This window comes from Leucoraja erinacea, chromosome 1 (genome assembly GCF_028641065.1).
Source record: "Leucoraja erinacea ecotype New England chromosome 1, Leri_hhj_1, whole genome shotgun sequence".
In the NCBI taxonomy this organism is placed as follows: domain Eukaryota; kingdom Metazoa; phylum Chordata; class Chondrichthyes; order Rajiformes; family Rajidae; genus Leucoraja; species Leucoraja erinaceus.
In genome coordinates, this window is record NC_073377.1 from 21,384,568 (window position 1) to 21,488,273 (window position 103,706).

At 43.7% G+C, this 103,706-nt stretch overlaps 1 protein-coding gene across 2 annotated transcripts; it reads left to right on the forward strand.

The window, feature by feature from the left end:
* Nucleotides 1-26,934: 26,934 nt before the first annotated feature.
* Nucleotides 26,935-92,720, forward strand: rab27b (RAB27B, member RAS oncogene family). Of its 2 annotated transcripts, none has more exons than XM_055661961.1 (6): nt 26,935-27,069; nt 61,981-62,152; nt 72,108-72,193; nt 77,506-77,609; nt 86,275-86,398; nt 90,298-92,720. In XM_055661961.1, exons 2-6 carry the CDS (start codon nt 62,000-62,002, stop codon nt 90,485-90,487), a joined length of 657 nt encoding a protein of 218 aa, XP_055517936.1. In that variant the 5' UTR covers nt 26,935-27,069; nt 61,981-61,999; the 3' UTR covers nt 90,488-92,720. The 2 variants fall into 2 exon arrangements, with proteins under 2 accessions (XP_055517936.1, XP_055517986.1); XM_055662011.1 differs by having other exon boundaries at nt 26,968-27,073.
* Nucleotides 92,721-103,706: the final 10,986 nt, after the last annotated feature.

The window sequence follows — 103,706 nt, forward strand, 5'->3', positions numbered from 1 at the left end:
GTCACTGAGAGCTGGAGTAATTCATTGGGTCAGGCAGCATCCCTGGAGAACGTGGATAGCTGACGATTCGAGTCGAGACCCATCTTCAGACTCATTTCTGATTAAATCAATCCGATGAAGGGTCTCAACATGAAACGCCACCTGTCCATGTATACAGGGATGCTCCTTGACTGTTGAGTTACTCCAGCACTTGGTGTCCTTTAGTGTATTAATCAGCATCTGCAGTCCTTTGTTTCTGCTCTACATAAAAAAAAAGCACAAAAAATAAAGTTTACTCAAACAGTGGCAAAAGGATGTGTTATACGTATCTTACAGATGGTCATAGAGTAATGGATTATTTCTGATTGTCGTGAGTTGCCCCAAATATCAAACTAGTGTAACTGAAGCCGATATATGAAACAGTACTCAGGAACAGGCCCTTTGGCCCAAACAATCCATGATCTCTGCATATCAGCATTCTCCAGACTGACCCCCGGTACGTAATCCAGCGTGTACCTCTGGATTCCCTGCATGTCCCTTGCGCTCTCCCCCTCTCCCCTCTCCCTCACCCAGGCAGTTATCCCGTACTGCCCAAATCAGCCGCAATCGTCCCAGTGCCGAAGAAGTCTCCCATCACCCCCCTGAATGACTACCGTAAAAAAGCCCATGGAGGCTGCCGGAAGTACTCCTTGACTCCCGTATAATCAGCACGAGTCCTTTGCTTCGAGAGATATGGTCATTTACTCCAGCACTAGAAAAAAGGACTATCTCCCTCCATGGACTGATTCGAGTTGCCCCAAATATAAACTCGTAACTGAAGTATATATAACAGTATTCGCCTATCGCCCCAAATAGATCTGCCAATATCAGAAGACGCCCATCACCGTAGCTCTCCCTCTGTGCTGAGCCACCTGCTGGAGCAGGGGCAGAGCTACGTCCTGCCTAAAATGCAATCTTTGTGCCAAATTACTCCCTCAGCTTTCAATGGCCCTCACTCCGGTAATCACGAAGTCTTCGAGACATTCTCCTCGACAAACTGGTCTCTCTCCAGACTCCCCCACTCTCACATGTGCCTAGAAGGATAAAGGATTTCCTCTCACCAACCGGCCCCAGACTGTGAGCTACGTCCGGATGCCCCCACCTACAGCTCCTCCACATTCCGGACGCAGGTTGGTCACTACGGCCTCCCTCACCCCCACATGTGCCTGGATAAAGGACTTCCTCACCAACCGGCCCCAGACTGTGAGACTCGGCCCCCACCTCTCCTCCACTCGCATGTTGAGTACCGGCTCCCCACAGGGCTGTGTGCTAAGCCCCCTCCTATACTGTCTCTACACCCACGACTGTAGTCCGGCCCACAACAACAACCGCATCGTCAAGTTTGCTGACGACACTACTGTAGTCGGACTCATCTCAAGGGGAGACGAGGCAGCCTACAGAGAGGAAGTCCTGAAGTTGACAGCCTGGTGCTCAGAAAACAACCTGGCTCTGAACACCAAGAAAACAAAAGAGCTCATTGTCGACTTCAGGAGGCACAGCACCGACTTAGCCCCCCTATACATCAACGGCGAGTGTGTGGAGAGGGTCTACACCTTCCGGTTTCTCGGCGTCCTCATCTCCGCTGACATCTCCTGGACAGACAACATCACAGCGGTTATCAAGAAGGCTCAGCAGCGGCTGCACTTCCTGAGGGTCCTCAGGAAGCACAACCTGGACTCCAACCTGCTGCTGACCTTCTACCGCTCGTCCATTGAGAGCCTGCTGACATACTGCATTACAGCATGGTATGGCAGCTGCACCATGGCAGACAGGGAGAGGCTTCAGAGGGTAGTTAGGGCAGCACAGAAGATCATTGGCTGCCCTCTCCCCTCCCTGATGGACATTTACACCTCCCGCTGCCTCAGCAGGGCGAAGAACATCATCAAGGACAGCTCCCATCCTGCATTTGGCCTGTTCGACCTGCTGCCCTCAGGGAGGCGCTATAGGTGCATCAGAACAAGGACAAACAGACTCAAGAACAGTTGCTTTCCAAAAGCCATAACCTCCCTGAACTCACACATGTACTGATTTCACAGCCAAACCCCCGGACTTCCATCTATCCACCTACTGTAATTTGTACTGTAACTGTAATTTTTTAAAATATGTACAATAACCCATACTGTATATAGGAATCCTATTTATTCACTATTCATCCATTGTCTTTTTTTAGATATATATATATAGCGCCGCAGAACTGTGCACCTTATTCCTCCCCCCCCCACTTTGTTTTGTTTTTTGATTAATTACATGGCTGCACTGAGTAGGAGCTGCTTTTAATCTCATTGTACATGTGTATAGTGACAATAAAATGGCATTCATTCATTCATTCATTCATTCATTCCCTTAGCCCGAAGAGCTAAATCTAACTCTCTCTTGAAAACATCCAGTGAATTGGTCTCCACTGCCTTCTGTGGCAGAGAATTCCACAGATTCACAACTCTCTGGGTGAAAAGGTTTTTCTTCATCTCAGTCCTAAATGGCCTACCCCTTAATCTTAAACTGTGACCCCTGGTTCTGGACTCGCCCAGTCATTCCGGGTGAAGGCTAGGTGGAGTTGACAATGTTTGCGTCTTCCACTTTAAATAAAAGTCAACAGAATTACGTAAGGTTAGAGAAAGAAGTGTATTTATTTATCTTTCATTAGAAACACGGTCTCCTGCATCTAGCCTGTCCAATCCTCCAAGAATTTTTAATGTTTCCGTAAGATCTTATATAACATCCTTCTAAATTCCAGCGAATACAAGCCCAGTCGACCCATTCTTTCATCTTACTGTACGTCAGTCCCACTATGGCGGAATTAACCTGGTGAACCTACACTGCACTCCCTCAATAGCAATAATGTCCTTCCACAAATTAGGAAACAAAAATTGTAAACGACAGTCCAGGTACGGTCTCACCAGGGCCCTGCACAACTGCAGTAGGACGTCCTTGCTCCTAAACTCAAATCTTTTTGCAATGAAGGTCAACATGCATTGGCTTTCCTCACTGCCTGCTGTACCTACATGCTTAGTTTCAGTGATTGATGTACAAGAACACCCAGGTCTCATTGCACCTCTTCTTCTCTTAATCTGACACCATTCAGATAATAATCTGCCTTCCTGTTCTTGCCACCAACGTGATTAACCTCTTATACTGCATATGCAATGCTTCTGCCCATTTGCCCAACCTATCCAAGTCACCCTGCAGCCTCATAGCATCCTCCTCGCAGCTCACAGTGCCACCCAGGTTTGTGTCATCCATAAACGTAGAGATGTTACATTTTAGGTACACCAAAAAACCTGGAGAAACTCAGAAACATAGAAAGCAGCATCTATGGAGCGAAGGAAATAGGCAACGTTTCGGGCCGAAACCCTTCTTCAGACTGATCCTCCATTCAATATGGGCGGGGGCAAGAAAGGAAAAAGGAGGAGGAGCCCGAAGGCTGGCCTTCTGGGAGGAGACAGCAGGGGACTGAGGAAGGGGAGGAGACAGCAAGGACTAACAAAATTAGGAGAATTCGATGTTCATGCCCCCGGGGTGCAGACTCCCCAAACGGAATATGAGGTGCTGTTCCTCCAATTTCCGGTGCTGCTCGCTGTGGCCATGGAGGAGACCCAGGACAGAGAGGTCGGAGACGGAGTGGGAGGGGGAGTTGAAGTGCTGAGCCACCGGGAGGTCAGCTTGGTTATTGCGGCCCGAGCGGAGGTGTTCGGCGAAACGATCGCCCAAGTTTCCGCTTGGTCTCTCTTTTATTAAATTTTTGTTAGTTTTAATACCCTTGTCTAAATCATTAATATATGTTGTAAACAACTGGGGTCTCAGCACCGAGCCTTGTGGCACCCCACTAGTCACTGCAAACGTTTCTTAAATCCTACTATCGTATCTGCCCATAACACTACCCCTGACACCATGTTCCACGCACTTGCCAGCCTTTGTGTGCAAAAAAAACTCCTTTAAAACTTCTTCTGCTTATCTCCTTTAAATTTTGACTTTCTCACCTTAAAACTTTGCCCTCTAGAATTTCATATTTCCATCCTGGGGAAATAGATCTGACTGACCACTCTATCTATACCCCCATCATTTTATATACTTCTATCATGTCTCCCCTCAACCTCATCCAGTCAGTGGAAAGACAATACATCATAAGATCATGTGACAGGAGTAGAATTAGGCCATTCGGCCCATCAAGTCTACTCCACCATTCAATCCCCAGGGATATGGGGAGAAGGCAGGCACGGGTTATTGATTGGGGACGATCAGCCATGATCACAATGAATGGCGGTGCTGGCTCGAAGGGCCGAATGGCCTCCTCCTGCACCTATTTTCTATGTTTCTAATCATGGCTGATCTATCTCTCCATCCTAACCCCATTCTCCTGCCTTCTCCACATAACCTCTGACACTCGTATAAATCAAAAATCTACAGTGGAGTCATTTAAGTTCCTTGGAACCATCATCTCCAGAGATCTTAAATGGGAGGCCACCATTGACTCCACAGTCAAAAAGACCCAACAGAGGATGTACTTCCTGCAGCAGCTGAGAAAGCACAATCTGCCACAGGCAATGATGGTCCAATTCTATACGGTTATCTTAGAGTCTGTCCTCACCTTCTCCATCATGATCTGGTTCAAATCAGCCACCAAGCATTACATCCAGGGGTTGCAGCAAATCGTTCAATCAGTCGAGAAGTTTGTTGGCTGCAACCTTCCCTCCATTGATAACTATACACTGCAAGGGCCAGGAAGCGAGCGGGTAAGATCACATCTCACCCGGGCCACAAATTTTTTGAAGTACTTCTTCGCCTCTGGGAGGCGACACGGGCTTTCAAAACCGCCACAGCCAGACATAAAAACAGCTTTTTTTCCCCATGAGCAGTAGCTCTACTTAACAATCAAAAGTCTGTAGCCTCCTTTTGCTCTGGTATTTTATTTCATTCTTCACATGTTTAAATTATAATGTTTTATTTTTAATTGTCTACTGTATTTGGTGTTATTATCCAAAGCGCCAATGTAAATTCCTTGTCTGTATACATACTTGGCTAATAATATTCAATTCAATTATTCAGTCTGCCACTAAAGAATGAGTGAAGGTGGGAAGATCACAACAAGGAAGGTCAGAATACCTTACAGTCAAGATGAAAGTGACCAGGAATGGGTGGGTGAGGAGTGTCAAAGGCGCTGATCGTAATGGGGAAGTTTTACTTAATAGTGCATTGTTTACATTTGCTGAACTCTGTACCTTATAACCTTTATGCAAATTTGGGCCTGTTTGACAAGAACCAAACGAACATATTTTTTAAAGGCATTCCAGCAATTAACCTGACTGGAATGCCAGATATTTTGGAAAATATTAAAGGCACTTTCAAAGAATACCACAGTAAAGAAATTACAATGATTTAGAGAAAAGATTATTTAAGAAACCAGCAATTGCCCATCGAATGACTAAGAACATATAAAATGGAATAATACAGCCCAAGAACAGGCCCTTCGGCCCACAATGTCTGTACCGAACATGATGCCAAGGCCAACTCTTATCTGCCTGAACTCAGTCCATATCTCTCCAGTCCCTGCATATCCATGTGCTTATCCAAAAAATTATTAGATGCCATTATCGTATCTGCCTCAAACACCACTCCCGGGCATTCACTGCCCTCTGTGTGGAAAAAAAATGCCCCACACATCTCCTTTAAATTTTTGTCCCACTGACCTTAAAGCTATGCCCACTGGGATTTGACTTTTCCATCCTGTTAATTCTCATCAATTTATGTACTTCTATCGGGTCTCCCCCCAACCTCTGGTTTTGCAGCCAAAGCAATCCAAGTTTAGTTTAGAGATACAGCATGGAAACAGGTGGATCACATGTACACTAGTTCCATCTTACACACTACCCATCTAACCTTTAAGCCTGCATGTCTTTGGGATGAGGGAGGAAGCATTCGCAGGAAGAATATACAAACTCCATACAGGCAGCAGTCAGGATTGAACCGGGGTCTCTGGCGCTGCAAGGCAGGAACTCTACTATTGTGCCAATGTACCACCTTAAAGTTTTTTTAAAGTCTGTTTAACCAACCCTGTAGCTAATACGCCCCAAATCCAGTCATCATTCCAGTAAACCACCTCTACATCCTTAACAAGGCTCCACATCCTTCCCATAATGGGGCACGGTACTGTGGGTAAGTACTATGTAGGTACTAAGTTGGTTCAGATGGGCAATTACTGTCTTCTTAAATAACGTTTTCTCTAAATTCTGCTTCCTACTAAGAAGCAGAATTCGAAAGTTGTGGATTTTAGCCTTAAAGTCCATAACTGCTAAGGTATGAAAGAAAGATGCAAGAAACATTAGATGTTGTAATCTAGAGCAAAAAAAGTCTTGTAGACTCCCGACCCGACTGCCCATTCTCTTTACAGATGCTGACATCCACTGTGATACCCCAAGACTTTTATTTTTCGCTCAAGATTCCAGCATCTGCAGATCTTTGTGTCTCCTACCACAGATGCTGCCTAACCGACTGAATTGCTCTAGCAGTTTTGTTTGGTTTGGTTTTCTGTTCAAGACATGAAATACTCTTTAATCTAAGCACTGATCAGGCATTATAGTTATCAACATAGTTATTTTGTATCTCCTCCCAGGATTTAAATAAAACTCCCACTTGCCATATATGGGATCGAATATATAGTTTGTTACTTTAATGTAATGTGTTACAGGTCCACCACCGATATTCCGGCAACTGGTGGTCTGCCCCCCACCCCCCCCCCCAATCCAGACACAACCCCCCCCTTCCCCCCCCTACTACCCCCCCTCCCGAGGAAGTCCTTCGGAAAATGTGGCATTTGGAACGGGTGCTGTGGCCGATCTCAACCTCATCAGGACTTTCGTGCCGATCGGTGGGTTTAATCCCCCCCCCCACCAGTCAGTGGAAAGACAATACATCATAAGATCATGTGACAGGAGTAGAATTAGGCCATTCGGCCCATCAAGTCTACTCCGCCATTCAATCCCCAGGGATATGGGGAGAAGGCAGGCACGGGTTATTGATTGGGGTCAATCAGCCATGATCACAATGAATGGCGGTGCTGGCTCGAAGGGCCGAATAGCCTCCTCCTGCATCTATTTTCTATGTTTCTAATCATGGCTGATCTATCTCTCCATCCTAACCCCATTCTCCTGCCTCCTCCACATAACCTCTGACACTTGTATAAATCAAAAATCTACCTCCGCCTTAAATATATCCACTGAATTTGCCTCCACAGCCATGGCCAGAGCTGCCAGATCCGTTCCCATAGCCAACTTCCGCAGCTGAATTTACGGGCCAGTATCCCCCTCCTCCTCCCCCTCCTCCTCCTGCCCCAGGCTGTGACCTCTGAGGGTCCGGCAAAACGGATCATCCAGAAAAGCTGTGGAACCAAGGATGCATGAAAATCAGTGGTAGACCTGGATTTTAATTGCAGTAACAAACGCTAATTGATTTCTATGACAACAAATTGGTTGATGTGTCAGTTCTGCCTCCACTGATAGCACTTTCACTTCTGCATCATAAGCTTGATGTTGTGTCTCTACTGCAGAGGCTTGGGTCACCAACAATACTTTGCAAGTATCAGGTTAATTTTGGGCGCACAAGAACTCTCATTTGGAAACCAAGTTTGAATGGAACAGGTGTTAGTGTTTTAAAACTCTTTATATTTCTGCCAATACTAGTTTTAAGCATAGTTTATGTTAGATGCGTGGTCGTGTAATCTCCTTTATCCTCCCACCCCTTCCCCTTTACTCTAGTTGGAAACTGAGCAATGTTTTATGACCCACCCATCTCATTCCTTGTGCTGCCTCCTGGGTTGACCAGTTTACCTAGATATTACTAATGCTAAATCAACTTGGACATTTTATTGCTTCATGCCTTTCCGATTGCAGTATAAAGGCATTGATTGAAACTGTCAGTTGGTCTAATTGCTACTCACATTTTCTCTCTGAATTTGTTCTTATTTTCTGCTGTACAGTGGAAAATGGTCCAACCCTTTTGGAAAAAGGATAAACATAAACATTCTGGAGTTTCTTCCAAATTCCTAGTAATTGAATACTGAGAGATCATCAGAATCCCTGCAGGAATGCCATCTTGTGATGTTTTGTCAATTGCAGTAAGTCAAGGGTTGAACAGGACTTGCATTATTTACAGATAACTGTAAATTAGTTGAAATTGGGTGGCGCATGTGACGAGTTTGGTTTTTGATGTGTAAGTTAGTGGAAAATTGCAGCGATGAGTGGAAAAACGCTGGGGTCTGTTGCAGCTGTGATGACGAAGTTAGTCACTCATTTTGAGGAACCTGATCATTGGTGACAATGTGCAATTCAATTGTTTGAGTCATTTAACCTGATCATTGGTGATAATGATTAAGTAAAAAAACTGCAGATGCTGGAAAAATCGAAGGTAGACAAAAAAGCTGGAGAAACTCAACGGGTGAGGCAGCATCTATGGGGCATAGGAATAGGCGACGTTTTGGGTCAAGACCCTTCTTCAGACTGATGTATGTGGGGGAGGCGGGGAAAAGAAAGGAAGAGGCGGAGACAATAGGCTGTGGGAGATCTGGAAAGGGAAGGAGGGAGAAAGCAAGGACTACCTGAAATTGGAAAAGTCAATGTTCATACCACTGGGGTGTAAACTATCCAAGCGAAATATGAGGTGCTGTTCCTCCAATTTGCGGTGGGACTCATGATCCTGGAGGAGGCCCAGGCCAGAAAGGACGGATTCGGAATGGGAGGTGGAGTTGAAGTGCTGAGCCACCGGGAGATCAGGTTGGTTATTGCGAACTGAGCGGAGTGGTTGGGCGAAGCGATCAACAAGCCTGTGTTTGGTCTCACCGATGTAGAGCAGCTGACACCTGGAACAGCAGATGCAATAGATGAGGTTGAAGGAGGTGCAGGTGAACCTCTGCCTCACCTAGAAAGACTGCTTGGGTCCTTGGATAGAGTCAAGGGGGGAGGTAAAGAGACAAGTGTAGCATTTCCTGCGGTTGCAAGGGCAAGTACCAGGGGAGGGGGTGGTTTGGGTGGGAAGGGACGAATTGACCTGGGATCAATGAGATCATGCGCTTGCGAGCCAATTGTCTTGAAGAATCTGACCTTTGCCTTCACACACATAGCGTGTCATGATATGATTGGAGGACCATGGAAGCGCGTCAAATTGCTTCTGCTTGCGATTATTTATATACTTGTACTATGTCTATTGTAAATCACTTGCTCTGAGGAACACTTGGAACTCCAGAGTTCCAAGAGTAAGCCTCCGGGGTGACGAATAAACTTGTTGAAGCAAGAACGGTGTGTTGGTTCAGTATATTTACTGAGGAAAGATCGAGGGGAAAATAATCCAGTTTAACACATGCACTGACAGAATTGAAAAACTTTACATAACCGATCCAATTTAGTTTACTTGGAGTTATCCTTGAAAAAATAGATGGTATCTTAAACTTGATCTCTCAGTTGAATCACGTTGTTATAAGTAAGCTGCTTGTTTAAAACCAAATACTTTGAGAACTCCCAATTCCTTTGACAGTGAGTCACATGCACCACCCAGGCTGTAAAGTGTAATCATGTTTTGCATGCTGTTCTTGTAACTTGCTGAGGCATGGCTGCAAGAGGCTGCAAACTCACAGAGACATGGCTGCAAGAGGACCAGAGCTGGGAAATGAATATTCAGGGGTACACCTCCTATCGAAAAGTCAGACTGGTGGGCAGAGGGGGCGGGTAGCTCTGTTGGTAAGGAATAAAATTCAGTCCCTTGCTAATGACCATAATATGTTTTAATCTACAATTTCAGAAGAAGGGAAAATCGGAGGTGTCATTAATACAGTTGCGCAAAGGGGACTATGGAGCCATGAGGGAGGTGCTGGCCAAAGTTGACTGGAAAGATACCCTAGCAGGGATGACAGTGAAACAACAATGGCAGGTATTTCTGGAATAGAATAGAATAGAATAGAATAGTTTCTTTATTGTCATTGTAACATGAACCATGTACAATGAAATTTAAAAATGTCAGCCAGTCAGCGCACCATTCAAACATTTCTAAAAGCTAATGATACATACAAGATAAAATATTAAAAGATAAACAACTAAAATAAATATCACGAAAATAGCACGCATACACACCCAACCCTCCATCCTTTTGTCGATTTCACAGTGTACCACATTCCCTTAGTATGTATCGCCCCTGCGTTCCTTGGCGGCTACATTTAGTGCTTTTATAGCAGTGGGGTAAAAACTGTTTTTTAGTCTGTTCGTCCTTGTCCTTGTAGATCTGTACCGTCTGCCTGACGGCAACAGTTCAAACAAGGAGTGTCCGGGGTGGGAAATGTCCTTTATAATACTCTGGGATTTTTTGGTGCAGCGGGAACTGTGTAAGTCCTCCAAGGTAAGGAGAGGGCAGCCGACAATCCTCTGGGCGTTGTCAATGGCCCTCTGGAGCGCTTTCCTCTGAGCCGCTGTGCAGCTGGTGTACCACACGCATACACAGTATGTTAGTATGCTCTCAATGGAGCACCGATAAAAGGACAGCAGCAGTCTCTGAGTGATGTTATTCTTCCTGAGCACCCTCAGGAAGTGCAGTCTCTGCTGGACCTTTTTCAGCAGCGCAGTGGTGTTCACGCTCCACGTCAGGTCCTCCTCAATATGGATTCCCAGGAAGCGGAAATCCGCCACCCTCTCCACACAGTCCCCTCTGATAGTCAATGGTACCATGTCCGTTTTATTCTTCCTAAAGTCTATTATTAATTCCTTTGTCTTTAAGGTGTTGAGGAGCAGGTTATTTTCTTCACACCACACTGTCAGCTGCTCCGCCTCATCCCGGTAGGCGTACTCGTCCCCCCCGGAGATGAGTCCCACCACCGTAGTGTCATCCGCAAATTTGACAATGGTGTTGCTGTGGTGGGCGGGGGTGCAGTCATGTGTGTAGATGGTGTAGAGGAGGGGGCTCAGTACGCAGCCCTGTGGAGAGCCGGTACTGAGGCTGAGGGCCGTGGATGTATGATGGCCCACTCTGACTCTCTGGCTGCGACCCGATAGGAAGCTATTTATCCACATGCAGGTGGAGTGTGGAAGTCCCAAGTCCCCCAGTTTGTCCACCAGTTTGTGGGGAAGGATGGTATTAAAAGCAGAGCTGTAGTCCACAAAGAGCATCCGCACGTAGCTCCCCCGCTGCTCCAGGTGAGACAGTGCAGCATGGAGAGCTGTGGCTACAGCGTCCTCTGTAGATCTATTTGCTCTGTACACAAACTGGTGGGGGTCAAAGCTTCGGGGCAGGAGTGATGTGATATGACCCCAGACCAGTTTTTCAAAACACTTCATCACCACTGGTGTGAGTGCGACTGGCCGGTAGTCGTTGAGGCTGGAGATGTTGGTTTTTTTGGGCAAGGGGACTATGGTGGAGAACTTCAGACAGGGTGGAACAGTGGACTGGGCCAGAGACTGGTTAAAAATCCTCGTCCAGACTCCAGCCAGCTGGTCTGCGCAGTCCTTCAACACGCGTCCAGAGACGCCGTCAGGTCCAGTAGCCTTCCTTGGATTGATGGCCCGCAGAGTGCGCCTCACCTCATGCTCCTCTATCTTGAGGGTTAGGCTGCTGTGGACCATGTGCTGTGATGTGGCTGTCTCGGGTGGCTCCACTTCAAAGCGAGCAAAGAAGTGGTTCAGCTCCTCTGCCAGCGAGGCGTCACCTTCAACAGCTCCAAGGTTGGTCTTATAGTTGGTGAGATACTGGATCCCCTGCCACACCTGCCTGCTGTTATTACTGTCCAGGTGGTCCTCTATCTTCCTCCTGTAGTTTGATTTGGCCTCTCTGATGCCTCTCTTCAGGTTAGCTCGAGCCGTGCTGTATAAAGCCCTATCGCCAGACCTAAAAGCGGTGTTCCTCTCTTTCAACAGCCGCTGGACCTCCCGGGTCATCCAGGGCTTCTGGTTGGGGTAGACCCGGATGCGTTTGTCCACTGTGACCGTGTCCATGCAGTTTTTAATGTAACACAGTACACTGTCTGTGAACACCTCCAGGTCCCGGTGTTCAAACACATCCCAGTTGGTCCTGTCGAAACAGCCCTGCAGCTGCTGAGAAGCACCATCAGGCCAGGTTGTGATGGTCTTTGTAATAGTAGGAGCGGTTTTCCTGAGGGGGGCATATGCAGGAATTAAGAGCAGGGACATATGGTCAGACTGGCCCAGGTGTGGTAGTGGTCTAGCCCTGTAGCCCAGCTTGATGTTGGAGTAGACCTTGTCCAGTGTGTTAGCTCCTCTTGTAGCACATTTAACATGCTGGTAGAATTTGGGCAGCATTTTCTTCAAGTCCGCGTGATTAAAGTCCCCTGCTATGATGTGAACACCGTCAGGATATATGCTCTGTTGACTGCTAATGCTACCATACAAATGACCGATAGCCGAGTTAGCATTAGCATCCGGTGGTATGTACACAGCAGTTATCATGACAACAGTAAACTCTCTAGGGAGATAAATGGGCCTGCATTTAACAGTCACATACTCCAGGTTCGGGGAGCAGTGACTGTCCACAATCACTGTGTTTGTACACCAGGTGTTGTTCACGTACACACAGAGCCCTCCACCTCTGCTCTTACCAGAGTCTCTTGTCCTGTCATGACGCTGTGCTGTGTAGCCTGCTAGCTCGATAGCAGAGTCCGGAATGAAAGAATGAAGCCAGGTCTCCGTGATCAACAGGATACTGCTGTCCTTCACGACGTTGTTAGTTGCAGTCTGTAGCCTCAGTTCATCCATCTTGTTAGCGAGGGATCTGGCGTTCGTTAGGAAATAATACAGAAGGTGCAGGATCAGTTCATTCCAAAGAGGAAGAAAGATTCTAAGGGGAGTAAGAGGTGACTGTGGCGGACAAGGGAAGTCAAGACCAGTATAAAAATAAAAGAGAAGTATAACATAGCAAAGATGAGCCAGAAGCCAGAGGATTGGGAAACGTTTAAAGAGCAACAGAAGATAACTAAAAAGGCAATACGGGGAGAAAAGCTGAGGTATGAAGGTAAGCTAACTAAGAATATAAGGGAGGATAATAAAAGCCTCTTTAGGTATGTGAAGAGGAAAACATTATTTAAGACCAAAGTTGGACCCTTGAAGACAGAAACAGGTGAATTTAGTCAAGTCAAGTCAAGTTTATTCGTCACATACACATATGAGATGTGCAGTGAAATGAAAAGTGGCAATGCTCGCGGACTTTGTGCAAAAAGATAAACAAACAAACAACCAAACAAACTACAAACAGAATGGAACAGAATCACATATTCTTTCACATATTAAATATTGTGGGTGGAAGGAAAAAGGGAAAAAAACAGCAATTTAAAAAAAAAAAGCAGTCGAGTGGTTCAGTAAAGTTAGTCCCTGGTGAGATAGGAGTTTATAGTCCGAATGGCCTCTGGGAAGAAACTCCTTCTCATCCTCTCCATTCTCACTGCATGGCAACGAAGGCATTTGCCTGAACGTAGCAGCTGGAACAGTCCGTTGCAGGGGTGGAAGGGGTCTCCCATGATTTTATTGGCTCTGGAGTTGCACCTCCTGATGTATAGTTCCTGCAGGAGGGCGAGTGAAGTTCCCATAGTGCGTTCGGCTGAACGCACTACTCTCTGCAGAGCCTTCTTGTCCTGGGCAGACCAATTCCCAAACCAGTTTGTAATATTTCCGGACAAGATGCTTTCCACAGCCGCTGAGTAAAAGCACTGGAGGATCCTCGTAGACACTCTGAATTTCCTCAATTGCCTGAGGTGGTAAAGGCGCTGCCTTGCCTTACTCACGAGTGCTGCGGCGTGTGATGTCCATGTCATGTCCTCAGAGATGTGGACTCCCAGGTATTTAAAACAGCTCACCCTATCCACAGTACTTATGATGGAGAAGAAGGAAATGGCAGACAAGTTGAACAGGTACTTTGTTTCAGTCTGCCTTAGTGAAGACAGAACAAATCTCCCAGATGTACTTTTGGCCAGAGGACCTAGGGTGATGGAGGAACTAAAGGAAATTCACATTTGTCAGGAAATGGTGTTGGGTAAACCGATGGGACTGAAGGCTGATAAATCCCCAGAGCCTGATGGTCTGCATTCCAGCGTACTTAAGGAAGTGGCTCTAAAAATCGTGGACGCATTGATGATCATTTTCCAATGTTCTATAGATTCAGGATCAGTTCCTGTGGATTGGAGGTTAGCTAATGTTATCCCACTTTTTAAGAAAGGCTGGAGAGAGAAAACAGGGAATTATAGACCAGTGAGCCCGACATCAGTGGTGGGGAAGATGCTGGAACCAATTATAAATGATGAAACAGTGGCACATTTGGATAGCAGTAACAGCATGGATTTCCGCTGAGAAAATCATGCTTGACTAATCTTCTGGAATTTTTTAAGGATGTAATTAGGAAAATGGACAAGGGAGAGCCAGTGGATGTAATGTACCTGGACTTTCAGAAAGCCTATGATAAGGTTCCACATAGGAGATTAGTGGGCAAAATTAGGGCACATGGTAGAGTGCTGACATGGATAGAAAATTGGTTGGCAGATAGGAAACAAAGAGATTGAGGGCTAACTGGATAGGCCAAACATTTCACTCTTCATTCACTTCTAAATCTAGAGGCACTGCAATTATTATCCGTAAAGGAATCCCATTTAAATCAAAGAATACTATTTCAGATAAGGAAGGGAGATATCTTATAGTAGCAGGAGAGATCAATAATATGCCAATTACGCTGGTAAATATATATGCGCCGAATTTTGATAACCCTCAATTTTTTACTAAAATTCTGAATAAAATTGCCGAATTTAATTATCAAAATGTTATAATCGGAGGGGACTTCAACTGTGTTTTAGACCCTTATTTAGATAAATCGATGCAAAAACAAAAAGGTAATATGAAATCTAAAACCAGTGAACTCTTACATACATATATGGAAAACACAAATATATCAGATGTATGGAGGATTGCAAATCCGACGGGAAGGGACTACTCATTCTATTCAACGGTGCATAAAACATATTCACGGATAGATTATTTTCTTGTGGATACAAAATTAATTACACACACTATGAATCCTAAATACCACATTAATGCGATTTCAGATCACTCTCCTTTAACCTTTGTTTTAAAATTAGAAGGAATGTCCATGAATAAATCGTTCTGGAGGTTTAATTCGCAACTTTTAAAAGACCCACAAGGGAGTATATATCTAAAAAAACAGATGGACTTATTCTTTGAGATAAATGATACACCAGATATATCCCCCACGCTATTATGGGAATCCTTTAAAGCATTTATTAGAGGAGTCATTATTTCATTTCAAGCTTACCAAAATAAAAAGAATAAGAAAGAACAAAGACATTTAGAAAAACAAATAAAACAATTAGATATAGATAATGCTAAAGATCCAACTATGGATAAACATAATAAAATCCTATTATTGAAATTCAAGCTGAATAAATTATTGTCAGAGAAAGTTATAACATTATTCCAAGTTACAAAACAAGAACACTTTGAATTCGGGGACAAACCCCACAAACTCTTAGCACGCCAGTTGAAAAAACGGGAAAAAGAGAATGCAATACTAAAGATTAAATCAGATAGTGGGGAATTATTAACACTACCCAAGGATATCAATAAAAGATTTGCTCAATTCTACGAAAATTTATATACATCTAAAACGTCAATAGATAATAATAAAATCTCAGAATTTCTGGAAGATTGTAACCTTCCAAAATTAGAATTGAGGGAACAAGAGGAACTGGGAGCAATAATTACTTCTAAGGAGATAGAAGACACAATAAAAACACTAAAGAATGGTAAAACACCAGGACCAGATGGATTCAGTAGTGAATTCTATAAAGCCTTTTATGATATAGTTACCCCACGATTACAGAAAATGTATACACACGCTTTTAAAGAGCAAAGCTTACCCGAAACATTAGCAGAATCAACGATCACATTAATACTTAAAAAAGATAAAAACATAGAAGAACCAGGTTCATATAGAGCTATTGCTTTGTTAAATACGGATCAAAAAATAATAGCGAAAACACTAGCCAGTAGATTAAGCAGGTACGTTAGTAGATTAATAAATAGAGATCAAACAGGATTTATACCTAAGAGACATTCATTTAATAATTTGAGACGTTTGCTTAACATAATGCACTCACATAAACCTCACGACCAAGAGTTATCTATTATCTCACTGGATGCAGAAAAAGCGTTTGATCAAGTAGAATGGGATTATATGATTAAAGTATTGCAAAAATTCCAATTGGGAGAAAACTTTATCGCATGGATAAAACTATTATATAACAAACCTACGGCTAGAATATTAACTAATAATATCTTATCCTCGAAATTTGAACTATCAAGGGGCAATAGACAAGGATGCTCATTATCACCGCTGTTATTTGCTTTGATAATTGAACCCCTTGCTGAAAAAATAAGAACTCATCCGGATATTTATGGTTATAATACAAAATACTCAAAAAATAAAATATCCCTATATGCCGATGATGTACTACTGTACATCACAAAACCACAAATTAGTATACCAAACATATTAAACTTAATAGAGGACTTTGGATCCTTTTCAGGATATAGAATAAATTGGAACAAAAGTGAAATTATGTCGATAAAACCAAAAGACTCAACACAGCTTCGGAAATTTCCCTTTAAAATAGCCACAGAAAAATTCAAATATTTGGGAATTGAAATTACTAGAAATTACCAGGATATGTTTAAAGCCAATTATAATCCTTTACTTAAGAAATTGAATAATCTGATTAAATTCTGGAAAACACTTCCGATGTCCTTAATAGGCAGAATAAATGCTATTAAAATGGTTTTCTTACCACAAATTCTATACCTATTTCAATCAATACCTATATACCTCCCAAAAAAGTTTTTCAAATAATTGGACTCAGACATTACAAATTTTATATGGGATTATAAATCCCATAGAATACAAATAGCACACCTTAATAAACGAAAAGAGCTGGGGGGTCTAGCGCTCCCTAATTTTATGTATTATAACTGGGCAGTAAATATTAAAAATATGATTCACCTGCTGGACAATTCTGCACAGCAGGCGGACTGGATGGTAATGGAAAAAGGGGACTGCTCCCCGAGTAATATAGGAGCGATCATCCTCTCACCAACAAATTTGAATAATAAAAATTATAATAAAAATCCAATTATACATAACACAATAAGAACATGGAAACAAATAAAACAGACTCTAAAATTAAGAAACCTATCTCTTTTAATACCAATAGTCAATAATCCATCGTTTAAACCATCATCATAGACAAATCATTTATACAATGGGAAAGAATGGGAATTAAAACGCTCGAAGATCTGTATGAATTAGGGAATTTACTGTCATTTCAACAACTACAACTGAAATATAATTTGAAAAATAACCAATATTTTAAATATCTTCAAATCTGTGATTATTTGAAAAAATACACAAAAGACTATCATAATATGGCTTCCGACTTATTGGATGAAGCAATGAAGACCAAGGCGGAATCAGCTAATTTAATATCGTACTTATATAACATCATTTTAAACATAGAAATACCCACAACAGATGGAATTAGAAAAGATTGGGAACAAGAATTAGCTATAAAAATCTCAAAAGGGACCTGGGATAATCATTTACTACAGGTGCATAAATGTTCGATCAACGTACGGCATACGCTCATCCAATTTAAAACATTACATAGATTATATTATTCAAAAACTAAATTAAATAAAATCTTCCCTAATGTTTCACCAATCTGTGATAAATGCCTATGTCAAGAAGCTACCATAGCGCACTCTTTTGTTTTTTGTACAAAAATCCAAAAATTCTGGTATGAAATATTTGATATTTTTTCAAAATTGATCAAAATAAAACTGGTACCAAAACCAGAATGGATTATCTTCGGAATATCGGAAGATAACCCTGAATTAAACGTGTTTCAGAAGAATTTATTTAATTACGGGCTAATAATGGGGAAAAAAGCTTATACTTAAATTCTGGAAAAATGCGCCGACACCAACAATAAAAATGTGGATATCAAATATGTTTGAAACATTACACCTGGAAGAGATGAGATTCCTCCTAGCAGGTAAAGCAGACCAATTTCAAAAGACGTGGTCTATGTTTCTGGACCTATTACAAGTATGAGGTGCAATAGTAATCTAAAAAAAAACCAAATATATAAATAAGCGGAATCAGGACCTGGTAACGGGAGGTAAAATAACAAAAACAGACTTGGTTGGTAGTCCCCTCTCTGCGGAGTTTAATGTTATAATAGAGCGATTGTTTCTACTTTCTCCTTCTTTTCTTTCTAGGGTCTATTTTCTCACTTTACTTCCTTCTCTAACTTCTTTCCTAAGGGGCTTTCTTTTCCTTACACTCTCGCACTGCACGATTCTCTTGCACTTTCTTTACTTTCCTAACTTCTACTTTTTTTCTTAAAGCTCTAAAAAAAAAAAAAATGAAGCGGTATAAAAAATGTATCAAGATATATGTGTTAAAAAAAAAAAAAAAAAAAAAAAAAAAAAAAAAAAAAAAAGGAAACAAAGAGTAGGGATTAACGGGCTCCTTTCAGAATGGCAGGCAGTGACTAGTGGGGTACCGCAAGACTTGGTGTTGGGACGCAGCTATTTACAATATACATTGATTTGGATGAAGGGATTAAAAGTAACATTAGCAAATTTGCAGATGACACAAAGCTGCGTGGCAGTGCTCTGAAGAAGGGTCTCCGCCTGAAACGTCACCCATTCCTTCTCCCCAGAGATGCTGCCTGTCCCGCTGAGTTACTCCAGCATTTTGTGTCTATCTTCAGTTTAAACCAGCATCTGCAGTTCCTTCCCACAACAATCCAGTCTGTCTATACTCAAAGGGACGAAATGTGACACTGACAGCACTATCAAGTGGCTATATTGACCAAACACAGGTAAAAGACTAGCTCAGGAAGGTAGCTTGGTTGACACAGACCTGATTCTGAGCTGCAAAAATGAGTCCATGAATAAACATCATCCAAAACAAAGAAACCCATGGGATTGTTTTTAATTGGCCTTTCTTCCACCAAATAGAGTCAGCACACTTTCTCCTGCCAGGCTTTTGTAAACCAACATCTGCAGCTCTTTGTTTCCACAAGGAATTCCACTTGATTGGCATCCCATCCATTGGCACTAACATTCAATCCCTCCTCCACCATTGTATATTGGCCATGATGTTTCCCAAAATGCACTGCAGCTAGTTGCCTAGGCTACCCACACAGCATGTCTCAAACCCACAACCTCCATGAACAAGAAGTCCACTTGCAGCAGACACAAGGGGACTCCACTACCTGCAGGTTTCCCTCCAACTTGCAGTCCGACCTGACTTGGAAATATACCACCGTCCTTCATCATGGCTGCCTCTAAGTCATGGCTCCCCCTCCCAATGGCACTGTGAAAGCTCCTTCACAAGAACTACTGCAGCTGATCAAGGTGGCAGCTAACCACTGGCAGTTAAAGAAGGGCAGTCAATGCTGACCTTGACAATGCTTGGGTCATAACAAGTGAATAAAAAGAGTTAAGAGTTATTGCCACAGTAACCTCCTTTGTCTGACCTTCCCTCTGGCCAATCTACATCTTTTTATCAAACAGTTGTCACCATTACCTTCTATTTTCAATTTTACCACTCCCTGTTGACACACATCAATCCACTCTGTCATTCTTTCCACACCTAGATTGCTCTTGTCAATGTTACAAAGCATTCCTTATGATACACTCTTTCGTCACTCACAAGATCCCTCCATTCCTTTTATAGTTAGCTATCAGATTTCACCCTAACTCTGGAGTTTCTCCTCTGCGCTATCTCCATATTATTGTTTTTAATTGCCCTTCTTTCCACCAAATAGAGTTAGAATGAATGGGTCGGATAGGTTTGAGTTTGGAGGGTTCTGGGCCAAGTGCAGGCAGGTGGGACTAGTGTATTATTGGTGGGCGAGTTGGGCTGAAGGGCCTGTTTCCATGCTCTATGACTATGATACACTTTCCCCTAGTGTGCTTAGTTATCTTGAGCATTGACATTCATGAGCAGGAGATCAGTTTTATTTATAACGTCACATTTCATCTGCACTGTCATTATTGTGGATCCATACACATTTATTTTCTAGCTCTTTAACTACTTATTTGACATTCTGCCACGTTAGTTTAGTTTAGAGATACAGCACAGAAACAGGCCCTTCGGCCCACCAACTCCATGCTGACCAGTAATCCCCGTATACTAGTACTATCCTAAACACCAGAGACAATTTATGATTTTGTCAGCCAATTAACCTGTACATCTTTGGAATGTGGGAGGAAACTGGAGCACGCGGAGAAAACCCATGTAGTCACCTGGAGAACGTCCAAACTCCGTACAGACCGCACCTGTGGTCAGGATCGAACCCGGGTCACTACCGCTACACCACAGTGCCTCACTGATGAGAAGGTTCTTCCTTCAAATTAATATGGACAAGCGTTTCCACCCTGGATGCCTCTTGTCAAAACCTTGTGCCAATGACCAGAATCTCTCCCTCTCTGGCAGCCTGTGAGGAATAAACATGCAGATTCATCATTTCAGCTGCCCTTTGGTCTGACGAGCTTGAATCGCCAAATACCTCCAAGACTTTCCATTTTAAGTAATTCAAGTAATTCATCATTCACCTTCTTTTCAGTCATAACCATAACTAATCACCATCCACCTTTGCACCTGTCATACCACCCCTTCAACAAAAATTATCTTTTCCATGTTTGTCATCTTCGTACATAATTATCCTAACACTCTTCTTACTGGCACCCAGCCACTGCCGTGCATAAATGCCAACTTGCAAATGTCTATTGTCTTACAGGATGATCTGGGGTCAAAGTGATCTTCGTCAACTTCCATGCATTATTTTCCATGAATCGCTCCTTCCTTATGCCTTAAACCTTCTACTTGCCCTTTACTCCTACAGAAAAGTACAGATATTTTTTTAAAGTGCAAGGGTAACAATGAAATAGGTTGGGAGATTGGGACTGCACCGTGGGCTGGGGAAGAAGCTGGTCCTGAATCTGGTGGTGCGTGCTTTTGAGCTTTTGTACAATCTGCCCAGTGGGAGAAGGGAGAATAGGGAGTGATCAGGGTACAAATGGTCCTTGCTAATTTGGCTGCTTCCCGAGGCAGCATGAAGTCGATGGTGGTGGAGATTGGTTAGATTGATGTACTGGGCTACATCAACAACTCTCTGCAATTGCTGGCAATCATGGGCAGAGCTGTGGCCAAACCAAGTTGTGAAGCTCTGTGCAATCTCCACTTTGGCATCATTGGAGTTGAATAGGGCGTGCATACCACACGTTTCCTGACGTCAATAACTGGCTTTTCCATCTTGCGGACATAGAGGAAGAATTGGTGTCTCAACACCATGTTAGTAAGCTCTCAATCTCCTCCCTGTACTCTGTTTTGCCATTGCTTGAGATCTGGTTAGTTTAGATTCGTTTATTAGTTTAAGGACGAAAAATAAACAGTGACATTGCCAATTAAGTCCACATCCTCTGCAACACCAAAACAAATGAGATCTGCATCCAGTGTTCCCAATGTGGCCTCCAGTACATCAAGTGAGACCAAGCATAACCTCCCCAAACATTTGGTTGCACACCTGCGCTTGGTCCGCCAAGACCAGCTGGCCCCTCCGGTTGCTAAACATTTCATAATTCCCATTCCCATTTGCACGCTGATGTTTCTATCCTAGGCTGCCCTACTTGCCAGAGGGAGGGCATGCGCAAACTGGAGGAACAGCACTTCATATATTCCGCTTGGGTAGCTTACAATCTAGATGTATGAACATTGAATGCTCCAATTTTAAATAACCACTCAATCCCCACCCTTGCTCTTTTCCATCCTCTTTTCCATCCTACCTCTCCCCCCCCCCCCCCCCCCCCCCCCCCCCCATCCCTTCACTGTGCCCCAACTGGACTCTCACCTATTCCTCTCCTCACTTCCCACCCCCATTTGGCCCATTGTCTACTCCGCCATTCAATCATGGCTGATCTATCTTTCCCACTCAACCCCATTCTTCTGACTTCTCCCCATAACCCCTAACACCCGCACTAATCAAGAATCTATCTATCTCTGCCTTACAAATATCCATTGACTTGACCCTCCACAGCCTTCTGTGGCAAAGAATTCCACTGATTCACCAACCTCTGACTAATGAAATCCCTCTTCTCCATCCTGAAGGAATGTCCTTAAGTTCTGAGGCTATCACCTCTAGTCCTAGACTCTCCCACCAGTGGAAACATCCTGTCCACATCCACTCTATCCTGGCCTTTCACTGCAGTTCTTTTGTTTCTGCATAAATGAGATCCGATGCAGTTTGAGGGTCGACTATCTCTTTGCCTCCACAGATCCTGGTTGATCCACCGAGTTCCTCAAGCAGTATATTTTTTGTTGCAACAAAACAACAAAATATTAGTTTTTCTCCCCCCCCCACCCCCCCCCCCCCCCCCCCCCCCCCCACTCTCTCCCTTACCCGCCCCTGTGCTGCAGAGAGATTTGACCCATGTCTTTGAATCAGTATTCCAAGCCCCAGGATCACAAATTAATTCAAACAAGTGGAACGTGCAGCTGAAAACCACAGGCATGAAGGCCTGAATAAAGAAATCTAATAATTAAATTCACTCATGAGAGGGAAGAGAGTGTACAGAAGTCTCCACCACTCTGAAGAAGGATCTCGACCCAAAACTTCGCCCATTCCTTCTCGCCAGAGATGCTGCCTCACCCGCTGAGTAACTCCAGCATTTAGTGTCTCCCACGCTCATCATCTCCTTATATAATCTCTGGCAGTATGTGCATGTCAATGTCACAGAACATCCTGCTGTGATTCATTGAGAAAATTTAAACTTATTATTAAGCCAAGAGCGGCAAAGTGCTCTGAAGAAGTACTCCGAGGGCTTCGAAAAAAGATAAGGTGCTGTTTTTTTTTTATATCTTCATTAGGCCTCATTAAAACAAGGCTTATGGCGGAGTGGTCAGATTTGAATAGTGAACTGAAGAACTCAATAATGTTGGAGTAACTCAGCGGGTCAGACAGTGTATTTGGAGAGCATGGCTAGGTGACATTTCGAGTCGGGACTCATTTGGGAGTGGGGAGAGAGAAAGTTTCAGCACTTTACGTCTTTTTTTGTAAAACAGGATTGGCTGTTCCTTGTTTCTACATTTTACTGCTCCACTTCAAAATCTCCTCAAGGGAGATCTGTTTTGATGAAGTTCTCCTCTGACGAGATTTCCGTGAGACCCTCTCACGCTGTTCTGTGATTCCTGCGCTCTCCTGATCTACGGCCAAGTTCTGACCTGGACCCGCTGATGCAACCACATGTGTTTCCTCAGCTCTTGTCTGCGTTACCATGGGGTTCGAATAGCGAAGTAGACCTGATGGGCCGAATGGCCTAATTCTGTTCCTATATCTTATGAACAGTATTATAAACCACCTTGTGCCATGTGGCTTCCAGCTCCGTTTCCAGACCTCCCACTTCAGACCCAACCAGGATTTCAGGTACCTACACCCAGTTCACTGATTTCTGCAAATGTTCTCCCTCCATGTCCTACATTGTACACTTTTTATGCCATGAGCCAACAGGCCCTAGCTCTGATTCTCCTGCAGCTTCAGGTCTCACTCATCCAGACCTGTAATGGACCCCAACTTTAATTTATTTTCTGTCAAATCCATTTTCCAGTTTTCTTCTCCCTCCCCCCCCCAATGCCTTTTCAGACTTTCCTGAAATCTTGAATTCTTCCCATTGTGTGCAAGGTTTAAGTTGGAAGCATGATAGAACTGCAGTCCATTTGCCTGGATTAGTACAACCCCAACAACATTTAGGGCACTCAAAATCATTTGTTAAAACAACCTGCTTGATCTGCCGTACATCCACTTTAAACATTGTTTGGATTCATTCCTCCACTGCCACCGAGTCACGATCATGGAACTGCCTACCAAATAGCATAATGGAATAAACATCACTACTACATCTGTTAGGAGGGGGCATCAAATGGCGTAAAATGATTTAATTAAAATGTCTGAATGATCTCCTAGCTCAAAGAGGATGAAGACATTTTTCTGTTCCTCAACAATGATCCCTTGTGCTGCTCTGCAGAAACAGAGACCAATCTCTAACGCATTGTGTCACCTCCAGTGGCAGACTACATTCACCTCTAGTATGGCCCCAAATGTGAAATTCTCTGCACGGGAAGGCGGTGGAAGCCGGTTCTCTGGATGCTTTCAAGATAGGGCTCTTAAAAATAGCAGAGTCAGGGGATATGGGGAGCAGGCAGGAACGGGGTACTGATTGGGGATGATCAGCCATGATCACATTGAATGGCGGTGCTGGTTCGAAGGGCCGAATGGCCTACTCCTGCACGTATTGTCTATTGTCTAAATGTATGCCGATCTGAAATCCTCCATCTGTTAGCTGATATGCTAGGGTGAGGGTTTCCAACCTGGGGTAAATTTAACCCCAGGGGGTAAATTTGTTGGGTCTGGATTTTTGTACATATCTTTTCTCATTGACTGACTGTGTTTGGTTCTGGTATTCGGTATCTGTTCATCATTAGTTGTTCATAAGTAAGTGAAATAACATTGTTATGTGCTATTACAGTTGCCAGGGGTAAATGGGATGAAATAGGTTGGGAACCACTGCGCTAAGGCAATCAACAGAATAGCTGTATGTTAAAGTGAATAAAATGAGTTCAATCAACAGTTCAGGAGAGCATGCATGGAGCAGCATCAAACATTCTTCTTCATTCCAGACCCAACCTGGTCATTCCTTCTCCCTGCCCCCGTCATGCACAAGGTGTAAAAGCTTGAATGTGTGCACCACCAGACCCAGGAATAGCTCCTACCCCTCTCTTTTCTGAACAGTCCCTCCACAAACCCGGGTACTGTCTGATTCACCCCTACCCCATTTCGGACATTGGACTTTGACTTGAGGATTATATTCTACGCTCTGTCACTCCCCTTTTGCTCTAACTATTGTACTTGAGTATGACTTGATTATATTTATGTATAGCATTATCTGATCTGTTTATATAGCAACGCTTTTCTCTGTACCTTGGTACACGTGACAACAATAAGCCTCAACCTAAACCAATACAGATGGTCTCATCAGTTGCACAGAAAGGCGGGAATTTAATTTAATTGACAGTAGTGGCGGTAATCCACTTGTGGAGGTACAACAAGGCAAATGAATATGGCAAATGGAAGGAAATAGAGTAGTGGAGGGGAATAAAAAACCTAGAAATGACCAACTGGCACAGACACTGTAGCCTGAAGGTCTTCCTTCCATGTCGTAATGCTTTAATGAATTTCTCTCCCTTCTCAGTCATTCCTTGATTCTTTTGAAATATGTTCAATATTATTAATTTAAATAGACATCTTTGTAATTTGCTAGTAACTACAAATGCTGAATTTTGAGTATCTGTAAAGTATTTTTGCATACCGTGAGAGCTGCAAGTAAAGTTGAGCTGATTGCCATACGCATAAATCCAGTGAGTTACAGGTAGAATGAAAATCTTGCATGCAGTAACGTTGCAGGCACATACACAAGAGTTAAGAGTGCTTATTGTAATATGTACAGACAACAGATCAATAACACTCCTACTTACAGCAGCTTAACAAGCCCAAGAATGCAAAACACACAGGTAAAAATGTACTAAATAAAATCTATAAATAAATAACCATATTATGTTGCCATAATATTGCAAACCCCTCCCCTCCTCAAATGAAAAAGTGCAACGAAAGGCAGAGTCCACGGAAGCTCACATTTGTTTGAGTTAGTGTTGAGCAGGATTCAAGAACGTTGCTGGGAAGAAGCTATTCTTGAACCTGGTCGTCATGGTTTTCAAACTCTTGTAACTTCCTGATGAAAGGAGTGAAATAAGACGGGGAGAAGGGGTGAAGAAGGGTTCATAAGTGATATGAGTAGAATTAGGCCATTCGGCCCATCAAGTCTAATCTGCCATTCAATCATGGCTGATCTATCCCTCCCTCCAAACCCCATTCTCCTGCCAACTCCCCATAACCTCTGACACCCGAACGAAACACGAATCTATCTATCTCTGCCTTAAAAATATCAATTGACTTGGCCTCCACAGCCTTCTGTGGCAAAGAATTCCACAGGTTTACCGGTTCACTGGTGCACTTTGTGAGCTGGGGTGGCGTCGGCAGGTCCGTTCAATTTAACCAGAATCCTTTACAAAGGATAGACACAAAATGCTGGAGTAAATCAGCAGGACAGGCAGCATTTCTGGAGAGAAGGAATGGGTGACGTTTTGGGTCGAGACCCTTCTGAAAAAGGTTTTCGGCCAGAAAAGTCACCCATTCCCTCTCTCCAGAGATGCTGCCTGTCCCGCTGAGTTACCCCAGCATTTTATGTCTATGTTTAGTGTAAACCAGCATCTGCAGTTGCCTCCCAAGCATCCTTTATAAAGGCGTCTATTAAAATGAGGGCTTACTGTATGTGCAAAAAAAGACGTGCAAAATACAAAAAAAAAAAAAAAAAATCCATGGTAGTGCAAAAGGTGATCCACGGACTCCCACCTCCCATCCAGCTATAAATAGTCCCTTTGGTCAAACAAATATCTCAGTGAGAAGAAGAAAGAGAGAACAGCAAAATACTGAAAAGTGGTATCTCCCCTTTGTGATGGCAATACTTTGATTGCTCCTGATTTTTATCAAATGTGTGTAATTTTTTTGTTCTGTGCTCCAAATGATAAGAGTTGTAATCACTCATTCTAGGTATTTGGTTTCTCAATTTATTTTTAGAGCTTTGTTGAGATCAGGAAGAGTTACATTACCTAAATATTTGTAGAAGTATTCAGCTAAGACTTGGCTTTCTCCACCCAGGTAGGTTCAAGATTGTTTAAAAAAAAAAGTTGGCCGTGGGTGAATTTCTCAAATTGCTGTAGCAAGCCACGCCTCCTGCTGTGCAGTTGGATAATGTTCTCTGTCTGAGGTGGAGCCTTTTAAATTCTCTCATTTACAGAGTGACAGGAAAAAGAGCTAGAGTGTTCCTAGACGCAGTAAGTAAGTCTTTATCTAATATGTCCTCGAGGATGTGGATAATTTTGGTGGAATGGCCAGTTTGTTTTGTGCTAGCACTCACTGGGGTATTAAACTGAATTTGTTTTCTGTAAAACATGTTTCTACCAATATACAGTAGCAGTGTGATATATGAGTGACTGAGTTGTTTGCTATTCTGAGCTATTAATTCAGGAATGCTTGCACTCCTGTTTACACTATTTATTGATCACTGTATATAATGTTGGTGCCTGTGCGACTCTTCCATGCCTGAAGTGGTGATCTGCCAGGATTAGTTGAAAGCCGTGTAATTTAGTGTTGAAAGGCTGGAGAGTATCTGAACCTAAATCAAAGGACTGAAATTTGACAGGCCTTAACTTGTATATGGCTTACTTAACGATGCAAAAAGCACAGTATTCACTCAGGAAGTGTTGACTCAACCATGTTATTAAAAGCAAGCATTTTCTAAGTTGCCATTTTCCCTTTTTTCTTGTTATAACTTTCATTCCTGTAATCCCCTTTTTTCCTATTGAGAATATATAAATGCTTTGTATACTCTGTTTGTACTTAGGGAACTTTCTCCTCATGGGAAGGTAGATTTTACATCCAGTAAAAGACCTGGTGGAGGAATCCACCTTTAATTATTTATTTTAGAAGAGTGTTGATTGTTATTGAGGTAAAGGAAAGGAATATTGGGAGATGTACGAGGCAATCTGTACGGTTACCAGACTGATCATCGAATGTCAGGACTGGATGTACGTGAATGCAAAGATGGAGGGACCTGGCAATACTCTCTGAATCAAATATTGAGAGGGGATTCTTATAAGAAACTTACAAAATTATTACGGGGTTGGACAGGCCCACCACCTCGCGTCTTCCCAGAATGTTAGGGAATATTTAGGGTAGAAGCTGGCAGATAAATAGCAGCAACTGAAAATACTCCAATTTAGGGAATCCCTAAGGAGAGAGGAAAATGTTTGTAAAAATACTGTGGGCTGAAGGGCACGTTCTTGTGCTATGTTCTACAGTGTATATTCTAAATTCCATAATATTCAATTACTAAAGTATATATTCTAAAAAAAATATCCAAAGTATTATCTGTTTCAATCTAAATTATTCTACTTTTATATAAAATGAAAAAAAAAACCTCGAAGGGCCGAAATCTGAACTCCTGCAGCAAAGATGTTTCCAGTTACTATTTAGTGAGAGGAAAGCCTTTATGTTTGAATTTTCGACCAGCTTTATTTTATTCACGAACAATATGGATGAACGTGAATGCAAAACTACAGGCAAAGATTGATTGTGGTGAGGGTGGGATTGTTAGAAATGTTCCTTGGGGAAAGGCAATACCAAAAATGCTGGAGAAACCAGCCTGCATTGTTATAAGCGAAGGAAATAGGCGAATTTTCGGGCCGAAACCCTTCTTCAGGCTGATAAAACTAATTTGGTTTATTGACATCCTTTGGGAAAGCACATCTGATGTGTTTGCCTTGTCTGGCCTATCTATGTCTCCAGCCCACGGCGTTGTATTTGATGCATAACCAATTCTGGCCTTTTCACCTTAAAGTTCTGCCCTTTTGCCCAAAGATTATAGAGGAGCTCCTCTAGGATCTTTGCTTTTGCCTTTCCAGAACTTTAAGGTGAAAAGGGCAAAGTTTAAAGGCCTAGTTTTTGACATACAGTGGTGAGTGCCTGGGACAACCTGGTGATGGTGGAGGCAGATGCAACAGTGACATTTAAGATGCTTTTAGATGGACACATGAAGATGCAAGGAATGGAAGGGTTCGGATCACGTGCAGGTAGAGGAGATTAGTTTAGCCTGGCACCCGGGTTTCATCAAAGCTTGCTATGGGAATAGCTCTGCTTCAAACCTCAAGAAATAGCAAATAATAGTAGTTGTAGCCCAGTCCATCACACAGACCAGACTTCCCACCATTAACTCCATCTATACTTCATGCTGTCTCAGAGAAGCAGCCAACATAATCAAAAGATTATCCCACCCTGGCCATTCCTCCTTCTCCCTTCCCCTGTCCACCAGAAGGTAAAGAAGCTTGAAAGCATGCACCGCCAGACTCAAGAACAGCTTCTACTCCTCTGTTATCAGGCTACTGAACAGCCCATCCACAAGCTAGGGGTACTGTCAGATTCACCTCTGTGTCATTGCGGACATTGGACTTTGCGGTCTCTGGAACTGATGCGCTACAATGCTGAGAACTATATTCTGCACTCTGTATCTCCCCCCTTGGTCTTTCAATTGTACTTGAGTTTGCCTTGATTGTATTTAAGTATAGTATTATCTGATATGATTGGATGGCATGCAAAAAAAACTTTTTGCTATATCTTATTACATGTGACAATAATAAACCTATATCTAAAACTAATACCAAGTTCAACACAGTCACTATGGGCCAAAGGGCCTGTTCCTGTACTACACTGTTCTATGTTCTAACAAATCATTTCCTCAAGCAATTAAGGCTGGGCCATATATGTTGTATTTACCAGCAATGCGCATATCCTATTAATTATTTTTTTTAAATATAACGTTTAAGAAACATTTACACAGGTACCTACATAGGATAGTTTTTGATGGATACGAGCCAAATGCAGGCAGATAGGACTAGTGTAGATGGGACATGTTGGTCGATGTGGGCAAGTTGGGCCGATGGGCCTGTTTCCACAGCGTATGACTCAATGACACTATAACCTTATTTTATTTATTTTTTTGTTGATTGATGTATTTTAAAGTATTGGGCAGAACCCTTCCCCTGGGCAAAAGCTCTATTTTACATTTTGTTTAGTGTAGTTTAGAGATACAGCGCAGAAACAGGCCCTTCGGCCCACCAAGTCCGCGCTGACCAGCGATACCCGCACACTAACACTATCCTACTTACACTAGGGAAAATTTACAATTTTACTAAACCAATTAGCCGGCAAACCTGTACATCTTTGGAGTGTGGGAGAAAACCAATGCAGGTCATGAGGAGAACGTACAAATTCCATGCATACAGCACCCATAGTCAGGATCGAACCTGGGTCTCTGGCGCCGTGCCGCCCTAATGAAATTTAATTAAGTTCTATTCAAGGAAGCTTCTCTAAGAGTAAACTTCTTGAGAAGCTTTCTAGTTTCTCTCCTTGCCTTATATTTTACAGTGGGGGTATTACCATTTATCAAGTTACATCTGGGCTCTTCTGATGTTAATTGATAGTGTGATGCAGATCATCTGGAAATGACTGGATGTAAACTCTTGTCATGAGTGAATCGATTACAGAGAAACATGTATTTTTCTTTCAGTGTATATGTGATAATGAGCTGAGTATTTTTTTTAAATTTCTTGCTGTTCTCTGGTTAAGTAATGGAAGGAATGTTTATGTAGGGAGGGTGGAACATTTTTAAAGAGCAAGTATGCAAAGTTGCCAAACCAGATTTAGCATAGTTCAATGCTTCTTTATTCTATGCCAAAAATGCATTAATCTTCAAAAGAGCACTGGGTACAAGCAGCACATAGTTCTGCAGAAATCCCCATGTAACTGAAGCACCAGGAGGTTGCATACACGAACATGAAAAACAAAATCCAATACTGAAAATAAAAAATAGAAACAGAAAATGCCAGAAACTGTCAATAAACACAAAAGGCTGGGGTAACTCAGCAGGTCAGATAGCATCTCTGGAGAAAAGGTATAGGCGACATTTCGGGTCGAGACTCTTCCTCAGACGGAGAGTCAGGAGAAAGAGAAATGAGAGATATAGACAGTGATATAGAGAGATATAATACAAATGAATGCAAAAAAGTTAAAATGATAAAGGAAACGGGCCCTTATTAGCTAGGGGTAGGTAAAAACAAGTTACAGACAACGAGACTCAACAAGATAACTTTGAAGGTAATACGACTTGGGTAGGGGAGGGATGGAAAGAGGGGATGCAAGGGTTACTTAAAGTTAGAGAAATCAATTATTCGTACTAATGGATTGTAAGCAGCCCAAGCGAAATATGAGGTGCTGTTCCTACAAATTGCGTTTGGCCTCACTGTGACAATGCAGGAGGCCCAGGACAGAAAGGTCAATGTGGGAATGGGGAAGGAGAATTAAAGTGTTTGGCAACCGGGAGATTATGTAGGTCCAGGCAAGAGCGGAACTCGCTGTCAAAACATGGAGGGGACGGGGGACACAATTTTTTGGCGGCCGCGCGCGCATGCGCACACTGACATACACATGCGCGAGGCTTCGGAGGCTCAATCCAGCACTAAATGCAGCTCTACTCTGCCTGTCTCACCGGGTTAACTACAGCCCTGTCTGGACAGACGGGCTACCAGCGCTGCTTCTCCGCGATGGCCATATTTCCCGCAAGTCCATCCAGGGTCATATGTTCACTTGGCGGGTCAGGCAGAGTTTAGCTGGGTTTAGTGCTGTTTCTCTGCGTTGGCTGCTGGATCGCGTCTGACTCCCGACCTCTCTGGCCATCCGCGGGGGAGGGGGCACTCGGGACAGCGCCGGAGAGCAGGCCGGGATCGATCCTGCCTGCAGCTGAGGTGCAGGTCTGTGCCACGTCTCCCTCCTCCAATCGCCACGCTCTATCCTCAGTCCCCCCCCCCACATTCATCGCGCCCTCGATCATCAGTCCCACCCCCACTGTCTCGCGGAAAGCGGAGATTTTAAAATCGGGATCACAAAAACTTGGGGGGGATGTCCCCCACCTCTCAAAACATGGGGGGGACATGTTCCCTCTGGCCCACCGGGTTTTCCACCCCTGGGTCCAGGCAGACTGACCGAAGGTGTTGAACGAAATGATCGCTGAGTCTATGTTTGGTCTCACCGATGCATAAGAGGTCAGTTCATTGGCTATATTTAAGAGGGAGTTAGATGTGGCCCTTGTGGCTAAGGGGATCAGAGGGTATGGAGAGAAGGCAGGTACGGGATACTGAGTTGGATGATCAGCCATGATCATATTGAATGGCGGTGCAGGCTCGAAGGGCCGAATGGCCTACTCCTGCACCTAATTTCTATGTTTCTAAGAGTTCACAATTTGAACAACAAATACAGTAGATGAGGTTGGAGGAAGTCAAAAACTGTCAGCAAGTTAAAAAGGTATGCCATATTCAGGACCCTGCATCAGTATAGAGTACCAGTACATTTTATGTTCTGATTTATCCAACCCATTGCCTGCTTTATTAGCTAATTTCTATTTTTTGCAGTCCTTTATCTCTGAGACCTCGGGGTCCCTTGAACTTCCAGCATGTTTTTTTGTGGGTTGTCAAAGTAATTTTATACATCTTTAATTTAGATTATTGTAACGTATACTGAGATACAGTGAAAAGCTTTGGTTGCCTGTTAACCAGTCAGCAGAAAAATGATACATTATACAAATTATACTTTTGTGTGAAAAGGATTCCTATTAAATCTTTTCCTCTTCACCTTGAACCTATGTCGTCTGGCCCTCGATTACCCTACTCTGGGCAAAAGACTGTGCATTTACCCAATCTATTGCTCTCATGATTTTGTACACCTCATCCTCCTGCGCTCCATGGAATAGAGACCCAGCCTACTCAACCTCTCCCTATAGCTCACACCCTCTAGTTCTGGCAACATCCTCGTAAATCTTATCTGAACCCTTTCAAGATTGACAATACCTTTCCTATAACGTGATGTTCAGAACTGAACACAATATTCTAAATGCAGTCTCAACAACGTCTTACACAACTTCAACATGACCTTCCAGCTTCCTGCAGTCTCCTTTGTCTTGCTGACACTGAGAGAAAGGTTGTTGTCTTTACACCAGGTCACGAGGTTCTCAATCTCCTTCCGGCACTGCGTCTTGTCATTGTTTGCCATCTGGCTGCACAGTCGTGGGTGTACAAGGAGTAGAGAAGGAGCCCGAGAACACATCCTTGTAGAGCATCTCTGTTGAGGATTATCGTAGAGGATGATTTGTACCCTCTCCTCACTAATTGTGTATAGGGACCACGTGATCCACCCTGTTTCGACTAATGCAATCAACCCGACGTGCAAAAAACAAATAGATGTAGTGTTATTGTGTCTACAACTTTAGGCTCTGCATGTCAAACGCAAGAAGAAGAAGAAGAAGAAGAAGACTGATTGTGGTCTGTTTCAAAGTCATTTTCAAAGTCTGTACTTTTCTTGAAACAGAGCTAAAAAAATTAGTCTAACACTGTGCAACTATATTTGTTCTCTGGTACTAGAACTGCAATTTAAGCACTGACCCAAGAACTCAGAAAGGGAAAATGTTTTAACATCAGGATGAGATTCCAGGTGAAGTTGAAACCACATCAGCATTCTTAGATACTCACTATTGTGATGTGATCTAAGTCACTTGGAGACTGAAACTAGTTGATATGAAAGATCTCTATTCACCTGAAGAAGCAAACAATCAATTGGACATCCTCTCAGCAGAATCTCCCAAACTCAAAGCACGTCATTTATTTATAACCTTAAACTCAAAAATAACACCAGAGAATTCAATACAATTTCATACACTGCAATATTACTGCAGTTCTTTGTTTCTACTACTTGTTTTCTTTCATATTTTGAGTCTGATAAATAGTTCCATTGGATTGCACATTCACAACATGAGCACACTATAAATATGAGGAATGTCCAAAAACATTTGTTGGGGCAAAAAAATTCACATGGTTGGTCAAAAGGCCTGAAGTCAAAGAGCATTTATTTCAAGAGGGCTAGAATACAAAAAAAACAGGGATGTAATGCTGAGGCTATAAGGCGCTGGTCAGGCCACATTTGGAGTATTGTGAGAAATTTTAGGCACCATATCTGAGGAAGGATGTGCTGATTCTGGAGAGGGCCCAGAGGAGGTTTACAGGAATGAACCCGCGAATGAGTGGGTTAACATATGATGAGCGTTTGACAGCACTGGGCCTGTACTTGCTGGAGTTTAGAAGGAGGTGGAGGGTCCTCATTGAAACTTACTGAATAGAAAATAGTTTCCACTAGTGGGAGAGTCTAGGACCAGAGGTCATAGCTTCAGAATTAAAGGACGTTCCTTTATGAAGGAGATGAGGATGAATTTCTTTAGTCAGAGGGTAGTGAATCTGTGGAATTCTTTGCCCCAAAGACTGTGGAGGCTGTCACTTGATATATTTAAGGCAGAGATAGATAGATTCTTGATTAGTGCGGTTGTCAAGGGTTATATGGAGAAGGCAGGAGAATGGGATTAGGAGGGAGAGATAGATCAGCCATGATTGAATGACAGAGTAGACTTGATGGGCCGAATGGGCTTAATCCTATCATTTATGACCTTATGACCTAACCCACATACCCAAAGTTAGTCTTGTGAGGGCTGATTCTCATGTACACAAATACCCATTTTATTGGTCGACGGACAAATATGTGCATGATCATGTTTTGTGTACCTAATGACAAAATAAGTGGTGTGAAAGATTCCTTCATCTCCATCACAATGCTGTGAAATAATTTAAGATGCACGTATCTGGTTTGATGTAGGTCATTGCCACACATTCAGCTGATGCATAGAGCCATAGATTCATAGAAGCATAGAGCTTGTTGTAAACTTAGATATCCTTCCTTACCGTCCACTATACCACAAATGTTGGTGTCATCCAACAAACAGTGGACCCAGCACCATTCCCTGTAGCACACCACCAATCACAGTGCTCTAGTCATAAAAACAACCCTCCACAACTACCCTTCTATACATTCCTCCAGAACAATTTTGAATCCAACTGGCTAGCTCACCGATGATTTCATGCGATCTAACCTTCCAGATAGGCCTACCCTGCTGACCCTTGCCAAAGGCCGTGCTAAAGTCAATGTTGAATCTTCTTGATGACCTCTTCAAAAAAAACCAATCAGATTTGTGTCAGGACTTCCTACACATAAAGCCATGCTGACTATCACTAATTAATCCGTGCCCCCACCCAAATACTGTTAGATCCTGTCCCTAAAAATCCTGCCCACCACAGTTGACGGGCTCGCCCATCTGTACTACTGACAAGTCCTTGCTGCTTGTCCTAAATAGAAATACATTGGCTGCCCTACTGTCTTCCAGAACATAATCTGTCATTAATGATTATGGAAGTACATCTGCAAGGACCTCTGCAATTTTCTCCTAGCTTCCCGCAGTCCAAGGATATACTTGGTCAAGCCTTGGGGATTTATCCACCTCAATGTACTTATACACTGGCCACACCTCCTCTTTGTTGATTTGTATGTGATCTGAGAGGTCACAACTCCTATGTCTCAATTTCTTATCTTCCACAATCTTCTCCTCGGTAAAAATGGATGGGAAGTATTGATTTAATATCTCCCCATCTCTTGTCCTGCTACCTAAAATGACCATGCTGGTTTTTTTAGGGGTCCTATTATCTCCTGAGTCACCCTTTAGTAGAATATCTTGGGATTTTCCTTTACCTTGTATGCCAACATTTCATGTCCAATTTTACCCTCCTGATTGCTTTCTTAAGTGAACACCTTATGCTTCTTGTACTCATGATAACTTGATCCCTGACTGCCTAGTCTGACGTGTGCCTCCACCTTTTTCCAACCAGAACCTCAACATCTCTCATCAACCGGAGAGCCCTAGCCAGCCTTGCCCTTCACCCTAACAGGAACATGTTGCCTCTCTGGCACTTTACAAAGCCTCCCACTTGCCAGCCATCCACTTTCTTGCAAACAGACTTTTGGGCAACCTCTACGTTTCCCCCTTATCCCCCCAGTTTAGGAGTTTAACTTGAGGGCTAGACCTATCCTTCTCCTTTAAACCTAATAGACACAAAGTGCTGGGGTAACTCAACGGGTCAGGCAGCATCTCTGGAGAAAAAGTCTGAAGAAGGGTCCTGACCCAAAACGTCACCCAATCCTTTTTCTCCATATATGCTGCCTGACCCACCGACTAACTCCAGCACTCTGTGTCTATCTTCCAGCATCTGCAGTTCCCTTCTACATATTCTAAACCTAATGGTATTATAGTCCCTGGTCCCAAAGTGCTCCACCATTAACATTACAGTCACTTGCCCTACCTCGTTCCCCAAGAAGAGTCCAGTGTTGTACCCACTCTAGTTGGGCTTCTTATATATCGATTAAGGAAACTTTTATGGACACATTTAACAAATTCTCCCCCATCCAAGCCTTTTTCGCCACTGGTGGTTCAGTGAATATCAGGGAAGTGGAAATCTACCACTAATACTACCCTATTAATTTTACAGCCATCTATAATCTCCCAATACAACTGCTCCCATAATTCATGTTAATTATTGGGAGGTCTTTAATACAGTCCCATCAAAGTGATCATTCCCTTCCTATTTCTTCGTCACATCTTTATATCCTTTTTGGACAAGTTCCCCAAGAACATCCTCTTCAAGCACTGTAGTTTTGCCCTCCCTGATCAAAAATGCAATCTCCCTCTCCATCTGCATCTCTATCATACTAGTAGGATCTATTCCATGGAATATTGAGCTGCCATTCCTGCCCTTCTCTCAGCCATGCTTCTGATATGGCTATAATATCCCATTCCCCTAAGCCAATCCACACCCTGAGTTTGCTTGCGTTACATATTAAAGCTCCAGAATTGAAATCTCTAATACTAAAAGTCTGATCTTGACCTCTTCCTGTTGTTCTGTATATTGATTTTAGAAACAAACGCTGTCACTTACGGCTGATTTTTGGCCATCTTACTCAGAGTTCCCCTCCGTTGTGCAGGATAAGAGGACTTTTTCCCATCAATGAAAAATAAAAGAGTTATTAGTGTTTAAAACATGTTGAGATTCTCTCTCCTGAATGCCATGCCCCTTCCGGAGGGACTATAAAACCCGGAAGTGTTGAGTGCCTCAGTCAGTCTCAGCAAGATGGGGGAAATGAGAGGGTCACGTCTCTCAGTCTGAGCTGTGAATAACACTGAACACATGTCTACTAAACTGTGAGTGTGGTTTTACTGACCTTGAGTGCCTTTAATGTGGTTTGAAAATGAAAATGTGGTTGATTTGAAATGAAGCACAGCAAATGGTTGGTGGTGGTCGGTTTGAAATGAAGCACTGCAAATGGTTGGTGGTGGCTGGTTTGAAATGAAGAACAGCAAATGGTTGGTGGTGGTTGGTTTGAAATAGCAAATTATTAAAAGTCTAAATTTGACAACTTCCTGTTTGCACTGTATATTGATTTTAGATGAAACGCTACCACTTACGGCTGTGATTTTCGGCCATCTTACTCAGTCCCCCTCCGCTCATCAGGTGCAGAGGATTCTTCCCATCAATGAAAAATAAAAGTGTTATTAGTGTTTAGAAAATGTTGAGAATCTCTCTCTTGGCATGAGAGAGATTCGCCATGAAGGCTACGCCACTTCCGGTGGGAGGGGGGAGGGATTTTAAAATCCGGAAGTGTGGGTTTGGCTCAGTCTCTGCAAGATGGGGAGGGAGAGGTCACGACTGTCTGAGCTGTGAATCAACTGAACACACTGAATGTCTACTGAACTGTGAGTGTGGTGTTTCTGTGGTGTTTTGTGTGGTTTTATGGTGGTTTCCCCCTGCTTGAAGTGGTATGAAACTTCACTTGAATTCGGTGGCCTAGCATCCTGCTTGAAGTGGTCGGAAACTGCACTTGAATTTGGTGGCCGTGCACCTTGCTTGAAGTGGTAGGAAACTGCAGTTGAATTTGGTGGCCTTGCACCCTGCTTGAAGTGGTAAGTAACTGCACTTCAATTTGGTGGCTTGCATCCTGCTTGAAATGGTAGGAAACTGCATTTGAATTTGGTGGCCTTGCACCCTGCTTGAAATGGAATTTCAAGGAATAGCCGTGGGTCAACTGCCAGCCCACCAGCCATGAGAGAGCTGCCAGCACATCAGGCCTGAGTGACTGAGCTGCCACCCCAAGAATCCATTTGGCCCACAATGTCCATACTAGCCATCTGGAAACCAGTCCCATCAGCCCAAAACACCCATACTAGCGCTCCAGAAAACTGGCCACCGATATTGGTGGAATTGGTGGAGAGGTGGAATATTGTGTTGGGGGACCAGCCCTCCCGTGTGAACATGGGACCCAACGGTTAAAAATCACCAGTCTTTCATCTCCCTTTACCATGTGGCTGCCTGTCTTGTCTGCTAATCTTGCATTCTTTGCCTATACTGTTTGCCCTCAACATATATTCTTCCTCATTTGTGCTCTGCGATCTCCCACCCTATCACCCTGCCAACAAGTGCTCCTGATCATAGACATAGACATAGACATAGAAAATAGGTGCAGGAGTAGGCCATTCGGCCCTTCGAGCCTGCACCGCCATTCAATATGATCATGGCTGATCATCCAACTCAGTATCCTGTACTTGCCTTCTCTCCATACCCCCTGATCCCTTTAGCCACAAGGGCCACATCTAACTCCCTCTTAAATATAGCCAATGAACTGGCCTCAACTACCTTCTGCGGCAGAGAATTCCAGAGATTCACCACTCTCTGTGTGAAAAATGCTTTTCTGATCTCGGTCCTAAAAGATTTCCCCCTTATCCTTAAATGATGACCCCTTGTTCTGGACTTCCCCAACATCGGGAACAATCTTCCTGCATCTCGCCTGTCCAACCCCTTAAGAATTTTGTAAGTTTCTATAAGATCCCTCCTCAATCTTCTAAATTCCAGCGAGTACAAACCGAGTCTATCCAGTCTTTCTTCATATGAAAGGCCTGACATCCCAGGAAGCAGTCTGGTGAACCTTCTCTGTACTCCCTCTATGGCAAGAATGTCTTTCCTCAGATTAGGAGACCAAAACTGTACGCAATACTCCAGGTGTGGTCTCACCAAGACCCTGTACATCTGCAGTAGAACCTCCCTGCTCCTATACTCAAATCCTTTTGCTATGAATGCTAACATACCATTCGCCTTCTTCAGTGCCTGCTGCACCTGCATGCCTACTTTTAATGACTGGTGTACCATGACACCCAGGTCTCGTTGCATCTCCCCCTTTCCTAATCGGCCACCATTCAGATAATAATCTACTTTCCTGTTTTTGCCACCAAAGTGGATAACCTCACATTTATCCACATTGTACTGCATCTGCCATGCATTTTCCCACTCACCCAGCCTATCCAAGTCACCTTGCAGCCTCCTAGCATCCTCCTCACAGCTAACACTGCTCCCCAGCTTCCTGTCATCTGCAAACGTGGAGATGTTGCATTCAATTCCCTCGTCCAAATCATTAATATATATTGTAAATAGCTGGGGTCCCAGAACTGAGCCTTGCGGTACCCCTCTAGTCACTGCCTGCCATTGTGAAAAGGACCCGTTCACTCCTACTCTTTGCTTCCTGTCTGCCAACCAGTTCTCTATCCACATCAATACTGAACCCCCAATACCGTGTGCTTTAAGTTTGTATACTAATCTCTTATGTGGGACCTTGTCTAATGCCTTCTGAATGTCCAGATACAACACATCCACTGGTTCTCCCTTATCCACTCTACTAGTTACATCCTCGAAAAATTCTATAAGATTCGTCAGACATGATTTACCTTTCATAAATCCATGCTGACTTTGTCCAATGATTTCACCACTTTCCAAATGTGCTGCTATCCCATCTTTAATAACTGATTCTAGCAGTTTCCCCACTACCGACGTTAGACTAACTGGTCTGTAATTCCCCGTTTTCTCTATCCCTCCCTTTTTAAAAAGTGGATTACATTAGCAACCCTCCAATCCTCAGGAACTACTACAGAATCTAAAGAGTTAAAAATTATCACTAATGCATCCACTATTTCTGGGGCTACTTCCTTAAGTACTCTGGGATGCAGCCTGTCTGGCCCTGGGGATTTATCGGCCTTTAATCCATTCAATTTAACTAACACCACTTCCCGGCTAACCTGGATTTCACTCAGTTCCCCCATCTCATTTGACCCCCGGTCCCCTGCTATTTCCGGCAGATTATTTATGTCTTCCTTAGTGAAGACAGAACCAAAGTAGTTATTCAATTGGTCTGCCATGTCCTTGTTCCCCATGATCAATTCACCCGTTTCTGACTGCAAGGGACCTACATTTGTTTTAACTAATCTTTTTCTCTTCACATATCTATAAAAGCTTGCAGTCAGTTTTTATGTTCCCTGCCAGTTTTCTTTCATAATCTATTTTCCCTTTCCTAATTAAGCCCTTTGTCCACCTCTGTTGGTCTCTGAATTTCTCCCAGTCCTCTGGTATGCTGCTTTTTCTGGCTAATTTGTACGCTTCATCTTTTGTTTTGATACTGTCCCTGATTTCCCTTGTTATCCACGGATGCACTACCTTCCATGATTTATTTTTTTGCCAAACTGGGATGAACAATTGTTGTAGTTCATCCAAGCAGTCTTTAAATGCCTTCCACTGCATATCCACCGTCAACCCATTAAGAATCAAATCGCCAGTCTATCTTGGCCAATTCACGTCAGATGCCCTCAAAGTTACCTTTCTTTAAGTTCAGGACGCTTGTTTCTGAATTAACGATGTCACTCTCCATCCTAATGAAGAACTCAACCATATTATGGTCACTCTTGCCCAAGGGGCCTCGCACAATAAGACTGCTAACTAACCCTTCCTCATTACTCAATACCCAGTCTAGAATAGCCTGCTCTCTCGTTGGTTCCTCTACATGTTGGTTTAGAAAACTATCCCGCATACATTCCAAGAAATCCTCTTCCTCAGCACCCTTGCCAATTTGATTCACCCAATTTATATGTAGATTGAAGTCACCCATTATAACTGTTTTACCTTTGTTGCCTGCATTTCTAATTTCCTGTTTGATGCCATCCCCAACTCCGCTACTACTGTTAGGTGGCCTGTACACAACTCCCACTAGCGTTTTCTGCCCCTTAGTGTTTCGCAGCTCTACCCATATCGATTCCACATCCTCAAAGCTAATGTCCTTCCTTTCTATTGCGTTAATCTGCTCTCTAACCAGCAACGCTACCCCACCTCCTTTCCCTTTCTGTCTATCCCTCCTGAATATTGAATATCCCTGGATGTTCAGCTCCCAGCCTTGGTCACCCTGGAGCCATGTATCCGTGATCCCAACTATATCATAGTCATTAATAGCTATCTGCACATTCAACTCATCCACCTTATTACGAATGCTCCTTGCATTGAGACAGAAAGCCTTCAGGCTTGTTTTTACCACACTCTTACCCCTTATACTATTATGCTGAAAAGTGGCCCTTTTTGATTTTTGTCCTGGATTTGCCGGCCTGGCACTTTTACTTTTCACCTTGCTACCTATTGCTTCTACCCTCATTTCACACCCCTCTGTCTCTACGCTCACACATTTAAGAAACCATTTCCCTTTAACTCCATCCTCCACTATCCCATTCGACACCCCATCCCCCTTATTCAGTTTAAAACCGCCCGTGTAGCAGTGGCAAACGTGCCTGCCAGAATGCTGGTCCCACACCTGTTAAGATGCAATCCGTCCCTTTTGTACAGTTCCCCCTTACCCCCAAACAGATCCCAGTGATCTAAGAATCTAAATCCCTGCCCCGTGCACCAGTTCCTCAGCCACAGGTTCAGGTCCCGTATCTCCCCGTTCCTGCTCTCGCCAGCACGAGGAATCTTTAGGTAGATTTATTTTAAATAAAGAAATCTCAATGCAATCCATGTCAGTATTTTTTTTCTTTTGGTAGTGATGTGTTAAATACATTTAGTTGGAAAAAAGACAACAAACTGGGGTAAGTCAGTCTGTCAGACAGCATCTCTGGAGAAAAGGAGTAGGTGATGTTTCAGGTTGAGACCGTTCTTCAGACTGAGATGTCATGATCATGCCAGTAAACAACACTGTTTGTTTACAAAGCTGTCATTTCAATTTCTAACAAATTACATCTTGCAATGTACACCAAAGTAGGTATTCTGAACACGGGTTCTTGTATGAATTAATGCATGCTATATCCACATAACTTTAGAACTCCTGAATAATCCCTATCATTGGGGTGGGAGATTGCAACCTTCACGTGGTCCACCCTGTTTCGACTAATGCAATCAATCCGATGTGCACAAACAAATCAAATAAAACAAGTTGACCTACTCCATACGCAAGAGGAAGAAGGAGATCCCTGTCATCCATTCATGGCACAGTTTCCTTGTTAGTCAAACTGATGTGTTATGTATGCATGTGTATGTGGCGGGTGATTATTTGTGTGTGGGTGAGAGTAAGAGATTAAATTGTGTAGCATTATCAGTACTTTTAATTTTTCATATATGCTTTACTTCCAAATTTAATTAAGATTTTCAAATATTTAGGGCAGTACTGAATAATCTGATAATGGTATTGCTCATTAGTCATACTGTAGTGTTGCAATATTAAACGCCTTACTGCATTTTTGTTAATCTTGTGCCCTAGTGCTTTGTTAGGGCATATACTTTGTTAGTTGCATTACATCAAGGAAAAAAAAGTGCTCATGATCATCTTTTAGGTAGATTTTATTTTAAACTAGACTAAGTGGGACCCGTTGGGTCCCATGTTCACACGGGAGGGCTGGTCCCCCGACGCAATATTCCACCTCTCCATCGATTCCAATATTGGTGGCCAGAGGGGGGGCTTTCTGGAGCGCTGGTATGGGTTCTTGGGGTAGCAGCTCAGTCCCTCAAGCCTGATCTGCTGGCAGCTCACTCACGGCTGGTGGGCTGGCAGTTGACTCATGGCTATTCTTTGAAATTCCATTTCAAGCAGGGTGCAAGGCCACCAAATTCAAGTGCAGTTTCCTACCACTTCAAGCAGGGTGCAAGGCCACCAAATTCAAGTGCAGTTTCCAACCACTTCAAGCAGGGTGCAAGGCCACCAAATTCAAGTGCAGTTTCATTCCACTTCAAGCAGGGTGCAAGGCCACCAAATTCAAGTGCAGTTTCCTACCACTTCAAGCAGGGTGCAAGGCCACCAAATTCAAGTGCAGTTTCCAACGACTTCAAGCAGGGTGCAAGGCCACCAAATTCAAGTGCAGTTTCATTCCACTTCAAGCAGGGTGCAAGGCCACCAAATTCAAATGCAGCTTCATACCATTTCATGCAGGGTGAAACCACCATAAAACCACACAAAACACCAAACTCAGTTCAGTAGATATTCAGTGTGTTCAGTTGATTCACAGCTCAGACAGAGTCATGACCTCTCCCTCCCCCATCATGCAGAGACTGAGCCACACCCACACTTCCGAGTTTTATAACTCTTCCCCCTCCCACCGGAAAAGGTGTGCCCTTCATGGCGTGATTGACAGGAGAGAGATTCTCAACATTTTTTAAACACTAATAACACATTTATTTTTCATTGATGGGAAGAATTCTCTGCACCTGCTGAGCAGAGGGGGACTGAGTAAGATGGCCAAAAATCACAGCCGTAAGTAGTAGCGTTTTATCTAAAATCAAATGCAAACAGGAAGTAAGTACATTTGCAGTAGTGCCTCCTTCAAGCCAAAGCACCCAAGCCACCATTTGCAGTAAGTAGTGCCTTGCAACTTCAAGCCAAAGCACCCAAGCCACCATTTGCAGTACATAGTGCCTTTCAACTTCAACGCAAAGCACCCAAGCCACAATTTGCAGTAAGTAGTGCCTTTTAACTTCAAGCCAAAGCACCCAAGCCGCCATTTGCAGTCAGTAGTGCTTTTCAACGTCAAGCCAAAGCACCCAAGCCACCATTTGCAGTAAGTCGTGCTTTTTAATTTGAAGCCATAGCACCCAAGCGACCATTTGCAATAAGTAGTGCATTTCAACTTCAAGCCAAAGCACCCAAGCCACCATTTGCAGTAAGTAGTGCCTTTTAACCGCCAAAGCACCCAAACAACCATTTGCAGGCAGTGCCTTTTTACTTCAAACAAACCATATTTGCCTTTTCAAACTACATTAAGGGGACTCACAGTTGAGTAGACATTTGTTGAGTGTTATTCAGAGCTCAAAGAGACATGACCCTTTGGCTTCATCCACCTTGCAGAGACTGAGTGAGGCACACCACTTCCTGGTTTTATAGTCCCTCCCCCTCCCTCCAGCAGGGGCAGCAGAGAGAATGGTGATTTTAAAAAAAAACATTAATATCTCTCTGATTTGTCATTGATGGGAAAAATCCTCCGGTCCAGGAAGGCGGAGGGGGGTTCTGAGCGAGATGGCCATAAATGACGGCCGTAGGTGGTGGCGTTCTATTGGAAATCGCAGCACAGTGGGCCAAAAGCGGTCAAGATCTGAGTTTTAGTAATATAGATAAGGAAACCCTAATGCAATCTATGTTAGTATTTTTTTATTTTGGTAATGATGTGTTGAGAACGTTTGTGTTGGAAAAAGTCCACAATGTTTTAGAATATTTGTTGAATTACCTAGAAGTGAACCTTTGCATACTATAAAGTACGCAGTTACAAAATACTGTAATGTGAAATCACAAAGTGATAACAATCAATGTGACTACCAAATAATTGAAGATAACTACCTTGCACTGGGGAAACATTTTTAAGAGCAAAATAAGAGTAGACAAATTGACTAGAATTTATAGTTACTGCACAAACCTTTACTTTTAATAGCTACTATAGCCTTTGCTTTGTCTTTGATGCTGTCAAACCTGTTGTAAGCTATTGGTACTCAAGAAGGCAAAAGATATATTTCTTAATGCCAAAACGATGAAGGAATCTGGGGCGATGGTGGGTTCAGGGACCTGAAGTGAATGACCAGTCATGATGATGTCGAATGGCAGAGCAGACTCAAGCGACCTATTCCAACTATTTTCCAAGTCTCTATAATTGTATATAGGAGGGCATGAATCATTGCTGCCTGTTAGATCATGTGTTTTGTGCTAGGCTTGAAGTCTTGATGTTCGATTACACTACTACCAATTGTACTCTCTTTAGTGCTCGTAATTCTGGAATTGGAACACTCTCATTAGAGACGACACAGTGGAGTAACAGTGGAGTTGCTGTCTTATAGCGGCGGAGACCCGGGTTCAATCCTGACCACAGGTGCTGTCTGTATGAAGTTTACACATTCACTCTGTGACCGGGTGGGTTTCCTCCAGGTGCTCTGGTTTCCTCCCATATTCCTAAGCAGGTTTTTAGCTAAATTGGCTTCTGTAAAATGTCCCTAGTATCTAGGATAGAACAAGCGAGGACTCGGTGTGCCGAAGGGCATAGGTTTCCACATTGTATTTCTAAACAAAATTAAACTAAACTAAACTCTTGTGTACTTCAAAAAAGGACAGCATCTTAATCTTTGCACCATTGTTTCTCCACCCAGGTGTGAACTCCTGCATTTCCACAAAGCATTCACCGCACAACTCATTCAGGAGTGAACTGCAGAGGTGGAGTGGTTGCCTTTGTGAGCAGGAGTGAGCTCCCCACCTCGCCCCCTCCCCCCCCATCGGCATTGCTGGGGTCTGGCAGCACCAGAGTGCCCAGGTCCTATGGTCAGTTTATTCACCCCACTGTTGGTTGCAGCAGAACCTGTTGTACCTCCCCGTCACTTTGTTTGGCATCTAAGTACTTTCATAGAGTCATACATCGTGGAAACAGGCCCTTCAGCCCAACTTGCCCACACTGACCATCATGCCCCATCTACACTAACCCCACCTGCCTGTGTTTGGCCTATTTTCCTTGAAACCTATCCAATTCATGTACCTGTCTAAATGTTTCTTAAAAGTTGCGATCGTACAACAAAGGCTTTCACTATGGGTGTAGGTTTCAGTGGCTGGCAGCCACCATTGTTGTCCATGCTGACAGAGTAAAAATAGCACAGTGGCACGGATAAAAGAGCCCCAGTTCCAGGGACCTGGGTTCAATCTGAACCTCTGGTGCTGTCTGTGCAGAGTAGCATGTTCTCCCTGCGACTGTGTGGGTTTCTGTGTGTCCTCTAGTTTCCTCTCGTATCCCAAAGGTGTGTGGTTTGGTGGGCTGACTGGTCACAGTAAATTGCCCTTGTGGAGGGTGAGTGATAGAACCTGGAGTGAGAGGGAGGAATTGATAGAACATAGAACTTTGCAGCACAAGAACATGCTCTTCGGCCCACGATGTCTGTACCGAACACGGTGCCAAGATCATCTCTTATCTACCAGCTCATAATCCATATCCTTCCATTCCCTGCATATCCATGTGCCTATCCGAAAGTCTTTTAAATATTACTGTCATATCCACCTCCACTGCCACCCCTGTCAGCATGTTCCAGGCACCCACCATTCTCTGCGTGCAAAAAAAGGTTTCCCCGCACATCTCCTTTACATTTTGTCCCTCTCACCTCAATACTCTGTGCACAGTATTTGATTTTTCCCATCCTGGATAGAAGTGAGGGTAAAATGGTGTTAGTGTATATGGGTGGCCAATGTCAGTGGGGACTCAGTGGGTTGAAGGTCCTGCATCTGTGCAGTGTAATTCTATGATTCAGTACGTCCATGGGTCTGTGATCTGTGCAGCGAGGCTAAGGAATCAGGAGATGACGGCTCCCATCATATTCAAGAGGAAGTGATAAGAGCGACTATCAGATCTGTGGTGGCCGCCAACACCCAAAGCAGATGCTGCCACCCATGCAAGGGTGCTGCCCTGAGGCATGCATCCCAGCGCTGAATCTTTGCACCACTCGCCCACGCCTGGTCAACATTTGGCTTTATGTTTATCATTATCACATGTGTCAATGTACAGTGAACACTTGTGGGAGAGTGGAGGACCAGAGGTCATGGCCTCACAATTAAAGGCTGTTCCTTTAGTAAGGAGATGAGAAGGAATTTATTTAGCCAGATGGTGGTGAAGCTGTGGAATTATTTGCCACAGAAGGCTGCGGAGGCCAAGTCGATGGATATTTTTAAGGCAGAGATAGATAGATTCTTGATTAGTGCAGGTGTGAGGTTATGGGGAGAAGGCACGAGAATGGGTTAAGAGGGAAAGAAAGATCAGCCATGATTGAATGGCGTAGTAGTCTTAAGGTCATAAGGAATAGGAGTAGAATTAGATCATTCGGCCCATCAAGTCTACTCCACCATTCAATCATGGCTATTCTATCTCTCCCTCCTAGCCCAATACTCCTGCCTTCTCCCCATAACCTGTGACACCTGTACTAATCCAGAGGGGCCAACTGGCCTAATTCTGCTCCTATCCTTTATGTACATGAAAAGCTTTGTTTTGCATGCTCTCCAAACAGATATACCATGTCCAGTTTTGGTCACCCTGTTAATGGAAAGATGTTGTTAAGCTGGAAAGGGTGCAGAGAAGAATTACCAGGATGTTGCCACGACTTGAGGGCTTGAGCTATAGGGAGAAGTTGGGCAGGGTAGGACTTTATTCCTTGGAGTGAATGAGGCTGAGGTGCATAAGCATCTTATAGAGGTGCATAGGCTCATGAGGGGAATAGATATGATAGAAGCACAGTCTTTTATTTAAGGGAATCAAGACTTACAGTAGGTTTAAGGTGAAAGGGAAATGATTTAATAGGAATCTGAGGGGCAATATTTTCACACAGAGGTTAGTGGGCATATGGAATGTGCTGCCAGAGGAGATGGTTGAGGCAGGAAAGGCAGCTGGAGTGTCCCGGGGAGCCGCGCGCATCCGATCCACCTGCCGAACAACCACGCCGCTGCCGGTCGCCGCTGCCGACCAGAACGATGACCAAAGACCGGGACGCGCCCCAGTAGGTCTGACTCTCCCCACAGGCGTCCAAGGGACTGCAGAGAAGCCAGGCAGCGAGGTCTGTCTGGGACGAAGGAGCCTCAGCGGTGTTTCAATGATGGGAGCCTCAGCGGCGGCAGTGAGCATGAGGTGGGGAGGGGAAGGCAATGGGGACCTGGCGTGGGGGGACTGCCATGAGGGATGATTGGAGAACAAAGGGGGACCCGGTGTGTGGGGGGGGGGGGGGGGGGGGGGGGGGCACTCTAGTTTAGATTCCTCTACCCAGGGGATAAGTCTGTGTTTGTTTGTTTGTTTGTCCGTTCGTTCCAGTGAAGGTGCTGTGCACACGGCAGCCAGACAACAGTCGCTTGTCTTTTTCTTTTTGTTTTCTTTTCACTTTTAATTTTAGGTTTTTGTGTACCTTGTGTGTGTGAGTCTGTCTGCAGACCAACTTTCCTCCAGGGATGAGTAAAGTTTTATCGTATAGTAACATTTAAAAGGCATTTGACCAGGTACATGGATAGGAAAGTTTATAGGATACTGGACCAAGTGGAATCTGCTCCCCCAACGTAAGATTCCACCACTCCCTGTTCCCCCAACGCAGCCATTCCCCCAACGCAATATTGCACCACTCACGCATAGCCCCCAACTGCACAGGCGCGGCTCATTTCTCCTCATCCCCCAGCACTCCCTCCTCCTCTTCACCCACCCTCTTCAATCCCTAGAGAGGGAGGGGTGGTGGAGAGGGAGAGGTGGTAGAGAGGGAGGGGGGTATAGAGGGAGGGGGGGATAGAGAGGGAGGGGGGACAGAGTGGGAGGGCGGTAGAGAGAGGGGGAGGTGGTAGAGAGGGAGGGGGAGGGGGTAGAGAGAGAGAGGAAGGGGTAGAGAGGGAGAGGGAGGGGTAGAGAGGGAGGGGGAAGAGGGGGAGGGGGGGTAGGGGAGGGAGAGGGAGGGGGGGGGGAGAGGGAGAGGGAGGGGGGAGAGGTAGAGAGGGAGGGCGGTAGAGAGGGTGTGTGTGAGGGTAGATAGGGAGGTGGCATGCCCCTCCTCCACCCCTCCCCATCTCCCTCCTCCACCCCATTTCCTTCCTCCTCATTTCCCTCACCCTCCTCCCCTCACTCCCATTCAGTGCCCCAAGACCTACCCAGGTCGTAGAGCAGTGCCAGGGCCTGGAATGTGGCCTGGTTCTCGTACTCGGCCTGACCCTGGCGGTAGACTGCAGCCGACAGCTAGGCCTCCAGTGCAGGCCCCGACTCCATCTCCAGGCTTGTCCCTGACCCCGGACACAGGCTCGTCCTTGGTTCCAGTGGCTTCTTCTTTCTCGGCACCGGTCAGGGTCCCATCTCAAGCTCTGGGCTCGGCCCTCACTCCAGCTCCAGCAACAGGCTCGGTTCCAGCCCAGGCCCAGTCCCCAGGCTGGGCCCGCGGCACCACCCTTCCCCACCAGGTACCCGGCGTCGGTTGCCGGCAGCCGCCGCCACTCCTCCTTCACCGCGAGCGCTGGAGTGCACCCTCCCTACCGAAGTGCCCCGTCCCGCCTTGCGAGTGCATTGTGACGTCACTTGGCATTTGTTTTCCGAAATGGGTGAGTTTTTGGGGCTGTTTTTAAAATTTCAAGGATTAATAACTTCAGAAATGTAGGTGGGAATTGGACGGAAAGATGTTTATTGCCACGACGGGAAGAATGTGAGAAGGATATGTGAAATGGGAAGGCTGTGGCCTAGCATTTGGAAGAAGATAGGAAAAGCAGATTGACACATCGTGGGCACACCATGTGCACAAACAAGCCGAGGACTTTTAGTTATATAGAGATGGGCCAAACACGAGGAAAACTAGTGTTGTTGGGGCACCTTAGTTGGCATGGCATGCTGGTCTGAAGGGCCTGTTTCTTTATTGTATGACAATGACCATACATTGCTCATATCAGTTCAAACTCAAGAACAATAAATGAGTAAATGAAAGACACAGAGTGCACAATATAGGTCTCCGCATTGTAGCACATCAGTCTGTTAGACAAAGTCCAATCTCCCCAATGGGGTAGAGGTGAACTAGACCATACCCTAGCTCATGGAAGGACCCTTCAGAAGCCTGATAAAGGAGGCGAAGGAGCTGTTCTAGAGTCTGCTGGTGTGTACTATCAAGATTCTGTACCTTGTGCCAGACGGGAGCAGGGAGAAGAAGGAATGACCCGATTGGGACAGGTCTTTGATTGTGTTGGCTGGTTTGCCGAGACGGCCCAGCCCTCGCTGGCAGTCACGGCACTCTGCCTCGGGCTCAGTCCGTATTGATCTATGTGGTGATGAGCTCACTGTAACCAATTCATTTCCAAGGGCAATCCAGTGAAGTCTGAGCCGACACCCAGGTTCCCTACAGGGAAATACAGTGATACTCACAAAGTGCTGGAGTAACTCGGTGAGTCGGGCCGCATCACTGGTGAAAAAGGATAGGTGACGTTTTGGGGCAAGGACCATTCTTCATACTGGTCCAGGGACCTGACCTGAAACGTCACCTATCCTTTTTCTCCAGAGAAACTGCATGACCCACTGAGTTACTCCAGCACTTTGTGTTTACCTTTGGTATTTAAACCAGCATCAGCAGCTCCTTCCCACACATAGATTTTGTGCAGTCATAATGGCAAGGTCTCAGCCTCTTACTGACTCACTCAGTAAGCACCTTCCCTGCCATTCCAAAATCAAATTCCAGGCTGTTAAGATTAGTGTAATTAGGCAATAAAACAAGCCTGACTGGAATATGATGCCGTGGATGTTTAAACCCAGTGGTGCTTGCAAATAAACGGTTAAAGTAAGTGGTAACAAGCAGGCAGTTGCTGGAACTGGGTGTGGTTTGAAAGCAGTTGAATGATCGTTGAATATTAACAGTGTGTGTGGTTATACGGCTGATAAAAACACCTTCTTGAAATTCCAAACGAAACATTAGGGATGATTTCACTTACAAGGATAAACCTTCAGCCTACCACCTTTTTTGACCCTTTACATACCCGTCCCATTTGTCTGCATTAGAACTCTTGTATGGAACATTATCTGAATGGTGGCCGATTAGGAAAAGGGGAGATGCAACGAGACCTGGGTGTCATGTTACACCAGTTATTGAAAGTAGGCATGCAGGTGCAGCAGGCAGTGAAGAAAGCAAATGGTTTGTTAGCATTGATAGCAAAAGGATTGGAGTATAAGAGCAGGGAGGTTCTACTGCAGTTGTACAGGGTCTTGGTGAGACCACACCTGGAGTATTGCGTACAGTTTTGGTCTCTTAATCTGAGGAAAGACATTCTTGCCATAGAGGAAGTACAGAGAAGGTTCACCCGACTGATTCCTGGGATGGCAGGACTTTCATATGAAGAAAGACTTGATAGACTTGGCTTGTACACGCTAGAATTTAAAAGATTGAGGGGGGATCTTATAGAAACTTACAAAATTCTTAAGGGGTTGGACAGGCTAGATGCAGGAAAATTATTCCCGATGTTGGGGAAGTCAGAACAGGGCTCACAGTTTAAGGATAAGAGGGAAGTCTTTTAGAACCGAGATGAGAAAATCATTTTTTACACAGAGAGTGGCGAATCTGTGGAATTCTCTTCCACAGAAGGTAGTTGAGGCCATAGTTCAATGGCTATATTTCAGAGGTAATTTGATGTGGTCCTTGTGGCAAAAGGGATCAGGGGGTATGGAGAGAAGGCAGGTATGGGATACTGAGTTGGATGATCAGCCATGATCATATTGAATGGCGGTGCAGGCTCGAAGGGCCGAATGGCCTACTCCTGCACCTAATTTCTAAGTTTCTATGTTTCTAACATTAGTCATATCTTTCAACACAGAAACAGGTCCTTGAGCCCAACTCCTTCTTGCCGTCCCAGATGGTCATATCTTAATGCCAAGCTAATGCAAGCCAAATATTCTCATCTATAAGCTCTGCGTTCACAGCTGCTGGCTTTGAATCAAGTCTTAATTTAAGTTTAGAGGGATATGGGCCAAATGTGGGCAAATGGGACTAGATTAGATGAGACATCTTGGTCGGCATGGATGAGTTGGGCCAAAGGATCTGTTTCTGTGTTGTATGACGTGTGTTGTGTGAATATATGGCTCTAATGCAAAAAATGGAATTGGTATGTAGAAGGACAAAAATGTGGTCCTTTTCGGTGCTTTAGGACTCTTGCTCTAAGGGATAATGGTAGGAGTTAACTTTAAAAAGTACTAAGCACAACCTCAAACATACTCTGTCTGCAGGTACTGTAGTGTGAGTCGTGAGGTTCTTAGCTTCCTGAAAGTGTCCACACAAGTAGATAAAGAGGGCATATGGTATGCTTGCCTTCATTGGTTGGGGTATTGAGTAATTGATCAGTCTTTCAGTCTTAAGAAGGGTCCAGACCCGAAATGTGAAACATCCTTTTTCTCCAGAGATGCTGCTTGACCCACTAAATTACTCCAGCACTTTGTGTCTATCTCGGGAAGTCATGATGTAGCTCTATAAGCCTTTGGCTTGGCTGCATTTGAAGACCAGATAGAAAACTAACTGTTGAGCTTTCCCAAGGTGTCGTGTTCCTAACTCAACGAAACACCAGTGAAGGGAGGTGCCCACTTGAAAAATCCCAATGATATACTGGCATCTATATACTTAGTTTTCATGTTCTTGTTAACGTGTAGCTAGCTTATTACTGAATATGGAATTAGTTATTGTCTTATACCATAAGTGTGTATAGATACCTGTAGTACTGAGAGTACTGTGGATGAGGGGTACTGATTGTAGATGATCAGCCATGATCATATTGAATGGGGGTGCTGGCTCGAAGGGCCGAATGGCCTACTCCTTCACCTATTGTCTATTGTCTACTTTGGCATTGGGTATGGATTTATTGGTTGAGTGCTTATAGCACAAGTACTTTGAGTTTTAATAGTAAAAATATGAGAAGCATAGATAAGGGAGACAATCGCAATACTCCAAATATGGCCTCTAATGGAAATGCATCATGATTTCTCGATCTCTTACAGCCCTCAGGGATCAAAGCAAAACAAGCCCAACCTATTTGATCTCTCCCCTTAACTGCGATGATCCATCTCAGGCAATACCTTGGTGAATGGCAGAGCACTTCATTGTTGCACTTGCACCAGGCTCCCCGAGTATTCTGAATGCCATTTTGAATTGAACAGGTGCCATATAGGGGCACCTTCAGCCTCATCTTCCTCACCTAAGGCTCTCCTCCCAAAGTTCTGTTCTGCAAAGTGCCCCCCTTGATCTTTAACACGACCACCACCAGCCACATCTTCCTCTCTGCAACCCCTTCGGCTTTCTGCAGAGCCCACTCTCTCCATCGCTTCCTGGTTTGCTGAGCTCTCCCCACCCCTACCTCCACCTACCTCCTCTCCTGCATTTGGTACTCTCGATATGGCTTCTACATTGGTGAGACCAAATGTAGACTAGGCAACTGCTGAAGCTCCCGGCTGCAAATGACTTCAATTCCCCTTCCAATTTTGATACCAACCAGTTTATACTTGACCTCCTCCACTGCCAGAATGAGGCAAAATGCAATAACATCTCACACTAAGCTTGGCACACAACCCAACAGTGTGAACATTTAATTTCAAGTAAGGAAGGCCCTTGGTAGCAAAAAGAAAAGAAAAAAACTGCTGGAGAAACTCATAAATGCAAGTGTAATTTAATGGGGCTGATGTCTCAATTTGTTGTATGCATGAAACTCTAAAGACAAGCACAGATTAGTTTAGTTTAGAGATACAGCGCAGAAGCCCATACCCCATACATTAGCTCTATGGCAACACACTAGGGATAATTTACAATAAACTAGGTCAAGTGAGATTTGGTTGGGTATGTCACATTTCAGAGTTTCTCTGTACACCATTGACAGTGACCAACATGGGTGCAATCCAGTCAAGCTCCTGGTTTCATTACATAGATCTTAAAATCATTAACTGATAGGAGCAGAATTAGGCCATTCGACCATCAAGTCTACTCCGTCATTCAATCATGGCTGATCTATCCCTCCCTCCTAACCCCCTTCTCCTGCCTTCTCCCCATAACCCCAGACACCTGTACTAATCAAGAATATATCTATCGCTGCCTTAAAAATATCCATTGAACCTTCTGTGGCAATGAATTCCACAGATTCACCACCCTCTGACTAAAGAAATTCCTCCTCATCTCCTTCCTAAAGGAACATCCTTTAATTCAGAGGCTAGGACCTCTAGTCCTAGACTCTCCCACTGGTGGAAGCATCCTCTCCACGCCTCTCCATGCCTTTTACTTTCGGTAAGTTTCAATGAGGTGTCCCCTCATCCTTCTAAACTCCAGCGAGTTGAAACCCAGTGCCACTCAAATCTTTGATTCGCCTGCAGTAAGTTTCTTTGATCTGGTTAGCAATGTTGTTTCTTAGATCCTGTGGAACTAGTTTTGTTGTGGGGTGAGAATTTGCATGATGCAAAGCTGCAAATATTCTTTTTCAGTCTGGTTAATCAGCAGTGTTATGTGACACTTCTGGTGTTCTGTGGCATGTTTCAGGTTAAAAAGTTACCAAAAAAATGTGGTCATGACATTAAAGGAGTGAAAAACTTAACCTTCAATACAACGCGGGGACTCCTTTGTAAACTGATGCTTGACCAGAGACAAGCTCTCTAATGTTTTGGAAATTGTGAGAGGGTGAACAGGAAATGAAGGTCTGAGATTTTTTTTTACTTTTTACAACTACAGTGGAGCAAAGCATTCCTCCCCAGGACATACAAAAATAATAATTAATTGGCTTGGTTTAAACTATTTTTGTTATACCTTTGATACCTTGATTAGCAATCAGGATATGTTCCCAGGAGTCCTTTTGGAATTAGTTCCAAAACAGTCAGTTGTACTTCCCCTCACCAAATTGGTCAAGGCCTGAAGGACATCACTGACGGACTCCGCCTGTAGCAAGTGGTAAGAACCAACACAAAGGAAATAATTACCTGACTTTCTCCTTGACAATCTAACATTGCATTTGGAACTGGCCACAGCTAGAACTTTTTACTGCTAAATCCTGGGGAAATAATTTGTCCCACGTTGGGACTGAGAAAACCCTCCATCAAAGTGTGGTGCAAACACATTAATAAATGGGAGAGACTCAGAGCGTATCTGACTGTTGGATGATGAACACTCACGGAAGGCTGCAGCCTTCAACATTCCACCACATCTCATGGCCCAACATAGTGCTGGTTCTAGCCAAGGTGGACACAAAGTGCTGGAGTAACTCATCGGGTCAGTCAGCAACTTTGGAGAAAAGGAATAAGTGACGTTTTGGGTCCGAACCTTTCTTCAGACTGAAAATAGAGGGGAGGGGGATCTGGAGGTGGGAAAAGGCCAGAACAAAACAGGGCCAGCAACAGATAACCAAGGAAGGGCGGAGCCTGTAATGGCCAATTGTTGGCTGGGAAAGAGGTGAAAACGAAGGGATACGGGGATGCGAACAGTGGAACTGGTAGGGTGGGGGTGGGGTGCCCGGTCCCGTTTTTAGCAGTGTGTTCAAGCCAAGGCATCCACCTTGGTTCAGAGAGGAGTGCAGAATATCATGCAAGAGGCAACCCAAAGCTTGCCTAAAAATCAAGTGCTTGAACAGTGAAACAAAAATATGTGTGCCAAAAAGTGAAAACAGCAAACTATCTGCAGAGTAGAATGATCACACAACCCAAAAGTGTGACTGGGAACCAAAGTATTTGGATTGACAGCATTAGGTTTATAAACCTTCGTATATTATGGCAGATCAGATATATATATGTTTAACGAATGATTTCTTATTTTCTTTCTTATTTTATTATTAATGTTTTATGTGACATTCCTAACTGTCACTGTATGTCATGTTGTCACTTGTGGGCGGAGCACCAAGACAAACTCCTTGTATGGGAATACTTGGCCAATAAACCTAATCGTTCATTCATTCATTTATATACTGAGCATTACTACATTTTGGATGATAGTTGTTTTTGAATGTGTTTGTAATAATAAGTTAATATTTGTGTGCCTCCATATTGTGAGTCTCCAGGGTTGGAGATTGTTCAGTGTTTGTTTGTTTTTTTGTGTTTAATATTATCATTAGAAGCAAACATATTATAAGGTATAGTTACATATTCTAGTAAAAAAACCTTTTCATATACATCAATCATACATTATTAAAATTTTCAATTGTCGATGAATTCTGCTTCTAGTTTTTTTTTATATAGATAGAAAGAGAGATAAAGAGAGAAAAAATAATTACAAATATCAAAAAAGAGAAAAGGTGGATTGAATTACTTATAATACGTCATTGGAGATAGGTTCGTAGATTATAAAGTATAACTTTTCATCTAATCCTGAGTTCAAGTTTCAGTTGGGTTTTCGTGCTGGGCCAATCTATCCCTTCAAATAGTTAATGAATGGAGCCCATATTTTAATAAAAAGTTCTTGTTTGTCCATTAAGACAAGTCTAATTGTTTGTTTTTGCTACATATTTAAACTTTGCCCAAATAATCTCAAAGTGATACCAATTTATCTAAATGATATGCTTGAGAAAGCACATGGTAAATAACTACTGCTTTATCTAATGCAATGAGTACATCGTGTCTCAGGCTATTTTGTAATTGATGTAAGCTCATAGAAAGTAGATGCAGGAGTAGGCCTTTGCTTGCTTAATTGCTGAGCAACTATGCGATCATTGTCAGCATGGTGGTGCAGCGAAGAGTTGCTGTCTTCCAGATCCGGGTTCAATCCTGACTACGGGTGCTGCCTGCATGGAATTAGTGCATTCTCCCCATGACCTGTGTTGGTTTTTGTTAAGAACTCCGGTTTCCTCCCACACTCCAAAGTCATGGAAACATAGAAATTAGGTGCAGGAGTAGGCCATTCAGCCCTTTGAGCCAGCACCGCCATTCAATATGATCATGGCTGATCATCCAAAATCAGTACGCCGTTCCTGCTTTCTCCCTATATCCCTTGATTCTGTTAGCCCTAAGAGCTATATATTTATTTAACTTTTTTTCCTTCTTACCCCATTATGTACTATGTTTGCATATTCACATAATCTGTTGAGCTGCAGCAAGTAAGAATTTCATTGTCCCATCCGGGACATATGACAATAACACACTCGACTCTTGAACTCTCCCTTGACAACATCCAGTGAATTGGCCTCCACTGCCTTCTGTGGCGGAGAATTTCACAGATTCACAACTCTCTGGCTGAAAAAGCTTTTTCTCATCCCAGTCCTAAATGGCTTACCCCTTATTTTTAAACTGTGACCTCTGGTTCTGGACTCCCCCAATATGGGGACCATTTTTCCTGCATCTAGCCTGTCTAATCCCTTAAGAATGTTATTTGTTTCTATAAGATTACCTCTCATCCTACTAAATTCCTAATGTGGCATTAGACACAGACTGAGATTGTTTTAGCTCCTTCACTGATTGCATGCACTCCATTACCTCTGTTCAATCTCAAATTATTATTGTCCCTTACATTAATACAATTTTCCAGATGGTTTGCAGGAGCATTATGATAATAATGATATGATGATATGATAATAAAGTAAATAATATTTGATCCAGCCAGGTTAGGGAGTGTTTAGGACAGGCCTGATTGATCAGTAAGATGGTGGATGGATATTGTGTTCAAAAAGTAGGTCCATCAGTCACTGCTTCACTTTTGTAGCTGCACATTGATATGTCTAATTTTTGCTTGGTGATATCCATGGGAATATTCATGAAGAGAGGTTCTTTGATGAAGACAACATGGTGTGGCCATGTCTATCTCGTTCGGGCTTAATTGATGTAAATGTTACCTACTAATGAATGAGCCTTTAGTAGGATCATTATTAATGTTATTACTATGAGAGCTCCCAGTCTCCATATTATATGATGCATTGAAAAAAGTGAAAACAAAAGCATTTATTAGAATGACAAATCAGAAAAAAATGAATGAACTGGGTTTTTTACCTCGAAGAGAGAGAACATTACATGATAAGTTAATAGAGGTTCTGAAAGAACTTGATAGGGTGGTTGCAGTGAGATGTTTCCTTTCAAAGATGTGATCAAATCTAGGCCTCAGTAATAGAAGATAGACACAAAAAGCTGGAGTAACTCAGCGGGACAGGCAGCATCTCTGGAGAGAAGGGATGTGTGATGTTTCGGGTCGAGACCCTTCTTCAGTGTTGAAGTCTACCCTTAACCAAACCAATGCAAAATTAAAAGAAAGCTTTTCAACTAGAAAAAAGATACATTTTAGAAGAGGCTGAGAAAGCAAAATTGGGGAAGAATTAGCCAAAATTAGCAAGTGGAAGGATTAAATTACATAAAAGTGGGTGAAATATGACTTGAGCAAGAATGTCAGAATGGAGCTGTTAGAATGAAAGGCCTGTTGCCGTGCTATAAATACTGCTGAAACTTACTGCCATTGAATAAATATTTATCCTGACATCACCATACAACTATTCTGCTTCTACATACAGTAGAACACATCGTCACACATGTATTGCTCCTGTATGTGTCATGGTTTAGTTAAGAGATTAGTTTAGGGATATAGTGCAGAAACAGACCCTTTGGCCCATCAAGTCCATGCCAACCAGTGATCCGTGTACACCAGTACTATCCTACACACTACGGACAATTTACAGTTTTTACCAAAACCCATTAACCTACAAACTGATGGCCTGAAAAAGGGTCTCGACCTGAAACGTCACCCATTCCTTCTCCATAGAGATGCTGCCTGTCTGGCTGAGTTACTCCAGCATTTTGTGTCTATCTTCAGTTTAAACTGTTACAAGGGAACAGGTTCAACGATCTGTCAGAAAAAGACTGACAAAAAAAAAAGGCCAAAAACAAAACTTGTCTCGGTGCGTGAGGTCCAGTTTACAGCAGCGCAGCGCGGCACACCACAGCTCTCTCTCTACCTCTCTCTCTCTCTGGCACCTGCCTTTATACAGGTGAGAAATCAGGTGTTGAAATAACCTCCGGTAAGCCCTGGCCAATAGCGCTGCTCCCTAATTCAAACTATAACCAATGGCAGGGGACAGCACCCGAGCGAGGCCCTCCTCGCCTTTGGGAACAAAGCGCTACCAGCCGCAGACTGTCGTGTAAAGCAATACACAGCGCTACAGAGTTGGCGCGTAGGTAATACACACAGCGCTGCTGGTTTAGTGCATGGAAACAAAGAGTTGTCGGCTGCAGCGCTGAGGGTTCTAAATATTGCGCTACCAGCCACAGTGCTATGGGCTTTAAGCATAGCGCTATGGCCACAGTGCTATGGGCTTTAAGCATAGCGCTATGGCCACAGCGCTATGGGTCACAGACTGTTCGGGAAATTTTTTGTGCAACAGTCAGGGGCAACATAAAAACAAATTGCACATATAGGCGTGCACAGCCTAAAGTTGTAAGACAACTTGTTCAATTTAATCTTATTGTGCATGACGGGTTGATTGCATTCGTCGAAACATGGTAGACCATGTGAAGGTTGCAAACTTCTTCCCCCCTCAAAACCTCTGACATCTGTACACTGACAACTGTGACAACCTCTGTCACTGTCTCCTCTCTGTCTTTCTCACTCTTATTCTCATAATATTAGAATTTAAATGCATCTTTGAAATTCGTCAGCTTTGCTGACTTAAAGGACATGTGACAAGGTGGAGATAGTCTGTAATTGAATCAAGGAAAAGAAATACATTCATTTCCTTTTACTCTTTTTACTTTCAGTGTATGACATTCTTAACTTCACAGGGCCAAATTTTAGCAGAGTAATTTTCTGCCTACCATCGCATTTTTTCTGTAAATAAATATCAAGATTCACATGCTGTGAATCAGAAAAAAAAATATTCTGATGAAAGGTCTTTGAGCTGAAAAGTGGAGGTTATCAGCAATGTGTCTGTGGTTTCCTCATAAAATGGATTCCCATTGCCGCTTTTTAATCCCCTAGTCTTGGCATCTGGCACCATCAAGTTCTTGAAGAGTCTTTGCTGTTGGGCAAGTGGACATTAATTCTCTTCCATTAATTGACTCAGGTAGTCATACATCATGTAAACAGGCCCTTCGGCCCAACAGGCTAATGTCAACCAAGATAATGTCTACGCTAGTCTCGCCTGCTTTTGGCCCACATCCCTCTAAACCTTTCCTATCCATGTACCTGCCCATATGTCTTCTAAATGTTGTTATAGTACTTGCCTCAACTACTTGCTCTGGCAGCTCGTTCCTTATACCTAGCACCTGGAAAAGTTGCCCCTCAGATTCCTAATAAATCATTTGCCTCTTGTTTAAATCTACGTTCCCTGATTCTTGGTTCCACTTCTCCAGATAAAAGACTCTGTGCATTCACCCTATCTATTCCTCTCATGATCTTATATACTTCTATAAGAACTCCCCTCATCTGCCTGTGTTCCATTGAATAAAGTCCTAGCCTGCTCAACCTCACCCTATACCTCAGGCCTCAAGTCCTGGCAACATCCTCGTAAATCTTCTCTGTTCTAAAGATTTTTGAAGGCCATTCCTTTTTGCTTCTCCTAATATGTGCATTGATTAAAGAGTAAACAGGGAGTAAAGAATAATACATTGGTTTTAAACCCATATATTTGGGGAGAACAGAACTTGTTTGGTCACAGTACCCATTTTTTTTGCCACACTGTTTGCTCCTTTCAGCCGAGTGCAAAGTAATATGAGTTCTGTTCAGGCCTCAGTCCTTGGAGTGCTCAGGTCTCACGGACTAGAAATCCATCTCTAGTATGGAAATATGTCCTGAAGTGTCAATTACACTCACAGCTCTGCTTCCCTACTTTCTACGTTCTGTTCTGTCAAAGAAATGGATTGAAACATCAGTGTACAGCATGTTCAAAGTTACTGACCAGAGCTAAATTTCTGTATCAAGCAGTGAAATGTGTTCCACAGGTCAAGTGGCCAGACTGCAGAAGGAAACTGAAGAACATTGAGCTGATCACAATCAGTCCTAGTGTTCAATGTTCTATTTAGTTGAATGAGTGTACCTTTTATGACAAAGTGGTATCAACATATTTGGGTATTTTGGAAGACCTTGCATTTAGCAAGGATAGGCACAAAGATAGACACAAGATGCTGGAGTAACTCAGTGGGTCAGGCCGTATCTCTGAAGGAAAAGAACCCATCGTTTTTCTTCAGAGATGCTGCCTGACCAGTTGAGTTACTCTAGCACTTGTGTCTATCTTTGGTATAAACCAGCATCTGCAGTTCCTTGTGTAGGAAGAAACTGCTGATGCTGGTTTTAAACTGACGATAGACACAAAAAGCTAGAGTAACTCAGCAAGTCAGGCAGCATCTCCGGAGAAAATGAATGGGTGACGTTTTGGCTCTAGACGGTCTGAATAATGGGCCTGTCCCACTTAAACGATTTTACAGCGGACTTCCAGCGACTGTCAAGTTGCCGGCAGTCGCCTGAAAAACTGGCAACTGGAACGGCGACTGTCAGAATGGAACACACACACACAAACACATCGCTTCCTTCACCAGCCTGTTATGCAGGCGGGGGACAGGGCGAGCGGGGGGAACACTGTCTAAAAAATTCATACAAGCAAAGCCAAGGTGATACAGACACACACCGCGATGAACAGAAAGGTTGGTGCTGTAATTAAGACGGCTAAAGCACAGTGTACGGTAAGTCCTTTAAAAGAGGGGGGGGAGAGGGGGGAGAAGGAGTGGAGACAACTTTTAAGAAGCCATAGATACACGGCTATGAAGTTCGATGGACATTTAACATTACCGGTCGGTTATCCTCGGTTCTGAAAGGGTCTCGAACTGAAACATCACCTATTCCTTTTCTGCCAAGATGCTGCCTGACCCACTGAGTTACTCCAGCTTTTTGTGTCTATCTGCAGTTCCTTGTTGCTACATTTTGCAGGGATGCCTGGAAGCTAAGTGAACATAAGGCAGCACTGTTGACTGATGAAAGAGTAGAATAAGAATGCACAGCTTTACTCATGAAACTGCTGTTACTAATGGGAACATAGAATTTGTAATGAATAACATGAGAGCAAATGTAATATTGGATGTAATACTGTCAAGAAAATAATTAAAAGGTAGTATTGATCTTAACAAAGAGCTGTAAAATTTTAGAGTGGGCTTTCCACTCGTCACCTTAATATCATGTTTTTTGTATCTCGTTGTCTTTCATGACAGATTGGCAGACTAATTTCCCCCCTGGGATAAATAGTTCTATCGTATTGTATCGTATCGTATCATCGTAAAAAATTAACTGCTAAGGTAAAAAATATTTGGTAACCTCATATCTTTGTGACAAATTGAAGTTTGTAATTAATTATTGATGAATATTTGGATAGAAGCTGAAAAATGAAAAAAATGTCTTGCATTGAAATAGTCTGTTTCTCAAGTCCTGTACTTTCTGACTTGGTTTTTACAGGGTTAGCGTGACTAGCATTATGACTGATGGGGACTATGATTACCTGATCAAGCTTCTGGCTCTCGGGGACAGTGGCGTTGGCAAGACCACCTTTCTCTATCAATACACAGAGAAGAAATTCAACCCCAAGTTTGTCACCACAGTGGGAATTGACTTCCGGGAAAAGAGACTGGTGAGTGCTTGCTTTTTTTATCTTATCACTCCAGCTCTATTATTAATGGGGTGCATTTGCACGAGGGGTGATCTTATAGAGGTGTATAAAATCATGAGAGGAATAGATTGGGTAGATGCACAGAGTATCTTTCCCAAAGTAGGTGAATCGAGGAATGGAGGACATAGGTTTAAGGTGAAGGGGAAAAGCTTTAATAGGAATCTGAGGGGTACGTTTTTCACACAAAGGGTGGTGGGTGTATGGAACAAGCTTCCAGAGGAGGTAGTTGTGGCAGGGAACATCCCAACATTTCAGAAACAGTTAGACAGGTACATGGATAGGACAAGTTTGGAGGGATATGGGCCAAATGCAGGAAGGTGGGACTAGTATAGCTGGGACATTTTGGCCAGTATGGGCAGATTGGGCCGAAGAGCCTGTTTCCACGTGGTATCACTCTATGATTCTGTGACTATGACAAAGTCTGGACTGAGGAAGGAAAATGCGGCTGAATATACTGTAAAGTTATATCTTAATGTTACATAAAGTTATTGTCTGAATAGACAACTTCGATTAATTATTAATTATCAGCGAGGTCTTCTTATCAAGTCCACATCACAAGATTAGAAATTGTTCAACCAGAGCTGAACACACTTCTCGGCATCTGCAGACAATGGCGTCTTGTGCGTAGTGGTGGAAAGATTGGTAGAAACAGGGCCACGACGTGAACGCTCTTTCCTTGACCCCATCAGCGAGGTAATAGATGGTCTAGGGTTCACTGCCTGGTAGATATGGAGGAAGCAGGATTAATCATGCCTTTCAATCGTGATTCCATTATATTCTGACTTCCACCTTGTGGATGGTGTATGTTTATTTAGTTCAGTGTAGTTTATTGTCATGTGTACCAAGGTACAAGAAAAGCTTTTGTTGTGTGTTATCCAGTCAACGGATTGACAGTAGATGATTACAATCGAACCATTTACAGTAGATACATGGTAATGGAATTACATTTAGTGCAAGGTGAAGCCAGTAAAGTCTGAACAAAGATAGTCCAAGGGTCACTAATGAGGTAGATAGTAGTTCAGGACTGCTCTCTAGTTGTGGTTGGATGATTCAGTTGCTTGATAACAGCCTGGAAGAAATTGTCTCTGAATCTGTAGGTGCGCGTTTTAACCCTTTTATACTTTTTGTCCGATGGGAGAAGGGAGAAGAGTGAGTGGCCAGGGTGTGACTCATCCTTGATTGTGCTGCAGGCAGCTTGAGGTATAAATGGGGTCAATGGAAGGGAGGTTGGTTTGTGTGATGGTCTGGGCTGCGTCCACAAGTCGCTGCAATTTCTCACGCCCATGTTACTTGATGTAGGATTTCCAGCTTGTGAACTTCTCTAGTACCCACATTAATTTTGTGGCTGGTTTTGTTGAGTCTCTGCTCAGTGTGAGCCTCAGGATGTTAATGTTATTAAATTGCAAGAGTTGGTAGTTAAAGACTATGTTGGATAACAGACAGTCATTGCCAGGCATTTTTGTGATATGAACATATCTCATCCTTTAGCAGCTTAGGGCTGAGCGTTGGCTCTGATGTCATTGTATGCAGGCATGGGCTGCTTTATTGCTGAGGAACTATGCAATCATCATGTAATCATTGGCAGCATGGTGATGCAGCAGTAGACTTGCTGCATAGCACCAGAGACCTGGGTTCGATCCTGACGACAGGTGCTGTCTGCATGGAATTTGTGCGTTCTCCCCATGACCTGCGTGGGTTTTCTTCAAGAACTCCAGTTTCCTCCCACACTCCAAAGTCATAGACACATAGAAAATAGGTGCAGTAGGCCATTCAGCCCTTCAAGCCAGCACCGCCATTCAATATCATCACTGCTAATCATCCAAAATCAGTACCTTGTTCCTGCTCTCTCCACATACCCCTTGATTCTGTTAGTCCTAGGAGTTACAGTAAATCTAACTCTCGCTTGAAAACATCCAGTAAATTGGCCTCCACTGCCTGTGGCAGAGAATTCCACAGATTCACAACTCTCTGGGTGAAAAATGTTTTTCCTCATCTCAACCTAAATGGCCTACCCCTTACCCTTAAACTACGACTCCCCCAACATCGGGAACTTCTTTCCTGCATCTAACTAATCACTTAATAATTTTATATGCTGCTAATAGATATCCTCTCATCCTTCTAAATTCCAGTGAATATGTCTAATCGATCCATTATTTCATCATATGACAGTCCCGCCATCCCAGGAATTAACCTTGTGAAATTATGCTGCACTCTCTCAATAGCAAGAATGTATTTCCTCAACTTAGGAGACCAAAACTGCACACAATACTCCAGGTGTGGGCCCTGTACAACTGCAGAAAAACCTCTTTGCTCCTATACTCAAATCCTCTCGCTATGAAGGCCAGCATGCCATTTGCTTTCTTCATTTCCTGCTGTACCTCCATGCTTAAGGGTCTGTCCCACCAGCATGCGATTGCATGCGTCTAGCGCGACCAAACATGGTGGCTTGAGTCGTGGAGCCGTCTGGAGTTGTGCGGGGCTGGTCCCAACATCATACTCACCAATCAGCTGGGCAGGAGGCGGGCCGACTCAATTTGGACGTCGCACGGCATCGGGCGGTTACGTCATCACGCAACAGCACGCCGGCCGGTGACGTCATCACGCAACGCTAGGCGCGCGCTGTCAAGACGCTGCATACGGCGTCGTACGTATAAGGTCACCCCTCAGCTTCCTATCCTCCATTAAAAAGAGTCCCTGCCTATCCAGGTTTCAATAAAATGGATTCCCCTGTGCAACATTTCTAGTTTAATGATATCCTTAATGTAGCAGGGTGACAAGAACTTCACACAATACACAAATGTGATTTCATGAACGTCTTGTACAATTGTAACAGGATGTCCAGTATCCTTTACTTAAAGTTTAGGATTTAGGTTTATTATTGTCACGTGTATCAAAATAATGTGCGTTTTGTTTTGCATGCTATCAAATCAGATAATACTGGGCACAAAAATAATCAAGCCAAATTCAAATACAGTTGAGCAAAGTGTATGATAGAGTGTAGAATGTAGTTCTCCGCATTGTAGCACAACAGTTCCAGAGAGAAAGTGCAATGTTGCAATATGGTGGGAAGGACAGTTCCGAGCCTGATAACCCAGGAGAAGAAGCTGTCCCTGAGTATGGTGGGGCACACTTTCAAGCTGCTGCATCTTCTGCCCGATGGGAGTGGGGAGAAGATGAAATGTCCAGCGTGCGAATAGTCTTTGATTACGTTGGCTGCTTTCCTGAGGCAGCGTGAAATGTAGATGGAGTTAATGGTGAGGTCTGGTCTGTCTTGTGGTCTACATCCACCCAGTTCTCTGCAATCTTTATGGTCTTGGGCAGAACTGCTCCTAAAACCCAACCAGTATGCTTTCTATGACTCATCTGTAGAGGTTTGTAAGAGTTATTGGAATCATACATGATGGAAACAGGTCCTTCATCCCAACATGTCCCTGCTTACCAAGATGGCCAAATTACACCAGCCCCATTTGCCTGTGTTTGGCACATATTCTTCTAAATCGTTCCTATCATGTACTTGTCCAAATGTCTTATGAATGTTATGATAGTACCTGCCTCAACTACCTCTACTGGCAGATTTGCCCCTCAGGGTCAAACTTTCCCCGCGCACCTTAAACTTAAGTCATCTCATTCTTGATGCCCCCACCTTGGGTAAAAGGCTCTGTGCATTTACCCTCTGCCCTACAGCACTACCCAGACCCCTGCCATTCAGTGTGAAGGTCGTGCCCTGGTTACAATTCCCACAATGCAACACTTCACACATATCTGTATTAAACTCCATTAACCATTCCTCAGCCCACCCGCTACGCTTGATCTTGCTGCAGTTTTTGATATCCATCTTCGCTATTTACGATGCCACCCACTTTCGTGTCATCTGCAAGCTTACTAATCGGGCTTTGTACATTCACATCCAAGTCATTGATATAAACCACAAACAAGTAAGGGCCCAGCACTAATCCCTGAGACACACCACTAGCCACATGCCTCAGTCCGAAAAAATAACCATCCTCAATAACTCTGCTTCCTTCCATGAAGCCAATTCTTTATCTAGTCCGCTAGCTCTCCCTAGATCCCATGCGATCTAACCTTCCAGAGCAGCATACCATGCGGAACCTTCGTCTTGAACTCCATATAGACCACATCTAAGGCTTTGCCCTCATTAACCTTTTTAGCTATTTCTTCAGTACTTGCCGAATTTCCTCGATTTTCTGAAGAAGCAGAGGTATAAATGCACTTTCCTGCCATCAATGTGATTGGTCTACAGCAGGTATTGCTTCTAAGGATCGTGAGGCTCTCAACCATTTCCACTATGGTCCATTGGGACATATGCTCCACCGTGTTTCCTGAAGTCGATAACTAACGCCTTTGCCTTGGATACATATTAGTTCCTTATCTTACTGACACCTTTTCTGACGAAGGCAAGTAGGCAAATACCTTCTTCACCAACCTGTTTACCTGTGTTGCCACTTTCAAGGAATTATGTACCTGTGCCTCTGGCCTCTCTGTTATACAACACTCTACAGGCTCCTTCAACTTACTGTAATTTCAGCCCAGGTTTGACTTACCAAAATGCATCACTGCACACTTCTCTGAGTAAATTTCACTTGCCATTACTTGACCCACATCTCTTGTTGACCAGACCCTTTTGTAAATTTTGATAGTCTTTCTCACAAGTTCAGAAGTTATAGGAGTAAAATTAGGCCATTTGGCCCATCGAGTCTATTCCGCCATTCAATCATGGCTGATCTCTGCCTCCTAATCCCATTTTCCTGCCTTCTCCCCATAACCCTCAACATCCGTTCTAATCAAGAATTTGTCCACCTCTGCCTTAAAAATATCCACTGACCTGGCCTCTAGAACCCTCTGTGGCAATGGGTTCCACAGGTTAACAACCCACTGACTAAAGAAGTTCCTCCTCACCTCCTTTCTAAAAGAGTGCCCTTTAATTCTGAGGCTATGACCTCTGGCCCGTGGATTCTCTGTGGATTGTGTGGACCTGAGATCCTGAGAGCGATGCCATTTGGAGCTATGCTCCTGGTAGGGCCACCCATGGCAGTAAGGTCGAGGGGGAGGTCTCTGACAAAGAGCAATCCAACCAAGACCTCTACGGTGGAACAGGTGGAGGACAACTGGGAAGGCAGATGATGGCTGCAGCAGAAAAGGGTTTCCAGTCATCTTGGACTCCCTGCCACTGGATCCCCACCCAGATCTGTCAAGGACCATAGTAGGGTGACTGTCTATGCACCAGTCTCCCCATGTTAAATAAAGTCACGCACAGACATCCTCCATATAGGGAATACCCATGGTCAGCCACGATCGAAGGGGCCTAAGGAAAGACCTCTGGTCCTGGACCTTCCTACCAGTGGAAACATCCTTTCCACATTCACTTTATCTATGGCTTTCATTATTCTGTAAGTTTCAATGCGGTCCCCTTGCAACCTTCTAAACTCCAGCGAGTAGAGGCCCAGTGTTGTCAAACGTTCATCATATGTTAACCCTACTGTGTCACTAGATCACAAATTTAAATGTTATCCCCAAGTTTATTAAATTTGTTAACTATGTTGTCATTCAAATTGTTAATGTAGATGACCAAAAATAGTGCACCTAGCAGTACACCACTGGTCACCGGCCTTCAATCAGAAAACAACTCTTTGAATCCTTCCACCAAGCTAATTTTGAAGCTAGTTGGCCAGTTCACCCTAGATTCCACAAGATCTAATCAGCCTACCATGGAGTCTTGGTAAAGGACCTTTTATATACCTCTATAAAGTCATCGCAATGCTCCATTAGTTTAATTTATTATCACGTACCAAGATAAAGTAGCGCTTTTGTTGCGTGCTAACCAGTCAGCGGTAAGACAATATATGATTAGAATCGAGCCGTGCACAGTGTACAGATACATGATAAAGGGAATAATGTTTAGTGCAAGATAAAGTCCAGTACAGTCTGATCAAAGATAGTCTGAGGGTCTCCAATGAGGTAGATGATAGCTCAAGACTGCTCTCTGGTTGTTGGTAGGATGGTTCAGTTGCCTGATAACAGCTGGGAAGCAACTGTCATTAAATACAGAACCAAATGCACATGACATAAAACAGAGTATAACTTTAAAAGGGTTCAGAGTGTTTGAATCACTGAGCACTATCATAAACTTGTTTTAACCATATCCTGATATCATAAGCTATTGCAATTAAAAATTCTGCCAGGGTGTTAACATTTTCTGTGGTGTTTCCCCCGCAAGGTACAGAGAATGTAGTGCGAACTGCGGGTTTGGGTGGGGAGACTGCTCCTGATGTTGATCATAACAACTGTGGAAAAACCTAATGAAAAGTCTATTGGTACATTTGATTAACAGCTTCAACAGCAGTAAAACACGCTGGCAATTCATTATACTGTTTTTTACATGGTCACACAAAGTCTACACACCAACCCATTTCCCCCACTGTTATGGAATCGAACGTTATTTACCACAATACCAACCTTATGAAAGAAATGTCATAATATTGATTTTTACAATCAGAAAATCAATGAAGCAGGAAAGAGGTGGACTGACTCGGTTTCCTGCGGTACATGTTAGTATTCAAAAGGTAAATCAGGACCTTACACTTAATGAAAATGAAAGCAGGTACACTGGTAACAACAGATGTGTTTAATTTCCTAATTGGATCATGGAGGCAAAAATCTTATGTAGTTCAAAAATTCGTCACATGCTGCAATGGATTCTCTCTGGTAGATACACTCGGATGGTTTTTCTCATCTGTGTCTACTATTCTGTCGGATGCTGAGGTTCTTTTGTTTATCCATGTTTGGAGCATGCATTATATAACTCACAAACGATTTGCCTAATTATCCACAAGAAAGGGTAATGGGCCAACTTCCTTCCATTGCTCACTGATATTTCAGTGTAGTTATGTTAAAGTAATGATGTGAAGTGAGATGTTTCCCTGCTTTGTTTAAAAAACAGCTCCCCCGAGAGAAAGTGACATAGTGTAGATGATTCAGCCTAAACCTAGTGGACCAAGAGTTGTCTTGTGACAATTTTCACCATAATATTACCAAAGTAAAACAGGCTTCAGGAAGTGCTGTTCATGACCACACGTCCATCGGGCAGTGGTGAGCACGGAATATCCCACAGTCATCACAGAACAAGGACTCGACGGATCCTGTGGGATGGTTCCCTGAGCAGACTGCCCAGTTTCTCTCGCATTAATGCCTAAAAATCTGAACTCATCACCAAACACCAAGACCTCGTTTGAGAGGGTCCCTATCAGTCATATCCTTCCTGCACCGTTGCAGTCTTATTAACAATGCAGGCAGCCCTCGGCATGGCTACAACGGAGAGGAGATAGTTGCTTATCTCAATGCAGAATGTGGATTTGCAAAGAGGATCTGGAGAAGGATGAAAGGAAGCTTGTCATGGTTCATCCTGAACAGCTTGTTAAAAGACGACTGATTTCAGGATATTCCCAAGGACACACATGGATATGGACAGCTGGAAGACCATCAACTCGGCGAAAGTCTCTCTTTGGTTTGCCCAAAACCCGTTGGTTTTCCAGCACAGTGAGCTGTCCGCCATGGAATGTTGCCAACCAGCCCGCTTCATGCTGCAGGAGTATGCGCTGAGGGATGCATTGAAGTTTGGTGCTGCCAAAGAAAATACTCTATGGGGACCACAGTTTAGGGTTGTTCCACTGCTGGATATTGAGGGGAGTATCCGGTGGGGCCACCCCACAAACAAGGGAAGGGATATCACCCCAGGAGGCAACATGAGTGGCAAGGGTGTTTTGTTTAAAGACAGTTGCAAATACTATTGAGCATGATCTCACCTGTACTCATCTGTTATTTACCATTCCTTGTTCTGCCGCCACTTCTCTTCAAGCTTTCTTCCCCCCCACTGCAATCAGTCTGAAGAAGAGTCCCAACCTGAAACATTGCCAATCCATGTTCTACAGAGGTGTTGCTTGACATGCTGATTTGCGTTGGCACTTAGTGCCTTTCTTTGTAAACCATCATCTGCAGCTCATTGTGTCCAAAGTGAGGTCAGTACCGGCCACATGAGGCATCTGTGGGTGTGTTATTAACAAGCTGCACCAGGCCAAGTGAACATTCAGCTTGTCCTGCCCTTGCATAACATATGTGGGAAAGAACTGCAGATGCTGGTTTAAATTGAAGATAGACACTAAATGCTGGAATACCTTCAGGCTGCAGAAGGGTCTCGACCCCGAAACGTCACCCATTCCTTCTCTCCAGAGATGCTGCCTGCCCTGCTGAGTTACTCCAACATTTTGTGTCTGTATTGCATAACTTGTGTTCTCTTTGAACTACACAGACAAATTCCAAACAGCTCTTTATTTGATAGTTCACGGATCTCCATTATTAACTTTCTGCTGGCTGGTTAGCACGCAACAAAAGCTTTACGCTGTACCTCGGTACATGTGACAATAAACTAAACAAGACTGAAACTGACTAGTGGAGAGACAAAGTGGTAGGTCTCACAGACCTTCAAAAAAAGCAAAGTGTGCTCCTTATCAAATATAATATTACTATTTATCATTGAAGGGTCGAGAGAATAGAGGTCTTTGGATTGAAATCTCTCAATTCCAAAACTACTGTGATAAATTGGTGTGAAGTGCTTGTTTATGGGAAAACGATAATTCTCTTTAAAAAAGCACAGACCACCAGACTCGGCTTCTTCACCCCCATTATCAGGCTTCTGAATTGACCTTGCAAGAGCCAGGATCCTGTTTGATTCACCCCACACCCCCATTGAGGACATTGGACTTTGTCTAAGGAACTGATGGCTACAACGCTGAGAACTATATTCTGCACTCTGAATCTTCCCCATTATTCTAGCTACTGTACTTGTGTTTGAACTGACTGTATTTATGTATGGTATATCTCAACTGTTTTGATAGCATGCAAAGCTTTTCACTGTACCTCGGTACATGTGACACCAATAAACCAAAACCTAGAAGGTTTGCATGACACAGGGTGGACGGGTTGTTGACATATCATGAAAGAGTGGATCGACTGGGCTTATATTCACTGGAATTTAGAAGGATGAGAGGTAATATTAAAGAAACATATAAAATTCTTAAGGGATTGGACAGGCTAGATGCAGGAAAAATGTTGCTGATGTTGGGGGAGTTCAGGACCAGGGGTCACAGTTTACAAATAAGGGGTAGGCCATTTAGGACTGAGATGAGGAAAATGTTTTCATCCATAGAGTTGTGAATCTGTGGAATTTTCTGCCACAGAAGGCAGTGGAGGCCATTTCACTGGATGTTTTCTAGAGAGAGTTAGATTTAGCTCTTGGGGCTAAAGGAATCAAGGGATATGGGGAGAAAGCCGGAACTTGGTACTGATTTTGGATGATCAACCATGATCATATTGAACGGCAGTGCTAGCTCGAAGGGCTGAATGACCTACTCCTGCACCTAATTTCTATCTTTCTATGTTTGATTTCACAAACTGTCAGCGCTGCAATGATTACATCCAATTAGAACTATTAGAACCATCCTGGCGGTTGCATGTTATTAGCGCATGGCTGGACCTTCAGCTGCATAGGGGGTAGGTTTGCCATTTGGGAATGACAGCAAAGAGATCAGGCTGGTGGGTGGGGAGAGAGTGGGCAAGTAATGAGTGGTAATAATGCTGTAGTTGGTAGTGGGGATGAGAGAGATGGGCAGGAGCCGGCAATGGGCCAGAGTTTTGGTGCGCCTCCAGGAGGGGTCCGTCCTGTATTCCTGGTGAAATGGAGAGGACCCAAATGCAGATAATGTTCCCTGGTTGTCACTGCATTTTTCATGCAATATCTGCAGATATTTGTGTTTAATTATTTACTTCAGTGGGTAATGCCACCTGCAGCAAACAATCTATGACATTCTACCAAACCCACTAAAAGATTTTATTTACATTCTAGGTGCACCATGTTGGAAGCTCGAATGGAAAAACAGGGAACCCCTTTAGAATCCATCTACAGCTCTGGGACACAGCTGGACAGGAAAGGTAATGGTTCAGAACTGTTTTCACCATTACTCTTATATTTGTTACAATGATTTAATTTTCCCACACCGTAGATCTTCCTGATGCCATCAGACCTATTGACATATGATGGCTGGTTATGTTATCCAGAGAAAGTCACAAAGAGCTGGAGTAATGCATCGGGTCAAACAGCATCTCTGGAGAACATGGATAGGTGACGTATGGAGGTTGGGTCCCAGTTGCTTATCCATGTTCTCCAGAGATTCTGCCTGGCCTGCTGAGTTATTCCAGCACTTTGTGTCTTTTTTTCTAAGCCAGAATCTGCAGCTCCTTGTGTCTCCATGTTATCTAGAGACGTGAAATGTTGATCCAGTGAAATGAGGTCAAATTTGACTGTGGCAGCTGAGGGATCTAAACTTAAATAATTAAATTAATTAAAAATTATAACCCGGTGAGTATGAAGCCAATGGATTATCTAATTATTCAATGCCTTCAGCAGAAGAAGTCAGCCAATCTTAACTGGTGTGGCTTGTACATCTGGCTGCCTTTTAACTGCCTGCCTTGAAAGTCATACAACTCAAGGGGCAACACGGAGATAGAAACATTGCTGGCCTTTCTGATGATTTCCATATCTTGTGAATGAAAAGGCAAAGTCAAATATTTGTCTGAGAACAAATAGACCCATTTTCTTTAGCCATAATGGAGATGCTAAACTGCCAAAGACTTCCTGATGGGATCTTTGGTTTCGGTTTCCACCAGAATTGTCTGATCTCAAAGTGAATTTAACACCTTAATGGCAGAACTTGTATAATCTTACAAATCCAGATCTTAAAATCAGTAGCATCTAAGAAAGTATAGGGTAGAGATATTTGTATCAGTGTCTTAATGTCACGTGTACCGAGATACAGTAAAGAGCTTTGTTTTGTGCCCAGTCCAGACAAATCATACTGTACAGAAGCACAATCAAACCATTCATGAGTAAAACAGGTAGTGCAAAGAGAAAGAAAACAGTGCAGAATATCATGTGACAGCTGTACAGGGAAAGTACAGATTTTATCGTAAATAATCCTTGGCATATGAGAGGTCTGTTCAAGAGTCTGATAACAGCAGGGAGAAGTTGCCCTTACACCTGGTGGAATGTGATGTCAAGCTTTAGTATCTTCCGCCTGATGGGAGAGGGAGAATAGAGAATGACTGGGGTATGAGTTGTTCATGAGTATGTTAGCTGCTTTCTTGAGGCAGCATGAAGTGTAGATGAGTGATACTTGATCATGTTGGTTGTTTTCTTGAGGCAGCATGAAATGGAGATCGAGGTAATGATGGGGATATGGGGAAGGGGAAGGAAGGTTTGTGTGATGGACCAGGCAGCATCCACAACTTGCTGCAATTTCTTGTAATCTTGGGCTGAGCAATTGTGAAACTAAACTCCAATGCATGCTGATAGGATGCTTTCTTTGGTGCATAAGAGTTGGTCTGGGCATCATGTTCAGCACAGAAATCGTGGGCCAAAGGCTTGTACCTGTGCTGTGCTGTTCTATGTTCTATGTTCAATGCTCTGAATCTGAATCTATGTTCAATGCTCTATCTATAGAAATTGGTGAGAAGCATTGGATTCATGTTGAATTTTCTTAGACGTCTGAGGATGTTACGACATTAGTGTACTTTTTTGGCAGTAGTGGATGTGCTTGGCCGGAGGACTTTGGGCAACGATTGAATGGCTGCATATCAGAGGTCCAAGGGAGAATCGCAGAGAAGAGCAAGGTTTTATCTTAAAGGGCACATGACCGATATAAATTCCCAGCATAACCCCAAATCAGATCTAATGTTTGTAGTATAACCCAGTTTTATATACATGAACACGCAGCCTGGCCTAGTTCTGCTTGCATGGCTGAACAGTCTGACCTACACAAATGAGGAAATGAACTTTGCAGAAGAGATGTCTAACACTATAAGCTCTTGTGTCAGAAGGAACTGCAGATGCTGTTTTACACTGAAGATAGACAATAAATGCTGGGGTAACTCAGTGAGACAGGTAGCATCTCTGGGGAGAAGGAATGCGTGATGTTTCGGGTCGAGACCCTCCTTCAGACTGTCGGGGAGTCTAGAGATATAGAAGATCAAAGCAGATGGTGATGAAAAATGTAGAATGGTTCATTGTTAATTGAGAGGAAGGTGGCATGTAACCACTGGATGGCGCCGTCAGCAGTGGCAGCCTCGCCAACAGTCTGTCTGTCTTTTCGTCTTTTTTGTTATTTTTAGTGTGTTTTAAAAGTATGTGTTAATGTTCTCTGGTTTTGTTCTATGTGGGAGATGGGGGAGGGGGTCACATGTTTTCCAGAGGAAACTTTTTTCAATCTCTTACCTTCCCGGAGATGTGATTATTTTTCTGGATCGTATCTCCGGTCACTCTGCGGCCTAACATCATGGAGCTGGCGGCCTTGCTCGAGACTGACTTTGAGCCCCAACGCAGGGCCATGGACTTACCATCGGAGCCTGGGATCAACGCTCCAACCGCGGCCTGCCGATTTCAGCATCGAAGAGCTCGCAGTCTTGGGTAGAGACTGGTTATTGGAAGCTCCATAGCAGAAGGTTTGACCAGCTCCGACCTGGGGTCAGTCGCCCAGCGCGGGGGAGCTGAGATACCCCCGATGCGGGAGCTTGATCACCCTGACGCGGAGGACTCGACCGCCAGCTGCAGCAGCTAAGATCGTCCCGTCAACGGAAGGCTCGAGGCCCCCGACTGCGGGAGGACAAAGTAGGGAAGAGATTGAACTTTTTATCGCCTTCCTTCACAGTGAGGAAAATGTGGAGGAGTCACTGTGGTGGATGTTTATGTTAAAATGTATTTTGTGTGTTCTGTTGCTTTTTATTGGTATGACTGTATGGCAAATCAAATTCCTCGTATGTTGCAAAACATACTTGACTAATAAAGTGTGATTATGATTATGATTATGATCAGTAAAATTTAATCAAGACAGTAGAAGCTGTTGGCTGGCACAGAGTATATCCAGCATCCCAGTGTACACAGGAATAACTTCAAGTTCAAAGATCTTGGATTTAAAAAAATTGCTTACGTCAGAAATCCGAAATGCAAACAGATAGTGATAGAAATATTCACCAGGCCAGCTAACAACTAGCAGTAGAGAGGGAAACAGTGTTAAAACATTTCAGGTTGATGGTTTTTAAGTTGCATGTAGAACATAGACCAGTTCAATGCAAAAACAGGTCCTTCACCCCACAATGTCTTGCTGAACATGATGCCAAGACCAACCTTGCACATAATCCATTTACCTCCATTTACATTCACGTGCCTATTTAAAAGTCTCCTAAATATCACTATAGTATCTGCCTCTACTAATACCCCACAACTCTTTCAAGACACCCTCCACACAGTGTAAAAAAAAAACCTTCTCTGCACATATCCTTTAAACATTGTCTCTCTCATAGCCATGTCCTCTAGTATTTGCTATTTCCATCCTGGGAAAAATATACGGTCTGCCTACCTTATCTATAACTCTCATATACATATACATATACTTCTCTCCAGTCTCCCTTGGTTGGCTTAGACTTCTGGAGAGAGGAAAATGGGTTCACAGACATAGGAAAAGGGTTTAGACTGGGTGAAACATTTGCAGAATCTCCACCTAATTATGTCTTTCTGTAACCTTCATTCTGTAATCAATACCTAGTTTTACTGTTTACGTGTAATTTTGTCAGCTGAGAATGTAAAAGCTACACCAAAGTCTCGCTCAGCAGATCAGCTTTGACCCGGTCTCCTGGTACGCTCCAGTTTGAATAAATCACCTGTTACTTCAAACACCAACTCAGTATGGCCTTTCCATTTGCTCCTGCACCGTTATCCATCAAGTCTTCTCCGCCAATCAATCATGGCTGATCTATCTCTCCCTCCTAACCCCATTCTCCTGCCTTCTTCCCATAACCTCTAGCACCTGTACTTATCAAGAATCTCTAAATTCTTTCCCCTGCACGGGAGACCCAACCTTTTCTTTGTCGGGTCTCCGTTGTCGTTGGGCTGCTACGTGGAGCGGCCTCCAGCAGGAACGACCTGGGGCTTCAGTCGCGGAGCTGCGGACGACTCACCTTCACGGAGCTGGCCGAGTCGGGAGCGGGTGGAGCTGTGGTGGAGCGCTGCTGTGGCCCGACCCCCGGAGTTTCGGAAGCTCCTACCGCAGGTCTGTGGACGGAAATACCGGGAGCCCGCGGGTCCATGGTTGGAGACCGCTTTTCGGGGCTTCCGCAACAGCGACTTCTCCCGCCCGAGTTGCGGGGTTGAAGATTACCTGGAGCGGGGCCTTACATCCCTGCCCCGCGCGGCTTGGAATTGCCGCGGGACTTTGTGAGCGCCCGCCGAGGGCTCCAACACCAAGAGCCCGCCGGGGCTCCAACACCAAGACCCGGTGCTTGGCCTTGCATCACCTGGCGTGGCTTTAATGGCTGCGGGACATTTAACATCGCCCGCTGGGGGCTTTGACTCTGTCTTTGACTCTGACATGGGGGGGAGAGGGGAGTGCAGGGGAGAGATATGTTTTTTTTTGCCTTCCTTCACAGCGAGGAGAAGATGCGCTGTGAAGGATGTTTGTGTAAATTGTGTTGTGTCTTGGGTCTTTTTCGTTTTGTATGTATGACTGCAGAAACAACATTTCGTTTGGACCTCAACGGGGTCCAAACGACAAATAAATTGTATTGTATTGTATTGTATTGTATTGTAATCTATCTTTCTCTGCCTTAAAAATATCCACTGACTTGGCCTCCACAGCCTTCTGTGGCAAATAATTCCACAGATTCACCACCCTCTGACTAAATTCATTTTTCCTCAACTCCTTCCGAAAATAACTTCCTTTAATTCTGAGGCTATGACCTCTAGTTCTAGACTCTCCCACTGGTGGAAACATCCTCTCCACATCCACTCTATCCAAGCCTTTCACAATTATGTATGTTTCAATGAGGTCCCCCCTCAGTCTACTAAACTCCAACGAGTATAGGCCCAGTGCCGACACTCATTGTTGTAAACGTCCTCTGGACCCTCTCCGGAGCCAGCACATCCTTCCTCAGATATGGTGCCCAAAATTTCTCACAATATTCCAACTGCGGCCTTACCAGCGCCTTATAGAGCCTCAACTGTAACTGGAAGAGGGAAATGGTACTTAAAATATTATATTGTATAAATTTAAATGTTTACCTTGAAAAATAGGACCTATCGCATGATACATTGCCCCATGACAAATTACAGCAATGGATCAAAGAGACTGATTATCTGACTTAGGTATGTGTTTTTAAAATGGTTTCAATGAACTGCGTTTATTTTGCTCCTGTAGATTTCGAAGCCTCACCACAGCCTTCTTCAGAGACGCCATGGGATTTTTATTGGTCTTTGATCTAACGAGTCAGCAGAGTTTCCTCAATGTGAGAAACTGGATAAGTAAGTTACGGTGATAATTTAGTTCCATTTGAAGGGTGGAGCTTATCGAAACTCAAATTTCCTGTTTCTCCACATTGAGAATGCAAAGGTGCGGAGAAACTATCATTTTGTGTCAGTGCATCGGGGTATTGTTAGTTGTAATCACCTTGTGTTTGGGAGCCTCATAGGTTTATTTATTTGAGTATCATCAGATAATTTGTTTGCACATATTGGAGTAGAATTAGCCAGAGCACTAAACATTTTGCCTGTCACCCCCAAGGAAACTGATATTGAAACAGGGATAAATACTCATCAAAATTTACTTAAGCAAAGGACAGTAATTTAGTTTAGTTTAGTGATATAGAACGGAAACATTCAATAAAGAGATAAAGAGATTCATTCATCCATTCATTCATTCATTCAACATGCCCTGTGGCCCATCAAGCCCACATTGGCTATCGATCATGCAATCACACAAGCTCCATGTTATCCCACTACCACATCTGAACATTTACAACTATTGACTTGCTGGGACATGCATGCCTAGTTTAGGACTATTTGTAACTGTAGGGTTGATTGGACTTTGGAGATACAGCATGGAAAAAGGGCCCTCAGGCCCACTGAGTCCGTGCCGACCACAGCTCACCCCGTACACTAGCACTATCCTACACACTAAAGGCAATTTACAAGGCCAATTAACCTACAAACCTATACACCTTTGTGGTGGAGGGGGAAACCGGAGCACCTGCAGGAAACCCACTAGGTCACAGAGAGAACGTGCAATCTCCATGTAGACAGCACCCGAAGTCATGATTGAACCCAGGTCTCTGGTGCTGTGAGACAGCAGCTCTACCCGCTGTGCCACTGTGCTGCCCAATGAAGAAAATAATGAGTAATAAACCTGGAGTTAAGGTGAGTAAGTGAGAACACTGCGGATTACCTAACCATAAGTTTTCACAGAGTGGAAAATGCTTGGATACCACTCCACTATTTATATGGAGAGCAAACCAACAAATTATGAAGTAGATATAGGTTTATAAAGCGTATGTGTTCCCTGAAAATCATCTATTATTTTTTTTTGAAGTGATGACTATAAAAATAGGGGAACAACTTTGCATATTTTGCCCAAGTGTGCTTCCATACATGGCAGGACATGTTTAGAGGGATATGGACCAAATACGGACAGCCCAAACATAGACAGGTGGACTAGTGTAGCTGGGACATCGTGGCCGGTGTGAGCAAGTTGGGCCGAAGGGCCTGATTCTATGACATGTACTTCATTGAAAGCTTCCTTCTTAAGAAACTTTTAGTTAAAGTAGATATTGATGAAATTGAAGCAAATTATGACCTGGATTACAAAACTGTAGGATGGCAGTTAATAGAGAATAAATTTAAGTTAGGATTCCAATGAATACGTTGTGTTAATTCTAATTAATAGGATGTGGAATTCTCTGCCTCAGAGGGCGGTGGAGGCGGGTTCTCTGGATGCTTTCAAGAGAGAGCTAGATAGGGTTCTTAAAAATAGCGGAGTCAGGGGATATGGGAGAAGGCAGGAATGGGGTACTGATTGGGGATGATCAGCCATGAACACATTGAATGGTGGTGCTAGCTCGAAGGGCCAAATGGTCTGCTCCTGCACCTATTTTCTATTGTCTATTGCATCTTATGTTTTCATGCAGGAACAATTTGCCATATTAATAAATGACAAAAATAAACCAGTCTAACAACTTAAGCAAATTGCTATAACGAGACAAACAAATTTAAGAATAGAGATATGTGAGAACATTAATTTTGGTGTATAAAGGTTAGTACACTGTCTTTCTTAAATGATAAAAAGCTAGAACCAATGGAGTTCCAAGGAGACTTGGTGGATTGTCAAGGACCAGTGTAAAACAAAATCATAAATGGTAATGGATAGCAAAGTTTAGATCCAAAGGATTAAAATATCAGAGAGCAGAAGTTATTTTACAGCGAACTAACGCTCTGGTTAAGAGCAAAGCTGGAATACAGTGAAGAGTTCTGTGCATGATCTTCCTTTAGAAAGATATTTTGGTTTGGTATGAGTATAAAATGAACTGAGAATAGTACATATGAGAATAATACATGAGAGGAATGATGACACAAAGGGGAATAATCTCCCCTGCAGTATAGGGTAATTTGATAGACGATTCCAAACTATTAATGGGACTTAGATAACATGGGAGCCGGGGAGAGTTAGCCGACTGGATAGATAATCGACTTCATGGAAGGAAGCAGAGCGTGGAAGGTTGTTTTTCAGACTGGAGGCCTGTGACTAGTGGTGTGCCTCGGGGATCGATGCTTGGCCCAATACTGTTTGTGGGTAATATCAACGATTTGGGTGGGAATGTGCAAGGCGTGATTAGTATGTTTGCAGATGACACTGAAATGGGAGGTGTCGTAGATGGTGAAGATGGTTATCAAAAATGTACAGCAAGGATCTTTATTAGCTGGGCAAGTGAGCTGAGGAATATTTATTGAAGTTAAATGCAGATAAAGACAAAGGATATTTATTGTCACATACACCAACTGGTGCAGTGAAATTTGAGTTGCCATTGCAGTACTCAAATAAAATAAACACAACATTATAGAATTTATCATTAAACATAAAAAAACATCCCCCCACAGCGGGATCAACGTTTCCCACTGTGAGGGAAGGCAGCAAAGTTCAGTCCACTTCCTCCATGTTCACCCGTGGTCGGGGCCTATTGAGGCCTCTGCAGTCGCTGCTACGGCGGCCCGATGTTTCAGGCCCTCTCGTCGGAATGATGGAACTCTGGGTTGGAAGAACGCTCTCAGCAGCTTGGAGTTCCGAAACAGCTGCTTCCTACTGGAGACAAGGGCTCCCAAAGTCCACAGGCCACACTGGTCGGAGCTCCAACACTGACGATCTCGGCGAAAGATCGCAGGCTCCACGGTGTTTAAAGTCAGCGCTGCCCGCAGCTGGATGTTCCACAGACCACAGCTCCACGATGTTGAAGTCGTCAGTCCCAGCTCTCCGGAGCTCCAACATGGCAACACGGGTAAGGCATCGCCCGCTCCGCGATGGTACCTCAGTGCTGCGCTGCCGCTGAAGCTGCAGCTCGAAGCTCTGGCCGGTCTCCGGCTGGAAAGGCCGTGCAAATCCAAGTGGTAGGCCATGAGGAGAGGGAGAAGATGCGGCTCAGAGGAAGGACGCATCTTCGCCCACGTAGGGACTGGAAAAATGGTTTCATCCTTCTCCCCCCCCATCACCCACATAAAAAGACTAAAATGCCTCCAGGACAAAACTTTTTAAACAAACTAAAACATTTAAAAAGGGTGCCCAAGCCTTCACAGTAAATGGTAGGGCGTTGGGCAGTTCTATTAGAGCAGAGGGATCCAGGAGAGCAGGTACATCTTTCCCTGAGGGTAGATAGGATAGTCAAGAAAGCATTTGGTAAATTGGCGTTCATCTCTCATTGAATTGTGTATAAACGTTTGGACGTTATGATGCAGTTGTGCAAGACATGGTGAGGCCATATTTGGAGTTTTGGTCCCTCTGCTATAGGAAAGATGCCATTAAGCTGGAAAGAGTGCAGAGAAGATCTACGAGGAACTGACAAAGGGAATTTTAGCAAGAGTCCATCAGTGCAGTTAAAGTGCTTTCTCACGGGGCGACTTGACGCAAGATGTAACCCGAGTGAAGTGGTCGTGGTCTAGCACGATCTCACACGATATAACGGGGGGTAGATAAAGAGTTCCCACGGTACTCGGCATTTCTGTTATTTGTGCGAGTGACTTGTCCGTCTCCCGAGCTTTCGCGTTAAATCTTGAATTAACATTTTGAACTGTGAAGTGTCACGTGGCACAAATGATGTCACTTTTTTTTCACACACTATAAATATCCTCCCTTGGTTGAATTGGCTGATTTGGAGACATGCCTGTACTAATGCCTTTGTCTATATTTGATGACAGTAACAAGTACCACAGATCCCCACCTTTATAAATTTCTATCTGGCAGTGTTTTCTGTCTCAGGAATTTCAGCCCTTTGTCTATATTTGATGACAGTAACTACAGACAAAGGGCTGAAATTCCTGAGACAGAAAACACTGCCAGATAGAAATTTATAAAGGTGGGGATCTGTGGCACTTGTAAAGAGTCAGCACAGAATCCTTGATAATCAAAAGCTGTCTGAATCAGCAAGTTAGACACAAAATGCTGGAGTAACTCAGCGGGCCAAGCAGCATCTCTGGAGAAAAGGAATAGATTCCATTTTTGGTCGGGACCCTTCTTCGGGATGATTGTAGGGGGGAACTGGAAGCAAGAAAAGACCGGGACAAATCAGGGCCAACAACAGATGACCTCAGCAGGGTATTTTGAAGAGGGGTCCCGACCCGAAATGTCGCCTAACCCTTTCCTCCAGAGATGCTGCCTGACCCACTGAGTCACTCCAGCACTTTATGTCTATAGTTGGTTCCCTGATAGGCCAATTGTTGGCTAGGGATAGTGTGATCCCAAGAGGGAACCAGCGTTGCAAACCTTGGCCTGGTTAAACGACATTTACTGCATGGGGGAGGGGGGGGGGGGGGGGGGGGGCAGGAGGGTGTGGGCGGGGGGGAGAGAGAGAGTGTGTAAGTTACCTAACATTAAATAATTCAATGTTCATAGTGAACACAGACACAAAATGTTGGAGTAACTCAATGGGTCAGGCAACATATCTGGAGAAAATGAACAGGTGGCGTTTGTGTCTATCTTCGGTAAAAACCAGCATCCGCAGTTCCTTCCTGCACAATGGATCTCAGTGTCAGTCTCTGACTCCCGTTGGCAGGCCATTCAGCCCACAGCCCGCCCAGCGATGACTAACCCATGTCACAGGGGGATGGTGTGAAGGCGGAGTTAGACAGAGCTTGATTAATGTTACGGTTGGGGAATGGGCCATAATATGGCCAGGGAAACGCTGTTATTCATGACGCCCCCTCCGCCCTTTCCCAGCTGTTCTCAATCACACCCCTGGCCACACAAAAAATTATACTTTAAGAAGGAATACACGGAACATTTAAACTTAAAACGCTTCTAACAGAGTGAGCCATGTGAGCACTTTGATCATTCTCCCTGTATTTGCATTTGACAAAATAGTCGGAAAAAAATGTTTAAAAGTGTTCATACCTTTTGCTACGCCTAATTGGCCCTTACCTCTGCGAAAATAGTCCGATATTCGTAGGTAAAATGTCACCAACAATAATTGATTCTATTATTAATTGACTAATAATTGACTCTATTAGCGGAAAGATGCAATTCTGATCTAATATTATCGATGCCTCTGTCTTTGGAAGCAACACCAGCAATTTATTAAATCTGACTACATACGGCACAGTGGTAGAGTTGCTGCCTCACAGCCCCAGAGACCGGGGTTCGATCCTGACCATGGGGGAGAGAGAGAGAGTGTAAGTTACCTAAGTTATCTAAGTCAGATCTGGGAAGAAAAACATAAAAAGCTGGAGTAAGTCAGCGTGTCAGGCAGCATCTCTGGAGAAAAAGAATAGGTGGCGATTCGAATCGGAACCCTTCCTCAGACATCCTAATCGGAATTGAGTCTGAAGATGTGTCTCGTCCCGAAACATCACCTATTTCTCTCCAGAGATGCTGCTTGACTCGCTGAGTTACTCCAGCTTTTTGTGTCTGCCTTCGGTTTAAACCAGCATGTGCAGTTCACTCCTTATGAAAATAAATGGCATATCTATATCTTACACGGGTCTCTGGAGAACATTGATTGGTAGCGTTCCGGACCCTGCTTCGGAAAGGCATCGATCGCTAGTCGGCGAGGACTCCGAGCTGTATCTCTCAAAGAAGTACATGTGAAACATTTCTCACGGACCATAAAAATGCGGGACCTTTCAGTAAAGTCCCTTTTAAAGATTATAGTTATTTTCTTAACATAACTCATGAATAAGTTGATGTCCATATGCGGATGCAAATCTTTATTTTTTAAATTCAATCCCACAGAAGACAATTTTTACTCACCTTCTGTCCCCTCTGTCCAGCTTCCGGGTTCACCGTTCGCAGGAGTTCCCACGGTACACGCAAGAGTCAGTACGGATATCGCACTGGCCACTATGTTCATATAATGTTGCAATGCTCAACCACAAGTGTACAAGTCACTCTTGGAGAAATTCAAGCTTGCTTGAATTTTCTCCCGAGTCACCAAGTTACACGATTACCTTCCGCTAGCGCCACGGTGGTCCACGAATGCCGTACTGTTATCGCACGAGGTTCCCACGATGTTCAACTCTGGTTAACTCTTGCGTCAAGTCGCCCCGTGAGAAAGGCCTATTAGGAGGAGATCCAAAGATGAGGAAGAATAACCAGTTGTGGTTGGAATAGAGTTGATGAGCTTAGTGGTTCGACAGAATTACCTTTTCTGATGTTTTTAACAAAATCCATATTCTACATACCTTAGATCAATTAATCTCATTGCCATTGTACAACATAAACCTAACTTTTATTATAATGAGTAGAAACAAACTGCAGATGTTGGTTTAAATCGAAGGTAGGCACAAAATGCCGGACTGGCAGCATCTGTGAAGAGAAGGAATGGGTGATGTTTCGGGTCGAGACCCTTCTTCAGTCTGAAGAAGGGTCTCGACCCGAAATGTCAGCAATTCCTTTTAATAAAATGAGAATGCTCTGGCTTTCTTTTGTTTGCTATCACCTGGTCATTGCGCATCGTAGCGGTATTCTTAAAAATTGGGTAGACTTTAATCAGTCAGAGGACGTCAATAAAAAAAGTTCAATGGGTAATCTCAATGATTGCTTACATATCAGCCAGCAACTATTGCTTCCTTATATATAGAGAAATGTTTCAAAGCAGCTGTGATAACCTTGTATTGAGGGAGAATGCTGGTATTATTTGTACTCTGGAAAAAGCTAGAGAAATAACTGACATAGTTTCTATTTAATTGTTGGAATGTGGGCAACCCTGTCAGGGCAGTGGTAATTGCCAACTTGTGGTCTCCTGAAGAACTTTGAGTCAACCGTGTAAAATTGCACAAGATTGAAAGCGGACCAGATATTAGGGACACCTGCCTCCCCTGAAGGAGAACCAGATGAGCTTCTGCAATATTTTAAAAATATTTCTCCATTCCTGGGTCCTTGTCAAGACTTGTCTGAGAACAGCCCAAGTTTGAGGAAGCCTGAGTGGACGGCTTGCAGAAGCGCCGCAAAACATTTTTTTAGAATAATCTAGAAACTGTGGAGAGAAGTGGCAAAGAAGACAAAGTGAAGGCCAGAACAAATCAGCCACTTCACAATGATGGGCAAGGGTGGATTTTGGGGCTGCGCGGCTTATTCCCGCTCCTAATGTCTTCTGATTATGTACTCTTATGTTCTTGCATTGTACAGAGTTATCCAACTAACTGTGCTCTTTGCAATGGTAAAAAATAAACTAATATACTGACACACAATCATAGCATCCCATACATCCTTTATCCATGTCACCCTGGGTGGGAGAACTGCTAAGAAGCATGAGCTGAGTTTAGTTTAGTTTAGAGATACAGTGAGGAAACAGGCCCTTCATCCACTGAGTCCGCACCGGCCAGCGATCCCCGCACACTAACGCTATCATACACACACTATGACAATTTACAATTATACCAAAGCCAAATAACCTACAAACCTCTACGTCTTTGGAGTGTGGGAGGAAACCGGAGCACTCGGAGAAAACCCACGCAGGTCATGGGGAGAATGTACAAACTCCATACAGTCAGCACCCATGGTCAGGATCGAACCTGGGTGTCTGGCGCTGCAAGGTAGCAACTCTGCCGCTGTGCCACTGTGCCGACCAAAATAGCAAAATGGTGTTGGTAGTATCTTCCATTGAAAAGACACACTGTGGACAAGGCACACTGGCAGTAGAGGAAATCATGTTAAAAGTGGTAGAGGAGGTGCTAATTAAGAAAACTTAAGGGCCTGTCCCACTTACGTGTCCTTGGCATGCAAATTACGTGACCTCGTGGTCGCGTTGAGCCGAGACGGTCGAGCAAAGGTCGGGCGCGATTTCATGTGTATGCACAGATGTCTGGAACGTGTGACGTAATTTAAAGATGGACACAAAACTGGAGTAACTCAGCAGGACAGGCAGCATCTCGGGAGAGAAGCAGTGGGTGATGTTTCAGGTCGAGACACTTCTTCAGTCTGAAAAGAAGGGTCTTGACCCGAAACGTCACCCATTGCTTCTCTCCAGAGATGCTGCCTGTCCCGCGGAGTTACTCCAGCTTTTTGTGTCTATTTGCCTGCTTCTGCTGCTGTTGAAGGTGAGACGTTGCATCACGCCAGGGTCTTGGGCCTGTCCCATTTTGGCCGTCAGTTCCGTGGCAGGCCGTTGGCGTGCAAAGATTTTGTTCACTGCAAGAATTTCGGAGCCCTTCAATGTCGCGCACAACTCCATACCCCTCCCCATTTCTAACTGGGACCGGCACCGCGCGGCCATATGGTGCCCGTACGCCTCAAGCGATCACAAGGTCGCGTAATTTGCGAGCCAAGGACGCGTAAGTGGGACAGGCCCTTTAGTCTTGGATGCCTTTTAAGTTCCTTAATTGGTAAACTGCTTTTAACTCTTGAACTTCCTGGTTTGAAGTATCTCAGACTCTACACTGCCACCTCCAGTTTATTTTGGGTATTTAATTTGTTTAAACTCTTTCTTTCATTCAGGCCAGCTTCAAGCAAATGCATATTGTGAGAATCCAGATGTAGTTTTAATTGGGAACAAAGCTGATTTATCAGATCAGAGGGAAGTGGAGGAGAAGCAAGCAAAAGAGCTCGCAGATAAATATGGGTGAGTGAAATTCATCCTTTATTTACTCTTCATGGGAAATTGGTCTTTATTCATCCAGCATCACCCCTTCCCCATCAAATGAAACTCAAATATGTAAGTGTATATCCTGACCAGTTTGAAGAGGTTCTGAAAGTTGGTTGGTTAAAATGGGTGTGATTTTTAACATCCCGAGGGAACCAGAGGGCATAGGTTTAAGATGAAGGGGGAAACTCGGAGCAGTCTTGTATTCATCTAATGCATTTCGTTGTCTCTGTACTGTACACTGACAATGACAATTAAAATTGAATCTGAATCTGAATCTGAAAGACTTTACAGGAATCTGTGGGGCCACTTATCCACGCAAAGGGTAGTGGGTGTATGGAACGAGATGCCGGAGGAGGTAGCTGTGCCAGGGACTATTGCAATGTTTAAGAAGCAATTAGACAGGTACATGTATAGCACAAGTTTGGAGGGATATGGGCCAAATCCAGGCATGTGGGACTAGTGTAGATGGGACATGTTGGTCGGTGTATGCAAGTTAGGTCGACGGGCCTGTTTCTACACTGTATCACTCTATGACTTTATCTGGCACTATTAGACACTTGCCATCTATTCATCAGTAAATTGTACACAGTTTTATCACTGGTGCTGCCTTCTTCAGTTTAGTTTAGTTTAGAGACACAGTTTGTAAACAGGCCCTTCGAGTCTGTGCCGACCAGCGATCTACGCAGATTAACACTATTCTACACACACTAGGGTCAATTTTTACATTTACCAAGCCAATTTAGCTACATACCTGTACATCTTTGGAGTGCGGGACAAAATCGAAGATCTCGGAGAAAACCCACACAGGTCATGGGGAGAGAACATACAAACTCCGTACAGACACCACCCGTAGTAGGGATCGTACCCGAGTCCCTGGCGCTGCAAGCACTGTAAGGCTGCAACTCTACTGGTGCGCCACCGTGCCACCCTTCTTTGTTGTAGGCAGGAAGCATCATAAGGTAACCTGGGATGTACTGTAATCCCAGATAGTGGTTTCTGCTCCATCTCTATCACATGATGGTCTTAGCTTGGGAAGAAAGAGAATGGGAAAGGATTATACAGCTAACGAACCTAACTAGGAAATGGTGGAATTATTCTGGTGCTCCTGAAAGCATAAAGAAAGTTGAACAATCCCTAACGTTGTGTCCTGGCCAGAGACACGATAAAAGGAAATGTGGCTTCAAAATTAGAAATGGTGCATAGAATTTTAAAGATGATGTTGCAAGGACTTGAGGGCCTGATCTGAAGGGAAAGGTTGGGCAGGCTAGGACTTTATTCCTTGGAACGTAAGAGGTTATGGGGTGATCTTGTAGCGGTGTATAAAATCATGAGGGGAATAGATAGGTTGAATGTATTTATAGTCTTTTACCCAGAGTACAGGAATCAAAAACCAGAGGACATAGGTTGAAGAAGAGAGAGGAAAGATTGAATAGAAACCTGTGGGGTAACTCAGCTGCTAGAGGAGGTAGTTGAGGCAGGTCCTGTAACACAGTTTAAAAGACATTAGGACAGATACATATACAGGAAAGGTTTAGACGGATATTGGATAAATGCAAGCAGGAGGGACTAGCTTAATTATTGAAACAAATAGATGAAGATGAAGAAACTGGGAAGCAGTAATGATGTCCTTACAGGAAGACAGGAGGCTTGACTATCTCCTGAGATGGAGACAGAGTGATCCAGAAAGGGATTAGGTTTAGGTTTATTGTTGTCATATGCACTGAGGAACAGTGAAAATGTTTGTGTTGTGTGCTGTCCAAACAGACTAGACAATACTATACATAAATAAAATCAAGTCAAATTCAAGTGCAATAGGTAGAGCAAAGGGAATAAACAGTGCGCAGAATATAATTCTCGGTGCTGTAGCTCTTGATAGACCAAGTTCAATGTCCGCAATGGGCTAGAGGTGAATTGGGCAGCGCCCCAGCTTATGGAAGGACCATTCAGAAGCACGATAAAAGTAGGGAAGAGGCTGGAAGTGTGCGCTTTCAAGCTTTTGTACATTTGCCAGATGAGAGCTGAGAGAAGAATGAATGACTGGGGTGGGACAAGTCTTTGATTCTGTTAGCTGGTTTTCTGAGGCAGGGTGGAGTGTAAAGGAGTCGATGGTCCACAACTCTCTGCAATTTCTTGCAGTCTTAGACAATAGACAACAGGTGCAGGAGTAGGCGATTCGGCCCTTCGAGCCAGCACTACCATTCACTGTGATCATGACTGATCATCCATTCCTGCCTTCTCACCATATCCCCTGACTCCGTTATCTGTAAGAGCTCTATCTAACTCTCTCTTGAAAGCATCCAGATAATTGGCCTCCACTACCTTCTGAGACAGAGTATTCCACAGATTCACAACTCTCTGTGTGAAAAAGTGTTTCCTCATCTCCGTTCTCAATGGCCTACCTCTTATTCTTAAACTGTGACCCCTGGTTCTGGACTCTCCCAGCATTGGAAACATGTTTCCTGTCTCCAGCATGTCCACATCCTTAATAATCTTATATGTTTCGATAAATGGCCTCCTACAGCTAAAACAATCTTTACAAAATATATGTTACCTGAAATGTCTCTTTGCCTAGCACTGAGATGAGAAAAAACGTTTTCACCCAGAGTTGAGAATTTGTGGAATTCTCGGCCACAGAAGGCAGTGGTCTCGTCTCCTTCAGCAGCACCTCGGTCTCCCTTCCTGAGCTCACACCCACTTCTCCTCACCTCACCTACGCTCACTTCCCCTCACCTACACACCTACACCTCGACTAAACCCCTCGCCTCGACGATACCTCACCATCAAACTTCTCCTCACACCTAAAACTCGCCTCGACTAAACCGTACCTCACTAAACCTCGCCCCTCAAATAAACCTCGCCCCTCAAATAAACCTCACACCTCACCTCCCACCTTAACCCCACCTCAACTTAACTGAACCTCTCACCTCACACCTCATCCGTGCCTCAACTAATCACCGCCTCTCTCCCGCTCCCGCTATTTATAGTCCCCCCCGGTCGTTGGCGGCACCTCATGTGAGCAGCACGACTCCAACCAGGGGGGCGGGGCTGAGCGTGGAGAGCGCCGCAGGTGCATTGCCCGAGGGATGCGGTGGGAGGGGAGGGGCACACGAGCACTAACGTTGACGTCGCGCCCGAGCCCCGCCCCTACGCCCTCGGCAGCCGCAGCCGCAGCCACTCCCCACGGGAGCGGGAGAGAGGCAGCGATTAGTCGAGGCGGGGATTATGTGTGAGGTGGGAGGTTTAGTCGAGGTGAGGTTTAGTGAGTTGAGGTTTAAGTGTGAGGTGAAGTTTAGTCGAGGTGAGGGGTTTAGTTATGGTGAAAAATCAGATGAATTTCTAAGAAAACCAAAAAATCGGAATTCCCATTTAAATCGGAAGAATATCTGAACTAAAGTCGCTTTTGGGCCCCCTCCAGGATTAGGGGCCCTGAAGCTTAAGCTTCATTAGTTTCATAGTAGATCCGCCCCTGTCCACACTGACTAGCGACCATCCCGTACACTAGCAGTATCCTACACACCAGGGACAATTTACAATTTTATGAAAGCCAATTAACCTACAAACCTGTGCGTCTTTGAAGTGTGGGCAGAAACCAGAGCAATCAGAGAAAACCCACACATTCACAGGGGGAACATACAAACTCTGTGCAGCCAGCACCCGTAGTCAGGATCAAACCCGGGGCTCTGGCGCTGTAAGGCAAGGTCTCTACCACTGCACCATTGTGCTGCCCCTTGAGGGAGTTGGAAAACAGTTTGGGCCTCCATTTAATAAAATAAGATAATGAATAAATCTCTGCGTTGTTATTTGTTTTTCCTGGTACACATGGATTCCTCACAAAACAAAATGTAAGCTCAGCTAATCTTCTCTTCATTCCGCAGAATTCCATACTTTGAAACTAGTGCTGCCACTGGAGACGGGATTGATAACTCTGTACTGGCGTTGCTGGACTTAATAATGAAACGCATGGAGGAGAGTGTTGACAAGAGTCAAATACCCGATTCAGTCAATGGAAATGCTGGCCAAAAACTTGATGTTGCCGATCCAAATGAGAAGAAGTGTGCCTGCTAGAGACCAGCGCCGTCCCACCTAAAGAAGTTTTGCATGCGTGAATGGTTCTACAGAAAGTTTATTTTCCTATCTCATCGGGGTTTTTTTACACTTATGCTGCCCATCTTCACTATAACTAGGAGAAATAGTTGTAGATACCACTGTTTAGGTATTGTAGAAGTTGTCTCCAAGGTATTTTAGTGGGAAGATTTCATCCGTGAATGTATACCTCAGCACACAAAATTATCCAACACAGTCATATATGAATGCCACTAAAAATGCTTCCTGCCAAAATGCTGATGTTGCCAAATAAATCATATGTTGATTCCTCTGATAGATCAAAGGTGATAAGAAGGCTGTCACGTTGCAAAATGTCACAGCAAACTCACCTGCAAAATAAATTACACTTCAATCAAAGGTCAGAGGATATATCCATGAATGCAATCTTAATTGAACAATGAGCTCTCCTTATGTAGATTTGTCTTGTTACTTTCAGGTATATCAGGTTCTTTTGAGGTGTAATCAATGTTTTTGTTCCCCAAATTTCCAACTAATAAAAAGCTTTGAGCTCCATCCAACCCTTCATAGAAACATAGAAAATAGGTGCAGGAGTAGGTCATTCGGCCCTTCGAGCCTGCACCGCCATTCAACATGATCATGGCTGATCATCCAACTCAGTATCCCGTACCTGCCTTCTCCCCATACCCCCTGATATCTTTAGCCACAAGAGCCACATCTAACTCCCTCTTTAATATAGCCAATGAACTGGCCTCAACTACCCTCTGTGGCAGAGAATTCCACAGATTCACCACTCTCTGTGTTGAGGAGGTTGGAACTTTGATTGGAGCCTGCTCTACATCTTTCTACTCCAGTGATCAGATGATACGTATTACAATGGTGATAAAAAATGACCATTCCACGTGGTATTAATTAGCGGTGAGACATCCAAACAAATAAAACTCCAACATTCAGTGATAGATGTTGCATTCTCAATTATACATCTGGCTGCTTGCCTGCATTGAGTATTGACCACTTTTTAGAAATTGAAAATCATGTGGCTCCTCATGCAATGTAATTTGGATCTTCTGAGTAATTCTTACATAACTGATGTTACCCATACGAAAAACAAGAAATTCTGGAAATGCTCAGTGAGTCAGGCAGTATCTATGAAGAGAAATAGGTTAATATTTCATTTTGAGGATTCATCATTAACTATTTATTTTCAATAGATCCTGCCTGACCTGCAGGGTTTTTTCAGTATTTTCAGCTTTTTCTATTTCAGATTTCTATCATCTGCTTTGTTTTCATTGATTGCCATTCATACAGGAGAGAGTAATTTAGGATTTCTGTCTTTTCAGTTAGTTTATTGGGTAAAACATAGAAACATAGAAAACAGGTGCAGGAGTAGGCCATTTGACCCTTTGAGCCAACAACCCCATTCGACATGATCATGACTGATCATCCAAAATGAGTGCCCCGTTCCTGTTTTCTTCCCATATCCCTTGATTCTGTTAGCCCTAAGAGCTATATCTAACTCTCTCTTGAAAACATCCAATGAATTGGCCTCCACTGCCTTCTGTGGCAGAGAATTCCGCAGATTCACAACTCTCTGGGTGAAAATCCATCACTGTTCTGGACAGTCAAAGCCACTTAGCTAGAAATATCAAACTTTGTAGAGACATCCACATTATCTGAAGCCACTTGTTTAATAAATTATATGAGCAATCCTGTATAACCCTAATAAATGCAGCCAAATAATGACAAATTTTCAATACCTCGCATGAGCCTATATAAATATTCTGAAGAATGGCCCTTTGAGTAATGATTTGCTTACATGGATATCAAACATGGATGTGAACAAGGAGAGTGTAATTTTGGCACAAAATGCCTAAGTAGCTCAGCGGGTAAGGCAGCATCTGTGAAGAAAAAGGAATAGGTGACATCACCTACTACTTTTCTCCAGAGATACTGCCTGAATGGCTGAGTTACTTCAGCATTTTGTGTCTACCTTTGGTTTAAACAAGCATCTGCAGTTCCTTCCTGCACACGAGAGTGTAATTTACTCAGTTACAAATCCCTTTTCAGCAGATCAGCAACAGAGTTTATCCTGATTCACCAGTATTGATTCCATCTTCCTACGCCTGAAATCCTGCTCCACCTTGTCTGCCTCGCCGTTAACTGAACTTTGTTCCCAAGACAAATGATGACCATGTAGTGGAAAAGCAATAACTGCAGATGCTGGAAATCTGAAATTGGAGATTCTTGGAATTGGAAACCTTGGAGATTCTCAGCAGGCTATGCAGTATTTCAGAAGATCGAGGATTCCGCAGATGGAGACAAAAATAGGAATTATCATTTTAAAATTTAGCTGATCAAGTAATCTTATCTGTGGATCCATTTGTCAATTTGGACATCAGTGGCTTGCTTTTACTTTCCTGTCACTTGTACCTAGGTGCAGTGAAATTCTTTGTTTTTGCATACAAAAATCATAAAGACGACTGGATTTCAGCATTTTCAGAAATTGTCTCAACTCCCTCAATTATTCTGATAACTCCCATGAACTTGACAAATGACCAGGATTAGTGAATGAAGCACTTAAGTAGGATAGGCACCAAGTGCACATGTGAAGAGACCCATTTTGTTAGTTCTGCTCCAAGTTTTTATTTTTTTGATAGAAAAACTCTCAATTTCAAATTCTGCGATCATTTTTATTTTCTGTCTTCCCTTTGAGATTTGGGTTTTGGAGTTGTGCGCATATCATGTTTACAATTGAGGTTTACATAGTCACACAATGAGATGAGAGTGTAAGGTGAGCTCAACTTTTATTCATGGCTGTTGGTTTTCAACTGACCAGCACGAATGAAAGAAAATATAACAATGTGACGGGGACACTTTATGTAATAAGGTACCGCTTTCCTTGGTAATGAATGTGTATTGCGGAAACTCATGTATGTATGGGACCTATTGCAAGCAGCAAGGTGGAGGAAGCTGAATGAATGTATCTTTATTGAACCAGCCTGGTAATCGAAGCATTTTGACCCAGGGACTCTATTTTTCCATACTCCCACCTGCCTGTACTGCTGGGCTCAATTTCCCTTTCAACGAGTTGTCTTTTTTCAATATTTTCCATATTCATTATTAAATGCAAATATTCAGATGGATGAAAAGAAATAAAATTAATTTTATCTTAATCCTTGTAGCTATTTATTACAGTCTGAGTGTATTATATTACAGTTTTTATAAATCGGCAAGCATGCTTTTATTCTAATTTGAATGTCACCAGGAACTGCAGATGCTGGATTACAGTGGTGGAGTAAGTCAGCGAGGCAGGCAGCACCTCTGGAGAATATGGATAGGTGATGTTTCAGGTCAGGACCGTTCTTCAGACTGATGGTGGTGGTGGGGGGGGGGGTGGGGGGGGGGGGTGGGGGGGGGGGGGGGGGGGGGGGGGGGGGGGGGGGGAGAGAGAAAACTGGAAGAGAAGTGGGTGCCGAACAAAGCCTAGCGTGTGATAGGGTGTTTTTTGATTGAGAGATTCAAAGAGGTCCTTTCTTGATGAGGGCTCTACACTTTTGGACAGATTAATTGTTTAAACATACACAACTTAAAAATCACTTTGATTTAAAATCCAGTTTTCCATTTGAAATACAGATAGAAATTTTAATTATGTTGAAAAATTAACGCCGACTGGAATGAAGCTGCCGTAGAGAGTTGCGAGAATTCTCGAGCCATAGGTGGGTCGCCAGGAGGTCCTAATGGATTGCCAGGTGGTCGAAGGTTCTCAGAGGTTCTCGTAGGTTGTAGCCGGTGCTGACCGGTGAATTTCATTGGTTCAATTGGTTCATTGGGAAAAAAAAGGTAAGCACTAGTTTTCAGAAGCAAGGATAACCGACCGGTAATGTTAAATGTCCGCCGAGCTTCACAGCCGTGTATCTCTGGCTTTTTAAAAGTTGTCTCCATTCCTTCCCCCCTTCTTCCCCCCCCCCCCCCCCCTTCTTTTAAAGGACTTACCGTACACCGTGCTTTAGCCGTCTTTTTCCAGCGCCAACCTTCCTGTTCATCGCGGTGTGTGTCTGTTTCACCTTGGCTTTGAACTGTGTGAATTTTTTAGACAGTGCTCCCCCCGCTTGCCCTGTCTCCTGCCTGCATAACGGGCTGGTGAAGAAAGCGATGTGTTTGTGTGTTTGTGTTCCACTCTGACAGTCGCCGTACCAGTTGCCGGTTTTTCAGGCGACTGCCGGCAATTTGACAGTCGCCGGCAGTCTGTTGAAAAATCGCCTATGTGGGACAGGCCCATTAGTAATTGTAAAATAAAAATATGTTCAGAAACTTGAATATTCAATAAACCTTATATTGACCCTTGTGGGACAAAAATAAGACAAATATTATCTGCATGGTCAGTTATGCATTACTTGGTTCTGCCATTCCTTTTTATTAAAAAATAATAAATCTGCTCAGGAGGTTGTGATGCTGGAACGGTCAGATTTGTCACTGGGATTTTATGTTTTTTTCTTTATAAATCAAATTACTGTCTAGAAATGGGATTTTATCCATTTCTGATGCATCAAATAAGTTTTGTCCTAATACTATATATTTGCAAAACGGGACGTATTTGCTTTATGATAGAATCAAAACTAGTTATCACACATTGTGTCTATGCAGTTCTGTACCATGACAACTCACAAATTCAACCCCTTAGCCCTCTCTTCGCAGTTTTACAAATTGTTTTTTCACCACTTGGGATTTAAATGGGGTGCAATTCCTCAAAAGTGTTCAGGAGAGTTTTCTTAAGCAGTATTTAGAGGCCCCCACATGTGAGAGGGCAACAGTGGATCTAGTATTGGGAAATTGGGAAGGGCAAGTCAATTAAGTGTGTATTGGGGAGCCTTTTTGGACCAGTGATTACAATTTGATAAGGTTTAAGATAGTAATGGATAGGGACGGAGAGGGTCCATGTGTAAAATGTTCAACTGGATGGAGCAGGTTATTTGAGGGGAACGGAACATTGGCTAAGTGGAATGTTTTTAAAAGTGTGCTGACAAAAGCTCAGGATATGGACATAAAGGGCAAAGCAGGCAAATGTGAGGAAGCTTGGCTGATGAGGGAAATTGAGGCATTGGTCAAAACAAGAAGGATGCATGGGACAGGTATAGGCAGCTGGGATCAAGTGCATCCCTGGAGGAGTTTCGGGAACGGGAAGGATTATACTGAAAAAGGAGATCAGAAGGGCAAAAAGGGGCCAGCAGATAGCTCTGACGGGTAGCATTAAGGACAATCCCAAAAGATTTTATTAATACATAAGGCGGAAAAGGGTAACTAGAGAGAGAGTGGGACCTCTCAGGAATCAAAGCGGTCACCTCTGTGTGGAGCCACAGGAGATGGGCAAGGTCCTAAATTAGTATTTCTCCTCTGTATTTACCGAGGAGAAAGACAGTAGGACAGAAGAACGGGGCAGTCAATGGAAGCGTCTTGAGAGCAGTCAGTGTTACCGTCGAAGAAGTACTGAAGGTACTGTCGTGTATGAAGGTAGACAAATCTCCAGGGCCTGATCAGACATATTCGAGGACATTACGGGAGCCCTGATTGAAATTTACGAGTCGTCCTTAAATACAGGAGACGTGCTAGAAGACTGGAGGGTGGCAAATGTTGTGCCTCTTTTAAAGAAGGACTGCAGGGAAAATGCTGGGAACTACAGGCCGGTGGGCTTAACATCTGTAGTTGGAAAGTTACTGGAGAGTATTCTGAGAGATAGGTTATACATGCATTTGGATGGGAAAGGGCTGATTAGTAATAGTCAGCATAGTTTTGTTCGTGGGAAGTCGTGTCTCACAAATCTGAAATTCTTATGTTGCCATGATCAAAAAGGTCATTGAGGGCAGAGCTGTAGATGTTGTGTACATGGACTTCAGCAAGGCATTCGACAAGGTTCCACAAGGTAGGCTGCTATGGAAGGTTAGATCGCATGGGATTCAAGGAGAAATAGCTGAATGGATAACAAATTGGCTCCATGGAAGGAAGCAGAGGGTGATGGTGGAAGGTTGCTTCTCGGACTGGAGGTCTGTGACCAGTTTTGTGCCTCAGGGTTCGGTGCTGGGCCCATTACTGTTTGTCATCTACATCAATGATTTGGATGAGAACATATGGGGCAAGATTAGCAAGTTTGCTGATGATACAAAGTGATCTGAGTGATTTTGCAGATAGTGAAGATGGTTGTGAAAGATTGCAGCAGGATCTGGATCAATTGGCTATGTGAGCTGAGGAATGGTTGATTGAATTTAATACAGAGAAGTGTGAGGTATTTTAGGACATCTAACAAGGGCAGGACGTACGTAGTGAATGGTAGGCCTCTGGGTAGTGTCGTAGAGCAGAGGGATCTAGGAGTGCAGGTGCATAGTTCCTTGAAGGTCAAGTCGCAGGTAGATAAGGTGGTCAAAAAGGCTTTGGCACTTTGGCCTTCATTGGTCAGGGTATTGAATATAGAAGTTGTGAGGTCATGTTGAATGAATGAATGAATGAATGATTGAATGAATGAATGAATGAATGAATGAATGAATGAATGAATGAATGAAAACTTTATTGTCATTCAGATATACACCTAGACACAGTGCACCTTGAACGAAATTTCGTTGCATTTTACTCTCCAAAATCAGTTAAAAGTTAAAAGTTCCAGGTGCGTCCATAAAAATGCGTCATGCGCATGGTTCTGTAAAATAAATATATATTAAAAAGTTTTTAAAAGTGACGATATTTAAAAAGTTCTAGCCTCGGTTTTTTTGATTGTTCAGTAATCTTATGGCCTGGGGGATGAAGCTGTTGCAGAACCTAGTTGTCCCGCTCTTCATGCTGCGGTACCTCCTCCCAGAGTTGCAGTTGTATAAGACGTTGGTGAGACCGCATCTAGAATATTGTGTCCAGTTCTGGGCACCATGTTATAGGAAATAAATTGTTAAACTTGAAAGGGTTCAGAAAAAAATTATGAGGATGTTGCCAGGACTAGAGGGTGTGAGCTATAGGAAGACGTTGAGTAAGCTGGGTCTCTATTCCATGGAGCACCGGAGGATGAGTGGAGATCTTATAGAGGTGTACACAATCATGAGGAATAGATCGGGTAAGGCACAGAGTCCTTTGCCCAGAGTAGGGGAATTGAAGACTAGAGGACATAGGTTCAAGTGATGGGGAAAAGAATTAATAGTTATCCGAGGGGTAATTTTTTCACACAGAGGGTGGAAGCTGCCAGAGGAGGTAGTTGAGGCTGTGACTATCCCAATGTTTAAGAAACAGTTAGACAGGTACATAGATAGGGCAGGTTTGGAGGGATATGGATCAAGCGCAGGCAGGTGAGACTAGTGTAGCTGAACATGTTGGCCGGTGTGGGCGAGTTGGGCCGAAGGGCCTGTTTCCACACTAGGACTCTATGACTTGGATACTTGTTTATCTATTTCACTTTTGAAGACCACGATGTAGCTTTCTCCACAAACACTTCAATAGGAAGTTTCAACACATTTGCAGAATGTGTTTTAATTGTGCTTTGCATACAAATAACAGATGCCAATGAGTCCAAAATCTAACACATTTGTCTGAAGTTCATCCTGTTTCAAAAGGTGATATAATTTTAATCGACATCTAGGTTACATATATTTTTATTTTGGCACTCGTTGAGTGGAGGGGGTGTCAAGTGGCAACAATCTTTAGCCAAATTTGTATTAACATAAAGGACACACATAAGATTGGGTCGGGAGCTAAAGGGGGGTAGATGGGATGGCTGATATCAGCACAGTAAATTCATGGAGATTGATGGTTTTAATAAGTAACAGTGGGACAGGCAGCATCTCTGTAGAGAAGGAATGGGTAACGTTTCGGGTCGAGACCCTTCTTCAGACTCACAGAAGTAACTGTGTTGCTAGTAGACAAAAAATGCTGGAGAAACTCAGCGGGTGAGGCAGCATCTCTGGAGAAAAGGAATACATAACTGCTGCTGACCTGATAGGGCTCAAACCACATCTCTAGTTTTCTAAACATATTTTGATTGTAACTTCTTGTCCCGTTTAAAAGTTGAATTCTTTACAATAAAAATGTTAAAAATGTCAGATGCTGAAAATCAGAAATAATAACTTTTTTTGAAATTGATATGACATAGATATTAGAAGAGGCACTTTATTGATGGGGGCTCTCCTTAGGGGAGAGATTAAACAGACTGGGCTGATGAAGAGATTTTTAAGAAGGAGAGGATCTTGTGGAACTGGAGGGAGTTCCGTCCGAGATGGCTGATGAGTGGTCTCTCAATGCTGGTGGACATAACTGTAGTCACCTGTGACAGGCCCTGCACAGGGTTAGACTTGTTTTAATTACAAAACAGGGCGAATGTCCTTCTTAGTGAGGTCAGAGTTCTTACTCATTCTCTCCTCCCATAGCCTCGGTCACATTTGTGGCAGAGATTGTGCTGCTGCCACCTGTTAGCGAGCCTTATCTGACCGCTAGGTAACAGAGCTTTGAGGGTTGTGCCAAATTGGGAGGAGTCAAAAAATGTGCAGGTCCTGTATTAAGGTCTGTGTTTGAGTGTAAACTACACCGTCCCAATGCAAATAGTATTTTAGTCATCTCATGATTTTTGTTGATTCAGTTATAGCTAAATGCAGCAATATTTTAATACACTATAAATAGAGGTAATCAGATGTATAAACACCAAACTCTATAGGAGCGCAGCTCACGTTAATATAAACCAGCAGCAACTGCAGATGCTGATGTGCAATGAAAGTCACAAATTGCTGGAGTAACTCAGCAGGTCAGGCAACATTAGTGGATAACATCGATAAGTGACGTTTCGGATCGGGACTCTTCTTCCCAACCGATTAGAATGATGCCTGGATTAGATTATATCAGCTTCAGGGAGAGACCGATTCAAGTTGTTTTCTCTGGAGCTCCTGAGTTTGCAGGGAGATCTGATCGATGAGGCATAAATAAGAGTAGACAGTCAGAATCTTTATCCCAGGATAGAAAATTCAAATACAGAGGGCATAGCTTTAAGGTGAGAGGGGCAACAGGAGGTACAGTGCGCTCTGCGTAGGATCAATCCACGCAAGGCTGCAGGCCCGGATAGAGTCCAGGGAAGGGTACTAAAGGACTGTGCTGTACAGCTGGCGGAGGTATTCATGAGAATCTTTAATCTGTCTCTATCTCTGGCAACGGTCCCCAAGTGCCTGAAAACAGCCACCATAGTGCCGGTGCCGAAAAAGTCTAAAGTCACCAACCTGAACGACTACCGCCCGGTTGCCCTAACTCCAATCCCAATGAAGTTCTTCGAAAGGCTGGTCCTCTCCTACATCAAATCCAGCATCCTTGCCTCACTGGACTTTCATCAATTTGCATACAGGGCAAATAGATCAACAGAGGATGCCATCTCTCTGGCTCTTCACACTGTCCTGACTTCACTTGGACAGACAGGGCACGTACGTGAGGATGCTCTTCATTGACTATAGCTCTGCATTCAATACGGTCATCCCCACCAAGCTCACCACCAAACTCCACCAGCTAGGCCTCAGCTCGCCGATATGCAATTGGATCCTGAACTTTCTGACGGAGCGACCGCAGGCAGTGAGGCTGGGCCCGCACCTGTCCTCCACTATCACCCTGAGCACCGGCACACCACAGGGCTGTGTACTAAGCCCCATGCTCTACTCCCTCTTCACACACGACTGTGTTCCTGCATTCGACACCTACACCATCGTGAAGTTTGCAGACGACACAACAGTGATTGGGCTGATCACCAACGGTGATGAAACAAAATACAGGGCGGAGGTGCAGAACCTGGCGGACTGGTGCGCACGTAACAACTTGTCACTAAACACCTCCAAGACCAAGGAGCTGATTATAGACTTCAGGAGGTCCCATAATGGAGAATATGCCCCAATCTCCATTTACGGGGAAAGTGTGGAGAGAGTGTCCAGCTTTAAGTTTCTGGGCACTCACATTTCAGAGGACCTCACATGGTCCACCAACACCGCTGCGCTGGTCAAGAAGGCACAGCAACGACTGTTCTTCCTGAGGACATTAAAAAAGACTGGTCTGCCCCAACAGCTGCTGACAACGTTCTACCGCTGCACCACAGAGAGCAGATTAACGTATGGCATATCTGTGTGGTATCTCAGCTGCACGGAGGCAGAGAGGAGAGCTCTTCAGCGCGTCGGCCACAGAGCGCAGAAGATTATTGGGACACAGCTACCAGCCTTGGAGGGCATCTACCACACACAGTGCCTCAGGAAGGCCATCAGCATCCATAAAGACTCCTCACACCCCTGTAACGGACTGTTTGAACTACTTCCCTCCGGCAGACGTTACAAGGCCTTCTACGCCCGAACCTCCAGACTCAGAAACAGCTTTATTCCCAGAGCTATAGCGGCTCTGAACCGGCCCTGCGGAGTGCCCCCCACCCCCGCTGGACTGTCTCCCTCGGATGGTCACGACACACAGCTTATTTATTTATTTTACTTTTCTTTTACATCGGTTGGAAGCTGCATACTAAATCTCGTTGCACTGATGTGCAATGACAATAAAATATATTATTATTATTATTATTATTATTATTATTATTATTATTATTATTATTATTAAAGGAGATGTGCTGGGCAAGTTGTCTTTTTCTCACCACACAGAGGGTGGCAAGTTCTTGAAACATGCTGCCTGAGTAGTAGTGGAGGCAGACACATTAGTGGCTTTGAGACACGTTTCGATAAACACATGGATATGCATAGAATAAAGGATTAAGCATTATGTGCACGCAGTCATGGTTGGTCTTCACATCATGTTCAACACAAACATTACGGGCCAAAGGGCCTAGCCTTGAGCTGTACTGTTCTATGTTCTGATATCTGTGTCGAACATCATGTCTGTTTAAACTAATCTCTCCAGCACAGGAACAGGCCCTTCACCCCACAACATCCATGCTGTAAATTATTAAATTAAGTCAAGTCAAGTCAAGTCAAGTTTATTCGTCACATACACATACGAGATGTGCAGTGAAATGAAAAGTGGCAATGCTCGCGGACTTTGTGCAAAAAGACAAACAAACAAACAACCAAACAAACTACAAACAGATCTACAACTACAAATTAATCTCCCTTACCTGCAAGTAACCTATATCCCTCTGTTCTCTGCATTTTTAGGCCCATGTGCCTATCTAAAAGATTGCACCCAATGATAGTTTTATTGATTCACCTTTAGAAAATAAAATGATTTCCTGACTTAAATTTTTCTTCAATTGAACTAAATCTGTACTTTTCTGCTCATTTCACAACTTCCTCGCCAATTTTATCACTGGAAATAAAAATAATTGATATTTGTTATTTCTTCATTTTTGTATCCATATAAAGTATATAGTATAATTATTGTTCAACATGTTAGCTTAGATAACTGAACTGAGAAAACAAAATTGTTATCCAAATGTCGTCCTAGGTAATACGATTGTTATTATTTTGCCAGGAATAAAGACGAGGAATCAGTGAAAACTTTATATTTATAAATGACTTATTTACTTGACAGCCACATTTTATTGTTCATTTAATTTCAATAGCGATACATCAGGAAACTGCCCAACGCTGTGAATTACACTTTCTACACCATCTATCCTATCCAAAGCTAAACCGGAGTTCCTCCCCAAAGCCATGAAATATCTTCCTGCAGACAGTGTGACTCCGCTTTACTCAAATTGTAAAGATTTGAAACACATGGTAAGTGGTTTAAGAAAAGAGCAAAATATCATGCAATTCTTGCCTATCGCACACACACATGTGCCCCTACAGGCTCCAATTGAGACAATGGAATAGTGCCATCGACTATCCGCCCCACTTTGCTGTCAACCACTCCTTCATAAGTTCATAAGTGACAGGAGCAGAATTACGCCACTCGGCCCATCAAGTCTACTCCGCCATTCAATCACTTTTCAGCTGATCAGCAACAGAGTTTATCCTGATTCACCGTTATTAATTCCACCCTTGGAATCCTGATCCGCAGTGTCTGCACCGCAATTAACTGAACTTTCATACCAAGACAAATGATGACCATGTAATTGACAGGCAATAATTGCAGATACTGGAAATCTAAAATAAAAACCAGGAACAGGTTGGCACAGTGACGTAGTGGTAGAGTTACTGCCTTACAGTGCCAGAGACCAGTGTTCGATCCTGATCTGTCTGTACGGAGCTTGTATGTTCTCCCGGTGATCGAGTGGGTTTTCTCCAGGTGCTCCGATTTTCCCCAACACTTCAAAGACAAAGAGGTTTGTAGGTTAATTGGCTTCGGTAAATTGTCCCTAATGTGTAGTATACTACGAGTGTGATCGCTGATCGACACGGACCCAGTGATCCACGCTGTATTTCTAAAGTCTAAGAGGCTAAAGGTGCACAATTGGGCCATCAGTCCTCTGACCCTGCTTGACCTTTCATAGGGTCAGGATTGTTCAAAGTTTACTGCTCTTTTCCTAATTTCATAGAAACATAGAAAATAGGTGCAAGAGTAGGCCATTCGGCCCTTCGAGCCTGCACCGCCATTCAATATGATCATGGCTGATCATCCAACTCAGTATCCCATACCTGCCTTCTCTCCATACTCTCTGATCCCCTTGGCCACAAGGGCCACATCTAACTCCCTCTTAACTATAGCCAATGAACTGGCCTCGACCACCCTCTGCGGCAGAGAGTTCCAGAGATTCACCACTCTCTGTGTGAAAAAAGTTCTTCTCATCTCGGTTTTAAAGGATTTCCCCCTTATCCTTAAGCTGTGACCCCTTGTCCTGGACTTCCCCAACATTGGGAGCAATCTTCCTGCATCTAGCCTGTCCACCCCCCTAAGAATTTTGTAAGTTTCTATAAGATCCCCTCTCAATCTCCTAAATTCTAGAGAGTATAAACCAAGTCTATCCAGTCTTTCTTCATAAGAAAGACATCCCAGGAATCAGTCTGGTGAACCTTCTCTGCACTCCCTCAATGGCAATAATGTCCTTCCTCAGATTTGGAGACCAAAACTGTACGCAATACTCCAGGTGTGGTCTCACCAAGACCCTGTACAACTGCAGTAGAACCTCCCTGCTCCTATACTCAAATCCTTTTGCTATGAAAGCTAACATACCATTCGCTTTCTTCACTGCCTGTTGCACCTGCATGCCTACTTTCAATGACAGGTGTACCATGACACCCAGGTCCCGCTGCATCTCCCCTTTTCCTAGTCGGCCACCATTTAGATAATAGTC

Coding starts and splice junctions, on each gene's coding strand:
- rab27b (XM_055661961.1), top strand. CDS start 62,000: ATGACTGATGGGGACTATGATTACCTGATCAAGCTTCTGGCTCTCGGG. Junction 62,153..72,107: donor ACTTCCGGGAAAAGAGACTG/GTGAGTGCTTGC, acceptor TTTACATTCTAG/GTGCACCATGTTGGAAGCTC. Junction 86,399..90,297: donor GAGCTCGCAGATAAATATGG/GTGAGTGAAATT, acceptor TTCATTCCGCAG/AATTCCATACTTTGAAACTA.